The sequence below is a fragment of the Pseudoliparis swirei genome, chromosome 15 (assembly GCF_029220125.1).
Source record: "Pseudoliparis swirei isolate HS2019 ecotype Mariana Trench chromosome 15, NWPU_hadal_v1, whole genome shotgun sequence".
NCBI classification, from domain to species: Eukaryota; Metazoa; Chordata; class Actinopteri; order Perciformes; family Liparidae; genus Pseudoliparis; species Pseudoliparis swirei.
In genome coordinates this window covers 12,392,497-12,530,460 of record NC_079402.1, presented here as the reverse complement: position 1 = coordinate 12,530,460, position 137,964 = coordinate 12,392,497, and the positions used below count along the sequence as shown (strand labels likewise).

General features: G+C 42.4%; 15 protein-coding genes and 1 long non-coding RNA gene across 30 annotated transcripts in view; 12 read left to right on the top strand and 4 right to left on the bottom strand.

Annotated features, from left to right (window-relative positions):
• LOC130205356 (calsenilin-like) overlaps nt 1-9,989 on the top strand; it is a 12,019-nt gene extending 2,030 nt beyond the window's left edge. The window contains exons 2-10 of one of the 2 annotated variants that reach the window (XM_056432677.1): nt 740-914; nt 6,024-6,026; nt 7,069-7,193; nt 8,287-8,356; nt 8,539-8,609; nt 8,691-8,798; nt 8,886-8,990; nt 9,303-9,365; nt 9,457-9,989. In XM_056432677.1, the coding sequence (XP_056288652.1) occupies nt 740-914; nt 6,024-6,026; nt 7,069-7,193; nt 8,287-8,356; nt 8,539-8,609; nt 8,691-8,798; nt 8,886-8,990; nt 9,303-9,365; nt 9,457-9,504 (768 nt within the window). In that variant the 3' untranslated portion in view covers nt 9,505-9,989. Of the gene's footprint in view, nt 1-739; nt 915-5,327; nt 5,642-6,023; nt 6,027-7,068; nt 7,194-8,286; nt 8,357-8,538; nt 8,610-8,690; nt 8,799-8,885; nt 8,991-9,302; nt 9,366-9,456 lie in introns of those variants that run through there. The other variant, XM_056432678.1, reaches the window with a different exon arrangement.
• A 3,456-nt stretch (nt 9,990-13,445) lies between these two features.
• On the bottom strand, nt 13,446-17,318 carry prnpb (prion protein b). Its single transcript, XM_056432672.1, has 2 exons — nt 17,213-17,318; nt 13,446-16,754 (listed from the first exon to the last, which is right to left on the bottom strand). Exon 2 carries the CDS (start codon nt 16,745-16,747, stop codon nt 15,419-15,421), a length of 1,329 nt encoding a protein of 442 aa, XP_056288647.1. The 5' UTR covers nt 16,748-16,754; nt 17,213-17,318; the 3' UTR covers nt 13,446-15,418.
• Nucleotides 17,319-18,749: 1,431 nt separating this feature from the next.
• LOC130205355 (protein phosphatase PTC7 homolog) lies at nt 18,750-25,746 on the top strand. The gene is made up of 6 exons (XM_056432676.1): nt 18,750-19,207; nt 20,308-20,487; nt 21,485-21,683; nt 22,797-22,920; nt 23,040-23,169; nt 23,368-25,746. Exons 1-6 carry the CDS (start codon nt 19,006-19,008, stop codon nt 23,424-23,426), a joined length of 894 nt encoding a protein of 297 aa, XP_056288651.1. The 5' UTR covers nt 18,750-19,005; the 3' UTR covers nt 23,427-25,746.
• Nucleotides 25,747-25,891: 145 nt separating this feature from the next.
• On the top strand, nt 25,892-34,164 carry LOC130205699 (TBC1 domain family member 10A-like). The gene is made up of 9 exons (XM_056433196.1): nt 25,892-26,617; nt 27,842-27,941; nt 28,166-28,273; nt 29,094-29,200; nt 29,289-29,403; nt 29,633-29,698; nt 30,343-30,532; nt 31,520-31,674; nt 31,869-34,164. Exons 1-9 carry the CDS (start codon nt 26,469-26,471, stop codon nt 32,268-32,270), a joined length of 1,392 nt encoding a protein of 463 aa, XP_056289171.1. The 5' UTR covers nt 25,892-26,468; the 3' UTR covers nt 32,271-34,164.
• Nucleotides 34,165-43,196: 9,032 nt separating this feature from the next.
• Nucleotides 43,197-45,201, top strand: LOC130205256 (apelin receptor B-like). Its single transcript, XM_056432499.1, has one exon. The coding sequence runs from the start codon at nt 43,259-43,261 to the stop codon at nt 44,333-44,335; it is 1,077 nt and encodes a 358-aa protein (XP_056288474.1). The 5' UTR covers nt 43,197-43,258; the 3' UTR covers nt 44,336-45,201.
• Nucleotides 45,202-48,572: 3,371 nt separating this feature from the next.
• nfkbil1 (nuclear factor of kappa light polypeptide gene enhancer in B-cells inhibitor-like 1) lies at nt 48,573-52,233 on the top strand. 2 transcript variants are annotated; one of them, XM_056432423.1, is made up of 4 exons: nt 48,573-50,249; nt 50,340-50,458; nt 51,014-51,125; nt 51,227-52,233. In XM_056432423.1, the coding sequence occupies exons 1-4, from the start codon at nt 49,976-49,978 to the stop codon at nt 51,805-51,807; spliced, it is 1,086 nt and encodes a 361-aa protein (XP_056288398.1). In that variant the 5' UTR covers nt 48,573-49,975; the 3' UTR covers nt 51,808-52,233. The 2 variants fall into 2 exon arrangements, with proteins under 2 accessions (XP_056288398.1, XP_056288397.1); XM_056432422.1 differs by having other exon boundaries at nt 51,206-52,233.
• On the bottom strand, nt 51,969-53,270 carry LOC130205207 (uncharacterized). Its single transcript, XR_008833889.1, has 2 exons — nt 53,197-53,270; nt 51,969-52,618 (listed from the first exon to the last, which is right to left on the bottom strand). It is a non-coding gene; the product is annotated as an uncharacterized LOC130205207 (long non-coding RNA).
• On the top strand, nt 52,969-64,521 carry atp6v0a2a (ATPase H+ transporting V0 subunit a2a). Of its 3 annotated transcripts, none has more exons than XM_056432419.1 (20): nt 52,983-53,800; nt 54,293-54,371; nt 54,537-54,634; nt 55,775-55,912; nt 56,051-56,148; nt 56,254-56,380; nt 57,561-57,643; nt 57,735-57,828; nt 57,902-58,114; nt 58,821-58,971; nt 59,080-59,219; nt 59,323-59,480; nt 59,587-59,677; nt 59,763-59,881; nt 61,542-61,752; nt 61,837-61,956; nt 62,047-62,172; nt 62,612-62,729; nt 62,835-63,006; nt 63,513-64,521. In XM_056432419.1, the coding sequence occupies exons 1-20, from the start codon at nt 53,690-53,692 to the stop codon at nt 63,613-63,615; spliced, it is 2,550 nt and encodes an 849-aa protein (XP_056288394.1). In that variant the 5' UTR covers nt 52,983-53,689; the 3' UTR covers nt 63,616-64,521. The 3 variants fall into 3 exon arrangements, with proteins under 3 accessions (XP_056288396.1, XP_056288394.1, XP_056288395.1); XM_056432420.1 differs by having other exon boundaries at nt 52,984-53,800; nt 56,072-56,148; XM_056432421.1 differs by lacking the exons at nt 62,612-62,729; nt 62,835-63,006; nt 63,513-64,521 and having other exon boundaries at nt 52,969-53,800; nt 61,837-61,960; nt 62,047-62,130.
• Nucleotides 64,522-65,858: 1,337 nt separating this feature from the next.
• On the top strand, nt 65,859-82,006 carry osbp2a (oxysterol binding protein 2a). Its single transcript, XM_056432448.1, has 14 exons — nt 65,859-66,204; nt 71,426-71,631; nt 75,054-75,304; nt 75,424-75,592; nt 76,204-76,324; nt 76,428-76,494; nt 76,596-76,733; nt 76,828-77,073; nt 77,199-77,319; nt 77,502-77,605; nt 77,754-77,849; nt 78,639-78,823; nt 78,945-79,165; nt 79,904-82,006. Exons 1-14 carry the CDS (start codon nt 66,038-66,040, stop codon nt 80,044-80,046), a joined length of 2,235 nt encoding a protein of 744 aa, XP_056288423.1. The 5' UTR covers nt 65,859-66,037; the 3' UTR covers nt 80,047-82,006.
• A 919-nt stretch (nt 82,007-82,925) lies between these two features.
• On the top strand, nt 82,926-89,170 carry slc35e4 (solute carrier family 35 member E4). Of its 3 annotated transcripts, none has more exons than XM_056433268.1 (3): nt 82,926-83,070; nt 83,962-84,572; nt 86,546-89,170. In XM_056433268.1, exons 2-3 carry the CDS (start codon nt 83,981-83,983, stop codon nt 87,052-87,054), a joined length of 1,101 nt encoding a protein of 366 aa, XP_056289243.1. In that variant the 5' UTR covers nt 82,926-83,070; nt 83,962-83,980; the 3' UTR covers nt 87,055-89,170. The 3 variants fall into 3 exon arrangements, with proteins under 3 accessions (XP_056289243.1, XP_056289244.1, XP_056289241.1); XM_056433269.1 differs by having other exon boundaries at nt 83,060-83,149; XM_056433266.1 differs by lacking the exon at nt 82,926-83,070 and having other exon boundaries at nt 83,078-84,572.
• Nucleotides 89,171-90,153: 983 nt separating this feature from the next.
• Nucleotides 90,154-92,995, top strand: smtna (smoothelin a). Of its 2 annotated transcripts, XM_056432761.1 has the most exons (9): nt 90,154-90,344; nt 90,492-90,587; nt 90,808-90,940; nt 91,082-91,157; nt 91,262-91,390; nt 91,460-91,493; nt 91,892-92,009; nt 92,138-92,289; nt 92,439-92,995. In XM_056432761.1, the coding sequence occupies exons 3-9, from the start codon at nt 90,860-90,862 to the stop codon at nt 92,584-92,586; spliced, it is 738 nt and encodes a 245-aa protein (XP_056288736.1). In that variant the 5' UTR covers nt 90,154-90,344; nt 90,492-90,587; nt 90,808-90,859; the 3' UTR covers nt 92,587-92,995. The 2 variants fall into 2 exon arrangements, with proteins under 2 accessions (XP_056288736.1, XP_056288734.1); XM_056432759.1 differs by lacking the exon at nt 90,492-90,587 and having other exon boundaries at nt 90,155-90,344.
• A 1,994-nt stretch (nt 92,996-94,989) lies between these two features.
• Nucleotides 94,990-107,095, top strand: LOC130205386 (inositol polyphosphate 5-phosphatase K). Its single transcript, XM_056432714.1, has 13 exons — nt 94,990-95,038; nt 97,350-97,968; nt 99,163-99,270; nt 99,423-99,531; nt 99,658-99,774; nt 102,547-102,722; nt 103,053-103,164; nt 103,349-103,458; nt 103,574-103,784; nt 103,878-104,015; nt 104,127-104,192; nt 104,274-104,378; nt 106,012-107,095. Exons 2-13 carry the CDS (start codon nt 97,361-97,363, stop codon nt 106,471-106,473), a joined length of 2,322 nt encoding a protein of 773 aa, XP_056288689.1. The 5' UTR covers nt 94,990-95,038; nt 97,350-97,360; the 3' UTR covers nt 106,474-107,095.
• A 2,008-nt stretch (nt 107,096-109,103) lies between these two features.
• mat2aa (methionine adenosyltransferase II, alpha a) lies at nt 109,104-115,340 on the top strand. Of its 2 annotated transcripts, XM_056433073.1 has the most exons (10): nt 109,104-109,279; nt 109,358-109,538; nt 111,114-111,191; nt 111,800-111,922; nt 112,728-112,840; nt 112,976-113,119; nt 113,442-113,660; nt 113,869-114,051; nt 114,559-114,692; nt 114,795-115,340. In XM_056433073.1, the coding sequence occupies exons 2-10, from the start codon at nt 109,445-109,447 to the stop codon at nt 114,895-114,897; spliced, it is 1,191 nt and encodes a 396-aa protein (XP_056289048.1). In that variant the 5' UTR covers nt 109,104-109,279; nt 109,358-109,444; the 3' UTR covers nt 114,898-115,340. The 2 variants fall into 2 exon arrangements, with proteins under 2 accessions (XP_056289048.1, XP_056289047.1); XM_056433072.1 differs by having other exon boundaries at nt 109,104-109,538.
• An 88-nt stretch (nt 115,341-115,428) lies between these two features.
• Nucleotides 115,429-117,940, bottom strand: LOC130205604 (uncharacterized). 7 transcript variants are annotated; one of them, XM_056433079.1, is made up of 3 exons: nt 117,019-117,940; nt 116,419-116,958; nt 115,429-116,358 (listed from the first exon to the last, which is right to left on the bottom strand). In XM_056433079.1, the coding sequence occupies exons 1-3, from the start codon at nt 117,166-117,168 to the stop codon at nt 116,053-116,055; spliced, it is 996 nt and encodes a 331-aa protein (XP_056289054.1). In that variant the 5' UTR covers nt 117,169-117,940; the 3' UTR covers nt 115,429-116,052. The 7 variants fall into 7 exon arrangements, with proteins under 7 accessions (XP_056289054.1, XP_056289052.1, XP_056289053.1 ...); XM_056433077.1 differs by having other exon boundaries at nt 115,429-116,394; nt 116,431-116,958; XM_056433078.1 differs by having other exon boundaries at nt 115,429-116,490; nt 116,539-116,958.
• Nucleotides 117,941-118,501: 561 nt separating this feature from the next.
• LOC130205665 (prosaposin) lies at nt 118,502-122,035 on the bottom strand. Its single transcript, XM_056433165.1, has 10 exons — nt 121,970-122,035; nt 121,811-121,869; nt 120,951-121,025; nt 119,969-120,094; nt 119,764-119,856; nt 119,571-119,651; nt 119,217-119,400; nt 118,969-119,027; nt 118,822-118,881; nt 118,502-118,724 (listed from the first exon to the last, which is right to left on the bottom strand). The coding sequence occupies exons 1-9, from the start codon at nt 122,022-122,024 to the stop codon at nt 118,831-118,833; spliced, it is 783 nt and encodes a 260-aa protein (XP_056289140.1). The 5' UTR covers nt 122,025-122,035; the 3' UTR covers nt 118,502-118,724; nt 118,822-118,830.
• Nucleotides 122,036-127,694: 5,659 nt separating this feature from the next.
• On the top strand, nt 127,695-133,819 carry mpx (myeloid-specific peroxidase). Its single transcript, XM_056432371.1, has 15 exons — nt 127,695-127,794; nt 127,928-128,015; nt 128,235-128,410; nt 128,532-128,664; nt 129,079-129,208; nt 129,289-129,495; nt 129,585-129,948; nt 130,447-130,607; nt 130,719-130,977; nt 131,060-131,230; nt 131,330-131,567; nt 131,673-131,881; nt 132,017-132,054; nt 132,257-132,328; nt 132,947-133,819. Exons 1-15 carry the CDS (start codon nt 127,731-127,733, stop codon nt 132,953-132,955), a joined length of 2,319 nt encoding a protein of 772 aa, XP_056288346.1. The 5' UTR covers nt 127,695-127,730; the 3' UTR covers nt 132,956-133,819.
• The last annotated feature ends 4,145 nt before the right edge of the window (nt 133,820-137,964 follow it).

Genomic DNA, 137,964 nt, shown 5'->3' with positions numbered 1-137,964 from the left:
GACACCAAAGTGTGAAGAGGCTTTATTCTGTGTGACTTCCATTCGATACCAGACCATTTATTTTACGTCCTACACCTAGTGAGTAGTCTCGAGAGACCCACTGGACTCCAAGAGAGCTGGTGGGACATGACGAAAGATGGATGATGAACAAATGATGATGTCAAACCAGACATTGCATATATATGGTCAGCACCAGGGCATCCAAAATGTATTTTCTTTGCATTTCAGTCAGCATGTGCGGTTTGAGGCTCTGGAAAAGGGAACATTATTACGTTTCCTAATCAATTATAATAAAGACTTGATCGAGTCTGCGGTCATGCTAGCAGCTCTTGAGGCTGTATTTGTGATGTGAGCTAAATGCTATCTTTGACAGATCTCATGAATATATAGCTGTTTACATATCTCAGTGGTGGACCAGCTGTCAAAAGTCCAACATTACCATCCCTAAAGCCAACATGGTGACCTATTATTGACACTTATCATAAAATATTGAGTCTTGAATATTAATTACACAATGGACTCAAAGAAATCCGAAAGATGGAGAGGAACATTTATTATTTTGCTAAATTTGGACCAACATACAAGGTCGGCTGCCATGACAGCTGGGTTGTGGCTGGCTTTCTTCCTGCTGTGTCCATGTGGCCCCTCTGGTGGGGACTTTTGAAAGTGCAAAAGCACCATGAGGTCTGTCTTACATCTTTTCTCACTCAGAGGACAGTTTATTTTCTGTCTCCCTCAGGCGGATAAAAAGGCAGTGGATGGCGGCCTGCTGCCTGATGCCAACGGGACCGATCCAAACCCGAGTGGACCGACAGACGGCTCCAAGTGGGAGAAACCACGGCTCGCGCGTAAATCTCTGATGAAGTGTTGTCTTGTCAAGTGGATTATCGCCAGTACCACGCAACAAGGGCCAGGTACACAAACATACGCACCAACAGGATAAAAAAACAACAACAATACTGGGACTCAAAGAAAGCAGTAGGAGGGCTGGCCCTCAATCTGCTGTACTACAGAATTAATTAATGTTAAAGCATCTACCCACTCTATACTTTATATCTACTTGTGTGTTTGCACCCTTTTTTTCCTCTATTCGGTGTTCACTGCACGGCCCTCTCTCCACCAAACGCCCCATAATTTCAGCAGCTTATCCATCAAAGAATGGACCACTGGTGCTTTCCTCTCATCATGATTCAAAGAAATAAGTTTGATCCGCTACATAATGTTCTCAAAATCTAAGTCTCGCTCTCCTCCTTTTCATCTCTTTCTTTTTGTCTGACCTCTTCACCTCTTAGAAATAATATCCAGTATTCTTGTAGTCAGCAGGCTAAAGCCAGCAGCAAAACGCTGAAGCTCCGTGTAACAACTCGTGTGTAGACCCAAATGCACCCTTGACTCCAGGGATCCTTCGAACTTATATTCCACACTCTGGAAACGGCAGGCAGAGTATCAACAGGACGAAGGGCTGGTAGGTTCACGGGGAGTCGGACTAGCGGGTTAACCAGGGTCGGCAACAGGAAATCCGTCTAGAAACAAGTGCTGGAGAGTCTGGCATAGAAAAGGAAGAACAATCTGTGTGTGTGTGTGTGTGTGTCAGGAGACTATATAGGGATTTGATTAGTGATCAAAGACAGGTGTGTGAACAGGTGAAGGAAGTCAGACTGACGAGGTGGGAGTGACTGAACCACAGAGTGAGGAGCTGAACTGTGACAACAGGTGTGTGAACAGGTGAAGAGAGTTAGACTGACGACGGGGAGTGAGGAGGGTGTGGAGCTGAAACTGTGACACTCCGCCCATTCACTTCTTTATTCAAAGTGTGTTAATAATGAACATGTCATATGTACAAATTGCACCAAATATGACAAAGCACTCCTTTCTCCAATGCAATACATACACCAAATGTGAAGTAGATTTTATCAATTTATTTTTCAGATTAAAAGCACTTCACAGATGGACAGGCAGAGCCTTGCGTTAGAGTCAGATGAAGAGCACACAGTGTCTTCCACTGACTTTCCTCACATGTCCCCTTTGTCATGGTTTATTTATTTAAAGGCAAACTGTGTGTGTACTACATTTGACTTTCGAGAGGAAATGCTCTTGATCTTTTATTTATAAGGCCTTTAAGTATATGTACTTTACTAGCTCAAAAACAAAATTATTCTCACTCATTATTTAACTTTCTACCAGCATCATTAGTTAAAATGGTAACATTTGTTCAGACTTTATTAAGAAGATCTTCACCAAATTCATAACCATGTGAACGCCCTCTTGTGGCGTGTGGACATTTAGCTCGGAGTGTCTCCTGCAGCTGCTCTCTGGAGAAGGTGGTCTGCACTCACTCACACTCATGCAGAACAACCCAATGCAAATACATTCCTAACATAAAAAAATAATGCCGGAAAATGTGGAATTGCTGTTTCATGATGAAATCGATTTTGATGCAATGCATTACGTCCAGTCCTGGCCTCTCGCCACTGGCTCCTTGTTCGTTTTAGAATTGATTTTAAGATTTTGCTGATCACTTTTATAAGCACGCCTGGGTCTGGCCCCACGCTACATCAATGAAATGTTAGCCCGATATGAGCCATCTCGCAGCCTTATCCTCCGGTGGGGCTCTTCTGTTCCAAAGTCCAGGATTAAATCAAAGAGGGACCGTGCTTTTGACATCAGAGCCCCTCGACTCAGGGACGACCTATCGGAGAGGATGAGGCTCACAAAAACAGTGATTTTAAAAAAATCACTTCTTAAAACCCATTTTATAGACTTGCTTTGAAGTGCTGTTGTCTTTTATGTAGTTCTTTGGCTTCCCTAATTTAGTTTGTCTGTTGTTCTTTATTTTGTATTTTTCTATTCCATTTGTTTTGCCTTGATTCTCTGCAGAGCACTTTGGAAACCCTGTTTTTAAAGGTGCTATATAAATCACGTAATTATTATTATTTGACGTCAGTTATAAATTATAGTTTTTAGGGATTCCTTACAAACTAAGGAAGGTGCTCAGAATAACACAATCATCAGATGATGTTGCACTTTAATGCTGTAAAATGTCAAAGCAAAAGCTTTGAGATAACTATTTGTTTGCAGTTTGAGCTGCTATCTGATTTGTTGTTGGTAAAGGAAACACTATTTTTCTTCCGCTGCAGCAGAATGTGAATTGTCTAAATATTGTGGAGGAACATTTGTTATCGTGCCTGCTGCTGCTCTTCTATTTGATAACTGCATCAGAGTTACAGACTTCTGCCAAGATGAGTTACAGCTAGCTGTCCTTGATTATTAGAGAGAGTGAAAACATCAATCAAATCATGACAGCTGTTAAAAGAGGAGGACATCTGTGAGTAACCCACAGATCATAGTCATACTGCTATATAAACAGTACTTTGAAAGGTCGTCATACAATTTTAATACAGTCAAGTTTTTCCACGTAATTAATGTTATTAATGCACATTTAGAGTTTGACAATGCAATTCAAAGGTTTAGTGGAACTTGGACCTGCCTGATATGAAAGGGCAGATTCCCCCTGTGCACAATGCAAGGTGTGTGAAGCCTTTCCAGAAAGGACATTTCTTTCCAAAAATAAAATGCATATAAATCCACGAAAGAGCTTGAAGGCTGAGAGAGAGCGAAGTTCAGCGTGTTTAATTGTGTCACGAGGCGTGTGACAGATGGGCTCAGGCTCTGTAACGCTGCTCTCACTGTAGTCATCAGGACCCGATGGTTATAGACTGATGTCTGCATCTCTGCATGCTTCAGCCACCTCACTCGTGTCTGTATTTAAAAGAAGAACAAGGATAGATCAGCACTCAAGGTGCATTAAACAGTATAATGCTGCATTATTTTTTTATTGCAGGCCAGTTCCCACATGAGCTCATACATCTTGCATGTTCCGTAATGGCTGAGTGTGTGTTTGTCCGGTGAGGTAAGATCAGCCCACACGTCAGATACACGGCGAAGGTTAACGACTTGCAGCATTTTAATGACCCGGGCGATCCATCACCTCTGATCTCACGTTTAACACGCTGACTCATATAAGGCTTCGTTAAGCATATTTTTTTGGAAGGTCCCGTATGTGCGGTGCAAGACAGGTGCACTTCCTCTGGGGGAGCGCTCTGTTATGGTTGCATCTGGAACTGGGATAGCAGCACTCTGAAACCACAAAGCAAACCTAATGCTGCGGCGTCAGTTTACCATTATATTTCATATGCTGACACGTTTTGTCACACAAGCCTTCATCACTGCGCCACAAGAGCGATAATAAACAAGGATCTACGATAATATATATTTAATAAACCAGTAACATACTGCATTGCATTATGACATTACAATCTCTGTCTGAAATTTCAAATGTAGACATACGACCGCAGCATAGTGCTGAGTTGTGTATCTGTGGAGTGGCATCATCCCAGTTCATTAGCTATCTCAGGAGTGATGTGATTGAAACATTACGACCGAGGCTTACATAAACCCTCCCCGGCTTATTGAAATGCTTTTCTGGCCCGCTTTCTCTCCCTCTCCTAAGACCAGTATTTTACCTCTCAACAATTGATTTGTCCTCCGCCCCCTCTTTGTACTTTGACCGAGTCCATTATGTTGTGCAGAGTCATCAGCTGTGAACTATCCTGCTATTCTTCTTCACTCTCATTGTCCTCATTTTCATCACAAAAACACTTAACAACAACAAAACGTGAAAAAGGACTTCTATACCACCAACACTCTGCATGTGTGTGTTATTCTGAGCTTTTGCCAAAAGCTACAGATTGACCTATGAGGTGTGCAGCTCGCCTCTGCAGCACAGATATCATTTGCTTAAATGGGTACGATTGTGAACTACAATGTCCTTATCGTGTCATGAAGCCGTTTTTACACCTGCTGCGGTCACAGTGTTGTCCAGCACTGAGTGAGTTATTGAGTGTGTGAACGACTGAACGACATACAAACAGCGCCACACAGGGCAGGGCAGGCTCCTTCATCCTAAGTGCTGTTCATATCCCCATCAGCGGATGTGGATCAATGCTTGGTTTTACAGCTTTGCATCCTTTGAAAGGACTGAGCGAATAAAGACAGCTTAGACTGGCAATCAGAGACTATTGGTAAAGAAATTCCTTCGGTAACCAACCTGAGGCACGCTCGCGTACACTCAGCTCAGGGTGGGGTGAGAGGAGATGGAGAGAGTGGAGGGTGGAGCCCCTGAGTCGATGCAGTTGTGGGAGTCCTACAATGAGCTGTCCAGGAGGTGGAATGCCAGCGGGTAGTAAGAGAGATGGATCGTTTGCGAGTGGAGAAAGCTTTGGATCGTTTTGGGGGATTGACACTCTATGAATTTGTTATTTCTTTACATATGGTGTACTTTGAGCGTGTTTCCTTAAAAGAGGATGCTCTGCAGGCAATCTCCGTCGTCTGAATGGTCGGTGGTATATAAGTCAGGGGTTTCGTTTAAGTGAAAATAAGTGCTGATGCCAGTTAAAGCACTTGGCTGGACGTGGCTGCAGGAACATTACCATTTTTAAAAGAGGATTTCGCACAGGAGATATCTAATGCAAGGCAACTATGGGAGTGGACGGCATGGAAGTAATTGCCGTTGCTGTTATTATTGCAATGTTTGTTGTGGTGCTCAAACAGTTTGGGGTTTGCGAGCCCCTGTCAGTCGAAGGTAAGACATCATGAGTTGTTTGTATGTTAACATGTTTTGTGTAGCATTACAACAATAATGTTATTTTGGTGACTGTAACAGTGCTACTTATATTATGAATATGAATCTCGCTAGCTTGCTGTAAAATATTAGAAGACAGTTAAAGATATGGTTTTATTGACTTGCGTATAAACACAGAAAGAGTTTCTGATTTTCTGTAATTGTTCCTTTTATTCATACTGGACATAAACATTTGCATCAACTGGTAACATGTAGCTAGACTGCAAACCAAATATTCTAACAGCTCTCTCTTCTTCCCCCTCTCATTCCTTCCTCTTCATCTCCATCTTTTCCTGGTCTGGTCTTTTTTCAACTTTCCATTTGTGTTGTTGCTCTTATAAAGACGGTGAGTACCTCCAGTGGTCTTCCTCTTTAGCATTAACTTTAACTTTATCCCAGTCCTCTCTGAGAACTTCTTCCCATTCATTTATGTATTGCATGAGGATACCAATAAGATGAATGATGGCTGCATTGAAGCAGGTGTGGCATTGTGCAAACAGCTGCTCCGCTTCATCAATGTCAATCAGGAGCACCTGTGTTAATATGGCAAGTGTCTTAAATCACTCTCTACTTTCCATTATTTTATTTAAGAATTCAGAATTTTCAGTGTGAAAAATGTAATGTATACAGTCGGGACCTGAAAATGTCCACAATGGAGCAATAATATTATTTTTGATATTTGTTACTTTTCGTCAACAATCCTAATTCCTTCCTTACACGACTTATCCACGTTCTCCTGATAATTTTTCCCACTTCTTAAGCAAATAATTAGGTTGAGACAAATTTAGCAAATAATTTGGCTTTACACTTGCTGGTGACGGCACAAGATGATGATGTTTGTGAATTTGATCTTCATGATGTAAGGAATAGAGAATGAGTGAAAGGGAGTTATTTCTAGACACAGTTAATTAGAAATATAATTTTTGCCCGCAACATACTGCTCTTACCCACCTTTACTTTATATCTGGTTATTTCCTCTAACCACTCTGAGCTACAATCCCCTCTTACTCATTAGTGTTATAACTTCTGTATTACAATTTCACAACATATTTCCCTCTGTCTCATCTTTCTTTATCATGTTTAATTAATGCTGTTTATTTTTCTTCCCCCCTTTTATCTCTCACACATTTCCTTGTCTCACCTTTCCTTCTTAACTCTCCGTTTTTTATCTTACACATTTATATTTTGTTTGTGTAAAGATGGTGAGCATTTTGAGTTGTGTGTGTATATATATTTTGCCTCCCATCCATCTATAATGTTCTAATATCCCCCCCCCCCCCTTTCCTTTTTTATTTTCTTTCTTTCTCATCTTACCTCGATATCGGTCCTCTTTTATTTCTCCCTATATTTCCCGCCCCGTCCTTGTTTCCTCTGTTTCTCCCCGACAGACATCTGTGACAGTGAATTTGAGCTCTCAATGGTGCGTTACCAGCCAGAGGGCCTCGATCAGCTCCAAGCCCAGACACAGTTCACAAGGAAGGAGCTTCAGTCGCTGTACAGAGGCTTCAAAAATGTATGAATACAATCGGCACAGTTCATCCAAAAAGGAGTAAAGGCATATTTTTGGCACAATTAACAATTCCTTTCCACCATTCCTAACCACACAGTATCATGCATATGGGTGTGTATGTGAGTGGACATTACATGGATTCATAATATGTTTACGGGTTTATTCGCATGTGATGTCATTCGTTAAGATGTGAAATCATCCAGTAATTCACAGGAAAAAGCAAAGTCCAATTGTATTCAGCAGAAATATTGTCATTGATGTTGATGGGTTTTCTCTATTTTCTAGGGCTTTTTGTTCGGTATTATTTGGTCCTTTTGGTCTTAATCGACTCAGATATTTTTAGTGGATTAGTTGTTATTTCCAAGAAACTTAGGAGCACAACTCTGGTAAACACCAGATTTAAAGCGGTGCTTTGTGATTATTTGTGGAGAAACTCAGTTTTAAAGATCTGTCAAATTAATTGGTTGACACAATTATATAAGTGTTGCTATTTCCTTCGTGGTTGTGACCTCTTGGAGAGATCCTCAAACAGATGTTGGGAATAACTGGTCTCGGCCAACCATAAAAAAAAGGTATATCTGTAGATGTATCTCCTGATTTAAAGTACATTCTCCAGTGTTTGACGATGCAGAGTAATATTTTTTAATGAGCGGGTGCCTGTAGAAGAGTGCACACTGATTTTAAACAAAGCCGGCTTTACACTTAAATATATTATGAAAATAAATGATAAAAATAAGACTTGCAAATATTTTATGAGGTGTCTGATTCCTTAATGATACACATAATGAGTTGTATTTTCCAATGTCAATACTACTCAGGCATAACTGCATTGCAATGTTGTATATAGAAAGTGCACTAAAGGCTCCAGTAAATTGTTTTCATTTGCTATTTATGAATCTTTTGGATATCCTGCTCTTGTTTGCTCTCTAGTGGCCATACACCTGCACTGCAGTCAGCAACTTTGATACAATTATGGAATGCCAGTAATGTTCACTTTTATACTTATTATTTTTATATAACTGCTATTTTCATTATTATTTGAGCTAATCAAATATGCATCGACCTAAATGGTATAAATGTGTTGTTCTCTGAATAGGAATGTCCCAGTGGGCTAGTGGATGAGGAAACGTTCAAGACCATTTACTCACAGTTCTTCCCTCAAGGAGGTAGTATGTAACGAATATAAACTGCTGTCATAAAAGTATATACAAGATGTCATTATGTATTTGTAAATCTAGCAGCTGTTTTTAATAACAAGCTGAATGAGATAAGCAAAATGAGTCATGGCATGCAGTCACAAATGGATAAAGTTATTCAAGTGTAAGACATATTCATTATATGTTCTCAGATGCGACCACGTATGCACATTTCTTGTTCAACGCGTTTGCCATGGACAGAAGTGGTTCCATCCGGTTTGAGGCGAGTTCACCGCCGACTGCATGTTTGTGTTATAAACAAAATAGGAAAGTTAATTATGAACCTTTTCATTACTTTTTTCAGGACTTTGTGATAGGATTGTCCGTGTTGCTCAGAGGCTCGGTTACAGAGAAGCTTCGATGGGCGTTCAACCTGTACGACATCAATAAAGACGGCTACATTACCAGAGAGGTACATTCAATAGGCCGTTCTTGTTTTTTGAGGAACCGTGCCGAAATCTGTGGCAGTCGTTTTGTATGTCTCTCTGGTTTCCTGCAGGAGATGATGGCAATAATGACGTCCATTTACGATATGATGGGCAGGTGCACCCATCCCATGGTACGAGACGACTCTCCCTATGAGCATGTGGAGAAATTCTTCCAGGTATTTTATCTTTGCAACCACTTAACCACACAGACTCATCCCTGGCATCTAAATGTACTATTTTATTACACCCACAACCTCAGTGCGTCAGAGTCACTGAGCAATGGGTTTTAGACCTCTCTCTCTCTTGCCCTTTCTCTCTCTCTCCGACACCAAGCCCCTTTAATCAAAACCCATCTTAAGACCAGACCTCTTCTAAAGCCACAGTTCATCACTATGATTTCATGACGCACATTTATATCTCATATTAGTCAAATGACATATCTGATTTAAATATGAAACCTCTCTTTTTCATGTCTGAACATGTTTCAGAAAATGGATCGAAACAGAGATGGAGTGGTGACTATTGATGAATTCATAGAAACCTGCCAAAGGGTAATCCAATCATCAAACTGGACCGACACATGATGCATCTTTGTGCACAAACAACACAATGTGTCTTGCATCTGCTTTCTGCTCTCAACAGGATGAGAATATAATGGCTTCCATGCAGCTCTTTGAGAACGTCATCTAGTGTCTGTCGAGGGGCGTGGACCAGGAATGCTGCACAGTGCATCTGGGCCACAAATCACTTCACCCATCAAAGGAAAGAAAAACGGTGTTGTGCAACACATTTGACATTTTAATACAAATTGGGGGACACTATTGCTTTTCCTGTCGGAATGTTCTATGCAGAGAAATGTGAAGAATTCACCAAATCACTGGAAGAAGAAATGTTTCTTTGCATGAAGACTTTATTTTTGCACATGATCAAACCAGCTGAGCATGAGTGCTTGCCCATCATCTAAAAGCATGTGATGCCAAACACATTGAACACAAACACGGGTTTTATCGTTGACCACTTTGAAACTTGGGCAAAAGAGAATACTTTGTTACTGTATTATACGGTAATGACAATAATCCTGTTTCTAAGTTCTTCAGACTTCGGTGTCAACATGACGCCATGTCGTTGTCATGTGGACTCAACACCTGCTGAAATAAATATATACCTTCACACATGCTGATAACTCTACTGACTATCTTCTCTTTTTCCACAACACACAAGTGTGTAAACAGGGAGATGTCCACTTTGAAAAACCCTAATATATTTACTCAACGCAAATTTGAGTATCTTATAAATGATTACATTAAGCAGCATTGAAACCCATTTCCATGGGACTTACATGCAGACATGGAATATTCAGTGTGTTAAGACATCGTGCGAGGGGTCTCGAACAAACCGACACTTGTCCAAAGTGTGTCCTCGAGCAGATCCTCTCTACCCGAGACATAAGACAAAAATAGCCCTTTGAATTTTGCCTGAAAGCATTTCCCCAACTGTTTGACCAATCTTGTTTTTCTGAACAGTCATGCGTCTTGTTCTCTGTCCTCTGGGCTCTCAAACTCTTTTGTTGCATCACAGTCTTGATATTTACTGGAAAAACGGTTAACATTCTTAAAGCATGCTGTCGCTGGCTGCTGTGCTTGTTCCAGTAAGCAGAAGATTGCTTCTCGGATTGTTATTTGTTTGTCTGAATCAAATCAAATCAGAACCACATTTTAGATCTGTTTTTTCTCATTAAAGGCACAATGACACTGAAGGATCAGTACGATGACTCAACCATCTCTTAAACTGTAAATAAGACGGATAATAAGTTTTGTATACATTTTTATTATTATAGTTGATTTGTTTTGTTCTAATTGAGATGTTCAGAAATATACAAATGCTTTGAGGTAAGGAACTGGGGGGTTTTGAGTATTTTTGTATATAATTTACATTTTTAAGAGAAAACCAATCTGTCAATCAGAGCCAAATCACAACATGTAGATGCTGGTTGTAATTAGTTTGAATGCTTCAGCAGTTCAACTATTGTTCTTCACTTCTTTATACTTTCTTCCGTACATATTTTAAGAAATGGAAGGCAGTTAGGCAAGGAAGTCCATGAGACAAGGAAAGAAGGGAGGGCAGGCAGGCAGGCAAGGAAGAAAGGAAATGAAGGAAGGCAGGCAAGGAAGATAGAAAGGATGGAAGGAAAGGAATGGAAAGAAAGAAGGAAGGTAGTTAGGCAAGGAAGGAAGGGAGGCAAGGAGGCAAGGAAGGCAGGCAGTGTGTGTGTCTTTGTGCTTCAACGCTTTTCAGCAGGAAGTTTCCCTTTTTGGTATTTTATGCCATTTTCAGCCAATTTCAGCTGTTTTCAGACATTTTAAGCTCCTGTTTTTGTTTTTTGCTTCAAACTTTCAGATTTTACTACGGTAAAATATAGCCTTGAAAGAAAAGCAATGGTGCAAAGTAATCTCCCGTTAAATATGCATTAATGATTCACTTTTTCATAATAACACCAGCTCTAGTTTCTTACGGGCCGTCCTTCCAGCCAAAAGGCTACTTAATTAAAGCTAATGAGACACACGGCAAAGTTAATCTCTGCTGAGAATTAGCTTAATTTGGGCATAAACATGTAGCTTTTAAGGAATTTAAACATACAGACCTGTGATATAAAATCACTTGCCAATGCAACATTAAAATACAAGTTTTTGCTTTGCACTACGTGAATAACTAGAGACAACTAGGTGTTGCAACTGGTTGTGAAATGCTGCCATCAGCCCAAATCATTCAACCTGTACTGTATTATTGATCTTGAACCAATAACAAAGCAGGGTTTGTTTTGGGGAGGAGCTGTTGAGTGGATGCTGGTGTGGAAATGATGCTGATACCGAAATGCTGCTCTTCTGTAACATAAGTGTTGTGGTTTGACAAAGGACTGCCGCTCCAGCATCACGACCACTTAGTGTGACCGACCAGAAAGGTAAAAAACATTTCACTGATATTTTTTATTTTGATGTCGTCAATTCCAAAGTTTGTCTCAGCACCTTTCACCTGAGTAATTTAACATTTATAAATCATCTCCTTCCAACTACATTGCAACAACACTTTGCATATCCACGCATTTTGTATATGTTTAATAACAACAGGAAATGTGCATTGTGTATCCGAGCTGTGGAAAACAAATGCATCATGAAAGAAAGAAATATGCATCACACGCATAACGCCCAACTAACCCCAGTGTTGACGGAGCATGTGGATAGTTCTGGAGGTCTGTTGTGTTCGTGCTGGTCAGCATGTGACTTTGGATGTGCAGTGAGCGAAATCAAAAGCTTTCATGCCCGTTTGAACTACAGCCAACAGACTTTACAACCTTCTCTGTCTTTGTCTCTCAAATAAAAGAACAAACGTGTTGCAAAAATATAAAGCTTTTAATTTTTTCCTGTGTGTTTTTGCAGAGTAAAAATCTCCAGTAATGACTGGCCAGCGGAGGCTGCTCTCACTGTGTGTTTGGCTGCTGCTCATGGCAGCTCTGTGCTCAGGTGCGGAAGGTAAGCGCGGAGGCCTCTTCAAGGGTCGAGGAAAAGGTGACGACGATGACGACAAAGCGCCTCCCGCTCAGAACCGAGGCCTCTCCAAGAAGGGCCTGAAGTGGGCTGGAGCCGGGGCAGCTGCAGCCGGGATGCTGGGTGGCACAGGGACCGGCTTAGGGATGAAGCTCTTTGGGAAGATAAAGCACAGATCTGGGAGTCATCACAGCCATAAGAAAGCCTCCTCTGGGCAAGATCACCGCCTCAAACACAATGAAAGGTCTCCCAACCAGTTTGCTAAGTCGGCTGCCGCCGCTCCCACGACCAACGTCTTCTTCACACTTGGACACGCAGTGTTTTTCCTTATAGCGGCCTGGATAGGAGACATTTAACTGGAACACAATCAGTCATCAAATTAAATGAAATAAAAGTGGCTTTGAACAAACTATTCTTCCTGTCCTTTATTGTTTAATGTAGGGTGATGGTGATTATGGAAAGAATTCAGTGCAGGGTACAATATACTGTATGTTGGGTGCCTGGGGGGACTTTAGCAACCTCTTTCTATATTCAAAAGACACATCAAGCTATTTGAATCAAAATGAATAAGGAACTTGAGCTGGATATCAACATACAATGATGATATCAATATACACATTTCTAGACTAGAGGACTACAACTAACGATTATTTTCTGAATCAATCAATCTGCCTTTTTATTTAGTCTCCAAAGAGAAAATAATGTTTGTAAATAAAACAATTTATAAAAAATAATACTGAATAACTTTTCCAAGTAGCGATTAATTGTGGCAGTTTTTACAATTTGTTCATTAATTTAAATGGATGGAATGCATCACTGTTAAACTTTTTTGTTTGTTTGTCTTTGCTTAAATATATTCTAAATTCTAAAGGTTTTCTAATTTAGAAATGTTGTCAGAAACAGCATTTACTGTATGATTGTTGTCAAAACAAATGGTGGCTGTGTGTAAACTGCAAAGAACTATACTGGTATGGAAACTTACATCATTGTTTATATTACTTTTTTAATGTTTTTTAAATATTACATTTGTTTAAAACAGTGTATACAAGAATGTGTTTGTGAAATGACATGATTTATGCTGAGAAAATCTTATTGTGTTATGTATTTTATTGAACACATGAATATCCTGACATGCCCAAAGCGTTTACAACTACAAGAGTCCCACAGATAACTATACTCCCAAAATGAGCTCGATGACCCAGTTACAGAATATCTACACCCAAAGGGAGATATGTGCACTTCACAGATAGTATGAACATGTAAAATTGTCATTTCAAATGGACAGGGAGCATTTAGCGAGGATCAACGAACATGAAAAGAAAAGACATTTCAAAAGAATTTGAAAACAAATCACCACGGAGATTCATAGAATAACCTTGAAATGTGGAGAAAGACAAATAAATCTCTATAAAACAGTGCAAATTATCACTTCCAGATATACTGTTAACAATTGGACAGTATTCACTTGACTTTATTTGTTATATAACACTAAATAACTATCAATTTAATAACAGATTGAGTTACACCAGTGTCAAAATAGCGGACTTAAATGAAGATATCTTCTTTCTGAGCTTTTTAATTGGGTGAAACTCTTTTGAAAAGCCTGCAAACTCCCTTTCTGTAGCATTTTTCAAAACAGTTGCAAAGTGCTTCACATTACAAAAACCCAGAGGGAGATGCGTCATTAAAACAGTCAGATAAAAGAAAACAAGCTGGAACAGGAAAAGAATCACAAACGGGAAGGAAAAATGACAGACAACTTCAAAATGTACCGATGACGTCACAATAAACAAACCCATTTGGAAGAAAAGCAGAGCAACATGTTCATTCCTGGAGAGACGCACACGTACCATGGCAGCCCGGGGAGGCGATAGAGTTTGAGAAGCAGACAGAAGTATTTACAGACTCGCCAACACCTGACCTGTGACCACTGACTGTCAAGAGAAGAATCAGGTGATGGGAGATGTTAAAATGACCACACAAGCCTGGAAATTCTTGAAAGAACAAATAATCAAAAATCCCCAAGCCACTAAAGCATTATTCATGCACAAACATTGTTCCCAGGCAGATTTAAACTGCCACTTCCAACTCCAGTGTTAGTCTTGAGTCTCTTGACGATAGATACTACATGAAGATACTGTGTGCGATGAGCAACTGTACAATTAAAAGCTTACAATTAGTTATGTGATGCCACAATTTAGGGTTATAGTCTTGGTCCTTGTTGATTCAAAACCTCAATCACACCCCAGATTTGACCAAACTACATGTCGGACTGCACAGCTTTAAAGCGGCAGGCGCTATTTTCAACAAATGCTCGTCTTGTTCTCAACCATTAAAGGTCAGTGCCGCCTCTTTACTGACTATTACATGCAATCCAGGATTTCACAGGCAACAAAAAGAGAGTATCATATACACCTTTCTTTCCTTTGAGGACACCTGAAGTCTTATTTAGATGTTTGTCATACGTTTTTAACTGTTTATTGTGGGATACTAAAACAATTTGTTAACATGTTGATGATAATCAACATGATAACTGCTTTCTCATCATAACATATGTTCTTCTTCTTTTGGCGAGTGGTCCTCAGGGACATAAACCCAGCTCTATCTATTTGGTCCCATTGCCAAATACAATCTTTATTAAGCATATTTAACCAATTGAACAATCTATAAAAAGTGACTAATGTTACAAACCTAAATGTCACATTCCTAATTTACACAGTAGCAGTCAAAATGTCACAATTAATTGTCATAAAAACTGAAGAACCCTGAATCTGTTCTCTATGCATTCAGTGCTTCATAATGTGGGGCACAAGATAAAGTGAAACAAAGTAACAAAGACACAAAATAAATCATTAAAAAAAGGCAACAGAACAAGGTTAGTGCAGCTTGTACAACATCTTAAAATGTACTCCTTTAGTTATTATACACACCAACATGTGTTGATAATAGAGTATTGACTACATGAGACCCAGAGAGCTTGCTATAGAGATAATAGACATTAGCAGGATGTGGATGAGAGTGGAAATCCATTTGGGGTTTGGCGAACGGAAGACGAATCGCTCTCACTGGAGAAGGAGCACGCTGGCCAGGAGCATGAGGAGGGAGGTGAAAAGTTGAATGGCTCCGTAGGTCAAAGGGCTGCTGCGACTTGGCTGCAATTGTGGCTCCGCTTTTCGTTCCTGCAGAAAGCGCTCAGAGTATTCCATGTACTTCTCAACGCAGCGTCGGGTCTTCAGTTGCTCAATTAGAGCCGGGTATCCAATCTCCTCAATGCTGACGGTGGCACCGTCGACTTCGTCGCCTCCATTCTGATCTTTGAGAAGGTCGGTGCTGTTCAAACACTTGTCCATGAACTTGTCGTAAGACTCTGCCCGTGGGGGAGGGTTGTAGACATAATCGCGGCCGTAGTCTTTCTCGTCTGTGGACTTGGTGCCGTAACGCTCGTACATGTAGTTGTTGTAGTGCTGCTCTTCTTGAGGGTTGCGGAAATTAAAGTGTGGGCGAGGGAAACGCCCGAGTCCGTATCCAATGGCCATCCCGGCCACAGCACCAACGCCTGCTGCCATCATGGCTTTTTTGGCAAAACCTGAAGACTGGGGCTGGTAACCCATACTCTGCACAGAACGAGAGAAAGGAGACCCTCCCATCCCTTGACCATAGCCTCCACCACCATGTCCATAGCCTCCACCACCTTGCCCATAGCCTCCACCACCATGTCCATAGCCTCCACCACCTTGCCCATAGCCTCCACCAGCATGTCCATAGCCTCCACCACCATAGCCGGGACTGTGGATCTTATTATTTGGGTTATAGTTGGGGGCACCACCAGGCTGACCCCAACCCTGTCCCGTATTCCCCCCTCTGACTGGATAACCACCTCCAGGTGGGTAACCTCCTGCACCTGGGTTCTGGTTTGGATATCCTCCTGGGTTGCCAGCTCTGCCTGGGTTTTGGTTAGGATATCCACCTGCAGGGTTCTGGTTTGGATATCCTCCTGGGTTGCCAGCTCTGCCTGGGTTTTGGTTAGGATAGCCACCTGCAGGGTTCTGGTTTGGATAGCCTCCAGGATTGGCTCTAGCAGGATACTGGTTTGGGTTACTTCCAGCGCCTGGATAACTTGGTGGATTTTGTCTGGGAACTCCTCCTGGATTTGTGTTGCGTGCTCCTGGATAACTTCCACCAGCAGGATAAGGGTTGGGGTTACGATTGGGACTCTGTGGCTGTCGAGGGTAGTTTCCTGGCTGAGAAGATGGCTTTGATTGTGTCCCACCCCGGTTAGAAGAGGTTTTCTTGCTGCTGCCACTGCTTCCTTTTTTAGCCCATGTCGAATCAGTGTTCAGGAGAAACACAATAACAAGGGACATGAGGACCATCCCACCCATCTTTCCCATATTGGCCCTAGAGAGAAACGTGTTTCAAAGTAAAGATTATAAGAATAATGAAGCATTCCAAAAACAAATATTAATGTCCTTGTTATGTTAGTATGACACGAAAAATAGCCCAGTGCTGCCTTTTCATTTACCAATGACGGACTGTTTATTATTATATAACCATTTAATATTCTTATATAAGCCCGACGATAAGACATCCTTATTAAATCCCAAAACAGAATGTTTCAACAATATCTAAGCACCATTAATCCCTTAAAACTGGGTATACCTTCAAATAAATAGGCCGAGATGATGTAAAACCATAGACCAGCCAAACCCACTGAGTGAACGACGGCCAGAATTTATTTTGGTACCCGTACATTCGCTTAGATAAAGCTCCATCACATATTGAGCCGCTTTGTTCTCTCGCCTTCCTACAAAGAAACAAATAACAGCAACATGGCGAATAACTGCATTATCTCTTACCGTGAACTGGCGGCCTGTCTATGCGCTTCGACGGTAACTCGGCGAAAATGCGTTGTTGTCTTCTTTCTCTCTCGCTCTTTCTCTCCGTTATGTGCTCGGGTAGTTTATGGAGCGGGGGAGCGCTCCATTTATTTACAGCGAGTGCCCTGCGGCGGGAACAGAGTGGTCACAGTTTTCTGCCACGCCCATGCGACGATCGTCATGAAGTAAAAATAAAACGCCAATAAAAACAAAATGTCATATTTTCAGATGTGTTTAACTTTAAGAAGCTCATGTGTTTAATTATTCACTTTTAAAACTGGCTTAGCTCCATTTCTGAGTTTACCTCGACAATCTAACAGGCACCATTGACCGTCATTAACTAACAACACATGTAACATATTATTGGAAAAACAATACTGTAAGAAAAAAACAAAAAAAACAATTATTGTTGTTTTAAGAAAGTTACAGTAAATTCGCCGATGTGTTATTCGAAAATAGACAGAGCTTATGATGACATCTGTCTTCTGTCACCTTCAAAATGACGGAAAACGAGCGCACCCCCCTGATAGTGTGCGATACTGTAAATGACGTAACACATTTAACTATCTATTCGAGAGGTTTCCAAAGTGGGAGGTGGGCCCTCCCAGTGAAGCGCAACACCGTTTCAGGGGAGGTTCAGTGAATGGAGATGAAACCATATGACATCATTACATTATAGTTATCAAACGAGGATCATATTGAATTGCCCGATTTAGTGCGTTTTGGTTAGGTAGGTCAGAAGTTGGGAATGTTATTGTATTTTTTCCCCATAAATGAATCAAGGAAGAGTTATGCCAATTGTTGATTGGCTATATCAGGGGCGATTGTAAGATTCAAAGAAGGGGGGGGGGGGGGTCTTGGGTATGTTTTTGAGTGTGATTTTGCGCTGTAGTTTTGCTTTCATTCAGTATATGATAACACAAAATACAGCATTTCATGGTCAGAGTGATATGTTATGCTCATTTGGAATATATCATTCAATGGAGAAAAAAGTATCATATATATTAATGAAAAGAATAGAGAGATGTCGATTGTTATTTCTTGTATTTCCAATTCGTTCGTTCATACTCTCGCTCACTGGAAACAGGTTATAACCTTTCATGTGTCTCAGGTAAACCTAAAAGTAAGCAGGTAACAATCATTAACAACTACCGATAGCCACATTCTGTAACTATACCCAGACTTACTGAAGCCCCCCTGAAAATAGGCCTAATGACGCACCTGGGCTATATAGGATCACATTATTTATTGCACGAACTCGAGCCAGTATAAGGAAATGGATGAGGTTATACAACTGTTGGGGTTTGTTCAATTATAAAATTATTATTCACACATATCCGGTCCGTCCAGGCACTGAAAACAAGTGCACATCTGACCCCTCCCAGTGGCGTATGTGCGCTCTGGACGGGAACCCGGAACTGCAGGTATGTGTAGCTGCTCTGTCATTGGATGATGTCGCTGAGCTGTGACGTCAACGGCAAAATACCCGTATGTACTCGTGCTTTCTTTCCGGTACTCGGTGGAAATATGTCGGGGAGGAGAGAGCCGTGCGGAACTGCGTATTTGAAACGTACACCTGAGACATATAACTGAACGGGAATCTGACAGTGAAGTTTTAATCGAGGGCCCACGTCACTGCTTCACGGGAGCGATTGGCCGGATAAGAGACAGACAGCCGGGGATCGATCAAAAGAAAAAGCTAGCAGAGAGAGGGAGAGAGAGAAGGGGGGACAGGGTGCTCACAGCAAGACGGGGTTGCTGCTCGGAAGGGGATGTTATCCGTACTGTCTTATGGCAGACTGGTAGCCAGGGCTGTCCTGGGCGGACTCTCTCAGACGGACAGTCGGGACTACAGCCTGATCACCGCCAGCTGCGGCTTCGGCAAAGACTTCCGAAAGGGGATCCTGAAGAAAGGGATGTGCTACGGAGACGACGCCTGCTTCATTGCGCGGAACCGGAACTCCGATGTTTTGGGTAAGCTCGTATGCGTAAAGAAACTCTGACTCTGGCTTGCACATGCATGTCGGACACCCTCTGTACTCGGGTGACCTTCATTTCGCTGCCCCCGCACGTGTGCCGACCCCTCGGATGAAAACACCCCCCCCCCCCTCCCTCCAGAGACGGAGCCACAACTCGCATCCTCCTTTGCCCCAGTTATCTAAACTCTGTTCCGCCGACTTGAACCCGGACACTTGCTCTCATAATGTCAATATGTCTGCAATCGTGTCGTGATATGCACAAAACGCGAGGTGTGCCGTGCGGTGTGCGGGTTGTTTTGAGGCGAAACCCCGGGACGACCTTTCACCTAGTTGAGCTTTAACTGAAGAATGCACGGCGGTAATGCAAAATGTTAAACTCGTGACATTAGGAGACATAGATACGCACAAGCAAAGGTGGACAGGACAGAAAAAATACCGTATTGCAACGTCTCAGACTTTGCACGACACTGTCTTGCAAAGGTCAGAATGGTTGAGCATGGAGGCAGCCATGTTGCTCCCAGCGGCAGTCGCCTGCTAGCTGCGCTGGGTGCGATGGCTTTGTCCTCCCCGCACAGCCGACCGGAGGGGACACGCAGCCGGCTCGACGAGCCGCGTGCCTTGGTGGACACACACACTGCGCGTTTCACGTGTTTCATGCAATGTATAGTCGTACATGTTTAGGCTGGAGATATGACGTAATGCGGAACATTAACCAGCTCTGAGGAACACAACCCCACCAGGGCTTTACGTTACACATGGCGGGGTGATCCGTCGTAAACTCTACCCATCGTGACAAAACAAAAGAGGTTTCAAAAATCAGTTCAAATAATTAGTGGAGAGGCATATTCTGATGAGCCACAATAAAATGTGCTTTGGAAATATGTTAAAGCTTATTATTATTATGTACTCCTTTTTCTTTCTGACTTTTCAAACACTTTTTAAAAAATGAAAAAGTAAACCAGAGGGTGTTTGATGACGCAGAGCATATTTTTAATTGAGCACTGCTTGCTCCTGAACTTTTACTGCCTCATCTTAAGTCATCCAATACAATTAATATCCAATATTACCAAAATGTATTCCCTTTTTGTTCATCAGGTGTTGCAGACGGCGTTGGTGGTTGGCGTGACTACGGTGTCGACCCGTCTCAGTTCTCCACCACATTAATGAGAACTTGTGAGCGACTGGTGAAGGAGGGACGCTTCACGCCCAGTAACCCAGTGGGTATCCTGACCTCTGGCTACTTTGAGCTTCTACAGAACAAAGTACCCCTGTTAGGTGAGGATGCCTTAGTGTACACACACACACAGCGGTTCCTATATGATTAGCCATACTGTGAGCAATACATAGGAAAGCGTCAAACTATGAGTAGTGGCCTTGCTTGGCACATATTACTCATGACAGAGCGTAGCTCCATTTAAATTGCATGTTTAATAAATTGTTCCACCCTGGCAGAAAAGTGCATACAAATAATATATATAATATACTTGTGTGCCGAACTTCAGTGTCACACGTATTATTTAGTATGAAGGCTGTTAGTTATCGTTGATTTAGGCTTACACCAGCCTATTGAGTGATGTAACACCTGTGAGATGACACACTCACTTTAATCAGACGGTATTTTGTAATGCTGCCATTAGGAAATTGAGACTGCGTGACCATGCGGAGATAAACAGTTTTCCTTTTACGCTGTCTGAACATTTTGTTACATACCAAACTCCTCTGTAACTGACACTGCAGGAGGGTTGAACAGTTCGAACCGTCCACACGACAAACATGTGACCAAGGTCACGTTTCTTCTGAGACGCTGTGTCTCTGCGTTACAGTGAGCACGTGCACGAAATGCTAACCTCCTCCTCTCTTGGGCACGATGTTTGTAGAGTGGCCTACTTTTATTTTGGGAAGCCGCTTTAAGGTCTGCTCGGGACCTTCACTGCTCAAGGTTACTTGGACGGTTGGCGCCTAAAACTGCAGTGACTGGGGATCTGGAACAAGCATGTTTCCCGATCCCTGTGTTTTCTTTTTCTCTCCCCTTTCCTACTTGTGAATAGCATTATAATCTCGTCCTATGGAAGCATGGAATTCATGAGGAAGGTGCACACAGATTGAGTGATGTACCCCCCTCTCCCTCCCTTTTCTACCTGTCTGCCCTCACTGGAAAATAAATATTTGCATTTTCACAACTGCCACCAGTGTATTTTTCGCTGATCTTTCGTTAACGTTTATCCAATGTAATATCCATAACCTGTTATTCTTTCTTTGCTCTCCTCTGTAGGGAGCAGCACAGCCTGTATCCTGGTTCTGGATCGACGGAGTCACCGGCTTCACACCTGCAACCTCGGTGACTCGGGCTTCCTGGTGGTTCGGCAAGGAGAGGTGGTTCATCGCTCAGACGAGCAGCAGCACTATTTTAACACGCCCTTCCAGCTGTCCATCGCGCCTCCGGGATCTGAAGGGGTGGTGCTCAGTGACAGGTCAGCGGCTCGGTGACTGAAATTCCTAGTAATGATAAATCAAAATTGTCATTGTCGAGGCGAGACTGGTAGCTTTACAAGACATCCATCGTTATACAAGTTCCTTAATTAAACTTCAGTTGCACTACTTCCTGCTTCCGATTTGAACCTCTGCATGTGCAGTAGATAGATCTGTATGCCATTTTGCAAGTAATATTTTTTGAAATTATGTTCAAAACATTTGCTTAAATAACTTAAAAACACGCCATATCCTAATTATGGGCAGCAAACATAGTGCCGGATAAGCAATACTTGCTTTGATGTCACACTACTGGTCAAACTATGTGCCGCCTCCCATCATCGTTGATCATCACAGCTTGATAAAATACGACACTTATGAGCACAAGTCATGTGATGGTGAACATTTGTTCTGCCTGCCTCTCTTTTTAAGCGGGCAGATTATGTCCATCACCATCATGAGTCTCAACTTGGTTTAACATGAAGTGTATTTGAGGCAAAGAATGGTCAACAACACAAATCATTCTTTATAGATGATATCTTTTTTAAATTATATATCTGTGACTGTCTCTCGACAGTTGCAGCAACTGTCATTCCAGAATATTCCCGCGATAACTTATTTGTTATGACCAAAATGCACAAGGATACATTATCTCCTTTTCAAGTAACCAAATACTGAAGGTATCACAACATGATTTCTGAGCATTGTTAATGAGTGATACACCTTGTGTCAACCCTTTAGAACAGTCTCACGGTCCTGCTTTTTAAATATTAACCCACCCACTGGATTTATCCTGTTCTTCTGGTGTGAAAGAAAGTTGAACATTTGGCTCTTTAACAGGGAGATGTTCCTTCTGAGGTACATTTATTTCTGTATGCAGTGCCACCTTAAAATAAAAAAAATCCTCAAGGCATGAACATAAGGTGAAAGTTAATAGTCTTGGGTATGGAGCCAGCAAGAAACAGGACCCACTGGGCAGCCTGCTTCCAAGTCAACTGTCGGAGTGACCTCGGAGCGGCTTCATGCCATGTTGGAAACTCGTGTCAGCAGCTCCGGTGCCGCGTGCTCCCGTTACACTTGTGACTGATCTTTCCGTGCCTGTCTGTTTCCTCCAGTCCCGAAGCAGCTGACAGCTCCTCGTTTGACGTGCAGCTCGGTGACATCATCCTGACGGCAACCGACGGCCTGTTCGACAACATGCCAGACTACATGATTCTTCAGGAACTCAAAAAACTTAAGGTGTCGCTTCTGGAATATCCGCTTATTCACGCTTTCACATGTACTGCATCTAGTTGTAAGTGAACATATTTCATGTCTTTCAAATGTAAGGATTTTCCCATTTTTTAAAATCTTTTCAGACTTCTAACTATGACAGCGTCCTGCAGACTGCCCAGAGCATTGCAAAGCAAGCTCACGACCTTGCCTACGACCCCAATTATATGTCTCCTTTTGCACAGTTTGCCTGTGACAATGGTCTGAATGTAAGAGGTAAATATACCGTGCTTCAGACGCCGTGTTTTTGGTAGCACACATACTTGAAGCTATTATTCTAAAATATGATGGAGCATGTAATGATTGTATATGATTGTAAATTAATAATAGGATATATTTTGCGACTATCTTTTGGCTGCATGTACACCACAGATCCCCACCCTCTTTTTTTCCCTTTCTTTTCTTGCTGTGCAGGAGGGAAGCCAGATGATATCACGGTGCTGCTGTCCATTGTGGCCGAATATACGGACTGAAAGTGTGTGTGTGTGTCTGTGTGTGTGTCTGTGTGCACGCTTCTCTGGGGCTGATCTTCTCTTCTCGTCTGCCGGAGTCTTCCACCTGCAGCCCTCGCAAAACCGCACTGCATCCTGTGGGCTGACAGGGGAGGCCCAACAGCACGACACTCTCCTCGCTGCAGGGCCGACATCCACCTGTGTACATTTTGAGTTTTCTTCCTCTGTTTTTGTTTTGGCGCTTGAACGGTTGAGAGGAAGCAGGCAGCTAGGACGGTTCTTGTTGACCGTGATGCAGGAGGAGCTGAGGCCTGCCCTTCAGTCTCGTTATGTGGGTGATGTGACTGAGAGACAGCCAAGGGCAGGGTTTTAAAACCTAGCCGCCCTGATGTAAAGTGATATTATAAGAGGAGTAGGCGAAGGTTCTGGGGAGAATAGTGATAGAGTTGACTTTTGAACCCGGCTAGCTGTATCTGTTGTTAATCTGTTTCCCGTTGTTAACGTATTTTGAACAAAGCATATAGATGGACTGAGGAGGCTGAGGCTGGGATTAGATGGGAGCTATGAGAGAATGGGATTTAATAGTTGGGTTTCAGTGTTTGGTTTGGGAATGTGAACCATGGAACAGCCAACTAGTAACTAGTAATTGCTCAGATCAAAGAAACCTGCAAAGGGAAACATAACACTTGTTGGAGCTTACATGTGAATGTTAATATGTTTGTTGTCACTCTGCTGGGCATTTGTTGTAAATATTTTTGTGTTTTTAGGACTTGGTTCTGGCCTTTCTGTTGTCTTTGCTTTGGTTGTTAAAACAAAAACCCATTTCGTTACCATCGTGGATGATGGCATTCATAAATATATGTTTCTTGTATTGATGTTGATCTTGAAGTGAGTTGTATCAATCCTACACTTCCACACGCTGAAATGAACAAGAAGAGAGAGTCTGTGCGTGTGTGTGTGTGTGTCTGTGTGTGTCTTACATGTGAGAAGTTGTGTTTGGAATGTGCCGTGTATTTTAATAATAATGTGTTATCACGCAAAGCTCGAGCTAGCATCTGAGAATGCTTACGATTTCAATGATAGGCCAGGCACCAGTGTAGATGAAAAGATGTATTTTTTTATTATTTAGTTTTAGAAGTAAGAGTTTAAAGAGTCACATGATATGTGTGATCGATGACAGATCCAGCCATCTTAATGAGAATCAGGTGTGTGTGTGTGTGTGTGTATCTGTTTTTATTTTTAGGATCCTTGTTTTCCTTTTTAAATGTGTTTGCTGCTTCTTTTTTTGTAATTCAGATGTCTGTATATGAATTGACATTAATATGAACATGGTTACCATCATTGTAATGAGACTGTCTGTATGTATTTGTGTAATGCATCAAATGGTATAATCAATGACACTGATAATACTGTTCTGCTCCTGATACTCGGCCCCTAATGTCTAACAGCTCACCCGAGGGGTTTGGACAATGTCTTTACAGTTTAAAAGCAGGTGCACCAAAGACAATTTTTGTTGTGTATTTCATACAAAATGCTTTGTTGTTACAAACATCAGATGGCAAAACTGTAAATTCCTTGTGCTCTGAATCTTGTGAGGTGGCCAGGGCTGTTGGTGGAAATGCTCAGAGCGGCTTTTAAAAGTCTTTTCTATGCCCAAAGTTGTTTTTATCAGAGCAAAAGCTGTATTATATTGTTGGGTTTTACTTGTATGTAACTGGTTGCAACAAAGTATAAGACAGGTTTTTGAAACCAAAGAAGGAAAGCCATATATACACAAAATGGACATTATTATTATTGGAATAGTATCTGTCCTACTGTGCACTGTTCATTTTTGCATGGTTTCTGTTTAAGCTATTGCCACAATGTTTTTTTTCTTTTCCACAGTTGTCGGCCGTTCTTATCTGGGTGGTTCTGAACTTGTATTTACTTCAAAGATAGCGCTATACTTGACAGGGATGTAACCTATATGCAGAAGGAGGGGAGGTAAGATAGGAAATGGTGCTGAGAACTAGCATTGTGGGTGTGAGCACAGTTTCAGCCTTAACGAATAGCTAGACCTGTAATCAAGAGGCCTTTCCTGTCATTGCAAGCTTCTGATGTCATGTCTCCGTCATGTGTTCGATGTAAATGAGGCGCTGCCCCTGTCTTTCTCTCCCATGACGTTGTACTCAAAGGTGCTTCTGCAGTCTGTTTGGTATGATTGTCCTCTTTTCAGCAAGCGATGTTTGTCTGTGTGAAAGATACACCTATGTCTACAGTGTAACAATGCAGGTCTAATTTCTGTAAATATGTTTTGAAATATGTACAATATTTAAATAAAGAATCTAGTATTTATACTAAATTCGCGTATATATTTTCATGACGTCGTTGCATGATTCATCTTCGGGGACAGATGTGCTTGTTCACAAAAGATGTTGCCAATCTAGCAAAGTGATTGACGGCTTTATTTAAGCACATTGTGTTACAGTGTGGGTGAGACAATCTGACAACACTAACGGTAACATTTTCACACATTTTCTATATGCCATATTTCAAAATTATGTCACGTTATTGCACTATGCATTTAGTTTTCCGTTTATTGGTTTGCGCCTTTCACCAAGTAAAATGCATTGTGTGACTGTCAGCAGCAGATGGCAGTGTCGAGCTAAAGGACTCGGCGGATGTTGTGGAGACTCCTCTGTCCCTCTTCCGGTCGCGAGCTCACATTCCAGCTGACAGCAATCAGCTGACAGTTGTGTGATGCTAGCATGTTAGCTTCTAAGCTAGCGAGTCGATACCGCGCTGATTTAGTGTTTATCGAAACCGCTGCATTTGCTCTCGACCAGTTGTATTTCTGTTTGACCTGCAAATCGATTATGTGATGAAAGCCAACGGCTTGATTAGAAACTAGCGGACGCTGTCTTATTACAGGGGGGTTGTAGCCGAAGCGCGAGCGACCACCGGCGGCTAGATCACCAACGGGCGTCTTCATGGAGAGCTTGACGCGTCGGCTCAGCTTAAGGAGACTTCGTCATGTGAACACACTGTAGGCCGGCGGCTCGGGCGGAGCTCAGTGGTCATTACATGGCCAACACTGAGCAGGGCAATGGACTTGCCCCGCGGGGCAGCAAAGAGAAAGGATCCGACCCGGAGATGAACGGCGGTGTCCCCGGGGAGAAACCTGTGGACAAGTACGGCTTCACGGGAGGGGCCCAGCAGCACTGCGGGGAGTCGTAAGTGGAGCTCCATGGCGCTTCGCATGCTGTCTTATTTTCGTTGATGTATCCTGCCTCCTTTCCTCCTCGCACCTAACGCGAAGTGAAGACACGTGAAGGTGAACTGAAGTCTCCAGATAGCTGTTGGAGAGTCTGACACGTCTCTGCTGATAATTCAATTGGTTTTCTATCTGGGAGAAGGAGAACAACAAATAGATTATTCAACATAAATAGTTGGTTTAGTACCCGGATGCTTAGCTGAATTTATTTAAAGCAAAACCATTTCTACTCGTGAGCGCGCACCCTTGTCACAGTTAAGATAACAATAAACATGATATCTTTATTTTACGTGTGAGCATCCCAGATAGATTTAGTCAGTCCTCGTTTTTACGTCTTTTCTCACCTTCCTTCTGGCACTGAGCAGAGATAATTGTTTTTGTGCGTGATCAATGGGGCTGGCAATGTAAACATATCATATTTCAATGTGTTGTCTGAATTCCCCTGACCCAAAGCTGCTGATTGTTTCTGGGTCTAGGTGTATGTGCTGTTGTTGCCCCTGTTGTTCCTCGTCATTTGGACCGACACAATGTCCTACTGTGTGCTCTTCATCTGCGCTGCTTACAGAGCTGATTTGGATTAAATGACACCGGAAGAACTGAGCGAACCAGGCTGCTCAGGCTCATACCTGTCATAAGACATTTGGTAGTTGTGTTCTGATTTGAACGCATAAAGAAAACTGTCCTAATCATAGTACTTTGGACGCATTAGATCAGCCAAGTCACTGTTGTATCTATTAGAGCTTAGTGATGGGCAACTTCTGTCCTCGTGTTTGTGTTTCTATGCAAAAGCATACATTTGTTTGCCAAATTCACCAGGCATGTGTCCAGTAGATCAGGACGGGAATGTGTTTGCATAATAATATAACAGCTCCCATGTTCCATAAGACTGCAGGGAAGTGAGGTATGAATCGCGTTGTGTAGGAGGTTGTAGGGAACTGAACTAGGGGAAAGTTCTCCCACGGCTTCCTGTTTTCCTTGTACTCCGCTGCCGACGGCAAGCGTTCAGCCGTTTGGTCTGAGGTTAGGTTTCCTGTGTGGACAAGGAATAGATGAGCCACTGTCCCGCCGCCTGCGAAAACACGATTACCCTGTCATACGTACAGTGAAGTGACACAGCCATTGTCTACTTGTGTAAAGATATTTAGTTTCTTTATGTCTGTGACATTGTCTCCCATCTCAACAGTGCTGAAGAAATCCCCATTGAGGTGCTGAGGCAACGCGAGGCAAAATGGCTGGAGATGCTCAACAGCTGGGACAAGTGGATGGCCAAAAAACACAAGAAGGTGGGGGTTCCTGTGGTGGCAGTTTTGAAATGGACTTAACAATATAAATTCATATCAAAAACGTAGCTGGAAAACCTTTCATCAGTTGGTTATCATGACTGTTTTTTTATTATTATTTCATCGTTGATGTTCAGTTGCAGTCAGTGACATGTCTCCCAATGTCTGTAGTCATTTCTTTCTATTGCTTTCAGCAGGCTCTTGAATAACTATGTGTTGATTAACAGATGAAGGAGCGCTGTCAGAAGGGGGTCCCTCCATCGCTGCGTGGCCGCGTCTGGCTCTACCTCACTGGGGCCAAAGTGAGACGGGAGCAAAACCAGGGCAAATTCCAGGTCAGTCGTATATTTGTGATCCCTGCTTCGACTTCAAACAAAAATAATTTGTTCATACCTGGCCAAATTGTGTTTTACAACATGTATATACACTACCGTTCAAAAGTTTGGGATCACCCAGACAATTTCGTGTCTTCCATGAAAAATCACACTTTTATTTATCAAATGAATATAAAATATAGTCAAGACATTGACAAGGTTAGAAATAATGATTAATATTTGAAATATTAATTTTGTTCTACAAACTTCAAGCTCAAAGGAAGGCCAGTTGTATAGCTTATATCACCAGCATAACTGTTTTCAGCTGTGCTAACATAATTGCACAAGGGTTTTCTAATCAGATATTAGTCTTCTAAGGCGATTAGCAAACACAATGTACCATTAGAACACTGGAGTGATAGTTGCTGTAAAAGGGCCTTTATACACCTATGGAGATATTTCATTAGAAACCAGACGTTTCCACCTAGAATAGTCATTTACCACATTAACAATGTAGAGAGTGTATTTCTGATTAATTTAATGTTATCTTTATTGAAAAAACAATGCTTTTCTTTGAAAAATAAAGTCATTTCTAAGTGATCCCAAACTTTTGAACGGTAGTGTACATTCCTGATTTGAATTTCAAGTATCTACATCACTGACCGCTCGGACACATACGCCTGGAGAGGGGCTGGACTCTCATGTCTGATAAGTTCACTGAGGCGATGAGTTCCAGAATTGCCTGCATTATACAATTGCTCATAAAAAGTGGATTGTGGGAAAAGACTCAAAACTGAAGAGTTATAATCTTAAAAAAGTTGACAAAATGATGTGTTTTTAGGAACTGGACAATCAGCCAGGAGATCCTAAATGGGTAGATGTTATTGAGAGGGACCTCCATCGACAGTTCCCCTTCCATGAAATGTTTGCAGCGAGAGGAGGTCATGGGTAAGCGCCGCCATCTAAAGGCCCGTTGTGATGTTAACGTGGCCGAACATAGTTTCTTCATATCATTTACACAAGTTCATATATTCAGGCAGCAAGACCTGTTCCGCGTGTTGAAGGCTTATACTCTGCATCGCCCTGAAGAGGGTTACTGTCAGGCTCAGGCTCCCATCGCTGCTGTACTCCTCATGCATATGCCAGCAGAGGTAAACACACATTCAACCTTTCCAACTCTTTATTTCTCTTTTATATAATGACAGTTAATAATAGGTGCTCGCTGTCTTCATGATGGGGAAGATAGATAGAGAAATTGCGGAGCAATGAGCTTCAAGAATGATACGTAAATCATAGTTACACATGCATAATATCATGATGTCTTATTTTTATTCATTTACCAGAATAAAATCTTCCTCTTGTTTCATTTCTTTGTCATAGGATGCATTCTGGGTTCTTGTCCAGATTTGTGAGAAATACCTTCCTGGATACTACAGTGCAGGGCTGGTAAGGCTCCAGATCCTCATTTTGAAAAGAGGACTTTGATATAAAACGAGCTTGAGAACATCGTTTAACAGGATTACATATTAACAGTGCTCAGCATGTCAATTATTATCTATCTGAACCCGATAGATCATTCTAAAAGAAAGGAACCTATTTTCTGTTATAAACTCAACACAGTAGCAATGCTCACGATTTATTGCTCACACAGATTCCGCTTGCGTTTACAATTCTGGAAAGCATCAAATGTTTAGATAGATAGATAGATATAGATAGATATATACTTTATTAATCCCCAAGGGGAAATTTGTCGTAACAGTAGCAGCACCAATAAACTAAACACACAAGAATAAAAAATAAAATATAAAAAACAGGGATGAAAGATATAGATGTATACAAGTAAAATATAAAATAAAATATATATGTATAACGAGCCACACGGAAGTTTGAAAGTTAACAGTCAGTTAACTTCCATTTTTAGAGTCCGTACATTTAATAAATGGCTGGTGGGGGTGTTAGATTTCTCAGGCCATCTTGACACTAATGTGCTCACGACTTAATAACACGAGGTGGTGGTGAGATAATCTGAAAATCAGATTAATCTCCCTCTCGCGTGCGCCACTGACCGCCCTGCCATGTTGTCTCCACAGGAGGCGATCCAGCTGGACGGGGAGATCCTGAACGCCCTGCTGCGGCGGGTGTCTCCTGTGGCCCACCGGCACCTGAAGAAGCACAAGCTGGAGCCCATCCTGTACATGACCGAGTGGTTCATGTGCGCCTTCTCTCGAACTCTGCCGTGGGCCTCGGTGCTTCGGGTCTGGGACATGTTCCTTTGTGAGGGTGAGATGCTACACCCAGAAAACAATGACTGATGTGGTTACGGCACATGGAAACAACATGATGTCAAAGTGGTTTCCCCTGACGACAAGTCACTCCACAGAGATTAAGAGAAAATATGACTCGTATCTCAGGGACAGCAGCTTTGTTTAATTGTATAATGAATGATCGCTTTAGAGGTAAAAGCACAATAACGGGATTTAATGTTCCTCCATGCCAGTCAAGTGCATATTATCCTTCTGTTTTAATTTGACCTGAAAAACACCGGAGCATGATTAGAGTAAAAAGGCATACACTACCGTTCAAAAGTTTGGGGTCACTTAGAAATGTCTTTATTTTTCAAGAAATTTTTTTTTTTTTTCATAAAAATAATAAAAATCAAAAATACTTAATATACAAAAAAAATGACTCTAGGTATTGGAAGTGGAAACATCTGGTTTTCTCCTCCAGAGGTGTATAGAGGCCCATTTCCATCAACTATCACTCCAGTGTTCTACTTACATGTTGTGTTTGTGTTTGCTGAGAAGAAGACTATCTGATGAGAAAATTAGAAACCAATTAATAATTATGTAGCTGCAGCTGAAAAAGCTGATATAATATATTATATAACTGGCCTTCCTTGCTTGAAGAAGAAGAAATGAATAATTCAAATAATATTAATATTTATTTAACCTTGTCAATGTCTTGACTATATTTTCTATTCAATTTTCAATTCATTTGATAAATAAAAGTGAGTTTTCATGGAAGACACGAAATTGTCTGGATGACCCCAAACTTTTGAACGGTAGTGTATGTTGAATACAGGAAGTCTCCTCTTGTTTACGTTTGGATATAATATATATGAAATAGTTCACCACACTGCAAGATTGTTGCATCCAATCTATCCATCTGAATGAATTGGTCTGCAGCAGTTCTGTGCAGCTCTCAGATCTCTATTAAGTGCATCCTGCTGCTCTGGCTGCATGTTGTCTGACGTGATGCTCTTCTCAGGAGTCAAAATCATTTTTCGAGTGGGCCTGGTCCTCCTGAAGTCCATGTTGGGATCCCAAGAGAAACTGAAGGCCTGTCAAGGCCTCTATGAAACGATGGAGCTGCTCCGAGCGATACAGCCACAGTATATGAAGGAAGCCTTCCTGGTGCAGGAGGTACAGTACTACTACCCACGTCTTGACCCAGTCTCTCATCTAAAGGTCGTCTTTCTCCTTGACTTTGCCCTCTTGTGGTTGTGCCGACAGCCGTGTTAAAATACTTAACCCATCATGTGCTGGAAGGCGTTGACCTCTCAACGCAGGCATCACTCGCATGTGATTCACGCTCATTCTCCCTTTTTGCATTTCAGATAATTGAGTTAATGGTGTCTGAGAAAGACATAGAAAAGGAGCACCATGCTCAGCTCCGGCGCTGGAATGAGACGCACGGCGATCTACACTGCAAGTCCCCTCCCAGGATCCACGGCGCCAAGGCCATCATGGCTGCCGAGCCGCCCGGTCGGCAGGACCTGAGACAGAGGCCCGCCATCATTGTGAAGTCTCCCTTGGCACCCCAGACAGACGGGGGGAGAGCCGAGGCCGCCAAGGAGAACGGAAAGACGAAAGCGAAACGAGAGAAAACGATCGCACCTCTGCCGGAGATTGCTAATCCGTACTCTCCTCCCAGTGACGCCTCGCCGATCCTCAATCACATGACTGTAAAAGCGTCCCAAGAGAGTCTGAGCAGCACAGAGCACGACACGTACCTGTAGCGGGGTGAGTCGCCAGTTTACGAACGTAAAGCATTCTCCACAGCATTTACTAACTCACTCATCAGTTCTCTATCAAATTGCTGCCGCCGCAGTGAAAGATGAACCGTTCCATGATCGACTGACTGTCTGTTGTGACTGTGACACGTTTTTAGAAAAAAAGGCTATTTTTGCAATTAAGAAAAAAGAAATCGCAAAACTGTCATTGCTCAGATTACTTGGCCGTCTCTGTAACACTCAACCTGTGTTTGGGTGTGATTTCATGTATACAGGTTTTCTATTGACTCTGCTTTTGGCTACAGTCGTAGACATTGAGCATTAAAGTATATGGACCTCCAAAATGACTGAACATGTGGGCATTCACACGTACTAACTCACTGTTAACAGCTACTGCTGCTAATAACCTCTTGAAATTGGCCTCCTAGATTCTTTCCTTTTGTTTTAAATGAAGTCTGATTTTGTCTCGTTGGATGACGTCTGCTCTAGAGCACTTTACCTTTTATAGTCTTCCTCTTTGGTCGATTTGTATTTGTCCTGCTTTGAGACGCACAGTGTATCCGTCGGTCTCTAGACTGCATGTTCTGCTGTTTGTGTTTTGGTGTTGACCACTAGAGGACCCTCTGGGATCATCTCTCAGCCTGCAGCCACACATGAAGGGAGAAGTGTGAAGGGACTTTTGTACCACGAAGCCAAAGATTTGTAATGCATATTTTTACAATATATTTTGTCCAAGCTGTTTGTGATATCATATTGTGATCCAGTCCAGGATTTTGAGAGGATGAGGTTCATGTTTATGTTGTGAATGAGAAATGATAAAATGCCATTTTGAAGAACGCTAATACTAAGCTTCTTTTTTTTTTTTTTACAATCATGCCTCAAGGTTTGTGGGTCCTTAGACTTCAAGATATCTAATGTTGATATATAATACAAAGAAAGCATTTGGACCGGTCCAAACACTTAATATGCTTTTTACATTTTAAACCAGGAAGTCTCACTGAAATGTGCTGCAGAGCCCGGTGCGGACAAAACCGCTTCATACAAAAGTTAAAATCCCCAAACTACAAACTAATTATAAAGTACAATTGTTATCTTTATCAGTTGTTTTCTACTGACAGTCTCTTTGCTACTTGAAATTGATTACATTATTTTACTACATTTTTGTGTAGACAATAAACTATGAAAATCCAAAGAAATGTGAGCGACAGAAGATAAAGTCAAGGTATAATATCCAAATGTATGGGTTGATACTAATTGTATCTGAGATTACTGAATTAAGAAATAGTTTTTAAAACTTGAATTCAGGAGTTCAACATGTCCCCCCAGTCCAGCTAGTTCCTTTATTGGCAGTTAACTGTGTAACTCTGATTATTTGCTGTAAAGGTTTTCATTATGTCAAATCTTTGCGGTTATATGTTGATTTTGAACGCTGTGGAGATTTTTTTGAAGTATATGCTGCAGGTTTTCTTTCTGTCTTTTAGGAACGACTGTTTACCTCCCATGTCTGCTGAAGCTTTTAGTATTTAGATGCAAGATGTTGAACATTGAACAACAGGCAGGAGCTTTCTAGACGGTCAGAGATGGAGCCGCTGAGCTTCATCCAGGGATTCAAATCATTCTGGATATATATATATATATATACTGTATGTTTCTTTACAAACATTCTGTTTCAGTGTCCAGCAAAATATATATATCAGGGATGTTGAGTTCCTTTTTCCTAATTATTGCAACTGTAAAGTTTAAACATCTTCACATTTTAAATGTGCAACATATTCTGCGATTTTCATCGGGTATATATATACATATAGGATCTGTTTGCTTTTTTGATTTTGGATAATCTTTTCATATCAAGCTGTTTTATGCCAAATTACATTTAAATCAATAAAAGTGTAAACTCTTAGCTTGTGCAGATATGTCGTGTTTTTCCAATTTTATTGTGACATTAAAATCCACTTCTTTTTCCTTCATTTAATCTGAAACCAACCAAATGAGACGCAGATTGGTCTGAACACGCAGGATTTCAATACACCCTGTGTTGTCGTTCAGCGCCCTCACACCCGCCCGCCCTCACCCACGCAGCAGCACACTTCCTTGGACACCTGTTTCTCCGGCTCTTTCAGCTCTTTGAGGAATTTGCATCTCAAATTGGGCTGATTCCCACAGTACCATCCAAGGCGCCTCGCCCAGCCATTTGCCTTTGGTCTCTGAATGGAGTCTCCTGCATGTAAATAGGCCTTTTTCTTCTTCGCCTTCCCCGACAAGGTTCGGCCTCAGTCCAAGAACACGACAGCCGAGAGCTCTCTCCTCTACATTTCAATTTACCAAACCAGTAAAACCGCCCCACTGTTTCCATTTATTTAAGTACTAGATATATCCCTTTGGATATAAATCCATTACTACTGTCGGTTATTTAGGTGGTCTTACTATGTCTCCATACGTCTACCCATTTGAAGTAGAGAGAATGCACTTTCATTGTCACATTCCCGCCTTCACAGTGGCCTTTTCTATTTCTGTGAAGGACTTTGTGTGTCATTAAATGTTTGTATTTATGACTCCTCATCTCTTTTGTGCCTTTCGATGTCTCTCAACAATGTTAGCTTCTCACCCCTTCACCTCAACCCCACCGGCCCCCACCTGTCTGCTCCCCCTGTGCTGGTGCTCACTGACATTCAGTAGAGTGGACCCGAGGCCAGAGAGGGTGTAATGGGAGACTGGCTGGTCTGAAGAAGAGGAGATGGAGGAGGAGGAGGAGGAGACGTTCCCCTTTAACCGCTCTCTCAGAAAAGAGCACAGGAGTGTTTGTAGCTTATGTAGTACTATATCTTTTTGCCGGGGCAGTGTTGTATACAAGAACATCATGGTACACTCACAATGAGTGGTGTTTTGTTCCATTTCTCCCAGTTTGAAGCGGCCACTTCTCCCACTCGGTGTGGCGTCTGAAGTCACGCTCAGACTGAAAATAGGTCTGTTGTTCAAATAAAACACAAGGAGCCATGTTGGTGTGCAAGTGTTGCGACTAGTAGTGGTGAAAAGATGAAACCTGATCCAGGGAGTCCAGTTTGAGTGATACACTCCGTCTGACGGCTTTAACACTCAGACGCAGAAACCCGACACAGCAGTTTATTGTACTCTGAGACCGGGTCTGGAACGAAACCATCATTTTATCTTCCATCACGACGATTGCGAGGTTCGCATTACAAAGTAATCTATCAGGAAAGTTAGTTGTGGAATGACAACGTTAAAATAGATGTAAGAATGGTCAACTCATTTTTGGTTTTTAAAAGGAATATTTATAAAACAATTTTTGAGGGTTATAAGTGTGATTGCAATTTATGTATATGGAAGATGTATGTGGATATATATATATATATATTTTTTTATATATATATATATTATTTTATATTTTCTTTATTATTTTTCTTTATTTTATATCAATCTTCTGCTTTATTTGATTATAATAATTTAGGATATGAATATATAAGCATTTTTGCTTCTATCTATACCTTTCAGTCTTTCTGTTTTGTAATACATCATTGCAATACAATACAATATTATATAGAATAATATTGTATTGTATTGCAATGATTGACTGAATAAAAATACACAACAACAACAACATTGCATTATATTCCAGGAGAAATTGACCACGCGCCTGGGTGACACGTTGGCTTCGGGGTCTCACCTCAACACATTGAACCGTAAACCCAGCTGCCCCAACTTGCAGTGACTGAGGAGACGGGGCTTTCTGAGAAAATGTTACTGTTGGACCACTCCGGGCTGAGGAACAAAACAAGACGGCGTAGATGGAACAAGTTGGAGACTTAAATTATACTTTCCCCGTGCACATGGCTGCTAGGGTCTTCATGGCACACATTTTGAAAGTTTACTTCTGTTTTTCATTTGCACAACCATATCTAAAGTACATGCACTGAGCGTGTGGAAGCAGATACCCCCTTCGTGTGATGTCTGTTCATACACTAGCTGTTTATGGGGGGGGGGGGGGGGGGGCGGGGGCGTATAGTGAGGCGGAAGATCTCATGAGAACATATGTGTGAAGCGTCTGGGAGATTAAAGTCTGGCTTCATGAGCTGTAAAGCTCCTATAAAGCTTTTGGGGAATAACGACTGAGGGTCTGCACCTTTATCCCCGGGCTGCCATCCCCCATCGTGCCCTCTGCCCATAGAAGGATTAAAAGGGGTAGAGGTCAGGGGCACACAACAAAAAACACAACTGACCCGTTGATAATGGTTTGAATGGTTAAATTGTATTGCAGCTGCCACGCCCTTTCTGCAGGTTGTGATTGTATGCATGATGTGATTTTCGTCTATTCCAATATAATGGAATGAATGTGTGTCTATAGGTAAAATAGTTTAAAATCATGTGAAAATGGGACTGAGAACTCACTGTTGCTGCTGTTTGGGACTTCTCCATGTTTTGGGGGAAAGGCTTTGATGAAAAGTTTCAAGTAGCGGACCTGCACGTGTGTGACAGGAAGTGGCGTCCGAGTGGAAGGTGTCGGAGGTCAGACAGATGCTCGTTCAAAGGACAGTGGACAGGACGTGTGTGTCCTTTTATGGCTCTCCTCATGACAGTAGCTGCATCTCTAATGATCTCAGATCCATCAAGGTTTTTGACACTGGGTTATTATTCGTAATGGGAAATGATACGCCGGCGATCCCCCTCGTCTCCTTCACGTTACGGTCCAAGCAGAATAATGAATCACCATATTGACTTAATTATAGCTGCTGCTTAGCAACTTCAGATCCACATCCAAGTTATTGCTCCTGTGAAAGGCTAATCTTCTGTTTTGAATGCGGGCCTTAAGGTCATTGATTCTGCTCGCACTTAAATGGCAGTTATTTCTTAAAATATTAGTAAATGCTCTCTAGCTGGGGCTAGCTTGGATCCAGAATCCTACAAAAAATCTTCTGGCTTTTTTCCACTTGATTTCAGTATGTTTGAAGTTGGGCTGGCTCCTGGTTACACATTATACAACCACCGTATCAGGTTCTCTGTTTTAGGGACCTTGTTGCGACCTCTGAACCGTTTCAGAAAATGTCATGCTTTTATTTTGGAGGGTTCTTGATTTTTCTCTCACGTGTTTATTTGCAGAATCAAAACTTTTTTGTCTTTGTCTTAAACATATTTAATGTGGACGGTAACATTGCGCACACCTCCAAATCTTTAAACGAATATTGGGTGCATGATATTAGCAAGGATTATTTATTATTCATCAGCACGTTTAAAATACTGAGCAGTGCCTCATAACTTTAAAAAATAACCAAAACAGCAAATAGTTGTGGTTAAAGCATTTTGGATTTAACATATGATTCAATAAGTTGAGGATATTTACTCAGTGTGTGTCTAACACAATGAAAAAAAGTGTTTTTATAACTTTATTATCTGCTGTCCTGTGACATATTATGAATGGCGCGGCGGTCTTCAAGGGTTTTTGTGGCCTTGCACCATTTATTTGGCATTGTTTGTGCTGCAGGGGATGTTTGTTAGCTCGCTGATTCTGTGTTGGTGTGTTTGACCTAATCTGTAGTGATTTGAAGTCACTTCCTGCCATTGTTGGGTCACATGCCCGCTGTCTCCTCTCTTCCTGTCCATCTAGTCCCCTCTTTCCCCGTCAAGGAAGCCGGCGGCTGAGAGAGGATACACAGGAGGGATGGGGGCAGTGGTGTAAGTGTGTTTGTGTGTGTGCATGCGTGTGTGTGTGCATGTGTGTGTGTGTGAGAGAGAGAGAGAGTAAGAGAGCTCTGCCCTGATAAACCTGGGCCAGACCTGTCTGGGTCCGACTGATATTGATGGTGAGCAGCCTGGCATAACAGTGAGAGAAGCAGACGGATAATGAGACCAAAACATTGTAGGAATTGGGGGGGATTTCTGCCCCTTGTGAAATATATTAAGCTTGGAATCAAACCGTGATCTGGTGTTTCCTCCACAGACACTGAGCATCAATGTTTCCTGCAAAAATAAATAGTGAAATCATGTGGGTTGTTACAACTTGGATCGCAGGCTGAAACTAAATAGCCAGAACCTTATTTCTGCAGGCATTGTGTGTGTTTTTGTGTGTGTTCTTGAGAGAGAGAAAGAGAGAGAGAGAGTTAAGGGATGTGTGTCTTAACGCACATCAGCAAGTGACCTCATAACCTGTTATAATTGAGACTAATGACAAAAGCATATGGGCGTGAAGACCTTTGGTTTGAGGTTACAATAGCTTATTGTATTGCGTCCAGCGGAGTCATGGGTGTTACATAGTGTGTGTGAACATGTTGGATTGCAGAGTGCGTTTTATGCATGTGTGTACGTGTGTGTGTGTGTACATCTCTCAGCCTGTAAACTAAACTGGAGGCTTGTGTTTCAAAACTTCTGTGATGTTCGGACAGCCATAAAAATCTATAAAACCGTTCATGTTACATGTGAAGGATAAAAGACTTTATAAATCCTGCAGTGCATTTTAGAATAGTTCACACAGTTTATAATCTAGACTACCTCCTGTTCTCCAGCCCGTCACTGTTTCGCAGGATTTTGTGAATAATATAATTCTCACATCCAGGAGGAAGAGCAGGGAAGTTTCTCTCATGCTGGACGTTCCTCACAGGAAGTGGGAAATGGTTTCCCTATATAGTGTTCTGGTGTTTAAACAGACTCAAGACTTTATCTCTGTTATTCACAAGTGGTTTGGATCATCCTACTAAGTTACATGTTTTACATTATTGTGGACGTTTGTTATTTAGTTTCTGTTGTGCAATAAAGCATGCTGTGCCTTTAAAGAGTCTGTGCCATGTATAGATTACATAGACACAAGTCAAACCGTATCCTGTGTCAGACAGGAAGTAGAAACATACACTGATACAACTCTAAGTCCATGTTAACAAGCACAGTTGTTGCAATGACTTGCAGCAGCGGAGTTACGCCACTGCTTCTAAATGATGAATGAACCTCTGGTTGAAACTCAGCTGTCCTGCGTGAGCGACGAGGACACGCCCCCGCCTTTCTCTATTTGTTATATTTTCAATGGTGACCCTCAAGTTTGAGCTATTTATATCTTTTCATGAAAACAGTTTGGGATTTCCTTCTCCTGTTCTCATATTTATATCAGATAAACAAGTTCAGCTGCTGTACTGGAACAAGAAGACAACAACATCTTGAAAGCAGGAAGGTTTTTATCAACAGAGTCCTCCGGCTGCCCGACCCACCAACAGAAAACAGAAATTGGGCATCCGTGTGTGTGTGAGCTGCTGATTCAGAATAGCTGCTGCTGCTGCCCTGGATAAGAGACTGCAGTGCCGTGGGGTCAGCAGGGCCGTGAGGTCATGAAAACATCACGTGTGTGTGTGTTGAGTGAGGTCAAGGAAGTGCACGTTGTCTTATAGATACAAACTCAGCCAGAAGACGGCACCGGCTGCTTCCTGACGTATCAACGAGTCAGACCTGAACCCTTTTTCCACGAGTCTCTACATTTTGGTTGTCATGACCGTGAACAGCACAAGCCAAGTGGACAAAAATAGAATATAATTCATGATTGAGGATAAGAAGAAGCAGTGGATAACGTAATTCATTTGCGGCACTGATTGTGTTATTACACTCTGAATTTACATGAGAGACGATTTAGTTTGATGTGTTTCTGGAGTAAGGACGCGGGCCGGTTTAGACTGAGGATCTATTCTGAGCCAGTTCCAATACCCAGAAATGAAAATAAGTTTACACGGGACAATGATGCTGCACCTGTGAGCAGAGAGAACCTGTTCATTTGAGACCGGTCCGTCGTCGCATCTCCAGCAAGTCATCCAGGAAAACCGTTGCACCAGGCTCAAGCGTGGCCTTAACGCCGCAGCAACACGCCCCTAATGCTGTTTTTTTTACACAATAAAACGTGTATAGTATCGTGTCGTCTTCCGTTCTGACATGCACAATCATACCCGATCCTATTACACGCCGAAACTTCAGGAGACCCACACACACCTGATCTCCTGCAGTCTGCCATGCCACGAGTAAGTTGCTGCTATATCAGTTGCAGATGCTTCAAAGAGCTTTTAAGGTCTGTGTCGTGCGTGCAAAAGGCTGTAAAACTCTAGCTGAAGCCACATTTGTCTTTACTGGAATAGTGAGAAAAGGAAACCTGTCAAGTTCTGGTAGAATGTGTGTGTTCACAAGCTGGTGTCAACAACCTCACTGTCTCTGCAGGATGGGCCCAAATGTTGAAGCTTTCTAGCCGTGCTGCTGGAAGTGTTGCCTTTGACAGCGTTGAGATCATTTAAAGAGCAGATCTGTAGATGTGATTGGTCATGTAAAGGTGTTAGCCCGTGGGTCTGTGTCTCGTCAGGGCTGCCGAGCTGCTATCAGGTCGGACGTGTGACATCATGAATTTTCAGACGAGCTCCAGTCTGACTCGGAGTTGGTCAGATAGCAAACAAAGTTTTATTAAGGAACCAGCTGTCTTGGTGCGGGAGGAGGGGGGGGGGGATGTGTTCTGTGACAGCTTAACACACATATCAAACAACTGTCAGACCCCCAACAGCCCCCAAACACACCTAAACAACAAGAACACACACCTCGCGCTCTTTTGGCACAGCGAGTATCTCCAAAGGCGGACCCATGAACTAGCGAACACAAAAGGTCACCAGAAGAGATCAAAGAGATGCTCTGCAGCTCTCAGACTGTAACTGTAGTGAGTGTGTTTATGTCTTTTCCCCTGATGTGTATATTCTGAGGAAGTATTTTCATCCTTTTTGATAACGCAGGGTATGCAGGCCTGATGAAACGCCTTGGTGTGGTTGAATAAGAGTGCATCAACACACAAGGAATGTGTTGGTGCCTTCATGGTGTGAGGTTTACAGCACATGGCCACACATGGGAGGACAGCGGCAACAATAACGACAATCAATTAGAGACACAGGTGGGCTGCTAAGAGGACAAACATGAGCTGGTCGCAGTCTCTGGTGTTGCTGAGTGAAATTAAGGAGGCTCTTCAGGGTTAAGCTCAGTCCAGTTGGAACTCGTCACTCCGAAAAAGCCCAAAAGAGGAAGAATTGGTATTTTTGTTTTGCTGCGCGTCAGATGCGTGTCTATCTTCTTTTATGTTGTGTCCCTTATCCTGCCTTTGTAATACTGCTCTTATGATGGCTAATGAGGGGACTTTGGAGGGGGAAAAGTGAGTGGGTGGATCGATGTATTCAGCAAGGCCTTATGTTTTATTATGCTTTATATTCACATCCCTGTCAGCGAACACAGCTAAAAACAGATCTTAGTCCCACCAGATAGGAAGCTCGCTTTATGCTTTTTTCCTGTTCTGCCGGACGGACAAAGAGCTGGACGGACAATCAGCCGAGTGAGAGAGCACAGAGTTCAGGATGAGGCACACACACACACTAACCCATCAGTTTAATTTAACAAACGCAACAAGATCGCATCGCAGTAACTGGCAACAATAAACAGTAAATGACGTTGGTGAAAGCGGAGGAAGGAGGGAATCAATCCTCATCGTCATAATCAGAGGAAGGCGGAGATGAGTGGGGAGGGCGGATGAGGAGGATGGAGGGGTGGAGGAAGGGATCAGGAAAAGATTGTTGAGTGATACAGTAGTTGTGTCTAAAGGTTGTTGCCCCGGCGCCACTGCTGCCTTTCTGCTGAGAGACGGAGCAGACTGAAGATTGAGCCGACCCACCTGGGCCGACGAATACACCCGAGAGACGGCAGGGAAAGAGAGAAGAAGAGTGTGACTTGCATGACCTCTTAATAATGCTTAGCTTTAAAGTATTTTAGTCTTTCTGGAAACATTCCCCAAAAGAGACGAGTATGAAGTTTTGCAACAAAAAATATTTGGCTGCAAGTTTAAATGTTCAAAACTGAAAATAGTGAAACAATTATATTGCATAACAATATTGGCCACCAGTGTTGCTTGTCTTTATGCATTAGAGTTTTAGAATACAAAACTTGTATATACATATATGATCTTTTATTGTTTAGTTTTTATTAATTTATGTATGTGTTTATATCACATGCTACTACCCTAAATATCTAACTTATTGATTAATCCCTGGGGGCTTCACTGCAGCCCACTTCTCCTTAATAATAATAAAAGTGTACATTTCTTTCTTCTTTCTAATTGTTAATTTCGCTTAATCATTTTATTTTATTTTATCAATTTACTTGTAGTCACCTAGATTTTAATATTCAGAAATGTTGCCAATTTGACCTGAAAAGTAATATAATTATAGTACTTTAACTGAGGATTATTAAACATGTTTCGAAGCATTTAGCTTTTGCCTCAATGCTTGGTATTTTATATTTTCAATTAAAGGTCTGAGGTTAAAGTTTATTTGAACCTGCAGTTCATTAGCACTCAACACATCTGTATTTAAGGCTTTAATTTGTGTTTTAACTTGTAGGAGCATGTACAGACATGCGAAAAACAGACATATAAATGTAAATAGTGCATCTCATTCGGATTTCAGCAGAGTGCTCCGGTGCCAGAAGGACTCTCAATTGATATTGAAATTGACTACTTCTTGAAAATCATGCCCAGACTTGACTCATGGCTACTGTCCAAACATGTCTAGATAACTATCAGGCCTAAAGTAAATCAATTGTTGCAATTATATAAGTTGAAAATGATTTATACTTTGGAGAGAGTTTTATTCCACCCCTAAATTCTTGTCGACCTCTTTGTAAATAGAATGTGGAAATAATAGGGGATATTCTAAAAGTATTACTACCAACAATAAATTACGAGGATTTTCAACTTTATGTTGTATACAAACAGAAATGAATGGAAAGAGAGGTGGGAGTGTGTTCTTCAGAGCAGAAAGGAGGAGGGCAGTGGGAGGGGAGGAGGAGCCTCCTGGGAGGGTACAAGTCTGGGTCGGGGGTATATAAGTGCAGGCAGATTTCACATGGCTCACAGATATCAGAGTGCTGATAACTAATGCGGATCTATCTGCATTAAACAGATTGTTACTGAGCTTAAAAAAAAAGGACAACACAAAATGGAGATGGAGCACACTTACGGTCCTTATGATTACTACGACTACGACGAGACAGAAAACTCCACCATGTGTGACTATTCTGAGTGGACGCCGTCGTACTCCGTCATCCCCGTGCTGTACATGCTTATTTTTATCCTCGGCCTCTCCGGAAACGGGGTGGTGATCTTCACCGTGTGGAGGGCACAGGGTAAGCGGCGAGCCGCCGACGTCTACATCGGCAACCTGGCCCTGGCCGACCTCACCTTCGTGGTCACTCTGCCCCTGTGGGCCGTGTACACCGCCATGGGCTACCACTGGCCCTTTGGAGTGGCCCTGTGTAAGATCAGCAGCTACGTGGTCCTACTCAACATGTATGCCAGCGTCTTCTGCCTCACCTGCATGAGCTTCGACCGCTACCTGGCCATAGTCCACTCCTTGTCCAGCACCCAGCTGCGCACCCGAGGCCACATGCAAGCCTGCCTGACAGCCATCTGGCTGCTCTCTGGTCTCCTGGCTGCCCCGACTCTGATCTTTCGCACCACCAAATATGAACTGACCAGCAACCGCACGTCCTGCGCCATGGACTTCAGCCTGGTGATCACGAGGAAAGATCAAGAGAACCTGTGGATCGCTGGCCTCAGCATCTCCTCCTCGGCTCTGGGCTTTCTTCTCCCTTTCTTGGCGATGATGGTGTGCTACGGCTTCATCGGCTGCACCGTCACCCGTCACTTCAACACCCTGCGCAAAGAGGACCAGCGTAAGAGGAGGCTGCTGAAGATCATCACCACGCTGGTCGTGGTGTTTGCCGCCTGCTGGATGCCCTTCCACATTGTGAAGAGCGCTGACGCCCTCTCCTATCTGGAGTGGTTTCCCGCCACTTGCTCTTTCCTGCGCTTCCTGCTGCTGGCTCACCCCTACGCCACCTGCCTGGCCTACGTCAACAGCTGCATGAACCCCTTTCTCTACGCCTTCTTCGACCTGCGCTTCAGATCTCAGTGCCTGTTCTTGCTCAACCTGAAGAAGTCCTTGCATGCGAGTCCCGCCAGCTCCCTGTCCTCTCAGAAGACAGAGGCTCAGTCTCTGGCCACCAAGGTGTGACAACAGCTGAGGGCCCAGATGCATGCTGGGGAAGAAGTGAACAATGCAGAATAAAGCAGGTCAATCAAAACTGTACAGCGCTGAGTGCTTGCTCACGGATCGGGTCCTCAGGTCTGTTTCAGAGTGTCACCCTTGCTCCTCTCTGACTCTGGACTTCTGTGGCCAATTGCCTGAAGACGACAGTCAGGCTTGTGGTTTTGGGGTCTGACCACACTCAAACTCCAGCCTCACTTTCAGGAACAGGGGTGTACAACTGAACTATACTCCAAGGGACCAAGCATAAGCTAAGAGTTTTTAAAAAAGTGGAATGTATTTGAAATGGAACGCGTGCTTGTGTGGTTCTCCTGTGGACTTTAATGCAAACTTATTGAGCTTTTGAACTGTCGTCTAGTCACACATTTGCCCCTGCTGTCGTTGTTTTAATTTGTAAACACTTGAGGTGTGTCATGGACCAGACGACCCCCACTCTCACAGCCAGCAGTGTTACGTATATGTGTGCGTTTGTGTGTAGAAAGGGTGTGCCAGTCGGTAAGAGGTGTTGCAGTCTGATAAGAGAGTTGTAAGAAGAGACGAGGATAGTTGGAGGGGGGGGGTCCAGACAGACAGAGAGACAGATGGCAGCTGACACTTTTTTTCAGGCTGGTGGAGTGCCAATTAAAAGGTGACTGCTTTGACAGTCTGCGGTTGTGTGACTGTGTGTGTGTGTGTGTGTGTGTGTGTGTGTGTGTGTGTGTGTGTGTGTGTGTGTGTGTGTGTGTGTGAAGGAATGTGTTGTTTGTTTACTCCTGACACAAGTATTTTGTGAATACATATCAATTTGAATTGATTGTCTATGATTTGTAATAAAAAAAAGTGCTTTGAAAAAACCCAAACTCTCTGTCTCCCTGTGTCACTTGTTGAGTCTCGCTGGAATGTATTTTCTCCGATCCAGTGAACGTGCTTCTTCCTGTTCCTGCCCTGCTCAGGGAAGGCAGTCTCCCTCCTATTGTGTTTCGCAGGGCCGAAATCAAAGTGTCTGCAGGAAATGCAAGTTGTACGTATGTTTCTCTCTTCCAGCATGTTTGTTTTTAATCCTCTCACAGTTCGCTCACACAGTGAGAACAAAACTCTCTAAATTGGATCAATCACAGGACATTTGGCTTTGTTTCAGAGATGTTTAAGTCTCAAGGGTTAATTACCACAAGATTATTTTTCTGTTCCAAAATCCCAGCATACACCGAAATGTGTCTCTGTTTTTAGTTCATCATACTGAAGCATATAGCTGAATGTCTTTTAGCAAACGCACACCACAACAGGTTGCTGAGCTTTATATTGGAATTCAACAATTTTGACTGCAAAGAGTTTTTTACAGGATGTAATCAGCAACAGCAGAGAGACAGAATGATTGAACTAATCCGGGGTTGCTAATTTGTAGTGGGAGCCGACTATCTGACCTTGTGTGTTGCCTGTGACAGAGATGCTTAGTTTTAATCACCTACAGTTACAGTTTGCTACAGTGGGCCTTTTAGTTAGGGTGGGTAAAGGTTTCGTAAATGGGAGAAATGTAATGCGCGTCTTAAATTTCACAGGTGAAATCTGAAAAGGTCCTTGTCATTGTAGGAGAGAAGAAATCCAGCAGCTGCAGCAACATTCACTTTGTCTCCATCATCGCTGTTTTAGCTCTATGATCTCATCCGAGCCAAGATAGACCGACTTTACACAATCTTTATTAAATATATCCCAATATAGTCATTCCAGTTTTTTCTACAGAAGATGACACATTTCCTGGAAACTATTTGCACGCAACCCCAGTAAATTAAAATAGTGGCACAATCCGTGCACTTGAGAGTCTGTGCAGCTTGCTTCATTGGTGAAGCAGCGTGTGGCGCAATTTAAAATGTCATGCAGCAGCAATTTTTTACAGGACAATTTGTCACATGATCTTCCACCTGTCAGCATCAAGGTCAAACCCCTGCATGAAAGATAATCTGGATATATTATTGACACGGGTTTCCAAGTTTTATGGCGCTAATGTGATTCTGTTTCGCAATATTTCAGGGCGTAAACTTTTAACAAGAAGTGCTATGAGAGAAGAGGCTGGGTGTTTGCCTGAGATGACTGTTATGAAATATTTTCATTCCTCTGTAATAACAGTGTGAAAATTGAGTGTGTCTGCTAGAAGGAGGCTTGCAGTGGGGAATCCCGAGGGTATAAACAATCTTTATTCTCCTTCTCTAAGAAATGACAAAACACTAGAACAGCTTTCTTGAGAAATGCATTCACTGTTAAAGTAAACCTTCACAGCCAAAAGCCAAACACTTTGCAGCATTGTTCTCTGTATTGATGATGTGACTGACACGTTGTTGTGTTGGTATGTTCTGCAAGGAGGCCACAGCGGTTCTGTCTGTGCAAAGATGATCACCACTGAAGAAGAATCAAAAGTGTCATTAAATATCAAAAGATAACAAACTTAAACCACTAATCATATTCATAATAGTATCTAGATGCTAGTTAACACCTGACACATCAGTCTTTTTAAAGGTTTAATATGTTTGTATGTTTACATCACACTACACTAAGTTATCATTATTTGCTTTGTCTCCAGAGGAAATAAAGAAACCAGTTAAAGGGTCAGTCCACACCTTTCAAAACAAAACCAGATCAGAATTAGATTTATTGTATTCACATACAAGGAATTTGCCAAGAATAACAATACACCTAGAAACACACACACACACACACACACACACAGATATATATATATAAAGCAAGACTGCACAAGTCAAGAATCATAATATAATAGAAAAATGTACATTCAAGATGTTAAAAAAAAGGATATGTACAAGTTTTTTCCAGTGAAAAGAGGTGTATTGAGTTTGATTTGCGTAAATCTAATGCATACAGTTAGAGTCAGATACAACTGGGGGGTAAGTTATTAGATATGTTTGCTGGGTTAGTTTTGTTTGCTTTTTATTTGCTTAACTGACCCTTTAAGTCTGGACGGACAGGTTTGAATAAATCCTCTCTGTCTTAGACGGTCAATTTAAAAATGAAGCACCATGCAGGCTGAGAAGCAGCCAAACCCAACAAGCGTCACCAGGCTGGACGGTGTTTGATTGCAGGTAATGCATATCAATTGAAACTAGAGGGAAAGTTAAGAAGGCCGAGTTTCTATTGGGGGCCCACTTGAACTCATTCATTGTCATATCAATGAGGACAATAGCCTTTGTGTTGTTTTAAATCAGACTTGCAGCTACACCTCCTGTATGCCAGCAGCATATGTTCAACCTCATAAATCAGAAACAAATAAACCAGGTCATGGAGAAAATAGACAGAGGAAGTGTGCACACTTTTCTCCTTCTTCCTCCTTCCACAATGGTGGCTGAGCAGCAGACCGGACCTGAAGCCTGGTCTGACCACGGTGTGGTAGGATGAGATGCTGACCCCTGGGGCGTCTTGGAGGACCCTCAGCTTCCTGCGACCCGGTCTTGCAGCGCTCCTCCCTGCACCGTCCCAGGAGGACGACAGACCTCACGGACAGGATAGGAGTCAGCAGGCCAGGCAGGAAAGGAGAGGTAGGGGTTCCTGATCGGGGATATCCTGTCTTTCAGAAGCATCTCTCTGCTTTTAGGGCCCTCTGTGAGATAGAGATGCATGCTCCTTCTGGGGTCTTGGAGGACAAGGTTGATTGCGTCAGGCACAGTGTGACAAATGAGAGCTGTAGAGAAAAAAAGGACAATGAAGCTTAAAGCTTGCACATCGTGGCAAACATGTGACTCAAACACCTTAAGTGAGAAATCAGAAGTCTCTTTCTCTTCACGCTCTGGTCTCACTCCGTCTCCCCTGAGATGGCAGACATTTCAAAGGCGTTCACACAAGACGGCCATCGTTAGTAGAGACACGTCGTTTCCGACGACAGAAAAGAGCGGAAGTGCCCAAGCTTTTGGTGACTCCGGATCTTGGGTTATGTGAGCCTCGGAGGAGATCATCCTCTTCACAGGGCACAAAGTGTCCCTTCATTCCCTCCTCTATCCTCTCCATTGTGCATCCTTCCCTCCCTCAGGCCTAAATGGATGCCCTGTCATCTGCAGCAAGACCGAGCCAGTTCAGAGGCTCAGCTGCACTGATTGAAGCATCTCAGGTAACGACGGCTGCAGAAATAACCGAAGGACAAGAAAGAAAGGAAGAAATGTACAGTGCCCGGGAAGCAACTGGGGGTTCAGTGTCTTGCTCAAGGACTCTTCGACATTCAATTCAATTCAGTTTATTTTGTATAGCCCAAAATCACAAATTACAAATTTGCCTCAGAGGGCTTTACAATCTGTACACATACGACATCTCTGACCTTTGACCTCACATCGGGTCAGGAAAAACTCCCAAGATATAGAAAAAAACCTTTCCGGGGGTTAAAAAGGGAAGAAACCTCCAGAAGAGCAACAGAGAAGGATCCCTCTCCCCCGGATGGACAGAGGCAATAGATGTCATGTGTACAGATGACGTGCAACTATGGGGAGGACATACATTAATACATCATGTGTGTGTGTAGTGTGGATTGTTGATGTGTTTGCACTGCGGATTATGGCTCAAAAGACTAACAATGAAATGTGGAGCCTCAATGGTCAATCCATACATGTTGTAAGACAGCTTTTAATAAACAAATTACAAAACTCTTTGAAGAATTCATTCCCTGTAACCCTCTACATCCCAAAAATTCAAGTCAAGAGCTGGAAGTGTATTTGTGAAAGTATTTAAACTCTAGTCTAAAATGGAAATAAATGTTAAGTCAACACAGCTGCAAAAGGTGAAGCAGCACCGAAGAATATGTCCTTAAACTCCAGTCATAAACTTGATGAAATAGAAGTAGCCTAAGTGTCGGGATGTCAAACCCTGGAACTCAAGCTCGACAGAGTGACCATTCCTGTCCCATTTCAGACAGCTGTAACAGTTCACTACTTTACACTCCCACACACACAGTCATAACACATCATGTAGCAGTTCATAATGAAATGTTAGAATTGTACAAGATTGGATTACTGTAAGTTACCAGAGTACATGTTTAAGAAAAAACAAAAGGGTCAATTGAAATATTTCTCAACCACTGATGCACCCAAATACAGAAAAAGAAAAAAACACGGAGAACCTCTCTGCATGACATCTCCCTGACAGGTGGCATGTTGAAAGGAGGCTGAGACACAAGAACCCACAAAGCAGCCGGGCTTATGAATCCTGAGTAACATGTATAAGGTAGCAACATAGCCCTGGAAGTATGAAGAACTTCACTGTTGGGCCAGTTTTCTGTAGGCCACATTACATAGAGGGTCTTGGTTTTACCAGCATAAAGCGATGAAGGGAATACAAGTTATATTTCAGGGCATCTTCTCAGCTGGTATGTGCTGGTGAGTCAATAACGATGGCATGTAACATAGGTTTACTTTACCAATCGATGCCTGACGTATAAAGATAGTCAAACACTGCCATCTAGTGGCGGCACCGGGAACCTTCTGTCCCCGGAACGTTGGGAGCTTTTGTTTTCTTCGGAGTTATTAAGGTGCAGGACCGTGTTAGCCGATGGCCTTCGGGAGCTAACTTAGAGCTAACACAACCCACCGAAAGCCAGATAAACCGCCTTTGTATCGCAGTCGTGTCCGCTTTTGAGTCCGCATGTTGTCTCGCAAACAGAAGCGCGTGTGGAAATACGTGGAGGAGGGCGGCCTGCTGAAGCTGAAGTCGTATCTGCGGAAGCACCGGGACCTGGACCTGAACTTCTCCCAGGGCAAGAGGAAGAGGAGCCCGCTGCACTTGGCCTGCAGCCTGGGAGACGACGCTACGGTCCGGCTGCTGCTCAAGCACGGAGCCGATGTCCTCCAGAAGGACCGCAAAGGAGACACGACGCTCCACGTCGCGGTCAACAGGGCTCTGAAACACGGGAAAACAGGTGAGGAGCGCACGTGAAGACGCTGCGGCGGAGGTGTAGACACATGTTGTTTGTCTTATCGTGGCTTTTGTTTTTGTGTTTTTCCGACAGCGTTTGAAGACCTGGTTGTGCCGCTCAAAGAGAGCTGCCCCGGAGCCCTGCATGCGCCAAACAGCGCCGGGGTCACGCCTCAAGATCTCCTGGACTGGAGGAAAAAGAAAACTGTTTGCGTTAGTTTTCCAAAATAAGAATCTACACTTTTAAGTGAAGTGTTTTCTCTGTGTTATATAGTTTATCATGGTTTACACTTTTCCATGTTGTTTTGGTTCTTAACATTCACAAAATAGGGCGAAAAAACGACTAAAGTAAAAAGTAAAAAATACTCGAGAAGTCAAGAATCATAAAGATATATTTACAATGAAAAGAGCTCTGAAAATGATCCGCATCAAGACGTCTCTTCCAGGGAGACATTGTTTTCAGGATGCTGTAATGATCAACTCTCAGTGAACATGTTCAGGGGTATTGTGCTTGAAAGATAGATTAATCATTAAATATCCACATTGTTTTCATACCATGCACAACTGTTTGAAAACCACCGTCTGCCTGGAAGACAGTGGTTTTCAAACATTTGTCATGTCTTTGCCATGTTTATGTAACTTGTAAATCTTAAAAATATGTTTTATAAATGTGTGATCCCTCGGCATCAGACGTCAGCAGAGTACCATCTGATCTGTTTGTCAGTGTCGGATCATATTAACAAATAATTCCCTTTTTATATTCTTCAGACTGCCGGAAACATGAGCCGCCCATCTGAAAAAGACCCTGAGAAGGAGTGGATGGAAAAGCTGTTTGGTGAATGCGAGGACGAATTCTGCGAAACCTTCGGAGTCTATGATGGTAAATTAAAACTCATTGTTAAATGCAGAACTCAATTTTGAATGTCACGTCATAATAACACTGCTGTATTTGTTTCACAGCTGATGATTTTCTTCCTGTAGACGATGACGAGGAAGACTTCGGGGACTGGTCTGACCGCATCCGAAAAGAATATTTTGATAAAAAGCACGCCGAAGCTCAAAGACTGGCAGCGTCGTCTTCTGGGTGGAAAAAGAAGAAGAAGAAGAGCGAACAAGAGAGCGAGCAGGAAGCGCAAAGCCAGAAGGAGCTGCTCGAGAGGCTGCAGAGGGAGCACGCAGAGTATCTGGCGCGAGCGGCGCGCAAAGAGGAAGAGACTCGGCAGGGGAAGAAGCGCAGTTACGACGAGAGGTGCGCCGCAACCTTTAGCGGCGGCTCTTCGTCTGGCGTGACGAAGCTGAGCTACAGCGACATCCCCTGGCCAGCTCCTCGGGGTACAGTGCAGGAGATGCTGGACGTGATGCTGCACGGCGTGGACAGGAAGGACGTGCCGGTGTTCCGTAAAATGCTCCTGAAGCAGCAAACGCTGTGGCACCCGGATAAATTTGCTCAGCGCTGTGAAGCTCGATTAGAGGAGGAGGACAAGCAGCGGATCCTGGACACGGTGACAGCGCTGTCGCAGGAGCTCAACAGGCTGGCCCACAGTCTGAAATCTAGCAAATAGCACCATTTACTACTGTGCGCTTTTCTGGGAAACTCTGGGAACAAACTGAATTCTACACAAAATGTGTTCCGTGAATGCAAAAATCCAGCAAACTGTTTCGCAATGTTTTGGTCTTCATACGTTCTTCAGGTGAAATTCATTCAGACGCACGCACACCGCGGCAGGATGTACATTTTAATGTAACCCAGGGAGAGAGAAACACTTAGCATTCATACAAATCAAGGAAAAGATATCAGGTGGTTTCAGGTTTCACAAACGCAGCGAGAAGCCAGGGAGCAGTTGAGGATTAAGGGCCTTGCTCAAGGGTACACACGGATGCAAATAATGCTCGGATCCATCCTGCTAGTCTTCTTGAAGTAGACGACTACTGTGTTTCGAATATGTGGGGGAAATTAAAGTCACTTGATATAAAAACCGTTGATGTTATTTTGTACATTTGCATTTTTTTCCTGAAATATGAGTGTGTACTTGCAGGATTAAAATGGATGGCATGCTTCTGTTAAATGCCTGATTTAAAGAAAATATGATGAACATCATCCAGCGTTTTCAAACCCTCAGTAATGTTTGTGTCGAGTCATACTAGCAATATCTTTACTATATCACACAACAGATGTAGTCGGTATCGAATCAGAACACTAACTACTATCAGCGGGTGTATTATAACTTGCTGTTAAAGTGCACAAATTAACAGATCATCCTGAAACACCCTAAATAAAAGGTTTCACACAAAGAAGAGCAGATGGTCGGCCCGCTTTCAGTGATGGAGCAGAAGTAAGAGATGCGCGGGATGCCAGGTTTGTGAGTAGGCCACCTTTAAAACAAAAAATGTAACTTTACATATGTATGCACAATTTCATACGAGACAGGAATTAACTACAAGTTTATATTGGGGCTAGTTTCCCAAAATGTGAATGAATACAATATTTCCGACAATATAAAACTAAATGAGAGGTTTGAATATGTTTTAAACTGCACAGTGGAGTGTCAAGGCCGTTGTCATACAAGTGGAAATTATTATTAGCTTATATCTTCAACATTTGATCATTATGCAATACAACATTATTTTGTACATCTGTTCACGTTTTATTCAGTCTCATAAAGCCTTTCGTCTCACGCCCTGCTGTTGATTCAGCGTGAGAGCTGCAGCTTAAATATCGACAAATAAACGTCAGACAAACTACATTTTATGGACACATATGATGTCAATAGTATTTCTCCTCTCATCTGTCAGATAAAAACTCTTGAACGCGTGTTATTTTGTAATTTAAGAATCAACGATTATTGCGAGGATGCGACCGGACCTGGCAACCCGGAGACGCAATCTGTCAATTGCCGGGCGACGTAGCGAGAATAAAGGCCGTAACCTATTTCTGACTGGCTTTTAATAACCTGTGATGCTACCTTCAGCCCCATTTGTCTTCGTGGAGGGCTGAGGGTTTCTCTGTGAGTCCGCCTGCTGCTCGTCTCCGTGCGGCTGCTCGCGTTGCGTCGTCGCCGTCTTTTTGCGCCGTAATGTCAGGTGTTCAAGGCAAAGAGCCCACAGGATGACTCCTTTCTCTGGGCTCGCTCCACGTAGACGCTGCATTGGGGACGTGTCGCTCTTTGTTTTCATATAGTTTCATTTTGAATAGAAATCAATCGGCTTTGGACGGAGCGACACTCGGGATGAGGACACATGTCCCTTCTGAGAACCGTCCTTATTAAAAGAGGATAACTCGAACTCGCGGGGATGTTGATTGGTTTAACGGGGTTAAAACCACGCAGCGACTCGCTGGATTGCGCGATGTCCTTTATCCGCTTGTAGTCGGCGGCTCGTTGTCCAGCGTCACGCGGCTCCAGACAGGCTTTCAGGCGGCGCAGGAGACCTGTCTGGAAGATAAAGATGGTGTTTCGGAGTGAGGAGATGTGCTTGACGCAATTGTTCCTGCAGTCCGGCTCTGAATATGACTGCATCAGCGAGCTGGGGGAGCTGGGGCTGGTCGAGTTCCGAGATGTAAGTAGAAATGACATTCTTTAAAACAATGGGGTTGTATCTATTCTTCCAGCAGTGTAAACGTACGTGTGCTTATTTGCATTTGTTCTTTGCATGTATTGTTTTAATACAGAATAATGAATCCTACCTTAATTGTGCTTTTGGAGGGATGGGGAAACGGCCTCCTATAAATAGACCCAAATGATCTTGGGCTTTATCTGTGTAGCCACCTGGATGTCTGCATTATGACTGACTTTTCATGTTAAATTTGTATAATTCAATACAAAAATATGAATAGATTTAAAGTCAGAGTCCTCCACATTGCACTTGACTTGGGGAAAGTATTATTACAGTATTTAAAGTATGATAAACAAGAAGTGACAATATTAGAGCTGGACTAAAACGTTCTAAAGATGCCATGATGATCCTTGTTATTAATTACACATGCATGCACTGACTGATGCAGTACCTTGCAGCAGCTCACCTGACCTGAGATGCTTTCTCTGGTTTCAGCTCAACCCGAGTGTCAGCTCATTCCAGCGGCGCTTCGTCAGCGAAATCAAGAGATGTGAGGAGATGGAGAGGATTCTGGGTAAGAGAGCACCTGGGCTGGTTCATGTAGCCTTGAGCACACATGTATCATCAGGGGAAGTAAGCAATTTATGTCTGGTTGTGTTTTGGAGAAACTGACAGCTTGTCTGGATTCTGCTGTTATAAATACCATAATATAAACCGTCAGTGTTGTGTTTGTGGATAGGCTACCTGCTGAGGGAGATTCAAAAGATTAATATATCCGTTCCAGAGGAGGATGAGAGCCCGCTTGCTCCTCCCCCCAGACAAGTCCTTGAGATCATGGTGAGTGCATTTTGAAAAATATATGAGAGATATCTTGATCATAGAGAAACCCGGCTATCACGTCTCTCTGTCCTCATGAACAGGTGTTTGATATACAGCAGTGCATGTGTTGCATTGCTTCCTCCATCTCTGTTAACTTCCAGCTTCCTTTAACTCTATTGTTGGAAACGTCATGCATTATTCCACACTGTGTGGCGGTATCGTACATATATACTGTATCATCTTGCTTCACCTCTGATTCCTGCATGACCTCATAACTGCACCGATCCATCAAATGGAAATATTATAGATTTTCCCCCAAGTTAAGCCTGAACCTTTTGGTATCTTTAGAAAGGATGCCACTTCTAGTAGATAATGACTCTTGCCTAGATTTAGTGTCTCCATGTAATCATCAGTAATGGAAAATGAGACAATAAAATTGATCTTATGCATTACTGACATCAGACTTTAACATTCATGGAGCTCATAAGTACATCATTTATCGTCATATTTTTAGTTGTTTCCAACACACAGTGGAAAATCATAAGAAACATGGACACGTTGTTTAATTGCAACAATATCCTGGTTTCAGAGCTCCTTTTAACATACTGAAGTTTCTCAAAACTGGTGCCTGAAAGTAGGATATGATGTTGTATTTTCTTATTTATCAATCGTAAAAGTTTAGTTTTTTTTACATTAGATATTGTACTTGCTTTTTTTCTTCCAGTCTGGCTTACTGCAACAATTCAAGTTTTGTTCTTAAGTGAATTAAGTATTTTTCAATGGAGGGTTGACAAAAAAAAAATGTTATAAAAAACTATATTCGATTTTAGGAAAATCAATTGAAAATTGCAAATTCTACTAATAAGATGGCTTCTAAAGGTTAAAAGCCAATAAGCAACATTTTTCATCTCTATGTATATTAAAAAAAATAATTGATATATGACAAATGCTGCACATTGGGATACAACTAATATGACCCAACTGTGGCAGTTATTTCTATTGTTATGATGTTAATAGTTCCTCCAGTGATATTATGTAATCTGGTTTAAATTGTGAAATTGTGACGGTCTACTGATGCCAGTCATATTTACGGTTGCTCCTCGTCTACCTGAGCTAACGGGAGAAGTCAACTGGTGTTCAATGTGTGGTGACGTGCAGGAGCAGCTTCAGAGGCTGGAGATGGAGCTCAGCGAAGTGGCCCGAAACAAAGAGAAGCTGCAGAGGAACCTGCTGGAGCTCACCGAGTACACGCACATGCTGAAGATCACGCGAACCTTCATACACAGCCGCTCCAGAGTAAGTGTGTTTCCTGACGCTTTGGTTCCGGTCTCATTCTATTTGCATCTCAGGGCGATATGGTCCCTCTCACCTCACCAGCAAGGATTAAGAGCAGCTAATGCAAGCTGAATGAAACATGTTCCCTTTTATAATTAGCATGAGGCTCTTGGTCCCCAGTATGAAGAATTCCCCACGATGGAGACAGACACAGTGACGGGATCCACTGGGATGCAAAGACTTGAAGCCAAGCTGGGGTGAGCCGCAAAACGTATCATTTACATCCAGGCAACAGGGCGTGATAATGTGGTTTACCGTTAAGAAATCAACTTTTAACCTAATGTGATCTCTTTTGGCTGTAGTTTTGTTTCTGGTCTCATCCAGCGGGTGAAGGTGGAGGCCTTTGAGCGCATGTTGTGGAGAGTGTGTAAGGGTTACACCATCTTCAGCTACACGGAAGTGGATGAGAACCTCGCTGATCTCGACACTGTGAGTACACTAGCTTACTTCAGGATGTCAAGAGAGATACTGTTACCTTTGTTCTGCCTGTCGTAATCAAGAATTGCTGTTTATTAGTTGTTATTTAACCCTTGAAAACGTGTTTCAATTCAATTCAATTCAGTTTATTTGTATAGCCCAATTTCACAAATTACAAATTTGTCTCGGAGTGCTTTACAATCTGTACACATAGACATCCCTGCCCCAAAACCTCACATCGGACCAGGAAAAACTCCCAAATAACCCTTCAGGGGGGGGGGAAAAGGAAGAAACCTTCAGGAGAGCAACAGAGGAGGATCCCTCTCCAGGATGGACAGAAGCAATAGATGTAATGTGTACAGAAGGACAGATTTAGAGTTTAAATACATTCAATGAATGTGACAGAGTGTATGAATAGTTCATAGTAGAGTTTAGAGTTTAAATACATTCAATGAATGTGACAGAGTGTATGAATAGTTCATAGTAGAGTTTAGAGTTTAAATACATTCAATGAATGTGACAAAGTGTATTAATAGTTCATAGTAGGCATATTCCACGATGGAGACCTCCACGATCCATCAGGCAGATGGTGGTAGAGAGGAGGAGTGGGCGGAGTCTCAACAGTGGGCGGAGTCACAACAGGACAGTGGCGTAGTCAGGAGCAGGAATTCCACGACCCAGACCTCGATGATCCATCAGGCAGATAGGATCTATGCCGTCTCATAGGGTCCGATGACCCCATGAGACGTGAAGTCAAAAGGACTCCGGGGAGAAAACAGAGTTAGTAACGTGTGATTGAGAGATGAAAATTCATCCTTAAGGAGAGAAAAAAGAGGAGATAGGTACTCAGTGCATCCTAAAACGTCCCCCGGCAGCTATAAGCCTATAGCAGCATATCAAGGGGCTGGACCAGGTGAACCTGATTCAGCCCTAACTATAAGCTCTGTCAAAGAGGAAAGTCTTAAGTCGACTCTTACTCTGAGCAACATGGTCTTAATTGAACAATCTCCTCAATCTTATTAGCAAATAGTAATGGAAAACATATAGATATAAATAGATATTATCCAACTGTTGCTCATTAAAATGGCAGATTAATGCAGCTATCGCAAAGTTGAGGCTAAAATTAAGAAGACATTTTTTTCCTTGAGGATTTTCTGTGAACTGACAACTGTCCTGATCTGTGTTGTTTCAGGGTGAGATCAGCAAAAATGTTGTGTTCCTAATCTCTTTCTGGGGAGACCAGATCGGACAGAAAGTACAAAAAATCTGCGATTGGTAAGAACACCATCATCACGTGACTTCTGAGTATATAAAAAGTTCTGCTGCATTGTGTATGAGCGCACATGTCTGTCTCCGTCGTCCTCAGTTACCACTGCCATCTTTACCCGCACCCTGAGAACGACGAGGAGCGGGCAGATGTGCTGGACAGCTTACGGACTCGCATCCAAGACCTCAACAATGTAAGACTGATGACGCCGTTGAAGAGCATTCAACACGCTCACCCAGTGTGTACTAACCGCTGCGTTCCTCCAGGTGCTGCACCGCACTGAGGACTACCTGAAGCAGGTTCTGCAGAAGGCCTCGGAGTCGGCCTTCACCTGGGTTGTGCATGTGAAAAAGATGAAGGCAATCTACCACATCCTGAACCTCTGCAGCTTCGACGTCACCAACAAGTGTCTGATTGCTGAGGTGTGGTGTCCCGTCAGTGACCTGGCAAACCTGCGGGGGGCGCTAGAAAAAGGCTCGGTGAGGAAAATTAATAATCAGACATTAGAAAGAAGGAAAACGTTTGGATTTTTTACAGGGAACCAATGTGTGTCGTCTTCAACCCGAAGCAAAGCAGAGACTAGAGGACAGTATCACAGTGATGATGATAACGCCACCACAGACAATGTAGATACATTTTTACACATTTTTTTTGACATCAGATCAGATTAGATCTATTTGTGGAGGCTAAAATACTTTTTGGGATTAGTATTTGACTAATTGGATAGTTTTAATAGTTAATTCGATTAAGGGTTTGTTAAAATAATCATTGTTTTACCTCTTAATGTGGAATGGACATGCTTATCAGCTGTTAAGCAGTCAAACTGTAATAATACTTGTATTAGGCTTTTTGGATGACTCCCTCTCCAGTCCATCTGTCATGTTTTTTGTGTCCCATTATATTCTGTATTTTGTTGTTGTTGTGGTTTCCCAGTTGTTGTCACATGCTGTACAGTGTTGGTGATTCCTACTAGCTCCAGACTGCACATCAGATTGTTTTCAGATCAAATGGGGGGAAACTTCCCGGTCAAAGAATCACTAAAACCTGTGAATACTTGACAAGAGACACGAGTGAGCAAAGGGAGCGCCAAAAATCATCAACGTGTCTTTCTCTGTGAATATTTAACGCCGGTTACTCATTTCAGAATCGTCCTTTGCATTTGTCTTTCCTCTATTCTCTGAACAGAGAAAAGGTGATGCCACCGTGCCGTCTTTTGTGAACCGCATCCCGAGCACTGACACTCCACCCACCTTGTCGAGAACCAACAAGTTCACATCTGGCTTTCAGAGCATTGTGGAGGCGTATGGGGTGGGGGACTATCGCGAGGTAAGCCCAGGTAAGAACTCGCTCCGTGTCATGTCAAAATAAACTATAACGTGTCTTTATATGTTTGCTTCGGAGAACCCGTAGTAAGTACATTGACGCTGTCTTCTCACATTGGCAGCTCCCTACACCATCATCACATTCCCCTTTCTGTTTGCTGTGATGTTTGGTGACCTCGGCCACGGGACGGTAATGAGTCTTTTCGCCTTGTGGATGGTGCTGACTGAAAAAAAGCAGAAGAAGAAACGCTCCGACAACGAGGTAGGCATGAGTCGCTCCCTGTGGTTGTTCCCCTCGTCCATAATGCTGAGACTTACGATTGTACGTTAGTTTTGGCTGATAGTTGTGTCACTGCTGATCTCAGATATGGACGACGTTCTTCAACGGTCGTTACATCATCCTGATGATGGGGATTTTTTCTATCTACACCGGGCTGATTTACAATGACTGTTTCTCCAAGTCTCTCAATATATTTGGCTCCAGCTGGAGCGTGAAAGCCATGTTCACAAATCAGCAGTGGACGTGAGTTGGCAGCAAAATACACACACTCGGAAACATTTTATTTTACCTATACATATGTCTTTTAATGCGTTTTTCTTATTTATACATATCTTTTTTCACATCGCAGAAATAAAACCCTCCAAACGAATGCTTTGCTCACGCTCGACCCCAACATCAGCGGCGTTTTCAGTGGATCGTACCCATTTGGCATCGATCCTGTGAGTAGATGCAATTTGACATTACTGTCAGAATGTAATTGACTCATTTTCTTGTAATTTTCACTGAGATGCTTTTTAATATCAGATATGGAACTTGGCGGTGAACCGGCTGTCCTTCCTCAACTCCTACAAGATGAAGATGTCAGTTATTATCGGAGTAATCCACATGAGCTTTGGAGTGGTGCTGAGTGTCTTCAATCACTTGTGAGTGGCTCGAGATACAAGTCAAATATACTATGTGTATATATATATATATATATATATATATATATACAGGACTGTCTCAGAAAATTAGAATATTGTGATGAAGTTCTTTATTTTCTGTAATGCAATTAAAAAAACAAAAATGTCATGCATTCTGGATTCATTACAAATCAACTGAAATATTGCAAGCCTTTTATTCTGATTTATTGCTGATTATGGCTTACAGCTTAAGAAAACTCAAATATCCTATCTCTAAATATTAGAATATCATGAAAAAGTATACTAGTAGGGTATTAAACAAATCACTTGAATTGTCTAATTAACTCGAAACACCTGCAAGGGTTTCCTGAGCCTTGACAAACACTCAGCTGTTATAAATCTTTTTTTTTACTTGGTCTGAGGAAATATTAAAATTTTATGAGATAGGATTTTAGAGTTTTCTTAAGCTGTAAGCCATAATCAGCAATATTAAAAGAATAAAAGGCTTGCAATATTTCAGTTGATTTGTAATGAATCCAGAATGCATGACATTTTTGTTTTTTTAATTGCATTACAGAAAATAAAGAACTTTATCACAATATTCTAATTTTCTGAGACAGTCCTGTATATATACTGTATATATATATATATATATACACTCCCGTTCAAAAGTTTGGGGTCACTTAGAAATGTCTTTATTTTTCAAAGAAAAGCACTGGTTTTTCAATAAAGATAACATTAATCAAAAATACACACTATACATTGTTAATGTGGTAAATGACTATTCTAGGTGGAAATGTCTGGTTTCTAATGAAATATCTCCATAGGTGTATAGAGGCCCATTTCCATCAACTATCACTCCAGTGTTCTAATGGTACATTGTGTTTGCTAATCGCCTTAGAAGACTAATGTCTGATTAGAAAACCCGTGCAATTATGTTAGCACAGCTGAAAACAGTTATGCTGGTGATATAAGCTATACAACTGGCCTTCCTTTGAGCTTGAAGTTTGTAGAACAAAATTAATGCTTAAAATATTAATCATTATTTCTAACCTTGTCAATGTCTTGACTATATGTTCTATGAAATGTTCAATTCATTTGATAAATAAAAGTGTGAGTTTTCATGGAAGACACGAAATTGTCTGGATGACCCCAAACTTTTGAACGGTAGTGTATATATATTAAAATGCCAGTATCTTCTAAAATTACATTACAACTGTCACTGCTCTTGTTTTTATTTTTGAATAACTAACGAACTAACTAAGCAGCATCGACTGAGTCACTTAAAAAATAAAGAGAATATTACCAGTATTATACTTGTTTTGCAAAGAGGTCTGATGCAGCAACCACAGCAGGGAGTAATATCTTAAAATGCGAAATGTTTGTATTTTCAGTTATTCAATTGGTACACAATCGATTACTTTTAATGGTTGTAAGCATTATCTCCTAAGTTTAAGTGAGTGTTTGTCTTAAAATGTAAACAAATGAATCATTGTAGGTGTAAATGACAGGAAGCATCCCATCCTATTGGAAAATGCAGTTTCCAAAAAAAAATCATATTTAGTCAGTTATTAATTTATATACCGTATATTTTTTATTTCAAGCAAACTCTGGAAGTTAATTATCGGGTACCTGACTCTCATCACTTTCTTTAATCCCATACTTTGTTGTCTCCCTTCAGGCACTTCCGGCAGAAATTTAATGTGTATCTGCTATTTCTTCCTGAGCTGCTCTTCCTACTCTGTCTCTTTGGCTACCTGGTCTTCATGATTATCTACAAGTGGATGGCATTCGATGCACGAAGCTCCAGTGTGGCTCCCAGCATCCTCATCCACTTCATCAACATGTTTGTCATGCAGGGGAAGGACATCACTCCTCTCTTCCCGGGACAGGTATGTGTCGACGACGTCGTCACGTTCAGCTCTGGATGCATTTGGATCCTCGTTGATGCGTTTCCTGCCGTCTTGGTTCCACAGATTGGGCTGCAGATCTTCTTAGTCGTGATAGCTCTGATGTCGGTTCCGGTGATGCTGTTAGGAAAACCTCTGTACCTGTACTGGCTGTACCGGGGAGGCAAAGGCCTGCGCAGACGCAGAGTGTGTGAGATCAGACACATATATTTAAAAAAACATCTTTACTGCTTTTGGTCATTTGTCAATAAAATCAACGCTGTTGTCCCACTTCAGGGTTATGAGAGAGTGAGGCGCGTAAGTGAGGATGACAACTCCACTGCACCGGCCTATGAAGATGATGATGATGATGAAGAGGAGGGACTTGATGAAATGCCAAGCAGAGAAGCTCTTGCCAAAGAGGTCAGAGATGTTGCATTTCAAGCTAAATGACCTGACATTAAACCCTGTCTTCAAGGCTAGATTTAGCCATGTCTGAAATTTTCGTTTTTGATGTTTTTTAGAAGATATTGAAGTACTTGTCAGATCCGCTTTATTTGCACAGCAGAATACACAAATATGTATGCTTTGCAAGGCTGCATTTACTAAATAGTGGTTGTGGTCATTGTATTGTTGTCGTGTTTGTGAGCAGATGTTATCGGCATTTGTATGTCTTGACATGTCATGTCACTGGTTTTACAACAACTCGCTAATAGGACTGCAGAGGGAAACACGATATGTGTTGCGTTTATAAATATGTAAATAAAATGTAAGAGAACAGGAGAGACACAGTATCTGGACTTCCTTTACATCAGTGTGAGGAAAGTATAATACCTGATATATTCCTTGGCTTGTTTTGCAGTTTGACTTTGCGGATGTGCTCCTGTACCAGGCCATTCACACCATCGAGTACTGCCTGGGCTGCATCTCCAACACCGCGTCTTACCTGCGTCTCTGGGCTCTGAGCTTGGCTCACGCCCGTGAGTGCAGGCACAGCGACTACTTTGCCGTTCGCCACCTTGGACATACATTTATTTTTGTGCGTCTTTGTGTATCGTGCATCCTGATGTTTGTTTTGCTTTCAGAGCTGTCAGAGGTGCTGTGGGGCATGGTGATGCGCCTGGGTCTGAGGATGACCACGAGAGTGGGGGTGGTGTTTTTAGTCCCCGTGTTCGGCCTCTTCGCCGTGCTCACCGTGTCCATCCTGCTCGTCATGGAAGGCTTATCAGCGTTCCTCCACGCTCTCCGGCTGCACTGGTGAGACTCATTGTACCAGCTGATCTGAATAATCACATCATTCTTTAGTTCAGGAGTAAGACATTATTACTGTGATACGAGACTTGAATTTGTATTTGTACCGAGGAGATTATTTTCTCGATGAATTGATCAATTAGTTCGTCCATCAAATGTCATAAAATAGTGTATCTGCCCAAAAACAGCAAATATTTACCATTGACAGGCTTTGAGCAGACGATTTGAAGCATCGCTGCTTTCAAGAATTACTCAAACTATTTATTGATCATTCAAAAAACACAACATCCTTTCAGCTCTAATCATAATATGAATTAAGGCTCTTCTACTCTGTAAGGCAGTAATTAAGTTTAGGCTTTAAAGTTACATTAAAAAAAATAACTAGTTAAAGATATATATATATATATATTCTTTTCAGCATTAGCTTGCTCTGCTTTATTAAATGCTCTGTTTGTTATTCAGCTTCCTTATCGTTTATTAAAGAGGCTATAATCGTTCTCTTGATTTTTCAGGGTGGAGTTTCAGAACAAATTCTACCACGGGACCGGTCTCAAGTTTGTGCCCTTCGATTTCTCCCTCCTGCCCTCCGTTTTTGAACAAGATGGCTTGCTTTAAAAAAATATGGACTCTGAGGTTTTGCACGTGTGTGGAAGCAGACTTTAGAATTGGGAAAGGTGCTGGAAGCTGGAACAATTCACACTGTGATGACGACAACAAACCTTCAAGACAATGGACTGACACTCACTCTTGTAGCAACGTTTTTCACCATGACGATTTTTAAAATGTTAGCGGCTGTGCTGACTGCCTTATACTACTGTACCCAGCAAACCTCTCAATGAAATAGAAGCTAGAAACTCCTCTTCTGTTAATACTTTAATTTCGTAGGTGGGATATCACTCAAAACTACTTTTGAACAATTTATTTGCATTGCGCTGTGTAAACTGGTTTTGTATTATTTACAACACAGTATTTAAAATAAAGAGTGATACAGTGCAATGTAAAGGTCAAACATTATCAAAGACCATATGAATCATCCTGATGTAGTGCCATAGAGATTTATTTCTGAGGATGATATGGGGATGCCATTGGGTTTTTAAAAAATGATGAGAGAAAACCTGGAGGCATCAAAATCCCGAGAAAAATAAAAGCATTTCAACCCTTTTTGTGAGGCATAAAGTCACAAAGCACTTTGCAAAATGATTGTACAATGACTGATTGTACAATTTTCACTCATGACTGTGATGATGCCAAATGAAAATAATCTACAACTTTTAGCTATTTGCTTATTTAATTATTATTGCATTCATTTAAGCATAACCTCCCCTGTAATCAATAGAAACATTTAAAATACTCCAGAAAATGTCAAGAAGCCCCCCCCCCCCTTTGATTATAATGCTTGTTGCGTTTGTTAATGATAATTAATAATGGTATTTATTTAAATTATTGTCTGTATAAGAGTCTAATATTTTACCATTTTGATGTATTGAATAAAGGTTTCAAGAAATGCAAGCAAGTAAAGCATTTATGTTCCATGTGATTATTTTTAAACTGCCTAATAATAATAATTATCCATCAGTCTTAATTGCAGGCTGTTCTATCGAGATGATGTGAATTATCAATTTTCATGAAATATATTGAAGCCCATTACCGTCAGAGAAAAGTAAAAAAATAAGATGATATTTTAGCTGTGATATCATATATATATATATAATATAAAAAATATCTGATATAATAAAGTCAAAATTCTAAAATAAAAAGTGTGCAGGCGCTTCAACGGCGCTGGATTTTTATAATCTTTTTTCCCTCCTATTATCTGCACTGTCTTCACAGGTCTCTTTATCCTCTCGCCGTTCTAACCATGTAAACGATATGCAAAATGTACTCTTACGGTTGACTTTTATAGATGTTAGATATTATACAGTCTTTTAATCAGTCCAATGTTTAAGCTGAACACATAATAACATTGCTATGAATGCAGCTGATGCATGTTTTTCTCAAAGGGGGCAAACGTTACATCAGGCTCAGACATTATTATGACTTACCATAGTAATATTGTTATTATCACAGCTACATTTTCATCTTATTTGGGCTTAAATGGGCTTCCATTTTAATCCTCACAAATTCAGAAACGTTTTTTGTATATGAAATGTGAGTCATGTTTAGCGGTGCCCTCTGATGCCTTTAACCTCTAAGGTGCAACTGAGTGCCAGAGATCTGCAGCAAGCTGTATTATGGAAGCTTCTGTGGAAGAATTGGTTTCTGATTTCAACCTAAAACTAGACTTTAGTTACAAATGTTTGTGATGAATTTGAGAAGATCAGACTATAATCTATGAATCACAGAAAGTCTTTGAAATCTGACTGTTTCAATTGGAAAATTCAATCTCTTAAATTGCTTTTTCCCCTCAGATGTTTGAAAGGTATATATTTTATTAATTACTAATCATCTTATTTTGTTAATGAATTTAATTTAAAAATGTGTCATGGTCTATTGTTGATGTGAGTATCAAACTATTTCCCAGAGGCAGTATTCATCCTCCCACTCTCTCCTCTCTGCAATGATGTAGCAAACCGCAGTGAATGCCATGTGTGTGTGTCTCTCTCTCACTCACACGCACGCGCTCACACACACAAACCTGCATCCATATGCTAGAATCCTGTGATAACGACGTCATCATGACCCCCCCTCCTCCTCCTCATCTCTCTCTCTCTCTCTCTCTCTCATCTACAGGCTTTACTATCACACGCAGTCAAAGTGCAGGCTCAGGCGTTACATTCAGTTCCATGTAATAACGTGGTTATTATCTGGCTGACACCAGGTCGGTATTCGTATAGCTGTCTCAGGGTGGAGGGGGACACTGACCCCGCGTCACCAAACAGCTGCAAGCTAACCGCAGCTTCAGGAGGTCACGGTGCAGCTGGCTCCCTCGCGCAGCTAGCTAACGGCACAGCTGTTGACAGGCGGCAACGACACAGGAACGGGGCTGGCTCTCCGTCCATCATCCCGCAAGAGCACCGGAACCGGCCTAGAGGAGCAAATGAACGAGCTGGTGAAGAGTTTGCCCTCCCCGTGTCTCCCGGGGCTCCAGCTGCTGTGTTTGAATGCCGGTAACTACAAAGGCTGGCTGTATAAATGGACCAACTACCTGAAGGGTTACCAGCGGCGGTGGTTCGTCCTCAGTAACGGCCTGCTGTCCTACTACAGGTAACTCCCGCTGGTCTGGGATCAGCCCCGCGCTGTGGCTTGAGCTGAAGAATATAACTAGTTCAATATCCACCGTTAGCTACACTCAAAAAAACGATTCAAGCCCTTCTTAGAGGTGACACATTTAAATATTGTTTGATACATTTAAATAAATCAATTACAAAACGAAGATATTTATATTGAATGGGTGTAACACAACATGTATGAATACTTTCATTTATTAGATTTATTTAGGTGTCATGATCTGGAGTTTGTGTCTCGTTTTGTGTCTTGTTTGGAAGTCCTTGTGTCGTCTGTCTCCCTGTGATTGTCTGCCCTGGTCCTGATTGTTTCCTTCTGTGTGATTGCTGGCCCCGCCCTCATTGTGTCCACCTGTGTCTCGTTCCCCGTTGTCCAATCACCTCCGCCTGCCTGTGTATGTAAACCCTGTTCGTCTCATTCCCAGTGTGGCTTCGTACTGTTTGGTCCGCGTTTTTGTCGTTCCTGTCTGGTCTGTCATGATGAGTCCAGGTTGTCGCAGCGAGAAAGGACCCAAACGCTGACATTACTGCACAAACTATTTAATTAAAAAAATCACAGACCAGACCAGACAGGAACGACAAAAACGCGGCCCAAACAGTACGAAGCCACACTGGGAATGAGACGAACAGGGTTTACATACACAGGCAGGCGGAGGTGATTGGACAACGGGGAACGAGACACAGGTGAACACAATGAGGGCGGGGCCAGCAATCACAGAAGGAAACAATCAGGACCAGGGCAGACAATCACAGGGAGACAGACGACACAAGGACTTCCAAACAAGACACAAAACGAGACACAAACTCCAGATCATGACAGTACCCCCCCCTCAAGGGACGAATTCCAGACGTCCCAAGCATTCCACACGGGTGGGTGGAGGGGAGCCGGAGGAGGGTCCAAGGCTGCAGAAGCAGTCCGGGGGGCGGGCCGCAGGACGATCACCAGGGCAAGGGGAGCGCTCTGGAGGGCGGGCCGGAGGACATGAGCGGGGAGCTAGGGGACCGGGCTCAGGAGAGGAAGTCACAGGGGTACCGGAGTCTGGGGATGGGGGCTCTGTGGGACCAGGACCGGGCAACGAGACATGGGGAACTGTGACTGGACGGGATGGGTCACGGGGAACCGGGGCTGGACGGGACGGGTCACGGGGAACCGGGGATGGACGGGACGGAACACGGGGAACTGTGACTGACCGGGACGGAGGCGGAATACCGGGGACTGGAACACCGGGGACAGGAGCCGGTGACGGAACACCGGGGACTGGAACATTGGGGGCTGGAGCCGGCGGCGGAACACCGGGGACTGGAACCTCGGGGTCTAGAGCCGGAACATCGGGGGCTGGAACCAGAACATCGGGAGCTGGAACCAGAACATCGGGGACTGGAACCAGAACATCAGGGACTGGAACCGGCGACGGAACACCGGGAACTGGAACATCGGGGACAGGAGCCGGTGACGCAACACCGGGGACTCGAACCAGAACATCGGGGACAGGAACCGCCAACATTGACTGCAGGGCCTGGAGGGACTCCCACATCTCCTCGAGAAGAACATGAGCGTTAGCTGGCCAGGCAGGAACCGTGCAGCGGAAACTGAAGGCTGGGTCCATTATTGGTGGCTTCGTTCTGTCATGATGAGTCCAGGTTGTCGATACACAGGCAGGCGGAGGTGATTGGACAACTGGGAACGAGACACAGGTGAACACAATGAGGGCGGGGCCAGCAATCACACAGAAGGAAACAATCAGGACCAGGGCAGACAATCACAGGGAGACAGACGACACAAGGACTTCCAAACGAGACACAAAACGAGACACAAACTCCAGATCATGACATTAGGTTACACTCACAAAAACGATTCAAGCCCTTCTTAGAGGTGACACATTTAAATATTGTTTGATACATTTAAATAAATCAATTACAAAACGAAGATATTTATATTGAATGGGTGTAACACAAAATGTATGAATACATTCATTTATTAGATTTATTTAGGTTAGATGGTGTGCATATCAACTCAAAATAAATGTGTTTCATTGAGGACTACCCTTTGCGCATGCGCCTTCTAAAAATCAGTTGTTTGCATGAGGTGAAGACACTTTCAGGGCTGTACGGAGGTGTAGTGGCTAGCACTGTCGCCTCACAGCCAGAGGGCCGTGGGTTCAATTCCCAGTCGGGCGTTCTTTCTGTGTGGAGTTTGCATATTTTTTGAGTTAGTTAGTTTATATTTTGAGTTGGACAAACACATTAATTTAATTCAATGAATATCGTTATTTTATTTTAGATGTATTTGATACAAATGAGTTGGACTAACTTAATTACATTGTATTGCACTGATGTGCTAAATTTGAGTTGGAGTTGCAGTTAATTATTGGATGGAAAACCTGCCAACAATTTAATTGAGTTCATCCAATGAGTCATTTCTTTGAGTGTAGTTAGGAATATATACGTCGGACACTTGGTAGTACATTTGTATTTATTCGTTCAATTCATGTACAAAAGTGTATAATCATAATTAAATTAGTACATTTGTTGCAAATGGGACTTTATTTAAAAGCGAAATAAAACACTTTTGTACGTTAAGTTACGTTCATATATATGGAGGACTTAAAATGACTTAAGTATAAATAAATAAATAAATAAATGCATCAATAAATACAAGAATAAATAAATAAATGCTTAAATAAATAAATAAATACAGGAATGAATAAATAAATACAGGAATAAATAAATAAATGCTTAAATAAATGTATAAATAAATAAATAAATACAAGAATAAATGTATAAATACAGAAATAAATACAGAAATTAATAAATATAAGTTATAACTCAACAGGACATCATTAAATAAATGTATTTCTACATTTCTGTATTTCTTCATTTATGTATATCTCTATTTATGTGTCCACATGTATTTCTTCATTTATTTATGTGTGACATTTATGTGTCCGTATATTCAAATGAGCTGGGCGGTCCGAACCTCATTGTTAAACAGGATTGGTCAAGTCGGGGAGCAAGACAGAAGCAATCGATCCCTAGCACTTGGACCTGTAGACGAACAGTGTTTATAATGCATTCTTGTCTGTACATTCTAAATACTACTGTTGAGTCACGGATTGTAATTTAAGGATGTTTTCAGCCGAGAAGTTAGTAGTTTAAGCATCAAATCTGTGGTCGGTTTATCGAGATTCAGCCTAATAAGGATATGAGACGGAGATTTGAGGTCCTGCTCGCGGGACCTCTGAGCACCGGGCGCTCAGCGCGCTGTGTGGCCGCCGAGAGAAGCCTGATCTCGGCAGGACTTTTTGAAATGCTCCGCTGGCTCTGACGTCTCCGTAGCGGCTAAACATGAGATATAAATAGGTTTTGGAGGATCTAAAGAGCACAACGAGTTTATTATTTATTAAAAGATAACGTTACATCAATTTGACTGAGGGTTAAGATTCATAACTTCATATTGTAGGGACCCTGGGTCAGGAAAGCTACGAGACGTTGTATATTTATTACCGTTTATTCGTAGCCTACGCCAAACGACAGTGAACACCGCAACACATTCTACTCCACTGTAAAGTATTCTACAGTGAATAATTGGAGTAAATTCATGAGCAAGAACAGTTGATGTGGTGACGTCACAAGACCAGAAAGACCGTCCTGCGTCCTCGAGAGTCCGGACTCCCAAGACCAGACTCCCAAGACCAGACTCCAAGAAAACACGAGTCTGTACTCAGTGCACTGAAATGATAAACGGCTCAAGTCAAAAAGCTGTCGAGGCTAACTTCTGCTAACGGTTAGCTGAGCGAGTCAACTTCAGCTTCATGTGCCAGGCAAAAATAGTAGAGCACAACACACCAGGTGCATCACACTCCTGTGACCAATCATGCTTGAGACAGAGGTTCGGACCGCCCAGCTCATTTGAATATACGGACACGTAAATGTCACACATAAATAAATGAAGAAATACGCGTGGACACGTAAATAGAGAAATAAATAAATGAAGAAATACAGAAATGTAGAGATATATTTATTGAATGATGTCCTGTTGATTTATAACTTATATGTATTAATTTCTATATTTATTTATTTATTTATACATTTATTTAAGCATTTATTTATACATTTATTTAAGCATTTATTTATTCATTCCTATATTTATTCATGCATTTATTTATTTATACTTAAGTCATTTTGAGTCCTCCATACATATATAGCGTTAGTTAACTCAAGCTAGCCGTTAGTTTAGGTTGTGTCCGTAAGGTAACTTAGCTTTCTTAACTAAATATAAGTTATCTAGGTTAGGCGAACTACATACTGTAAGAGTAGATGATAAATACTAGAGGAAGAGGAATAACAAAATAAAGGAATCTAAGAAAAGTGGCTCATCTGTCTGTATGTTAATATACACCTTGGATAAGGCAGTTATCCCATTTACAACATGTATAATGTAAAGCTATTATGTGTGTTTCATATAAACCATAACACAATGCTCAACTACTGTGTAAAAGCTTTCACTATGATAATATATGAGGCAGGGCTCTCAAGTGTCACGCATTGAGCGTGAGACTCACGCATTTCGGTCTTAAATCACGCACTCCCGCCACACATCGTATTTCTCACGCTGAAAAAAACTCGGCTATTTAATGTTTTAATGTGCCGCAGCGCGCAAACATGAGCTGGCCGCGCTGCCCTCACCGTGGAGGAATCAAGCGCTCCCCTGGAGTTCTGCTGTGAGGAGCCACTTATCCGCCAATCAATAAAAAGAAATGGGCTCCACAACAGCCAATCAGAAGAAAAAAAACGTATCTGTTGTTGTATCTGGGTAAGATTTAATCCAGCAACCAATGAAAATAAAGCATCGCGCGACTGAATGATATCAGAAAATTTCGTTCTGCTAGGGGGGGGGGGGTGCTGATGGAAATGTCACTCTTGCCTGTCTTCAAAACTTGAGAGCCCTGTATGAGGTCTTTATGAAAGGAACCATTATCATGTCAGACTAAAGATCAGCGTGTTAAGCTACAGTGCATATCAGCCTCTGAAGAAATGAAGGCTACACTTTGTCCAAAGCATTACAGTAGATTAGTCTTTGTGTTTGACAGACTTATTGTAATGCTCTGCTTTTTCAACAATAAACTACTTTGACATCTATAAGAAACTGAGCTGCTCCATTTTGTGCATCTTTCCTCCAACTCTTTGTTTGCTTCCCTCAGGACTCAGGCAGAAATGGGGCACACCTGCCGGGGAACCATTCCCTTGGCAACAGCACACATCGAGGTGGGTGACACCTGTCACCTGGTGTTAACTAGTGGAGGCCGAAGCTACCACCTGAAGGCCACCTCTGAGGGAGAGTGTCAGCGATGGGTCTCAGCCCTGCAGCAAGCCAGGGCCAATTCCACTCTACTGATGCACCACTCAGGTGAGATGGATTCCTTATATTCTGTGTCGTATAGGACCCACATGAGGGTCAGTGTTCAAAACGTTGATGTAATTGTTAATGGGTGTCCAGCTCTATTAATGTGTGGGGAAAGTTCACACACAGCACCGAATGCTGCAAATAAATAATGTGACTTCTAAAAATGTTTAGCCTTTCTATTTTAAAGATGTGTTGTTGTTTTTGAGAATTAACTGGCAGAATGTCCCAAATATGTACTTTTACTAAACAACATGGTTCGTGTAATAAGTCTAACGTAGAAATAACAATTTAGCTGTAACCTAAATGCAGGCTCAAGCAACCAATAATCAGTTACCTAAAAGCACATTTTATGTATTTGCTATGTAAACAACAGGCCACAAGAGGGCAATGTTGTTCCATGTGTTAACCTTCTTATATAAAGTCTATGGTGGCTTATATAAATCTTGCATTTAATGATGTCATTTTGAATGACTTTGGCTTACAATATACACTTTTTACATCAGGACACTATCACACAATATGATATTATATATTTCTATCAACATCTTCCTGCTGCTGTTCTTTGTTAAAAAGCAAAAAGGATGTACAGTGGATTTTCCCCCCCTCTTTCCTTCTCTCCCTTTCTTCTGCACAAATGTGCGCAAAAGCACATGCAGCTACCACCTCCCTCCCGCCCCGTCTCCTTTCCCCCTTCTTGTCTCCTTCAGTGTGACGACAGTGAGAGCTGAATGAAATGACCTTCCTTTAGACTCCTCCTCCCGTTCTGGTAGCAGGAGGGGTAAAAAAGAGAGAGGGTGTGACGATTTTCATTGAAAATATTTTTCACCATACACTGTGGACAATAGGGAGACACGAGTGTAGCCTTTTCAATGAGAGTCACCTTGTAAGTAATCTTTTAATTATTTTACCAAGAGCAGAATACTAATTAAGATGGAAGCTACGAGCTTGCACGCTTGCTTGTGTGGGTTTGTAACTGATGCAGTGAGTGTCTGTATATGGAGTTCATTAAGTTTGGCTGTATTTTGTTTAAATGTATTTGTAAATGAGCCAATTGGATTTTTCAGAGGATATAATTTGCCTCAAAGTCACTGCAGAAAAACAGAGCACTATTTAACCATCGCTCTCTGTCGAATGTGTGATTTTCCTCAGGATTATTACGGTAGAGGGAGCTGCTCGCTGATACATTCCTGAGAGGAGTGTGCCTTTATGCACCTTTTACTTCTGATTAAAAGCTTTGCACCTGCAAGATACAAATCAATGTTTTCCATTTGTCTGCCTACATTAGCATAAAGAAACCATGACTGATGTGTGAGCGGTTTCTGCTGTATCTGCCATTGTTTAACAGTGGTGGTGAGCAGAGCCCTATTAGAAGATTTCACACAGCCTAACTTTCTTCCTGAGGTTTTCCACGGTTCTGAAATTGTGTTTTATTGTGCTATTACTGTTTTGTCTTGATTGTTTTCAACTATTTATTTTCATCATAGATTTATAATCTGACCACGGCCATTTATATTAATATCCTACTAATCTAATGTACTATTCATGAACAAACATTGTATTGTATTGTACTGTATTACTGCTTCACACCATTCTAGGCAGAATGACCTATGTATTGTAATTTGTGGAGGCACACACACAGATCCTTGTGTGTTTTGGTGTGGGATGATGTGATATGAGCCTTTGGTTATGGGCTATGTGGCAATAACAGCAGGGGAAATTAATTGTCTAGAAGGGTGATTAGAACAGCAGTAATTAAGTGGATATTGCTAAAGTTTTCTGGTTCCTCACTTGTGAAAGCAAACACATAACCACCACTACACAATACCATTTTTATAATATACGTGAAGAGGTATGTTGTGATATACATTTCAAACCCCTTACAACCATTAACTCCAGGGCGGAAGTTTAACAAATATTAGTGTGAATCCAAATCACGCTTTGAGGGGGAAATAGTGCAGCTCAGGTTGTGCCTCAGCGAGCTTTCGGCAGACTACAGTCAGACTTTGATTGCTTCATCTATATTGCAGAAGCATACAGTGCCTTCCTCTGATTCTTAGCTTCTCTCTTCCTACACTGTCTCCATATTGGCCCTCCCTCTATCACCTGTGGGCGTGTTGTCGTGATTCAACGATGAGTCACCAATTTGTCACAGTGTCCTGTGTGAAACAAATAACCCATTAGTGGACAGAGCAGACCAGTAAGCCTCTCGTCTATGTTATTATTCCATAGACGGGTGTTGTGGCTGCAGAAAGAGGTCCTTGCTCACTTCTATATGTGGGTCATGAAACCATTACAGATGCCTTAAGGATTTCTTTTCACCCTCTCACGTGTAATCTCCTCCTCCTGAGAGTTTGCCCTGATTGTTTTTCTTTATTTTCCTCTTTAATAGAGTCGTCGTAGTTTGTCTCATGGCTTTGGTCATCACTAGCAATGCAGACTGGCCTAGATTCAGTTCACGTGCTCGAGAGTTTTCAGATTACACACACAATCGGTTTCTTTTTGCAGAGAAGAAATGTTTTGATCTAGAAAGGTGTCATTTACATATGACTGAGAGTGAGACGGGCATTTGCATGGATAGATTTATTTGTGTTGACATTTAAAACTAACTAGAGCATGAAACCAACCCTTATCTAAATGTGTACAAGTGGAACGTTTTAGGTGTCTTGAAAATTTAATAGAGCACATTTTGATCTTGTACCCTCTCCAGCCCACAGGCCCTTTCTCAGATCTATTATTACAAGCACTATTCAAAGCCTCAGCAATTCTATAAAGGTCTCCCGAATGTGTCAAAGCATCTACAGTTTCCATTGGATTTCACTGCAGCCACAAAAAGGTAGATAATAGGGATTTAGCTTCAATAACCAAGTGGGCCAAGTAGATGATATAAATCTGGATTTTAAGCAAAAGAATAGGGTCAATATGAGAGGACTATATAAAGTGAAAGATTTTTAAAGTTAATGGAATGCTCTGCTTTTAAAATCCCTGAGACTGATGACTCAGTTCATGCCAAAGAGGAGTTGAGAGAGAGAGGGGGGGTGGGGGAGAGAGAGAGAGAGAGAGAGAGGGGAGAGAGAGGGTAGTGCGTCATCGTTTGTTCTCCCTTTTCTTCTAAAAATAGCCGAGCCTCCTGATTGCACAGGCCTATGTTTCCAGGGCAACGGTGTTCATTCACAGCTTTCCCATCTTCTCGAAGAAGAGGTGTGGAGGATTAGGGCGTGAAGCGTTATTATCTTCCTCCATCTGTTCCCCACAAACATTGAGTATTGAAATAGATTGTTTAATGTCTGATGAGACATGTTCTGTTTACAGAATACAAACATACAACCATAAACACAGAATGCTTTCAGACGTAATAACCTCTAATGATACCCGTCACCTTTGGTAAAGTATGACATGTGTGGACTGCCTTTCTTTTGTGTGTGAAGATGACTCGGGAGATGAAGGCCCTGTACCTCAGGAGGACCGAGCCCTAACCCAAGGGGTGCTCAAGGCTCTGGCCAGCAAGCTAGATGACCTGAGCACCTGTAACGAGCTGATAGGAAAGCACGGCGCCGCCCTCCAGCGCTCTCTCAGCGAACTTGAGGAACTGCGCGGCTCCGCTGACGGCACAGACAGAGTGAAAGCTGTTAATGAGCGAGCCACCCTTTTCCGCATCACCTCCAACGCTATGCTCAATGTGAGTTTGCTTCATCTTAGCCGGTAAACTGGAGGCTGATCAGTTGTCCCTTTTAATGAGGGGATGCAGCTTGAGGGCTCTGCCTGCTTCTTTTAAAGTGTGTTGTGTTCACGCCTCAGGCTTGTCGTGACTTTCTGGACGTGGCAGAATCTCAAAGCCGAAGGTGGCAAAAGACCCTGCAGTATGAGAGAGAGCAGCGTCACCATCTGGAGGAGACCATCGAACAGTTAGCCAAACAGCACAACAACTTAGAGAGAGCTTGGCGGGAGAACCCCACATCATATACAGGTGAGACGCCTTTCTGTGTGAAAGTACAGTCTCACAGAATAAGAATATGGCCCTCTTCTGGTCAGTTGTAGTAGTAATGCATATATAAGTCAGACTTTTCATATCTTAATGTGTATTTATTTATATTTAAAGTATAAAGATATGCCAAACAACCAAATATTTAAACTCCCAGTATAGTGAAAAGTGTGTTGGAGGTATGTGCTACTTTAACCCACATTTATAGGTCATACTTATCATGCGAAGCCAATATATTATTAAATGTCCAATTAGTGTGGTTGACGGTCTTCTTGTGACAACTGGTTCTCTTTGTTGCTTTTTCTTTTGTTTGGTACACATTTGTATAATTATACGTTATTTAACGCTACATCACATAATTAAAATGGTTGCAACTTAGTTGTAATAAATTCAATATCTACTGTAAATCAAAGGCACACAAGTCACTTAGTTGTCACTGATATTCCCTTTTTATTTTGTTTTTATGGCAACGTAAAGCAACTGACATCACTATAAATAGGTCAAATAACTTCAAACAATTAAGAAAGGATAATTAAGTTAAATCAAGGTTGTTTTCAATGTTGTGAACATTCAGATAACTGTGTTTGTTGCCGTAGGTGTGGAGCGGTCTCAGGAGGGAGACGCGAGTGATGAGAATGACGAGGCCGAGTTCTTTGATGCGATGGAGGACTCCCCTGCATTCATAACTGTGACTGCTAGTGGCAACATACAGCACATGTGAGACATCATCTCTATACAAACTGATCTCAGAGCTGTGTTCTCGATCAGCTATGAGCACCGTTACTCTGAACTGTATTTAAATGATGCTGCTTTCTCTCAGGCGCTCAGGAAGTAATCAGAGTATGATGAGCGGAGGAATGTCCAATGACTGGACTCACAATGAGAATGTAGGTCCCAAGCATTATCAGTTGTCTCAATAGTTGTTTCTATATAGACACATATGCACTTACGTAGAAATGTATTAAAAATGTTGTCGTGTTTTTTTCAGGACACTTCAGGCACAAACCACATGCAGCTACGAAGAACAAGACGCAGTCGTATTCCTGACAAGCCAAACTACTCCCTGAACCTGTGGAGCATCATGAAGAACTGTATTGGAAAAGACCTGTCCAAGATACCCATGCCTGTAAATGAAAAATCATACAGTTACGAATTGGCTTTCAAATAGTTTCTGAATTCGAGTGACTTACAGGAAACCTTTTCCGTCTCTGTGACCGCAGGTAAACTTCAACGAGCCGCTGTCGATGCTGCAGCGTCTGACGGAGGATCTGGAGTACAGCGACCTTCTGGACCGGGCATCTCGCTGTCACTCCTCTCTGGAGCAGATGTGCCTGGTGGCGGCCTTTTCTGTCTCCTCTTACTCCACCACAGTCCATCGCACAGCCAAGCCCTTCAACCCTCTGCTGGGGGAGACGTACGAGCTGGACCGACTGGAGGAGTATGGTTATCGCTCCATCTCTGAGCAGGTGAGTCCAACATTATATATATATATATATATATTATATATATATTGTACACAGATAAAAGGATCCTGTAGTGAAGGACGTCTATATTGCCTCTGCTCACACCAGCTGATACCATTCACCATCAGGTCAGTCATCACCCACCAGCTGCTGCCCACCATGTGACGTCACAGCGAGGATGGACCCTGTGGCAGCACATCACTATTGATAGCAAGTTTCGTGGGAAATATATTTCTGTCTTGCCATCAGGTAAGAAACGAGTTAATTGATGCTGACAATCAGTACACGGTATAATAAAGACCTCTTCATATGACTCGGAAATACACTCAACATATGTTAGAACACAAATAATTAACCGTATTTAAGTCATGTAAAACCGTGTTTTTACTCACCATTTTGATGTTTGTGTGTCTTCCTTGTCATCACTGTAGGAAACATTCACCTGCAGTTCCACTCAAGTGGAAACCACTACGTGTGGAGCAAAGTGACTTCAACGGTGCACAACATCATTGTGGGGAAACTTTGGATTGATCAGGTGTGTTGCTCTTGTGTGAAAAGTGAAAATAATAACTTAGAATGTAGTATTAAGAACTAGATACCTTCTAATAATAATAATCTCCAAAAGAGGCAATTACTGTGTGGCATTAATGTGTTTTTCTTGCTGTCTTTCCGTCTGTTGGCAGTCCGGGGACATTGACATTGTTAACAACACTACCAGGGACACCTGCCGTCTCAAATTCTCCCCCTACAGCTACTTCTCCAGAGACGTCCCACGTAAAGTACGTCTGTTGTCCATTCTGTAGAGCGTTGCTTCAGAAGGCAAACCGACAGCATATTAGTTGATCGTCTTCAGTCCGACTGTGTTGCATTTCCACAGCTTTACACTGCAGCTACACACGTCCGTGTCCAGAAACACTGTTAAGATACTATTGGTTCTTAATATGTTTAACTAATCTTGTATCCTCCATCCTCGGTGCATAGAAGTGTGTCTTGTTTAACCCTCCTGTTACCTTTAGGGTCAATTTGACCCCATTCAATGTTTAACGTCTGTGTTCTTTGGGGTCAATTTGACCCCAGGCTGTTTTTCACTGTGTCAAACATATAAGAAATATCAACTTTTTTATATATTTAAAGGGCTATTTAGGTAGTCAACAAACAAACATAAAGTACCTCACACTTAAACTTGGGAAACAATATTAATTCTAATAATTTTCTGGAGGTTTTAATTGCTGGGGTCAAATTGACCCCGAGGGTAAAATATGTTAGTAAATGTAAAGGTAACAGGAGGGTTAAGAGATGTCTTATTCCTGAAAAATTTTAGTGTCATAATATCAGTCACATACTCACCAGCAGCTGAGTAGTAGGAACCTAATAGTTTATATCATCTCTTTTTTTGTTGATATCTCATATAGACAATTGCTAAATGATTTAAACGTCCTCAAAATCCAATGCCCAAATTAGAATTTCAAAATAAAGTAAAGTAGTACCCAGATGTGAATATGTCCGTGTCTAGCAGTCAGAGCCGGCATGAAACTGATCTCTTGTGTCATGTTCTCTGGTGTTTCTAGGTGACAGGAGTGATCGAGGACAGAGAGGGCACAGCCCATTACATTCTGTCAGGAACCTGGGATGACAAGATGGAGAGCGCCAAGATAGTGGACAGCAGCCAAGGATGCGGAGGCTTTGAAGGCAAACAAAAGACGGTTTATCAGACTCTTCAGCCCAAACTGTTGTGGAAAAAATACCCTCTCCCGTATGTTTAACTGATCTAGCACATTTCTACTTTGAAGATTGAATGTGTCTGAAATGACACATTGAAATACCGACTCCCCTTTGAGATCTTCCCTCTTTCTCGTCTGTCTTTCACTCTATAGAGATAATGCAGAGAACATGCACTTTTTTTCCTCCTTGGCTCTGACTCTCAACGAGCAAGAAGAGGGCATCGCGCCCACTGACAGTCGTCTGCGGCCAGACCAGCGGCTAATGGAGGCAGGCGTGTGGGACGAGGCAAACACCCATAAGCAGCGTCTGGAGGAGTGTCAGAGGCTGGAGAGGAAAAAAAGGGAAGCGCAAGCCAATCGGGCCCTGGAGGAAGGTGAGAACAAGGAAACCCACAAGAAGGAGGATTCACTCAAACATGTATTTTGCTTACTGTTACTTGACTTGAATTCTTTAATACCTCACAGTGCAGATGTGTGGCGAATGTGCAGTTTGGCAAATAAGTAAATCTTTTTTTAACAGATTAATTGTTCAATGTGGAAATTTAAAACCTCCAGAGCACATTCACTGAGAGTGAGCTTTCTAGTGAAGTAGGAGAATCTTGCATCCAATAAATTTGTTAACACTTGCATATTCATATATTCTGTATTTTTCTATAAGGGAATGAACTGAAATTTAACTTTTTTGTCTCACAAATTGTTTTTCAAATGAATGATTGTTTCAAAATATGTCTTGAGAGGATCTTAAAGATGGAGATAATGCCTTTTACCTGTTACATGGCAGTCACATTACCTTCAACATGCCTCAACATACCTTCAATTACTTTAAGCATTTTGGGCCGTGGCCAAAAGCAAAAACTAAATTTGCAACTGAAAAGAAAAGATCTTCATCCATAATGTTTATTATAGTCTTGAACTGTAAACCTTTGTTTCCTGAATTGAGTATGAATATGAAGTCCAGTCATTTGGATTTAGCTTCCCCCTGACACACGTTCTGACTGTTTTCAAAGAAGAGTACACTAGTTAGAGAAAAAGGAGGAACTAAGACTGTGATATTAGAGAAAATAGTATACATTCAAGCCATGCCTGAAGAAAACATGCCTCTATGTCATCAGGGCAAGACATCGAGGGTTTCCAGCCACTGTGGTTTGAAAAGAGGGCAGATGATGCAACAGGAGAACGTACCTACATCTACCGGGGAGGCTACTGGGAGGCCAAAGGAAGACAGGACTGGAGCCAATGCCCCGAGATCTTCTAGGAAAAAAGTTCCCCTGGCACCGTGCTTCAGGCGGAGAGGTTCCTCCTCCTGTAAGGACACTCTGTGATATATGTAAATGTGTTTGTGTGTGTGTGTGTTTGTGTGAGTGCACGTGCGCATGCGCGTGTGTGCGTGGAGCTGCATGATTGGCAGATGCTTGACTGAGCAATGTTTTCTGCACCAAAACACATATTTTATTGGGTGTGTGTGGGAATAACTTGGGGGCAAGGAGTGCCGAGGAAGGTTCTCCTCCCAGTGGGAACAGCGTGTTCCTCACGCTCTGACTGACACGCCAGACTTTTAAAGGACTGCCGCAGGAGTACGCGCTCTTCTGCGCTCAACAGCTTTTTCACAGCAGAACTTTATCGATTGATCCCCCTGATATCTGGGAATTGTACTATTGCCCAAACTGTATCTTGAGGGATGTAGAGTCATTGTCCAGTCTGACTGGCCTCTGACGAGCAGCTAGTACCGGGCATTGAAAACCAAAGCAGATGTCATTCTGACTGAATACACCTTGCTGTTTAGACAAATGCTGCTTCCACATGCTCTTCAAATATTTGCATTAAAGGAACACTCCACTATTCACTAGTATGAAGATTACTACACAGCCTGTGAAGACGACTGTGAAGGGGTTTCACACAGCTTGGTTGAGTCAAAGAAAAGTTCTACTCTGGGCTGGAGTTTGAAAAGTTAACCAAGCTCAGAGTGTCCAACTAAAGACACTTTTTAGTTTTGTGTTTTAGGGAAATGTAGGATCCATCTTTTTTTTAAGCTTCGCTCATACTAAAGACGAAAAGGGAAGATGGCGTCACACTTTGCTGATTCTATTTTGACAACTCTCTTTTGATGTTTGTCCCTCACAAGTCCCCAAAAGTAATGGAGCAGTACATCGCTGGAGTACCATTTCAAATAGAGACTGAAGTAAAAGTCTGCTTTGCCTGGAGGATATACTTCAGCAAGGAATTGTGTTGGTGCTCACTCAATACTAGGTTTAGCCTTATTTATGTCATGAAGCACTAAGTCACGAACCACAACCGATTTCTGAGATACTGTACAGATTTTAGAAATCCAGCAGGCTATGTATACGTCAGGGTAATTTAGATGTTATTCCAATTGTAGTCAAATGATCAGGGCAATGATCAAGTAGCTAGACGTGTTTCCCCTTGTAAAAACTGCTTTATTTCGATATGTCAGCAATAACACACAATGTCTCTTGAGAGGAAAATACTTTTTGCAGCACAAAAGTATGTTGTGGAAACAGTATTCCATGAGCTGAATGATAGTTATGTAAATAAATCTGATTTATACACATCAGTCAAAAAACAGAAAGACAATTAATGGACAGTCCATATGCTGATGTTTTGTTGTGTACATTAGTAGTAAATATACATACAATAATTAATATTACCCTGCTTATTTATAGTTTTCAGCTTATTGTGTATTATAATAGGGCATGAGGCACATGTATAATTGCCTGATTGCTTTTGGCCTGTATATAGCAATAATATAATAGAAATAGAATTGGCTAATGTATTATCACTGTGTGAAGATATTGTTTCACATTACTTGAACATTCACATTGTGAGCACTATTTCAACTTTATCTGTGTATACATGAGCTTAAATAGATTTGAGATTGTATACCTGTTATTAATCTGTTCGGGAAATGAATTTATGAATACGATATATAATATTGATGATGCAAATAAGGTGTTGTTTAAATAAAGCACAATGGTATGTGTTCCTGCAGGTATTACATACATGCTACATAATCTTAAAAGTTTCCATGGTTACATATGCATTGTCTTAGAGTGCTTCAGCGCTTCTGTAGTGGAAAGCCTCTTCACCTAGCTAGTAGTTTGTGGACACTTACTGAAACATGATGTGAACTCACCTTTTGTGCCCAATCAGCTCAGAAACTTTATATTTTTTAGCTCAAATAAAAACATAAAGCTGAAGCATGCTGTTGTTTCCTGTCAAACCAATGTTGTTCATGTCTTTTAACTCACAAGAGACAGAGGATACAATTTCAATTCAGTTTATTTGATGTAGCCCAAAATCACAGATTACAAATTTGCCTCAGAGGGCTTTACAATCTGGACACAAACGACGTCCCTGTCCCAGGACCTCACATCGGATCAGGAAGAACTCCCAAGAAAGAAGAAAAAAAACCTTTCACTGAGAAAAAAGGGAAGAAATCTTCAGGAGAGTAACAGAGGAGGATCCCTCTCCCCGGATGGACAGAAGCAATAGATGTCATGTGACCAGAATGAACAGTGTTACAGAGTTACTACACATGCAATGAGTATGACAGAAATGTATGAATAATGAGTAGGCATGGACCACGATCCAGATGTCCACAATCCATGAACCCGAAGGAGGACGAGAGGGGGGGGGCATCAGCAGAGCCATGGCAGGAGGCCGGCCCACCGGGCAGGAGGCATCGCAAAAGAGGCCGGACCAATGAGGCCAGGCCCTTGAGGCAGGAGGCACAAAGAAGGAGGCAGGGTCATTGGGAAGGAGGCCAGCTCCCGATCAAAGATAACGCCGAGATTGGTGGTGTTGGATGTCAGGACAATGCCGTCAACATAAACCACTATAACCGGATAATTGATCTCTGAGGTGTTCAGGGCCGTGTAAAATAACTTCAGTTGTGTCTTGTAAATAATTACATTGTTTAAAGCCTTGCAGGACCACTGAGTTATGATATTGCACCGATGTCTTTGATTTGGTTAACTGTCGAATTATTGTTGTAACTTTAGGTCAAACTATTCACATTTTAAACATTAAACCCCATGACCTATGAAAGAGAGAGAGAGAGAGAGAGAGAGAGATTACATTCAGTTTGCGCCATGTATTGAATGCCGCCCACAAATATGTAGCCTTGCCCTTTAAATAAACCCTCCAATGACACGCGGCGCGCCGCCCTTCGGCTTGTCTGACAGGCGAGCGCCTGACGGATGAGATTTTGTTTTCGCTAGGGATGCTGTTAGTTTTGTCAAGGTACACGTCGAGGAACAAGGTAAAGAACGACGGAGATCTCCTTGTGAGGAAACGCCACTGACCGAAGCCGTGGCGTGACTATCGTTCACTTAACGCATGTACGCTAACGCCGAGTCACGCCGCGGTGATATTGTTTTTTAATTGTTTTTTATTGAGATAACAACGTAATGTTAGCTAACTTAAAGAGAGGGTCGCGAGCTAACGTTAACACGGCAGCTGTGTCAAGTTGCAGTCCGCCGCAGAGGGCAGCAGCTTCAACCCACTGGACGTGTTTTATTGTCATATCAAGTGTTGTGCTCGTGTGTCAGCAGTTAGCGAGCCGCCCAGCACCCGCTGTCTAACGACCAGTGAGCTAACCGGGTTGTTTCGTGTTCGTGAACGGGGCTTCCCTCCGCCACTCCGCTTCTCGGAAAGAGAATAACAATATGAAAAACGCAACGCGCGTGAGCTCCTGCTGCTCTGCCCGGTAGTCGAATAACTTCACGTGAGTTACAGGCATATGTCCAGTAAGTCGCCCCAGTGCGTGTCGCCAAGACGATGCCGATGTTTTTGGCGCATCACAGTGAAGTCGTCACCGTGTCGGGTGAACAGTCCGTTTCCAGCCTGCAGCGCGCCCCTCTCCTTATTCCTCCCCGTCTGTCCTCCATGGGCTAGCGTATGTCATTTTGCCTGCGCGGGGTAAGTTACACAACCAAAATAGAAACACGTGTCTGTAGGCGGAGCTGGTTAAAAAAAAAAGCAGGTTTACTGATCAACAAAGACGGTTTAGCGCCGCAGAGAAGAACCGCTGTGTCGCAGGTCTTTTCTTCTTCTTCTCTTTCTCGTGATTTATAAACGCAAGCGTGTCGGTTTGATCATGCATTTCAGATGAAGGGCAGAGGTGCGGACTCAACATGTGTTTTCTTTCCAGAGAGGACGATGATACGAACATGATAAACGCCAATGGCTTCTCAAAATGCGAGGCGACTCTGCAAGAGCGAGGCGGAAGGAGGCCGCCCGCGGAGATGCTCCATCTGCTGTCAGCTGTTATTGTTTGGCTGGTGACCGGAACCACCATCTCCAGCCTCAACAAATGGATATTTGCCGTGTACAACTTCCGGTACCCTCTGCTGCTGTCAGCGCTGCACATGCTGACCGCCATAGTGGTGGTCTATGGGCTGATCAAGCTGCAGGTGGTCCGCCGCAGAGGGGTCGAGGAACGGGAACTGAGCCACAGCGCGAAGTGCAAGGTGTTCATGTTGAGTCTGACATTTTGTGCCAGCATCGCTTTTGGGAACATGGGTCTGAACTGTGTCCAGCTGTCGTTTGCCCAAATGATCTACACAACCACCCCGCTCTTCACCTTGGCCATCTCCACGCTGGTCCTGGGCAAACGACATCACATCCTCAAGTACACAGCCATGATGCCCATCTGCCTGGGAGCCTCCTTCAGCATCATGGGAGAGGTCCAGTTTGATCAGACCGGTTGCTTCTTTGTGTTTGCAGCAACCCTGTTGAGAGGCGTCAAGTCAATTCAGCAGAGTAAGTGAATATTTCTCTCTCGCCTCAGGGCTTTTCTTTCCGGCTGTTGACGTTTGCATTTTTTTTTGTTCTGTCTTCGCTATCGAAAGTATCGTTGTGTAAGTTACATAGACTTATTGTATTACTGGAAATTCCATCTCATAGCACAGGCATCAGAGGTTATTTGAGTGTTTCCCCTGCACACCGCAGCAGTCTGTGGTTCTGGAACTTTTTTAGTGATTCACTCCTCAGTCCAGTAACACGCCCACACGTTAAGGTGGAAACTCTCAGTGGCTTACATCCTGGTTTCTTAGGGAACACGATGCAAACATTGATCGTTTATGAGTAAGAATGGGCAGGTTTCTCATCCTGGAGACGAGCTGCTCTGTTGTGTTGCTCTTGAAAGACGGCCTCAACTTTTTCAAAATGATCATCTGATCAGCTGTTTTCTGAATAGACTATTTATACAAGCTGCATTCAAGAGGGAGGCGAAGGTTGAGTCCCGCATCGGAATTGTTCTATTGCCAAGTACGGTGCACATAGAAGGAACTTGGTTTTGTGATTGGTGCATAACAATAAACATAGTAGAATAATCAAATTGAATCAGTAAACAGCTTAACTTTCTTTTGACTTATTTGTATGAAATGGATTGTTTGCTTTTTTTCACTGAGGGGATTGACCTGGTAAATTATTACAAACAACCACTTTGAGATTGGATGTATTGGCAAAAGTTTACGTGAATTTAATGTTTTGGCAAAGAGACGGATTCCTTTCTTAAGTCGATGCCCTCGTACGTCTCCAATGTTCTGATTAGCTAATGGTTTGTGCTCTCAGTGACTCATTCGTGGAAGGAATTTCTTTTCAATTGGTTTCCGTCTCCTGAGGATTAGGTTCTGTAATGTCATTAGTCTCCACAACATTGTCGTTGTCAGAGAAGGAAAAAAGAAGGTTATGCGATTTCTAAAAGCATATAGAGGCCCTGTATGTAATTGTTACATAAGACTTAAGCAGATATTCAGTAACGCTACATCCGTTGTCCCTGGAGGAGCAGCGAGGCGCCCCCGACAGTATGAGACTGCAGACTGTTTAGAAAGTTGTCTTTGTTCAATAAGAGTCAATAAACAGAAAGGGAAATAGATTTCTGCTTTTGCATTTGGAGCAGAATGTGTGACCAAGGTCCAGCAGGGCGAAGCTGCTGCTTCTTACTTTTATTTATATTTATGAGTAAACTCTTGAGTCCATCCTGAGGTGCCAAACTAGCTGGGCAATGTTGTCTCAAGTTTCAATGTGCTATTCTCATCCTCTTTCACTTGTTGTTGGAACAGCTTCCCTTGGTAGTTAATGCTCCATGGCTCTTTGGTCGTGCACATGCTTGTGTTCTAGGTCCAGACTGGAGGCATTTCTACACGTGTGTCACTCTGAACACTGAAATGTTTACAGCGAGTGACGTTTGTCATGTTCAAGCTGCTTTGGCTCCTTCAAGAACATCAACACGTCGTACAGCTCCCGACGCGTCAGACATCGAGGAACATTACGTCCAGTTTCCAAACAGGAGTTTTACATACGTTTCAGTCTTAACTTCAGAGCTTGTTGTAAACGTTTGAATGAGCAGATAAGTAGATGGGACAGTCTGTTCGTCCTAGTTTGACTACAAAAACACAGGAACTTTATGTCAACTGTATAATCTAATACTGCATATTTGTTTAAAAACGGGTCTAGTAGAGTTTAGTTTTTGACATCTCTCTGTACTTGTGCTTCACAGTCATGTTGGTAACCGCTGCACACATCTGTCTGTTTACTTCGGCTAGAGAAACCAAAGCAAGCTTTATCCATCCTTTCCATCAGTTGTTGTTGTTACATTTTTCCTGAAGTCAACTTCTTGGACTCACTTCCATGTCTTGTTTCAAGGTCCCCAGTCAAAGCTTTGTTTGACACATGATGCTGTTTCTGTCAATAAACACAATGTCATCGTGTGTCTTTCCTTGTTTCCTCAGGCATCTTACTTCAGGAGGAGAAGATCAACTCTGTGTTCCTGCTCTACATGATGTCCATTCCCAGCTTCTGCATCTTGTCCGTGGCAGCTCTGGCCCTGGAGAACTGGTCTCTGCTGGAGTCGCCGTTTCATTACGACCGCCACCTATGGCTCTTCATCTTGCTCAGCTGCCTGGGCTCGGTGATGTACAACCTGGCCGGCTGCTTCGTCATCACCCTCACCTCTGCCGTCACGCTGCATATCCTCGGCAATCTGAGCGTGGTGGGGAATCTGCTGCTGTCTCAGCTGCTCTTCGGCGGCGAGTTGTCCGCCCTCAGCTGCGCCGGCGCGGTGCTGACGCTGTCTGGCATGCTCATCTATCAGAATTCCGAGTTCATCGTCGGCTTCGTGGACGCACGCAGGGCCAAAGCTGGGCAGTCTGGACCGGTGGACTCGGACAAAGCGAGTGCATCCGAACCAACGTGTGCTCAACGGGGAACGAGCGAGAAACCGGAAGACAAGATGGACTGAAGTGAAAAGATGGAGAGAATAAAACTAAACGATAAAATCCGTAACATTCTGTCTATGAGGGCGAGGAACCTTTTCAGGCCCTCATTAGTGATGATGTGACGGAGCTTTTATTTTACTGGTTTAAAAAAAAAAAAAAACGTCCTCACTGCCATATTATTTCTCCTGTGGTCACACAGAAGTAGAGTCTGCAGAGAGGAAAAGGGAGCCTTTTATTGTCACGCTAAGGGTTAAATGCTCTCCTTCATCTGTAAATAACTCCTACGTAGCCTTTAGCGGTATATGCATGAGCACACGAGACCGTGTGATGCCTCTCACGGTGCTCCCACTGTCCCTCACACTTCACTGTGAACATGGTGCCACTGGCAGAGGGCTCTCGTCGATGTTTTGGTGGCTGCCGTTTATATCGTGGGATGAGGAGACCGCCGCCTCAAATCTGAACCGGCACAATTTGTATAAGACGTGCATTAATGGTACTGTAACCTGACATTCACCCGGCGATGGGAAGGGACTGGGTTTCTGGCAGCTATTCTTTGGTTAGCATGTGCACCACGAAGCTCGTTAAAATAAGGACGCTCAAACATTTATTTAGAGGCAGAAGTTAACGAGACGCCTCTTTTCCTCCAATCTTATACAACGGTGTCCGCTCACTGCAGCTTTCCCTCCATAATTAGCTTCACACGTTCTCTAAGGAGTGTCACTCAACTATAGCCGTCTTTTCCCTGTGGAGGAGATGAGGAAACGGGAGAGGAGATGTCCTATAAGGTTGCTTCTTAAATCCCAACCGTTGTCATCCGTTCGGTTTGATGGTTCCTTTTCTGTGAAATGTTTTATTTGTGTCTAAATGACCAGCCCGTCTCTAAACACTGTCTGTCCTCTGCTGGATGATGTTTTTTTTATTAATATTTGAAAAAAACTTTTAATTAATATGAATGGTTTTTTTTGTGACAACACATTTTTTTCCCTTTCTTTGGAATATTAATGTGGAAGATAATAATAATAATTTATTTTTGAATGACCCTAGCAGTCAGTGGCTTTGTTCTGCTGTAGGCTTTGGTCCTCAGTGTCTTGTCCATGTCCTGTGAGTCGGACAATCGTCCCTCCTGACCTCTCTTTAGAGAACAGTCCGATATTCTATGCAGAAGACTGCATGTTGCTGCTCCTGAAAGTACCGCACACGAGCCAAGATGTCTGTCACTGTGCACTCCCTCCTACAGTTCTGGTTCTCCTCATGTCTTCAAAAGCTTTTTGTGGTCACACTGTCAAAAATACTGATTCCCTGATTGATCAGAAATGATCGTTTCTCACCTGCAGTTGAACTCTCACAAACACAACCACAACAAACCGTACGTCAGTTAAATTTTTTTCATTTTTTTTCATCGCACTTGCCACAATTTCCATCAGAATAACTACAAGTAGCATTGTATGCTGAACTATTTCACTTAATGCATCACTGATGTAATATTTCAAAGGTCATAAAATAACATTCATCATAAATTACCCCAAGATACTTTTCATGGATAAATGGCTTTGCTGGTTTAATATTTCAAACACTGATGTCAGCAAATCTCAATTACAGGTTTAAAGATCATGTCCAGCAGCTCATTTCACTCGTGTTACATTATTGAATACCTCAGCTGTTAAATTGGACTTGTTATGCCCTTTTGTTCATTGATTATTAACTATTGGACTGAGATCAAGCAGCTTCTCCATAACCACAATTCAACTGCAGCATGTGAATGGTGGATTTGTTGAGAACTGTTGCACTTAAAGGTACGAAGACGTCAAAGCCTCTGCTTCCTGTGTACATACTGGTTTTAGTTGTTTGCAAAGCTAGTTTGGTGTAAATAGTTGTTTTATGATAATGTATTTTATAGTCATATGGCTGGTTTAAACTATACTGTTTTAAGAATGAAACATTTGCCTCATGCCTTATTTGGACATACTGTAGATAAGAAAGGAGTGGTTTTATTTGTCATTTTATCAAGTTTATTGATTCATACTTTGAATGCCAGCTGCGGGTGCTTCTGTTTCGGGGCATATGGGTGACTCATGTACACATGATCTGCAATTGCTTGAATAATAATAATGTACAATAAACAATTACGATACCAACCAACGCATTACTGAGCGAGAGTTATTGCCTTCATCAAATAACTCTGACTGCCATATCTTCTGCATATTTTACATTGATTCAAGATGTTCAATCTCCTGCTAAAATGTTTTGCTAATAGGTCATTTATTTTAGTTGTCTAAATTAATTGTCATTTTAAACTAATATACAACACATTGTGATGGTGAAATCGATAAAGCTCCAGGGCTTCAACCAAAGTTCTTTTTAATTATTGATAAATTGGTTGATTTTCATAAAGCATTTATTCTATAAAACAGTAGAAAACTTTCATTCGTTAGACTTTTAAACTGCTGCTTTTTCTAACAAACTGGAAAATAAAACCAAAAACTTTTTGAAATGATGTAAATAAACAAATCCTATTGTTGGGAAGCTTGACCTATTTATTTATTCTGTATTATTGTTTTTTTCGTAAAAGGAATCAAGTCGTCAACGATTGATATTTTTTGCATTTGACTTTTGTTTCATCTTTCGGCCATATGGAAGTCGTTGTGAGTGTTCACCGCTAGGGGGAGCAGTTTGTCTGCTTTCTGATTTGTTAGATCATTCCCATCATCTGCATGAACTATCACACACAAACCATCCCTGTGGAAGCTGAGGGCTGTATATTTTGCTCATGGTGTTTTCTTCCAGTCTCCTGTGTGAGTGTGTGTGTGTGTGTGTGTGTGTGTGTGTGTGCTCTCTTCTCTCTTGTACAGATTCCTCCATTTCTGTAAACACAGAGCTGCTGCTCAGCCTTCTGCCTGAATAAGGCAGTGAGTGCTCCTCACTTTCTTTCCCCCTTGTTAACTCTTTGTTCTCCAGCTAAAATAGTCGCCTGCTCCACCCCCCAAATAATGTGTTACCAAGTGAGATTCCGGATTTTCATAGAGTTTGGTGCCATAAAATGTCACATGACATCATCCAGGATGCAGTGACCGGAGGAGGAGAAACTCTCCTTCGGGGGACAGAGAGTTCTCCTCCTCCTTCCCATCTTGGGTGGTTCGTATAAGCAACCTCCACTTGCTCTCCAAACATGCATCCTTAGGAAGCGCTGCGGTGTGAGGCGTGATGTGGACGCTGAGCTCTCACAGCTCCCCAGATCAGTCTCAAGGAGAAGCTGAAAACTTCTAAGAAGCTCAAAGACTCCGACCAGACATACAAGTTTGTGTCCTGAAAACAGGTGAGTGAACAGCCACTAATCCATGTGATAAACATGTGTTTTTCACATGTTTATCACTTAATTGTTCCTATATCTTGTGCCATTGGGCCTGACTGTGACTCCTTTTTTATTGCTGTGTCTGATCACATATTCTTACGCTGTTATCAGATTATTCCAGGAATGGTCCGGTTCCACTGCATTACTATGTTTGTACGTGTTTTCTCCTCCTGGGCTGCACTCTGCTCGTTTCTGAGACACATTGAAGTGAGACAAACCTCTCTCTTTGCATGGCTGATCAGTTTGTGTCGAAACTCTCACAACTGTTCATATTTGAATCACTGATTTTATCTTATGTTATCTGCTCATTGTTTAGTGTAAATACCGAAAAGTAAATGATTCAGACCATTTTTAATTCTATGTGGATAATAAAAGTCTGACTATTCATGCCGAAGCTGCTTCTCTCTCATTTTCTCTCAACACCAAGTGTGTCACTGGTGCTGTGTGTTCACACCATCCAGAAGATTTGTTCCTCAAACATGGAGTCACAAACTGATGTTGCTTCAGTGACCAGCGGCGACCTGTCTGCCATTGAGGATGAAGAGGTTATCAACAAGATGGTGAGCCACTAATTTGTGACTTTAAGTGAGTTTGTGTCTCACTTGAATTCTCACGTGTATTTGGTGTACTGAAGTCTTTCCTTCATCCCTCTGACACTGAGCCCAGTCCTTGACGCTAACCAGTGGTTTGTCCTTTTTAAGTTGGATAATGCAACAGATTTTGAAGAGAGGCGAATTCTCCGAGCTGCATTAAGGGAGCTGCTCAAGAAAAAGAGAAGTAAAATCTGATATATGCCTCTGTGAAAGTTTACCATCATACTATCTCCATATTCATCTGATGCTTCGGTCGCTTTTTTAACATCTTCCATCACCTCTCATCAGATAAACGGGAGCAGGATCGAGGGGCGAGGCAGCAGGACCTGAGACAGCAGGGCCTGAGCAAAGGAGGGAAAACAGGCGGGGCCGTGAACGTCGGCAGAGCATCCATGACCCAGCAGCCGCCCGCAAACAGTACGTTTATAAAGACATGTGGTATTTGACCTTTTATTGATAATGGTTTGACTCTATGCATGTGTTTAGGGCCTTCAGGTCAGCCCTCTCCATCAGCAGCCAGGTGAGTCTATGAGTTGCTCAGTTTGGGTTTCTTTAGGTTCATGAACTATACAAAATAATTAAATCCCAGATATGCCCCCATACTTTGCTTATTTGTACTTACCTTTTTATTAAAACAATGTTGGCTTCGCATACAAAACTTTTTCAAACTTAAGTATCCATATCCCTAAAATGTTTCACGGTGCGAGGTGACTCCTAGATTAGCGTGGTGCCACGACTAGAGCCTGCCAGCACCAGTGTCTAACATTTCTAATGGAAGCTCTACTGCTGCAAAACAAAGTATTCTTGTTTGTTATAGTTCACCCAGCAAGGAAATAAATTTCCAAATTAAAAGATGAGACGAGCCATACTTCCTGTACATGCGGTGCGTATCTCCTCGTTTTCGTTTCTTCTCTCCAGCGAGGCCAGTCCCGCTGCAGCCTCAGCTCAGAAATGTCCTCCTGCTGCAGCACCCAACGTAAAAAATGTCAAACAGATGCTTCTGGACTGGTGCAGAGCCAAAACCGAGCCATATGAGGTAAACATGCCCTGGCTCTCTTTGTCTTTGAATTATTGCCCAATGGAGCGATACGTAGCTCTGCCCCTTATGGCTCATTTCTTTTGCCACTATTTCTTCTTAACGGTTTCCCCTCTGGCACGAAACAGGGGGTGGACATCCGTAACTTCTCCTCAAGTTGGAAAGACGGTATAGCCTTCTGCGCCTTGGTGCACCGCTTCTTCCCCGATGCGTTTGAGTACTCAACCCTCAACCCCAACAAGCCCAAGGAAAACTTCCAGCTGGCTTTCGACACTGCAGAGTGAGCTGTCACTCCTTATATGAAGAGGCTGATGCATCTTGGAACAAGCTCTAGCAGTGCAGTGCATAAACACAATTTTAAAAAGGACTTCACAGTTCTGTGTCAAGTTGTTTCTCAGTCTCTCTCTCTCTCTCTCTCTCTCTCTGCAGGAGGCTGGCTGGCTGCCCCCCTCTGCTGGAAGCTGATGACTTGGTCCGGATGAAGGAGCCTGACTGGAAGTGTGTGTTCACGTACATCCAGGAGTTCTACCGCTGTCTGGTGGAGAAAGGCCTGGTCAAAACCAAAAAGCGACCCTAGAGTCTGACAGCCTTCATGATTGGCAGCGATTTTTTAATTGTTACAATTAATAAACATTTAAGCATGAGCTAAGGTCTAAGAGATGACATTATGCACCCTTTTCAAGTGAAAATGTACATGTTGTCTTTAATGTTAGATATTTAGTTTAATGTACCACGGCTGATGCATTATGTGAATGCAGAGAACCAAATGTGCAGTATTTGTATGGGTTTGTGTATTAGCAGGGACGTTTGGGTGTCTGTGATCTCAGTGGACAGCTGGCTCTTAGGATCAGTACATTCCACCGAGATTACACATCTTCATTAATCCTCATCAGAGCGAGACTCTGGAAACAAATGTTATCATGATGATGTGGAGGGCCTGAGCGTATGAGTATTGCAGACACATTTAATAAATGTACATCACTATACATGCTGTTCTTGTCTGACTATAACTGATGATTAAACTACATGGTACTGTAATACTGTAAATAATAATTTTCCTGATACATTAATCAGCAACTCCTCCAAACTGGTCGGCTAGGACATTGTAAATGGTTAATATTTGTGTTTGTCTTGGGCTTGAGACTTGGGCTTAACCCTATAACCCCTACCCCTAAACCCTTTATACTAGTGGCACAAGACTGCGCCCTCTCAGAGTCCCTCCGGCTCCATGGTGTCCTATCGGCTGTGTCGGTATGTTGGCGGGAATCGTACACACTGGTGGAGGCTATACTGAAAGTCACTTCTATTTATATCCTCTGGTCCTGTGCTCTGTGATGTCATCTGTGAAGTGGTATCTGATTTCTTTAAGGGTTCATTCTGAGACAACAACCATTAAATGTAGCTCCTCACCCACCTCTCAGATGATTTCATTCCCATAGTAAGTTATTTGGTATTTTGATTCTTTTATGGGTTCAAATGATGAAACTGAAAAAACAGCTTCAAAAAGACTTGGAATTCCCTCAAAGTGGGACTTCAGTGGGACTTGAATGCAGCTTTAATTCACAGACGGTGGAGTTAAGACATCCCTTCAGAGACAATCCGTCTGGTCACTGAGTTGCAGATGTTTGACCCAGACTGGCTGTCGTCATGAGGCCCTTTGTGTGTGTTTTCATCAAATGCAGAATGTATGCATGTGTGATCATTACACATCACGCCTCATCTTGAACTGGAATTGGCATTTTTATGAAGCAAAGTAGAGAAATTAGGATTTTTTGTTTTGAAGCCCATCTACATCCTTAAAATGACGGCCTTTGGAAGAACATCTCCACCGCCTCTCGATATGCAAAGTCAGAAATGTCTGGCCCATTTATGGAGATCCGCAACAGGCTGCAAGATGGCCTCCTTGCAGCTTTTTGTGGATGTTTGTCTTCACCTGCAAATACATCAACGTTTAGACCTTAAAAGCAAGTAGCTTAAACTAGTGATACATTAAAGCAGCAAATCTCATTGTGAAAAGTATGTATGGCCCTGATCATGGTGGAGAAGTCCCTCTCACACTCAGTGTCAGGGCAATTGCAGACTCATTGTTGGGTACAAGAAACCAAACTCCTCATATTTTAAGGACAGTTCTAACAGTCTGGTCAGCTGCGTCTTGTTCTGAAAAAGTTCAAAATTATATCAGTAACCCATATATTGTTAATGATTGTGGCAGCGGGGGGTGTTTAGGCTCTGCTGCAGAGTGGGTGGAGCGGGGGTGTGGTTCAGGGAACGGTGTCTGATCAGACCAGCTGATGACAATCTGTGTTTGTGTATCTGCGAGGCTTTGTCTTCAAAAGGAGCTGGATGGACTGAAGACGGGGTGGAGTGCCGAGCAGAGACACTGCCTGTGGTCGGGTACAATAAAGGATATTACAAAACATCACTCTGGCTGCTCATTCCGTGTGGCTTAAAGGGGGAACCTACCAGTGATGGCGAGACACCTGTCACAATGATAATCTCATGTGAAAATTTCACATTTTTGAGTTACCCTTAGTGGACCAGAAAGCACTTGCAGTTCTGTATTGTTATTGTATCCATCTATCTATCTATCTATCTACCTATCTATATATATATATATTCATTCATATATATATATATTCATTCATATATATATATATGTGTGTGTTCATTCATATAATGTATTTATTTATGTACTGTATTTACTTATTATTATTATTATTATTATTATTAGATTTACTGTATTTACTTACTTACCACGATGAGTCTTGTACAGCCAGGGGAGTGTTTCCCCTCTGACAGCCGAGCTGGGTTGTAAACACACGGCCATGTAGACACAGTAATGACCTGCCGTCGTGTAGATAAGAGAAACAACATAATCCACCTTCATTGTGGCACACACTTGAACACAGCACAGTGTGGTTGATGTAGTCTGCATTGAGCCCAGTTTAGAGTTCGGAATAGCAGCTGAAGGGCCCGAACACCGTGGGCGAACACACCCTGCAGGTCACCACTAAGGCTGTACAGTTCATGTAATGTATAAACTAAACTAATATAACCGAGCATTCTGGATGTGTGAGGTGCATTTATAACATGGTAACAAGATCACACATGGCGTTCAGCCCACGGCTTCACTCTTCATTTATTTATTTTGTCCCCCCAACTCCCGTTACTTTTCCTCTCTACGGCAATCCCGAAGGGACATAGCATCACCAATACCAAAACACCGGAGACAGTCTGTTACACTAGAACTAAAGCTATTATTATTATACTCTCAGGTTATATTTTCAAGAAATTTGGATAATATTTATCTTCATAATTTAATAATGTAATCAATAATTTTTTACATAGTGACTATAAATTGAACTTTAGGCCGATAGCCTACGCTCACACACCGTTTTATTTGCAGCCTTACTTCATTGATTGCATATCACAGATAGGTTTGCCAGAGCAATATTTTAATATTGGCATGCTGATCAATTCCCCCACCAGTGCCGCACGAATAAGATTAATGCGTCACCGAGAGGACAGATGCTCAATTATTTCTGGCCGATGCACTTTGCCAGGTGATTTTAGTTTAGCTTTTCCTCTCCTGCCCACCCCCTCAGGTAGAGGGAGAGAGAGGGAGGAGGGAGGAGGGAGAGGGGGGAGGAGAGAGAGAGAGAGATGCACCGAGAGCGCGCGTGATGGGTCGCTGAACCGCGGGTGTGCAGGAGGTGCCGGCGGACGGCAAAGTGCACAGCTGTTCCGCTACAGACAGTGACGTGTAGGATGAGGTGCAATCAGCTGTTGTCTCTCCGCGTAAACACCAACATGAAGGAGACCGGACGCATCGACCGTGACCGCCTCCTGTCTTGACAGCCCCGCGGCGCGCGGTCTGCCCCGTGACGGAGGCGTGCGCTCAGGCTCCCGACAGGTCGCATCCGTCCTGCAGGCTGGCTGGTCGGACTGTTCGCGGACTGGACATCGTGGACCGGACATCGTGCGGGTCGCCTTTGTGTAACATCCCCCGTCGCGTTGATTGGCGTGTGAGGCGAAAGCGCACGGATGCTGTTCCCCTCTGGGAAATTTGGAGATCAACCTTTGCGGTTCACCTTGGAAACGGAATAATATATTTTATTAAAAAAACGCCTAAATGGTAAGACAGATGTTTTCACGAGGGTGATATCACTGCAGCTGCGTGTTTGTGTTGAATGTGCATGTGTAATTGTGCTTTGCTCGCAACCTTTGAAGATAGCGGAGCTGTCATTCAGACTCATGGACTATGACATGTGAAAGAGGGCCCACTTTATACTTCTGTGCTCCTGTGAAAGTTGTCTTTTTACTTTTAAAGTGAATTAATTTCCAACCTGCTTATGGCCATTAGTCAACGCTCTGTTCAGGTTACAACTGTGGTCACATGAGATGCTCTGTCACGAAGAGAGCCTCATTTGCATTTCATGAATGATTAACAGGGGTGTATCATTTCTAAGTGGCAGAGCACATAAACAAGATGGTGGGAGGAGAGGCCCTTGTCCTCCTACCTTCCTTGTGACCTACACTGTCTGTTGACATTGTGTGCTGCTTCTTTATCTGCTGTGTGTGAACTGTGCCCCCGAGAAAGAGATCAAATGTGTATCACTTAACCCGCTTTACACTGTGATGCCATCCCATAATTATCACCCACGGTTCTGTCTTCGTAAAAAAAAAGGGTCAGAAGGCTAATTAATGTTGCTAGGCAACAAGGATATATTCTAGGATGGAGGTACAAAGTTAGTTCCTCAGCCCACTCGTGGGAAATAATTGAGTACATTTACTCCACTACATCTATCTGAACATTTTAACAGCAGATTGAAATTACTAATGTAAAATCTAATCCACAAATAAATGATGCTCAGCAGTGTATGCAATAGTTATCATACCACCTGCATATACATGCATATAGATGTTGAAACAGAAGATGTAAAGCTTGCACATTAAAGCATCCATTGTTATAATCCAATGATATTTAAGTTATTCTGAAACGAGCCAGTCTGGTCTCGGTACTTTGATGCTCAAATGCAAGACTTGTAACCGGGATGTGAATACTTCTCTCGTCACTGCCTCAGCCCTATTGTCTCCTCATGATAACGTCATCAGTGATGCCTGGGCAGCGTGAGTTGGACAGGTGCTCAATATAAAATGAGGAATGCTCTCAGCTGCCACAAACCCATTGCTGCTGCACCGGTTTCCCAAGGACTCACTGAGCGGTCGTTGGGTGCACGGCACGGCGAAGGGCAAAGAACGATCCCTGCAAGCGTCGTCTTCTATGTCAAATTGTCTTTTCTTTTGAAGATAAATGTCATAATCATCCACATACTGCAGGTTTCAGGTTGATGGATCGCACGCAGCAGAAACCGATCGGCACTGACCCCTTTGGACCCAGAGTGCAACCTGGACCCTGCATGTCGATCGCAGTCGGTCCGGCTTTACCTCCACAGTTCACGATCCAGGAAGCACCTCTCATCAGCCAATCAGAGGAGCTCAAGAAACAGCCTGGATTGAGCATCATGCAGGCTGCAGCTGCACCTGTAAAAGTGACAGACCAAATGCAGTCTGGAACCACCCCAGCAACACTGGTGAGCATAAGCCGGCCGAGACCGACTGCTCTCGGAACTAAACCGGCTCCAAAATCGACCAGAATCTCCGTGGACCCCTCCAAGGAAATAGATTTAATCCCAGTTTGTATCCCAGGACCTCAGAGTGCCAACGTCCTGTCACATTCCCCGACAGAGACCTCCATCTGGCGCCACAGTCCTCAGAGTCCCCGCAGCCCTCAGTCTTACACCAGCCAGCCTTACCTGAGCCCTAATCCTGGCCTCCCTTCGAGTCTAAACCCAAAACCCAGTCTCAGTCCTCAGCCTCAGAGGGCCCCCTCCACCGGGAGCTCCACACAGAAACAAGTGCAGTCTGAGAAGCCAGCTGGAGAAAACAATGACTTCAGGTGAGGCAATTAATAACACCGTTATTAAAATATGTGTGATTGCCACAAGGGATTCTGAATGTTGTTCAGGAGCTGTCCTGCAGTCAGTGGCTGTGAGAACGCTGACGTGTTGCCAGGTCATGTGACCTGAATCACAGCTGCACATTTCACTGAGAGAAGGAGATGGAGGAGAACACTGTCTCAAGGTGTTGTGGAGAGGCCGACCTTTAGGACTCTGCTGCTGAGAAGCATCACACATATCAGCTATGTTGTGTGGCAACTAGATTTAGCAGAAAAATAAGAAAACAAGAATATTTCTTAAATGAAAATGTGAATTAGGACATTAGCCACCTCTCAAATCTTATTCATGGAGGTGTTCTTAAAGTTTTCAAAACACTTCAGTTCAGAAATAACACAAACATTGACAAAAACTAATATTTTATATCTCAAGCAAATATCCAGTTCATGTACAATCGTTTTAACGTTATAGGCATTTGAAAATAATCTTTGAATGAATTGTATTTATTGTATTTATTTGCTGAAATGCTAAAATCCCAATGTGGTCCTTTAATTAATTAATTAGTCCTATTGCTAAAACTTTTTTCATGTGTTGGCAAAAATTATGAAGTCAAATAGCAACCAGCTCAATGTAATGATTGATGTACTGATGATGTTGTTCTTTTATCGATTCGGAAGAAAAAAATTGGAAACTATTTTAATGATTTATTAATAGTCATATTTAAAGTATAATGGCTAATACTCACGGGTTCCAGCTTCACAAATGTGTCCAGTTGTTGGCTTATTGGTCTTCTATAATAGAAAACTATATCGCTTTAGGTTTTGGACTGTTTGTTGGACAAAATAAGACTTTAGAAGAAAGTCCACCTTGGATTTTGAAATGTTTCCCTATTTCTTGACATAATATGATATATTTATTCTATAAATGTTAGCTTTAGATCTGGTGTTTCTGTATAGCAGTGGTAGTTTAATTTTAAAGGACAGTTAGCTCTATCCCTTTCTCTTTCAAACACATAAATGCACACACACACACACCCTTAGTCATCATTGAGGTAATTGTGCCTATATATATTCTGTGTGCTGATAAGTTATTTCTCTGAGGATTACAGCACAGCTTCTGTCCTCTTTCACCTACAGTATACCACATAAAGTACTTAAATCAAATGCAGCATTTCCAACGTCTCTATCCTCTGACAGGGTGTACATTGTCACATGGAACGTGGGATCGGCTGTCCCTCCAGATGACATCACCTCTCTGTTTGGACCAAATGTTTCCGATGGGAGCGTTGACATGTTCATCATCGGGTAAGCAAGTCTTTCCACCCGACTCAGCTGTGCCAGGGAGACAGCCGCGAGTGCCCACTCAGTCATCTGTGCTCATTTGGATGCGTCTCCTCCGCCTGTTACCCATCACTGTCCTTTTGATGACTTTTCTCTTCTTCTCTGGCACCACACAGACTCCAGGAAGTCAACTCCATGATAAACAAGCGACTGAAGGATGCTATTTTCTCAGATCAGTGGAGTGAGCTCTGCATGGACAAGCTGAGTCCTTTTGGATATGTTTTGGTCAGTAAGGAGTTAAATTTCTTCTCATCTTTCATACTGTTTTTTTCTCTTCTCACTCCTATCCTTTATTATAAAATCTAATCTGCTGCATTGATATTATATTTCTCATCTTTCCCGTCCCTGTAGGTGGCATCCCAGCGTATGCAGGGAGTGTTGCTGCTGGTTTTCTCTAAATTCTGCCATCTCCCATTCCTCCGAGGGGTACAGACTGAGAGTACACGCACAGGGCTCGGGGGATATTGGGTACGTGTGATGCAGTAAAGAGCGCCGCTCTTAACTCTGACATTTGTCACGCTACTACATTTGTGTCACTGGAATTTAGGGGAATGGGGTACAGAAAAGTGGTGTGTGTGCTCCCTCCTGCCAGCAGGCGCGTGCATGTGTGAGTGCATATGTCAGTGTGTGACCTTCCTGTGCGTGCCGATGTCAGCATCAACCCTGGCTGCTGCTGGTGCAGTCTCCTTCTCTTTGAGGTCAGTGCAGCAGCAGGCTGTCTGGCTTTCTGGTTCTGTGACTCAGTCAGAAACAAACACCCTGACTTTGTCCCTGAACACAGATATGGTTGATTTGTGCTCGCTCAACGTATATACAGTGCATATGGAAAGTATTCACAGCGCTTCACTTTTTCCACATTTTGTTGTGTTACAGCCTTATTCCAAAATGGATTAAATTCATTATTTTCCTCAACATTCTACACACAACAACCCATAATGACAAAGTGAAAACTGTTTTTTGCTAATTTTTGCACATTTATTAAAAATAAAGAACGAAAACATAACATGTACATAAGTATTCACAGCCTTTGCCATGACACTCAAAATGTAGCTCAGGTACATCCTGTTTCCACCGATCATCCTTGAGATGTTTGATTGGAGTCCACCTGTGCTAAATTCAGTTGATTGGACATGATTGAGAAAGGCACACACCTGTCTATATAAGGTATCACAGTTGACAGTGCATATCAGAGCATAAACCAAGCCATGAAGTTCAAGGAATTATCTATAGACCTCCGAGACAGAATTGTATCGAGGCACAGATCTGGCGAAGGGTACAGAAAGATTTCTGCAGCATTGAAAGTCCCAATGAGCACAGTGGCCTCCATCATCCGGACATGGGAGAAGTTTGGAACCACCAGGACTCTTCCTAGAGTTGGCCGCCCAGCCAGACTGAGCGATCGGGGGAGAAGGGCCTTAGTCAGGGAGGTGACCAGGAACCCGACGGTCACTCTGACAGAGCTCCAGCGTTGTTCTATGAAGAGAGGAGAACCTTCCAGAAGGACAACCAGCTCTGCAGCACTCCACAAATCAGGCCTGTTTGGTAGAGTGGCCAGACGGAAGCCACTCCTCAGTAAAAAGCACATGACAGCCCGCCTAGAGTTTGAAAAAAAGCACCTGAAGGATTCTCAGACCATGAGAAACAAAATTCTCTGGTCTGATGAAACAAAGATTGAACTCTTTGGCCTGAATGCCAAGCGTCATGTCTGGAGGAAACCAGGCACTGCTCATCACCTGGCCAATACCATCCCTACAGTGAAGCACGGTGGTGGCAGCATCATGCTGTGGGGATGTTTTTCAGCGGGAGGAACTGGGTGACTAGTCAGGTTTGAGGGAAAGATGAATGCAGCAATGTACAGAGACATCCTGGATGAAAACATGCTCCAAAGCGCTCTGGACCTCAGACTGGGGCGACGGTTCATCTTCCAACAGGACAACGACCCGAAGCACACAGCCGAGATAACAAAGGAGTGGCTTGGGGACAACTCTGTGAAGGTCCTTGAGTGGCCCAGCCAGAGCCCTGACTTGAACCCGATTGAACATCTCTGGAGAGATCTGAAAATGGCTGTACACCGACGCTCCCCATCCAACCTGATGGAACTTGAGAGGTTCTGCAAAGAAGAATGGGAGAAACTGCCCAGAAATAGGTGTGCCACGCTTGTGGAATCATACCCAAGAAGACTTGAGGCTGTAATTGCTGCCAAAGGTGCTTCAACAAAGTATTGAGCAAAGGCTGTGAATACTTATGTACATGTTTGTGGCAGTGGGGTGTGTTTAAGCTCGGCTGCAGAGTGGGTGGAGCGGGGGTGTGGTTCAGGGAACGGTGTCTGATTGTCATCAGCTGGTCTGATGACAATCTGTGTGTGTGTATCTGCGAGGCTTTGTCTTCAAAAGGAGCTGGACGGGCTGAAGACGAGGTGGAGTGCTGGAGCAGAGACACTGTCTGTGGTCGTATCCAATAAAGTACATTACGAACTATCGCTCTGGCTGATCATTCCGTGGTGCTTAAAGGGGAACCTACCAGTGACGGCAAGACGCTTGTCACAATGTTATGTTTTCATTCTTTATTTTTAATAAATGTGCAAAAATCTGTTTTCACTTTGTCATTATGGGTCATTATGTGTAGAATGTTGAGCAAAATAATGAATTTAATCCATTTTGGAATAAGGCTGTAACATAACAAAATGTGGGGGAAATCAAGCGCTGTGAATACTTTCCGGATGCACTGTATATATATACAGGACTGTCTCAGAAAATTAGAATATTGTGATGAAGTTCTTTATTTTCTGTAATGCAATTAAAAAAACAAATGTCATGCATTCTGGACAAACACTCAGCTGTTATAAATCTTTTTTTTAACTTGGTCTGAGGAAATATTAAAATTTTATGAGATAGGATTTTAGAGTTTTCTTAAGCTGTAAGCCATAATCAGCAATATTAAAAGAATAAAAGGCTTGCAATATTTCAGTTGATTTGTAATGAATCCAGAATGCATGACATTTTTGTTTTTTTAATTGCATTACAGAAAATAAAGAACTTTATCACAATATTCTAATTTTCTGAGACAGTCCTGTATATATATATTTAATTATTTATTCTAATGGACTTAGCGCCTTTCTAGACTTAAGTGAAGAGCTGGGGACCGAAAACCACTATCTTTACGCTCGGCCAGCGACCTGCTCTGTCTCCTGAACCACAATGTGTCCTCTCTTTACCCTTTACCCTTTTTTATTATCCGCAGGGGAATAAAGGGGGCGTCAGCGCGAGGATGACAGTGTTTGGCCACCCAGTGTGCTTTCTCAACTGTCACCTGCCAGCTCACATGAGGAACCTGGAACAGCGGATGGAGGACTTTGAAAGCATCCTGCAGCAGCAGCAGTTTGAAGGAGGCACTGCCACTGGTGTGCTGGACCACGAGTGGGTGACATCATTTATTATGACTTTAATTCATTTAGCTGGAGATCTACCACCTATACATAATGTATACAGTCACACATAGAATACTCTGTTTTAGTTTTTATTTGCACCTAAATGCCATATTGCATGATTAAAAGCTCAGTCTTGAATTTCAAGTCACACATTTTATTCGACCAAGAATGTCCCAGCTTTCTTGAGATAGCAGTAAACATAAAGATTATCGTAAAATAGATTATATAAAAGTGCCTTTACAATTGCTTTTACAAATCGCATCCTTCCTATTTTAAATATAAATGTGTCCTTCTGCGGGGGTTTCTTTTCTGTCCCCAGTGTCGTTTTTTGGTTTGGGGATTTAAATTTCCGTATTGAAGACTATGACATCCATGTGGTCAAATGTGCCATCGACAGCAATAAACTGCCATTTCTGTGGGAGCGAGATCAGGTGAGGCATTTTAAATAATTTGCCCCTTGACTTTTCTTGAAGGCTTTACACCACCTATGTTTCTTTTGATCACCAACTACCAGCAGAGGGCGATGTCGCAGAAAGTGAACACACGTCCACTTATGTCAGGGTGAAGGAAATCAGGTGGTTGACCTGCTCTTCCTTTCATTTGTCCACTCCACAGCTCAACATGGCTAAACACACAGAGTCCATCCTTGAGGGCTTCATTGAGGGACCACTCAAATTCCCACCCACCTATAAGTTTGATGTAGGCACTCACACTTACGACACCAGGTGCGTCCAGTCGTAAACTTCCCCCATCATCAGTTATTTTTCTCGAGGCCACGGCCTGTTAAACTGTAGCTGTCCACCACGAACACCTGTTCCATTGTTGCTTCTTTTCTGTCAGTGCAAAAAAGAGGAAACCTGCCTGGACAGATCGCATCCTCTGGCGCCCTCGTCGTACCGGCTCCACAGTGCCTACCCACAATGCAGCGCTGCAGCGGGGTCTGACCTCGTGGTTAGGTGGGGCGACTAAAGTGACACAGCATGTGTACCGAAGTCACATGGGCTACACCATCAGCGACCACAAGCCCGTTTCTGCCCTATTCTCGCTGCATGTGAGACAATATTTCCTCAAAATACCCTATAAAATCTCTTTTTTTTATTGCTTCCTTCTGTTTTATTTAACTACATTGTGCTCTTTTTTCTAGTTCCCATTCAAGGTGGATATGCCCCTGGTGGAGCTGCAGGTAGACAAGGAATGGTGTAAAGTCTCAGACGCTACAGTCAGATTCACTGTTGCATTGACTTATCAGCGCAGCTCATGGGACTGGGTAGCAATATACAAGGTGATTCTTTCTCTGATTGTTGTTGCACAAAAGCTCAGGAAAAATTGTTATAATTTGCTGGCCAGTGTCAGCGTCGAATTAAAACGATGTCCACGTGTTACTTCTGCACAGGTTGGATTCAGACATCACAAAGATTACCAGGCGTACATATGGGCCAAGGGAGAGCATGTCTCACAGGTCGGACACTCAAAGGCACACGTTTATTTTGTGCAGCAGCTGAATTTAGGGCTCACATCTTTCTGTTCAATTCTTCATCAGGTGACATTTTCAGAGGAGGATTTGCCGAGAGATGACTGTGAATACATCCTGGGTTACTACAGTAATAATATGAACACCATTGTTGGACTGTCAACGCCAATTCAGGTCAGAAAATTCAGATCTAAATGTTTCTTCAAAATCAGAAATATTTATTTGCTACATGTGTTAGACACACAAATAATTCTGTTCATGAGGGTCAGTGGAGGACCCGGGCTCAGTTCATGAGGGCCAGTGGGGGTCATAGGGGGACCGGGGCTTTGTTCATGAGGGTCAGTGGGGGTCATAGGGGGACCGGGGCTCGGTTCATGAGGGTCAGTGGGGGTCATAGGGGGACCGGGGCTCTGTTCATGAGGGTCAGTGGGGGTCATAGGGGGACCGGGGCTCTGTTCATGATGTGATATATTTATGAACGGCTATATGCACATATGTATGTGGACACTCAAGCAGACAGACATATGTGACTGTTGCAAGGAACCTCCACTCGGACCTGGCTGCAGGGACAAGAGGGTCACGTCTAGTTAGTAACCCTTAATATCCAACGCTCTCGTGAGCTGCTTGAGGTGAGGCATGCAGTGCGTTTACATGATGGTATAATTCGAATCTTGCTTTAGTCGGACTATGCTATCTTTTGGGTCATCTGCTATTATCCCAATATACATAACATGGCAGTGAGTAATTCGAATCATTGGCCAAAAGCATGTCATATCCGATACGATAGGTGGCGCTGTTTTCATTACAACTCGTGGTGATACAGCCATTTCCGCTTGACTTCTTCACCACCAACAACAACAACCAACAACCAACATCAACATTTCGAGAAAGAACCATGAACTTTAGTATGTTCAACTCCTTCAATACATTAAGCATAAATTATGTCTGCTCTTCGGTCCAGAAATGTGTGGTGGCTCTTGTGTTCTCCATAGCGTTGTTTGCAGTCCCGCCGCTCCCATAACGCGCACGACGCGCTGCGCGTAGGGCACCGAGTCTTGAGGGGGCTCCACAAAATAGGCAACTAAAAAAATCCTCATAGTTATAATAATTATAATGCCGATATTATTTCAGTCTAGAAATATTAGGCGCCTTTTAGGCATGTATATCACAAAACAGGCAGAACAAGAGATATATTTAATCGATCCAAGTCTCAAGCGAGTCAGGCCTGTGGGTCTAAGTCAGGGCTCAGTCAAGCTCTGCAACACCAAACTGAGAAAACCAGTGTGACAGGAATGAACTGCCACAAAGCTGAGGCCAGTGTGTGCTGCAGCATTAAGACTTCCCACGTCAGTGATGGAAAATAAATGGACTAAAATACAGTACAATTTAAATAAAGGGTAAATTAATCACTTACTAAATCAGTAGAGAATAAATCAGCAATGAAATATGATGCATTGCTATATGTTAGCAGTATATAAAGTAGTTCAAATGAAGTCCACCTCAACTATCCAAAACATTAAAGTGCTAAACAAAAATAAAAATAATTCTTTAACATAACGATGGGGCATTTTGTTAGACAATTAGTACTTTAACTTTTGATACTTTAAGTAGATTTTCGTTATAATACTTCTGTACCTTTACTTCAGTAAAAGTTAGAATGCAGCACTTTTTCTTCTACATTGTAGAGTCTATTCCTTTGCTAAAGTAAAGCCTATGTCCAGGTGTACTCAAATACTCTCGGTCATATAGTTTCCTTTATTTCGCAACCCTGCCCATAACACCCTTATCTTCTCTCCCTCCTCAACAGATCAACATTCCAGTCCACAGCCCCACCGCGCATCGCTCAGACTGCTCAGACGCCAGCTCGGAAGACGACAGCACTCTGGTTCTGCTGGTTCCAAACTCCCGCAGCCCGAGCCCTCAAATCGGAAAACAAAACCATCGCCATCGTCGCAGCCGCAGCCCGGCTGTTTCTGCTCTTTCCACCAACCCCCTCCCCTCCCTGCAGGGCCTCAGCCTCTGCCCTCGCTCTAAAGAATGCCGGTCTTGCAGCCGCTCTCCTTCGAAGATGGAGCGGCTGGTCTCCCCGGACCCCGTGGTGTCCCCCGTCAACCACCCTCTCAGTCCCCGCAGCCCCGTGTCTCCAGGCGGCGGGGTGACTGCACCGGAGGCCTTGATCGCTGCCATCTTGGGTGAACACAGACCAGCTCAGATTAGCCCCACGGGGGCCAAATCGATAAGGAAGACGGGGGAAACAGACACTGCATAGAATAAACCCAACAATAGCTAAAAGGAGGTGCAGTGCAAGGAGAGCAACGGCGATATCCATGCATTAAGTGTCTGACCCCACTCCACATCGTAGCCATGCAGTTCTGTTTCTGAATCTACCATCATGGCATACACGATGTGTATCTTGGAGTCAAAGATGTGTCCAGACTCCCGACGCCAAGTGCTTTAATAGACTTATAAGCTACATCATACGTAAACAAACCTATTGAATGTGAACCCAAAATCGCACTAAAACCTGTGACGGATGTGAACAGTGATTACTGACAGCAATATGGATCCACGTAGACAGTCTCATATCAAAATAAGGACCCTGGACCAGACGTATTGACGGTGTCATAGTTCATAAGAGAGAGAGAGAGCAAATGTGTTAAAATAAATGTGTGATGATGGTAAACTCTACAGTTCTTTGTCTGTATTCATGAAATGAATATAATGTATAAAAGAACAGCGATAGAGCATTTCACCACCTCAGTCAATCTGAAATGTACATGTGTCGGTGTGACTTGAACAGTACATCTTAGAACGATGCTCTTTTTCTCAGCAGCGGTTCTATGGGGAGCAGTGAGTGGGTGTTCAGGCTAATGTGTTTGTTTTGCCTCAAGAAAAATATGTGTCATGTGTGAGTGTGTTAATAAAACAAGTAAAACAAACAAACATTGCATTTGTTGTATTTGTACACATGTAAGTCATACAATGGCACAATATTTCTATCAGGGCAGCAGCTGAGGGAAAACAGCGTGTCCAGCATGAAACCATTGATATGTTGCTTCTTGCTGACAAATGCCATGAAAGAATCTGACCATTTTTTTAACAATTTTATTTTTCAACAAACAATTTCTTGGATTATCCATGCAATTAGCCTAGACAGAGAAGATATTTAGATTTCTACAGAGATGTGGATAAGCACACACAGTTTAGGGTTTGCATTGATGTTTGTTTTAAATCGCTCAGGGTTAGAAAGCAATCTCAAAAACAAAGAAGACAAAGATGTTCACACACACACAGTGGGATCATCCATTGACTAATTCCATCTGATGAGCAGCCAAATATAAGGCTTGTAATCCCAACTGGATAATTCACAAGTAGCTGCTGGCTGCAGAAAGTTAAGGAGGCACACTTCAATCATTAGTACAGATCCTCTCCACATACTGAGCAGAAATGTTTAAAGTTGAATTCGGGATTGAGGGAGATGAATGCTGATTAAATATGTGAAATAGTGGATATACTCTCAATTCTTCAGGCTTCTAAAAAACTAAAATGGCTGACACTGTGACCTTGTTGGGCCTCGATCCTTAAAATAAGTGAAACACTATCCTCATTATTTGGCATTCTTCATTTCTTCAAGCCTCAAAATATATCTCTAAACCTTTAAAACTGGCTAAATAATGCCGTTTATAACTAAATATTTGATAAATTCAATTATTTTCGTTATCATCACATTTTTCAATCTAATTATTGTCTGCTTTATTTCAGCATATTGGTTTTGATTTATCATCCTAATGCTTCTCTTTATCAGTATAAAGCATGTAATTGATAGCCTGCCTTGCCTTCATGCTACAATACATTATTCAAACTAGAATGGGCACTCGGTAGAGCGCATACCTTCGCATATCACAAGATTGGGCATTGAATTATGAACATTTTGGCATTAGTTGCATCCCAATTGGACAAAAATGTATCGTGCTATGGTAAAAAAAGAGTTTGACCTTTCCATGACCTTGACCTTTGACCCGATTGATCCCAAAATCTAATCAAATGGTCCCCGGATAATAACCAATCATCCCACCAAATTTCATGCGATTCAAGAACATTTTGACCTGTTCATGACCTTTGACCTTGACCTTTGACCCGATCGATCCCAAAATCTAGTCAACTGGTCCCCGGATAATAAACAATCATCCCACCAAATTTCATGCGATTCGGTTCAATACTATTTGAGTTCTGCGAAAGATTTTGACCTGTTCATGACCTTTGACCTTTGACCCGATCGATCCCAAAATCTAATCAACTGGTCCCCGGATAATAAACAATCATCCCACCAAATTTCATGCGATTCGGTTCAATACTTTTGAGTTCTGCGAAAGATTTTGACCTGTTCATGACCTTTGACCTTTGACCCGATCGATCCCAAAATCTAATCAACTGGTCCCCGGATAATAAACAATCATCCCACCAAATTTCATGCGATTCGGTTCAATACTTTTTGAGTTCTGCGAAAGATTTTGACCTGTTCATGACCTTTGACCTTTGACCTTTGACCCGATCGATCCCAAAATCTAATCAACTGGTCCCCGGATAATAAGCAATCATCCCACCAAATTTCATGCGATTCGGTTCAATACTTTTTGAGTTTTGCGAATAACACGCATACAAATAAATAAATAAATAAATAAATACACGGCGATCAAAACATAACCTTCCGGCATTTTCAATGCGAAGGTAACAAGGGAACAACCTCATAATTGCACCTGTTCACGCCTCTTAATACATACAATAATATTTAATTTACTTATGGTATTTGTAATAAGTATGGAGCAGAGAGCAAAGCGTGCTGGAATAAGGAGTAATGTCGTAGGTTGCTTAAAAACAAGTTTAATTTCCTTAATTAGAGCGACGCCCATCCGCACCACATGGCGTGTGCTCAGCAATAACATTGGCTGCACAGAAACGACTCGGAGAGGCTGAACAGCGGTATAGTCCCCCTGCACTCTGGCACACAGCGCGAATCGACGTCCTCACACAGCGCGCGTGAGCAGGAGACCCAGGTGAAGGCAGGAGACACCCAGGTGAAGGCAGGAGACCCAGGTGAAGGCAGGAGAGACCCAGGTGAAGGCAGGAGACCCAGGTGAAGGCTGGAGACCCAGGTGAAGGCTGAAAACCCCGGTCCAGTTCCTTCTCCCCGTTTATCTGGACGGCTAGCTTGTCAGCTAACTGTGCGCGTGTTGGCTAAAATGAACGGGCATGAGAACGGTTTCCAAAACAACTCGCTCAACGATGAAGACTGCTTCCTCTTCACGTCCGAGTCCGTCGGAGAGGGACACCCAGGTGAGTGTGTGCGGTGTACCTGCACGTCCCCTCTGCGTAGCGAAGAGCCCAGCAGCGGAAACAAGGTCACGATACGTTTCTGTTCGCTCAGCGTGGTGTGGGTCGGCGGTTCGCCCTCTCCGCTGTCAGTCGGTGTGAAGTGGGAAAGTTTTACAGCTACGTGTGACTCGGCCCAAACACACTAACGAGACGAACTGCGTTGTGTTTACAGGCTGGGGAGTCGCTCGTGTTTCAACTGTGGACGTTAAGTGCGGCTTAAAGCGGCTGCATGCTAACAACACTGCAGCTAACAGTTCAAGCTAACAGGTGTTACGGTTTAACAGGCGACCCTGTTAACTGGTGACTTTGAGTCGTTTTCGTTTATAGCTGTCCTCGCGATTGCCGCATTTCACTGTTACATTTTATGTATCAGAAGATTTGACACTGTATTGAAAAACCAAAGGATACGGTATTCACGAAGACAGCTTTGTGTTATCTTGAAAGTCTTCAGTTACCACGGTGGCCTGTTAAACCGTAACACCGGTCGTTCAGGTCCCGTCGGGTCTGTTGGTGCCTGTCACTCGCATGTAGCTCCACGCTGCTTTCCTCCATGAAGTCACTGCACGAGGTTTTTGTCTCCGAAAGCAAACGGCACGAAACCGTAAACGCGGCCAACGCGTCTTGTATTTAGTTTTCCTTAAGTTAAGTTCGTGAAGCTACTCGCGCTAACGTACAGCGTTGCGTCACTTTATCCTTTGATAGATGTGACGCATCAAGTGTATTGTTGTGCAGTCAGAAATACATGTTTCTTTAGACGGTCAAAACAATAAAACATATATGAGATTCTTTATTGTCTCTGTATTATGCTTACAAAAAAAAATCCGAACCATATGGCTTTTAAAGTATTTTACAACAAAGTAACGATTTTTAATAGAAACACAACATGTGTGTGTGTATATATATATAATACATTTTAAGTGCATGCTCTTGTGTGTGTGTGTAACACATTTAGATATTACCTAGTTGCAGAACAGTAAAAGTGTCGGAAGAGAGCTCAACTAATTAATAATTAACGAATTATACGCTTCTTTTTATTATTTCTATTATGAGTGTAAAGCGCTATATAAATTCGATGTATTATTCTTTATCCTATTCCACTAGAATGGCTTTTACAGAGGGACGGATCAGCATTAATATGGAAGAATGTTCTCGACTGGTTGAACAAGAAAAATTCTTTCCATATCTCTAAACCTATCGGAGTTTGACTTATTAGCATTAGAATAGTGTATTCGCCTCTCCTTCAACATAAAACTTCGATTCGTGTAAACTAATTCTAAATGTTTATATTCTTAGTGGAGTGAAACTCTGCCGGGGGGATAATCTGTTTGCCTAATGTAAACACAGCAAACATCACATTACCGACAACATGTACAGATTTATCAAACAACAACACGTGATGTTTACTAATGTAAATACATAGTAAACATCACGTTACCTACAAAATGTACAGATTTATCAAACAGCAAAACCGACTCATTGCCATATTTGTATTGGTGTTTCCTAAAGTAAAAAGATAATTCTTGTGTTAATCCACAGATAAAATTTGTGACCAAATCAGTGATGCTGTGTTGGATGCACATCTCAGACAAGACCCTGATGCCAAAGTAGCATGTGGTAAGTCATCAGGAAGCTCAGCGGCTGACCAATGAGGTTGATGTTTTAAGTGTTGAAACTTAGTTTGCCACACAATCTTATTGCATCTTTTGTTTTTGAGAAATATTTTCTTCTCTATCTTGTCGTTCCTGTGAGGTATACTCCCATTTAAACTCAGGTCCTAAATCAGAAACTACAATTACCATTTGCAGGTTTTATAGTGTACTCTGATTTCATAGAGGAACATTTTAAAATGACTATGATGTGCACACCTGAATCCTGAAGGCTTTTAGATGGGGAAACTTTCCGGTTTGACAACCTGTTTAACCAGCGACAGCATGCCAGCATATCAATGGGAGCTCAAAGCCCTAATGTGGAACGGTAGATGTCTTCGCCCCGTATACTGCAGATGAGTTGTTTCATGTGATGTTGGGCATCATGCAACAAAAGTTTAAGATTTTAGTGATAGAGCTGCAACAATTTGTCTATTAATCAATTTAAAGACGATGAATAACCAGCAACTTTGATGATGAATGTTTCCTTAATTCCATTTAACCTCTATGTTCTTAATAATCTATTAGTCTTAGTCTTACTCCTATCCCTCACACTGCATAACACTGTGTCCTCAGAGACTGTTGCTAAAACGGGGATGATCCTGCTGGCGGGGGAGATCACCTCCAGGGCCCACGTTGACTACCAGAAGATTGTCAGGGACACAATCAAACACATCGGCTATGATGACTCCTCCAAAGGTACAGTGATAAAACTGAAGCGGTTAGTGTAGTTCATTTTGAGATGTATGCAGTTAAAGCATCTCGCAACAAACTATATAGCTTTGTGCAATGATTCAAGTTCGTGCCACGGAATATTAAGATTTACACAGTTTTGCATTAATTCTTCCAAAGTGTTCATCCGTTCGAGGGAAGTCGTGGCAGTGGTTGAGAATTGTCAGAATATCCAGCGAGAATGATCCCGGATTGTGTTAATAAAAGTAGTCAATTACCAAATGTTTACTGTCATTATACACTTTGAAGACTGAAACCTAAATAAACATTTGAGTAGCCTTTAGGGCAGGGGCGGACAAACTACGGCCTGTTGGGCTTTTAAATCCGGCCAGCGGAGTAAAATGATTATTGGTATAATTATAGTGAAGACCGCTTTAACACTTCTGTTCCCAACTTTAGTTTCCCAAAGCCAGATAACGGCATCAGACCAGCATCTATGTTTCTTAATGCTTATTCATTGCGCAGTGCTCTTTGAGTTGTTCTCCTGCAGCAGACGCTCACCGCCGACCGCACGGCACGTAAAGACCGCTGTAACGCTTTCTGCTGCAGGAGAACACGCACACAAACGGCCTTAAAGAGCGCTGAGCAATAAATATGCATTAAGAAACATAGATGCTGGTCTGATGCCATCATTGTGCTTAAAGAATGGAGAAGCGTTACAGCGCTGCGGGCCATGCTCTACTGGCGTATCAGGCCTTGGGGTGTAAAGAGTGGCTTGGTGAGGATTAACAGGTTAAACTGTTTACTGAGGTTCACTTGTTTTGTTCTCCAGGTTTTGACTATAAGACCTGCAATGTGCTGGTGGCTTTGGAGCAGCAGTCCCCCGACATTGCTCAGGGTGTTCACCTGGATAGAAAAGAGGAGGATGTGGGAGCTGGTGACCAGGTCGGAGTGTTCATATAAATTCCTTTTGTGTTTGATCCACAGCTGGGTAACTAAAGCCAGAAATGTGGCCGTAACCAAGTTCTTGATGGTATTTTGACCTCTTCATGTTGTGATTTGTGACCGCACCTCTCACAGGGTCTGATGTTCGGATATGCCACTGATGAGACTGAGGAGTGTATGCCCCTCACTCTTGTCCTGGCTCACAAGCTCAATGCCAAGATGGCTGAATTGCGCCGAAATGGAACATTGCCGTGGCTCCGGCCCGATTCCAAAACTCAGGTAGGACAAGGAAACGGTGCCTCCACTTCCACACAGTCCCTCGGCTTTACCGATAAAACACTGAATCCCAATGATCTTTTATTGCCAAAGTATTTGTGCTCTGTCAAGGAAACGGAAGAAAATACCTCCAGCATCAAATAATGCATCTCTAAGGCTTAAAGGAGATTCTAAAAGGCTTTATTTTTAATTGTTATGACATGTCATTTTGGACATTACAATGTGTTGGGCTGTCAGCATGTGGAGGTAAACGCAAATGTAGAGCATTAGACGGTCATTTCTTCCACCTGTTTTATTAGATTGCATTGTTCTTGTTTTTCCTCAGGTCACTATTCAGTACAGACAGGATCAAGGAGCCATGGTGCCGCTGCGAGTCCACACCGTTGTGGTCTCAGTGCAGCACGATGAGGCGATATGTTTGGATGAGATGCGCAAATGTCTGAAGGAGCAGGTGGTGAAAGCGGTGGTTCCCAGTGGCTACCTTGATGAGGAAACCGTATACCACCTGCAGCCCAGTGGACGCTTTGTGATCGGGGGACCGCAGGTGAGACGAGTGTTTTAAAACTGTGTACCTCTTTAATTCTTCTGCATAGTAACACCAAGATAAGTGGAATCGACAGACTTCAGCGAACACATGTTATGGTACATTCACAAGACCAAGATGAAAAATCTAAATGATCACAATCGTGTCGATCAAAAATAATTTGTCGGAAACGATCATAAACCTCAAAGTCCTGTGTTTCATCTCTTAGGGTGATGCTGGTCTGACCGGGCGTAAGATCATTGTTGATACTTACGGTGGCTGGGGTGCCCATGGAGGCGGAGCCTTTTCTGGGAAGGACTACACCAAAGTGGATCGCTCTGCTGCCTATGCTGCCCGCTGGGTGGCCAAATCTCTGGTGAAAGCTGGGCTCTGCAAGCGTGTGCTGGTCCAGGTGAGTGGACAATATATCACAATGTTGCCCCAAATCTTTATTTTTATAAAGACTCAACCCTCGAAGGCATCTGTTAAAAGTTAGTTTAGTACACAGAGCAGCGACAGCGCTCTGCTGACAGTCGCTCACAATCCATTTGGTTATCTGCCAGATTCCACTGAAAAAGGTTTTTATCTGCTTTGAAGGTTTGTTTTAAGCAAACAAACTGTGTTTGTTTGTTTGCTTGCTCCTTCCTGTTAGGAGCTTTTTATTTGTAAAGACCCCCCCACCATCCATATGTGCATTTGTCAGGGTTCTTCTAGAGCCCAACTGATACTGGATTTGAAGGATTTATTTATCAATATCAGTATGAAAAATGCAATAACAATAATTCTGCCATAAACGCAACATTAAATAAACTAAATAATAATGCCTTAAACTGGGCTATCGATCATTTATTATGTTTGCTAGTTTCTAAAATATCTCCGGTTTCAGAAAGATTTGTAATGTGTGCATAATCTGTTTCAGGTATCCTATGCTATTGGAATTGCCCATCCACTCTCCATCTCTATCTTCCACTACGGCACCTCCCAGAGGAGCGAGAAGGAGCTGCTGGAAATTGTGCAGAAGAACTTTGACCTCCGTCCAGGAGTCATCGTGAGGTATCCTGCGGTGTCTGATTTATGGATTTGAGCTAACAAACGTGCATTGAGGATAACGTCTGCTTCAGGTTTTTATGAATTATATTCCCTTTTATGTTTCAGGGATCTTGACCTGAAGAAGCCGATCTACCAGCGCACAGCAGCTTACGGTCACTTTGGCCGTGACTTCTTTTCATGGGAGGTGCCCAAGGTGCTGAAATACTGACCCCCTCCTCCTATCGCTGAGCAGGCCGTAGGTGCACTACAGATAAACATGTCTGTCTACTTCCCTCCTTTCTCCTCCTCCCCCCTTTTCCTGCTCCCACACACAGCCACGTCACCACAGCCTCGACTTCATAAAACAACGTTCTCTCTCCGACTTTTTGAACACATCTTTGAGCTAACAAGTATTTCAGTTGCAGATATTAAGTGAACTCCCATGTTGGAACATGTGTGTATAGAGATGTGAGCAGTACTGCCAGCTTTTATTCATCTTTGTGGCACTGCTAGTCACAAGTGGATTGACTTAATCTCTGCAGTATATATTTCAACCATATGTACAGCAGATTTCCAAAACAAGTATATGGATCAGTATTGATTGTGTTTTGTAAGACATTTCTGGTGTTCCTCATCTTTTTAAATTCAGAATCTCACTGAAGTTGTATAATGGATCAGTGGTTGGAATCCTATGCTGCTTTTTACTTTAATGGCAACATGCTAGTTCTCATTTTGCCCAACTTCGTTGAGTTAATGGCATTCTAGCATTGCAAAAACATCAGCGCCGTTCCCCTGACACCCTTAATATCTGTTTTTGAAATGTTGATGGGTCAAACTCTTCTCAATCCATACAAAACCTGCTCATTTCCTTATTTGTGCTGTCCCTTCAGGCCATTTTTTTCTGACGTATTACAGAGAAGTCAGAAGCTGCTAGTGGTTATGTTGGGCTGTGCAATGAAATCACTCCCTTTTTAAAAAATAATTTGGTTGTGAACGTTTCATACAATGTTAAACTTGTCAATGTTCTACTGGCCAAGATATAGACACCATGCAGTACTCCCTACCCAAGACTGTATCTGGGTGTAGCTACAGAGAAACTCAGCCAAGTCACCTCTGGGTAGGGGCTGCATTCATCCCACGGCTAAATCATACTCTCATTTGGAGAATGGTGGTCGACTGTTTGTGAGGCGTCACAGTTTGACCAGCAAGGTCGGGACAATCTAACAGCTGTTTTCCTCTCGGTTGCACATCATCCCACTGCTCTTATTGGCAAGCCCCGCCGTGTGAAGCTGGTTTAGGCAGAGAGGATTAATGAAGGTTGGGCATAGACCTCGAGTAGTTGGGTAAGGATAACCAATTGGTCAGGGCATAGGACCCAACCAAATCAGAACCAGTACCTCGTGCAGCATGGACGCCTGGCCAATCCTAGAACTTGAATGCTGCACAGGCCGGGCTGTGCTAAGAAGAGCTGCAGGATTGATAATTGGGCTCCTGACGCCTTCAGTCTCACCTCCAGTCTCACCTCCAGTCTCACCTCCAGTCTCACCTTCAGTCTCACCTCCAGTCTCACCTCCAGTCTCACCTCCAGTCTCACCTCCAGTCTCACCTCCAGTCTCACCTCCAGTCTCACCTCCAGTCTCACCTTCAGTCTCACCTCCAGTCTCACCTCCAGTCTCACCTCCAGTCTCACCTCCAGTCTCACCTTCAGTCTCACCTTCAGTCTCACCTTCAGTCTCACCTCCAGTCTCACCTTCAGTCTCACCTCCAGTCTCACCTTCAGTCTCACCTTCAGTCTCACCTCCAGTCTCACCTTCAGTCTCACCTCCAGTCTCACCTCCAGTCTCACCTCCAGTCTCACCTTCAGTCTCACCTTCAGTCTCACCTTCAGTCTCACCTCCAGTCTCACCTTCAGTCTCACCTCCAGTCTCACCTCCAGTCTCACCTCCAGTCTCACCTCCAGTCTCACCTTCAGTCTCACCTCCAGTCTCACCTCCAGTCTCACCTCCAGTCTCACCTCCAGTCTCACCTTCAGTCTCACCTTCAGTCTCACCTCCAGTCTCACCTTCAGTCTCACCTCCAGTCTCACCTTCAGTCTCACCTCCAGTCTCACCTTCAGTCTCACCTTCAGTCTCACCTCCAGTCTCACCTTCAGTCTCACCTTCAGTCTCACCTCCAGTCTCACCTTTAGTCTCACCTCCAGTCTCACCTCCAGTCTCACCTCCAGTCTCACCTTCAGTCTCACCTCCAGTCTCACCTTCAGTCTCACCTCCAGTCTCACCTCCAGTCTCACCTCCAGTCTCACCTCCAGTCTCACCTCCAGTCTCACCTCCAGTCTCACCTCCAGTCTCACCTTCAGTCTCACCTCCAGTCTCACCTTTAGTCTCACCTCCAGTCTCACCTCCAGTCTCACCTCCAGTCTCACCTCCAGTCTCACCTCCAGTCTCACCGCCAGTCTCACCTCCAGTCTCACCTCCAGTCTCACCTTCAGTCTCACCTGCATTGTGAAGGCTGACTTGGCTCAGAAGAACATGAAGAGTTTAGCCAAAGAGAAAAGATGTGTGCCAGGAACTCTGGTCAGATACGATGTTTTGAATAGACACCATATGGTTGCCCCGCTGTATCCTCACCATATATTTGCAGAGTTGAGCCTAAACCAGCTGTAAGACTGAGTGAGGTTGGTATTCATCTTAAAATCACCAGTTGGTAGGTTGTCTGAGCTGTGTGTGCAGTTGGTGTGTCTAAAAATGTCTTCATTGTGTAGCTAGGTGGCGCTGTGTCCTCATGTTACTGCGATTCTGATTTTCGGTTTTCGACTGATAACACTGAGGTCTCGTCTCGAGTGCTGCAGAGAAGCTCCGATGGGATCCGTTGGAGTGGCGCTGAGAGCATTTAAAGTAATCTGTCTGAGTGGGCGTCTGGTCAGAGGACTCAACCTCCCAAAGATCTCCGTTACAATGTGTTTGCGTCCTGCAGCTCCTCCACAGAGACCAATGATTGTTGGTGTTGTACAGAGAAACCAGCCTGTTTACATGGTCTCCTGTGGGGGGTTGAGGTTTTTTTAATTTATTTCTTTTTAATCATTTTAAAAAAGTAAGTCTTACTGTGGCTGCTGAATGTGGAACAAGTGCCTGTTGAATCCTCCCCATGTCTCTACCCTGAGGTTGCTAAATCTCCCTCTTCAATAACTCCGACTGAGGAGTCTGATTTGTGGCGTTTCTTTCTCAAAACAATAAACTGCACTCTTCTCTGCTCATTGGCTGGGAGTTCTCTGCTCATTGGCTGGGAGTTTGGATATTTATTTTGCAACATAAAGCACACTCAAGTGTGTTTATGTTCATGTCTCAGTGTACATTGAATCCAACCTTACTTTATAAACGTTCATTATTTAAAACTCATCCGTAAAGGAAAGTTCTGGCCAATAACAATGATGGAAAAAGATGACCACGTCTTTAGGCTGTAAATACAGTCGTTGACAACCTTCAGAGTAGTTTCTCTTATCTTCTAGCTTTTATATTTGTATTGATGTCAGTGATGAACTGATGCACACCGTTACACTTAATGATTTATAGCTACTTTATGTTAAAAGGAATACTAAAGTTCATGTTCAGAAACATGACCATAGAGGTTGGATGCTATCACCAGGTTTATGACAGACTAAAACAGGGTGCTGATGTGAAACTCTTATTGACATGCCAGTGTATGACATATTCATGACATTTTATAAATGCTGCTTTATTGGTCGAAGACCGATCCTGTGATGTTTATTTAACTATAGAGTCATAATACTTCGAAGATAACCTGACTGAAGTTACAGGAAGAAACTTACAAGTGGATGAAGCTCTGCGACCTTTATATGGAGGTTAGTACAAGTTTAAAAGGTACAATTCTCATCAAGTTTCAGAATATTTGTGAAAACTTCAAAAAAAATGTAACTAGGCAAAATCCCAAAATATAGTTGGATATCAAATCGGAAAGCAATGCCACAGGTGTCACGCAGTATGATTAATGTTGAAACATCTGGGTCGTCCCTGGGGACACTGAGCTTTTGGGTCCACCCTGAAATACAGAAATTGAGACATGTTATGTGCCGTTATCTGTTCTAGTTTTAACAAAGATGTATGTTCTAACAAATGGCATAAGATTCTATACCTACCGTAACATTTTAAAGTGTGTTGAGAGGCTTCCAGGCAAATTTGTGACAGTAGAAGACCGTCTGCATGAAGTGGACAAAGTGCACACATGATCACTGCTTAGCATTCAGAAGATAACCAAGTTTACTGCTTGATGCTGGTTTACTTACTCCACATTTGAGGGCAGTAGTCACATCTCTGCACCTGTAGGTTGCCCAAGTGCATGGGTCTGAGTCAGAGGGTTAAACAAAAAAAAGGGCAGTTAATTGATTTGTTGAAAGACAGCAGATCAGATATTTTTATCAATAAACGTTTGCTGCTTAAAAAAAAAAGAAGGATGGAAACGCATCTTCATCGGCTATAAAGCAGTTGGATGGATGAAGCCCTGCACACGTCACTGAAGGGGAGGCAGACCGACCTACGAGAGGAGCCTCCTGCACCTGGCACAGCTGGATGAGAGCGCAGACGGCCTGCGGGGTGGCGTAGCTCAGGATTGCATCCAGCACCGCCTTGCTGAACCTGCCAATCACGGCCTCGCACTGGTCTCGGTAGGAGGAAGGCAAGACACGACACATCTCCCCCAGCAGCTTGATCACGGCCTCCTGCAGAACGGGTCGGAGAGAAAGGTGCATTGTGTCACCCGGACGTCGTCAGTGCTGTCTGGAGGCGTTTAGGTGTCTACACGCGTGTCTGTGCGGGACAAAGGGAGGCTGTGTGCGTTTGTGTGTTTGTTTGTGTGCGTGTGTTCCTTCATTGCATGAGCATAACTCACCTCAGTCCAGTCTTTAGAGATCATGTCCTCCAATCTCTGGATAATGAAAACACAGAGGTAGCATGGTGTGCTGGTCTGCACCTGATTAATTCAAACAGCAGAGGGAGTAAAACACACAGGTGTATATTATTATTATTTTCCAATGTGATTCTTAAAACCTGTACTTTCGTGACATGTTCCCTTTTTGCAGTACCTGAAGGGCCTCCTTGTCCAAATGACTGATCATCTTCTGCTGCGTGTCAAAGGAGCCACAGAGTCCGATGACTTTGCAGACCTCTGCTGGTTTCTGCAGGGAAAGATGTTCTGAGGATGGACGTCGACAGGATGCACTGATACTTTCTGTGATTTATTTTTCTTGTGAAACTCAACGAAGAATATTAATCCAGCATGAAACTCACTGCGACCCCAGCAATGAAGTTGATGACCAGTGGAAGCATCTTCTCCACCTCTTCTTTGCAGAGAGCAGCAGTCGCTGGTCCGGGCAGGTGGTCACACAGATTTTCAATGCCATCCATCATCTTTTTCTAAAAAGAAGCAGTAAATGAGGTAGATTGTGTTCTTTAAACCTCAGGACAATACGGTATTATATTAGTATTATTGAGATCAATCTAAACAACGCTTTTCATTTGAGGGATTCCCTCTTCCAAAGGTCAGAGGAGTGAGTTTAAGTGCTATTATAGATAAAATACTACAGTTCTTTTGTAATTAAATACAAAATGTCCTTCTAAGATTGCATACATTGTGGTGATATCTTATATGTTCTTTAATGAGTCTGTTTTCTTTGCTTAAATCTTATGGAGATTTACAGACCCTGTTGAAGTTGCAACACATTAAACAGACGATAAGATAGATATCGTACAATGTCAATTGCATTTAATATTTTTGTGTAAATATAATGTTACTTGGTATAATAACAGAACTGAGACTTCTTTTTCAGATAATTTACTTTCTAATTGCAGCGATGCAATCCCAACTGACGGTTTTCAGCAAAATAGAGATTATGGTGAGTGCTGATATGTCTATGTGAATACAGATGGTGAATAAATGTATTATAAAAATTATCCAATTAAATTTGTCTCTCTCTGGACTCAGATGTGGTTCCCCACAGACCTGATGGAGCTCAGAGGAAAGAGGATCTTTGAGGTCAAGAGAGAAACAGAAACGTCCTGTTAAATATCATTTATTTAAATTTTTTTCCATTTGGCTTTGCGTCAAAAAGAAAAGAGGATCTTTACTAAGAATGGCTTCAACTAATAAATGAACATGTGTTTGTTATTTAATGAAAGCTATTCAGCCACAGTATGAACACAGTAACATAAATACTATCAGTGAACTAATATTAGTCCTCTGGAATGTTTTTCTGCCACTATTGATACTCACCTGGAGGTCAGCTTTGGAAAACAGGTCAGCAAGGAGTTCAAATAGTTGGGTGCAGTCCTGGCAGACATCCTCAGTCTGATTATAAAGTAAATGTCACATCATGAAAATGGAGTACCACTTCAATCTGATTTAATCACTTACACACACTTGTTGATGCATGAGATGTGAGAAAGGTACTTCTTAATGTTTGTTGTATTTCATGAGGAAGATGTGGCTTCACCAGTTCCTCTCGATTCAAAAGTGAAACTGTAAAAACAACTTGTGAAAGTGTAACTTTAAATATTCTATGAGTGGAACTTTGCTATATTGAATAAACTTCCTGATTTTGAAGAAATGCAAATCTCAGTTCTCACTGTGACAGTTGAACTCATACTGCATCTATATTTGGACCAATATGCCATATATTTACATTCATGTATTTATACTTATATTTACTTTTACTTTGATAATTTAAATACATTTTGATGATAATAGTTTTTACTCAGGTAAGATTTTTCATAAAGTGCTTTCTCTGTCATGCAGTATTGTAATGCTATGGGTACTTTTACTGAAGTAGAAGATCTGAATAATTCCTCCACCACGATAAAATAGGGTGTTAAATGCATTATAACGAACACTTTTATGTGTACAACATTCTTTATTGACCATTTCTAGAAAGTAACCGTGGATCCCTGAATTTCTTGCAATTAAATGTATTTGTTACCTGAAGTTATATTTGTTGTTTGGTAAGTCGTGTCTAGTATGTTGTTAATCGGTGGGATAAGGTACATTATACGTTGAAGCTGTGCATCATAAATATGTATTTTGTTATTCGTGTTTTGCATGAATAATATAACAATATATAAGAATGGTGAACTTACAGCTCTCAGGGCATCTGGAATACTTTGCAAACCATCGATGTGGAAAGCCGAATTCAGAGCTGCAGGGGGAAATATTCATTAATAATGATCTTCATTGTAATGTCTCATCACTTTACTTTTTTTTACTCAATAATTCATCATCCTAGTACATATTCTCACCACAGCCTTGAAGACCAGCGAAGAGAATCAAAGCCATCTTGAGCAAAGTCATCATGTTATTTTCAGGCTTTTAGTTGAATGTCCTCCCTCCTGACATCTGAACAGGGAACTGTGAGCGTCCTGAAGTTTATACCTGACAGAGCACAGCCAGATTATGATTGGTGGATTGATGATGTGATATAATTTTTTTCGGCACAGCGGTACAGTTTTTTTTCTCTCTCGATACCTCACTAAGCTAATATTAGTCAAGCTTCATATTCAGTTCCTCACACCAAGCTGCAAAAACCTCACATTCTTTATTTTAAAGATTCGGTTGTTTAATTATAGATGTACTGTAGTTCTATTCAGAATATGCAGTGGCCGCATTGTGTCACCTCAATCAATGAAATGTATTTCAAGAGAGTCAGACAAATCCAACTGATAACAGAACCTCATTTTTAATAGAAATTTAGTCAAAATATGGTGTGCACTTTATTTTACTGAGGTGTGCTGGCTCAGCAGAGGTAATGTCCTGAAGAGATGTTTTGAGTTTAGAGCAGAAGTGAAGAAATTCATGGAAGGTGGCAGAACGGATGTTTCTGAACTTGATGCTCCAAGATGGGTTATGGACATTGCTTTCCATAACACAGTAAACATCCTGCTCATTAGTCCCTGTCCACTTAGGTCCCCTCGCTTGCTCTTGTCCTCGCCCAGATTGGTTAGTGTTTTTTGCATATCAGCATTCAGCCTCAAAGTGCTGGTTCATATGGTTGAGTTCTCATACTAAAGTATATATTTCAGCTTGTATTTTTACAATCTGCATAAAGTCTGACAACATGGAGCAACACTAGTTAAGTTTAGTGAACAGCGGAGACCAATCCGATCCTCCACACTCATGGACTCACAGCCTTGGAGGTGCAAATCCCACAAAGTCTGTGAGGTTTAGGCCTGTCCTGCTGTGCCAGAGGTATCTTGCACACATTTTAGCACTTTATGCAGAGGTCCAATGAGTCCACATTTCTCCAGACTTTTCCCAAGGGAATTACCCACAATTCATAGCAATGTGACATTTAACACAGGATCATCGTAGGAAGAAAAACAGGAAAGCCCATGAGTGTTACGCCTGGCTTCCATTTACACAGAAACATTAAGTGTAAAAGATGGTACAAACACATAACAAGCAGAGGAATGCAAAACGAAATAATATTACGCAGCTTTTTTCATCAAGCATTATTTTGTTATTAAAAACGGATTTGACAAAAACTAATAATTAGATTATTTGACAATTATTGAGCCTATACACGTTTTTTGAAGTGTCATCAACATGTCTGCTTCTCTTGCGCCACCCTCAGGCAAAACGTTGCGTTTGTTGTCCTCATGGTGAAGGTCTGAGAATGACAAAGCATCTCCATTTATGTCTTCCATCGAATAGATTTATTGTGCGTAATGATCAAATGGTCGTAGCCTAACTTCACAAAATAAATACTCGCTGGAATATTACTCTGCAGTGCAATGTATTTTGTGTCAACCACAGAAGTTTAACATGGTTTCCACCAACACATCACATCATAATATACTTTTAAAAAACAGTGTGGATCTCCCTATTTCCCCAATAAGTCCCATAGGTCTAGCAGGAATGAGTAAGTACTTCATACGTAGTCACTTCTTCAAAATGATTAGTTGTAGCTCAAGTGCTTTTGGTTGACTGCACGTCGTGCCTTATAACCATTTACTTGACTTGGAAGGTTCCCGGAATATGTATCTTTGCTTATCTTTATGACCAGTAGTTTATGGTAGATCAAATGTGTGCTTCCAGTCATTCACATCTCTGCAGCAGAATTGTGCATATCTGAAATGGTATACTATACAGGGACTAGCTTGAAGTCACTATATTTGTGCACAATAATAATGTAGAATTGTACTTCCTGTAGTTAGATAAGTGGCCTGTAACACCCTTTAAAGGAAGTAAAAACCAGAGGTGTGAACAGAATGAGAGTTTTCGCATTGTTCGTGTGCTGTTGACTGTTCAAAGTATGTGGCGTCACAATGGCTGTCACGCGCCGGGATTTCACCGTCTCAACATTTCATTGATTCCTTCTGACTTTTCAATTCAGTTTATTTGTATAGCCCATTTTCACAAATTACAAATTTGTCTCAGAGTGCTTTACAATCTGTACACATAGACATCCCTGTCCCAGAACCTCACATCGGATCAGGAAAAACTCCCAAACAACCTTTCACTGGGATAAAAGGGAAGAAACCTTCAGGAGAGCAACAGAGGAGGATCCCTCTCCAGGATGGACAGGTGCAAGAGATGTCATGTGTACAGTCGGTACTTTTTATGTGCGTCATCTTTGCATTTAGAATCTCTTTGATGATATTCTGTACATTTCTGCATGTTTAAGAAGAGCTCCGTGTGAATTCTACAGGCATTTCTTTGCTGAGTGTGTTTCACCTGCAACATGGAGATGCTGGAGCCTTTTGGTCTTTGCTGTTTTCAACTGTAAACAATCCCCAAAAGATATTAGCTACATTTTACAAATTAGAGCTGATGCAGTAATGAGGCTCACTTGCAACCTCATATGCGAAGCAATACACAATATCCCTGTGCTATCAAAGCTCAGAATTAATAGGTGAGTTGCCATGATGTTAAAAATAACTTTTGATTCCTTAAACACTGATTAATTGCTCATCTACATGGAAATAAAACTCCTACACATTTGCCGAGCTCTGCTGGCCATCTTTCTAAACTTTTCATGCGGATCAAAAAGGGCAAAAAAATAATAAAACCCAGTAACTTCAAATCAGTGCTTAGCTTAGTCACATGGATACATGAAATTATGGCACGGAAATATCCATTTGATTGCAACAACAATCATGACCACAACCGTAATATCAGTATATTTATTGACAAACATTTGAACTTAATGAAGAATTTTGGAGTGTAAATGCTAAACATGACAACATGTGATGCACACATGGGTGAATTAAAGGAGGACACAAGTATAGGCTATCCATCCAGCATGTCTACAATGAAGCTTATTGCTCTCTGAACTTATTTTGTCTTTGTGTGAAAAAAATAAAAACATGAAAAAACAATGTGACCATATGTTCCTCAAACGGGCTTTTCTCACGACTGCTGTTTATTTAATGGCATAAGAGACCTAAATATATATTAATGCTCTGGTGAATTCACACACAATAAACAAAAATAAAGAGTTCCCAGTTGTAAGAACAAATACATGTATTCTAAGAACCCAAACACAGCTCGGCTGTTCGTGCAAACTGATGCTCATATTTTCTAACCTCAGTCATTTTGGCTTTCACGGTGGTGCGTGGGACTCAGACAGGAAGTCTATTGTATTCTTTGCCCTTTTATTGCTAAGTTTCACTTTTGTCTATGGATGTTTCCTAAAGAACTGATGTTTTTTAGTACTATTTCATATTAATTTGTGAAAATTGTCTCTACGTTCATTAGGCCTCAGGTTTGCAGATAGATGGCCAGACACATAATCCTGCAGTTCTTTTCTAGCTTAATATGCATCGGGTTTCAGGAAATTGATTGGAGTCTAATCACAAATAAGATAAGATTTCCTGCATGTTGGAAACTCCTTCTTGCATAATCAGTCTGGGGGAAGAAACCTTGCATTTATTAACTACGGCTCCAAGTACAATGCTTCCTTATTACGTCGGACAATTTATAAACCAAGTCATGTTAGTAGAACTGGCGTGAATGACTCATACATTGTCCAAAACAGCTCTACTTCCTGGACTACGGGGAATTACACTTAAAACGAATATAACTATGAGGTGTTATTAAAGCTCCAGCTCACCAAATTTACAAAATCTGGCATTTTCAATTTAACTGTATTATTGGTTTTGAAATTCTTGTTCTCGGGACTGTACAGAATTGTTGTGTGATTGTAAAAGCACAATTTCCCGCCCTCTCCGGTCAAATATATACAAAACACGCTCTCTAAACTAGAGAAATGTGATTGCTTGCTGAACCTTGAGGTTGAGTAACAATGTTTCAGCTATTGCTGTTGGTTTCCGTTATTTTTGACATCCTTCAAAGAGGGAACTGAAGACGAGTAGTGCAACTGTCCTGTAGATGTTGCAAACACAAAGATGTGCTGACAGAAAAGAGACCCTGCACTGTGTTCTCAAACAGGCAAACTGCACTCTCATTGAAATTGGGGAACGCGAAAAGTGATTTTGAATATTTTTTCTTGTGAATCAAAACTGTAGTTCATCCTACATTTCCTTACAGACAAGTTCTGTCCATCAGTTGTAGTCACTGAGGCTCTCTTTAGTTTCTTTAAGATATCTGTTCAACCTCTTTGTCAACTTTTAAAAAATGCCTACTGTTGCAAATGAACCATAACAAATTTGTCTTTAAACTTCCTTGAAAAAAAGAAGTCTATTGTGTGCACATCTGGCCCCGCAGTCGGACAGCAGGAGAGGTCAACACCTGTCCAACATCCCAAAATATCCTATAGTCTACAGCTGTTTTGGACTCAAATAGTACATTATGTAATCCTCTCAAAAGCCTGTTATTCATGTTACCAATGGCTGTCATCAATGAGTTAGTTCTTATCAGTCAGGCTGATCACGGCAGATGAACTTTGTTTTGGGTATTTGTTACGTGACAATTTTGCATGGCAACCATGAGAACGCCTTTGTATCTAATTATAGCCACAGGACTCCCCCCACACACACACACGCATACACTTTTAAGGTTTTGCATATCTGTCTTTCCTTTTCCTCATTGCTCCACCATGGCTCACACATGAAACCTATTACATATTACCTATTACCTGTGATGCTCAGTGGCTTACTGCTGCACTGGTGTGCATTACAAACCTCCACCTAACAAAAAAAGGGGGAAATTGCAAGTCGGGCTTTTTTCTTTCATTCAGAGGCTTAAGATGAATCACCTCTTATTTGTAATTAGTTACGAGATAAAAAGTGTATATTCCTTCCCCTTTTCAATTAGTTTCTCAAGTTCTTCAGTTTCCGTGTGGTAACACGGAAGACCAACCGCCACAGCATGGCAACATCAGTGAACAAAAGTTAAGTTAAGTGGCACAAATAAAGCCATCCAAATGCTACACATGTATTTACTGTTGGCTATCATAATAGGAAAACTGGGCTGCAAAATATTTTCCCAGTGTGAAAAGACTGGGTCCAGTTATGTCAAATAATATCCAAAACAATTACAGTGTGTATGATTTCTTGCAAGAAGAGAAGAAGTACATATACTTTTAAAATGGTTCTAAAATGCTCCTTCAACACATCAACATTCAAACTATAATATTGAAGAGACATATTTATTAAAATAGCTTAATACTAAAATTCTTAATTACTCATAATTGCATTACACTGCAATGGCTTACGATGACCACTATCACTACCGCCGCTGATACAGGTAATTAAAGTTTTCCAAATGAAACGTGTGATACAAACAATAATTGATAAGAGTTAAGAAAGAGAGAGAGATGAGGAAGAAGGAACTTCTCTTTACTAACAGGAACCTCACCTAGACAACTTCCAAGGAAGCCTCGCCCCTCCAGCTGAATATAAAAACGATGGCAGCGCCACCAACTCCACATCTCCAAGAGCATCGACAATCTTCACAGACACAGGTGACGAGATTTGCTTTTTGTTCTGGATGCTTAGATATATTTGATGTTTCATGGTGTTGAAGATTTTTATTTTTTTTACTTTTTACAAATACAATGAATTCAGTTTGAATTCTGACTTTAATATATTTGTTTTAGACATGCTTGTCTCTGCACTTCTTGTGCTGGGCATCGGCCTGATGCCGGCCCACTCCGAACCTGCAGGTAGGCGACGTCTCTTCAGGATGTAAACACGTTTCTAATCGCCACCGACATTTGTCTGTTACATAGGGGTCAGGTTTTAAATAATTTTGTCAGAATGGATGAACAATTTGATGAGTTTGTTGTTTCTTTGCAGGAGAACACCTCGGCAGCCCTCTCCTTCAGCAGTGTTTTGAGGAGGCAAAGAAAGTCGTCGATGATGCCTACAAGTACTCCAGAGAAGAGTACGTTCATTTTATAGAATCTCACAAAGTAAAAATAGGTTATCTTTCAAATTAATTCAGGAGAAATACACACTGAAAAGCTATGTATTTGCCATGCAATCTTATTATTTCTGTAATTCCGCAGTTCAGTAATAACTAGAAAAGGTTACGGGAGTTCCAAGAAATACCACAATTTGGACGTACCACATTTTTTTGACTGTGTGACGTTTTTTCATCCAGGAGTCTGAGACGAGTCCGCCGGGAGATGGTGCGTCCTCACGATGCTCTTCGTCTCCTCAAGCAGCCTCGTGGTGAGACACGCTCAGCTGTGAGATCTGCAGACTACATGGCACAAACCCTCCGTCTGCTGCACGAGAGAGTTCATCATGTGCACAAGCGCACGCTCAACGCAACAGGTGAGACAGATCAAGCAAAGAGAGCACACACACACACACATGGTTGAGGATTGGATATTAACTGTTTTGTAATGTGATATACACATCTTGGCACATTCTTAAAATGACTTTCATCTTTTAGATTTGCTTACCGCAGAGGACCTGAGAAAGCTTGCTGAGATAACGGGTTGTTCGGCTCGAGTCCGTATTCCATCGTGCCGCACAACGCCAAACCTTAACAAGTATCGCACAGTCACCAGCGTCTGCAACAACCTGTAAGAGAAAACAATCCAGTGACGTAATAACCGGTTTCAAAAACTCACCCATTAAAATTCCTGAAGCGTTTTTTAATGTATTTTGAACAACTTCTGTAACATAATCTTGGACATAAGAAAATAGATACAAGTTTGCATGGAAAGATTATTTCAAATATAATACTTTTCTCAAAAACCAGGGACCTTTTAACATAACCAAATGTCTCCATTATCAACGTTGGTTGTTAAATGTGATGAATTAATAGAAGATGTGCATTGAGTTCATTGTCTGTGAGATTGAGTGCTGCTAACGTTCAGAAGAAATGCTTGTGAAATACACCTGAACATCTTAGGCGGTATACCGCAGAAGATGTGTTCATCTCCCTGGGATTTCTCAAGCGTTGTTTCCAAACATTTCTCCTTTTTGACTTTTAGGAAAGACCCTCGCCGCGGAGCCTCAAACACCCCCTTCGGCCGCTGGCTACCTGCCGAATATGAAGACGGCGTCTCTCAACCGAGAGGCTGGAACAAAAGCCGAACGTTCAACAACTTCATGCTCCCATTGGTACAACCTGGACATCTCAGACGAATGCTTTGACCAATATACATGAATGCTGATTTAAAACCAAACTGTTTTACTCTCAGGTGCGACAGGTGTCCAACAACATCCTAAGCACAACCGACGCGGGTGTCGTCAACGACAGAGAATACACTCACCTGGTGACCCTGTTTGGTCAGTGGAACGACCACGATCTCACCTTCACGCCCTTCTCGCCCAGCATCCGCTCCTTCAGCAACGGGATCAACTGTGATGAGAGCTGTGAGAAAACTGAGCCGTGCATCCCCATCGCGGTTCGTGTGAAAAGCCAAACCCAAGCACAGAGATGTTGCATTCACTAAAGGGTTCCCTCCGTAAACATTGCTCTTTTCCCGACAAACAGATTCCCCGCGGTGACCCCCGCTTGCCCACGGGCCCAGACAGCTGCATACCTTCATTCAGATCCGCACCTGTTTGCGGGACGGGAAACTCGGCCTTCAACTTCGGAGGAGAGCCCAACCAGAGGGAGCAGATCAACGCCCTGACAGCCTTCCTGGATCTAAGCCAAGTCTACGGCTCTGATGAGAAGCTTGCCCTGTTTCTTCGCGACCTCGAAAATGATGGCGGCCTCCTGCGTGTGAATGCAGAGTTCAGGGACAACAGGCGTGAGCTGCTGCCCTTTAGCCCCCTCCAGGCCAACATTTGTGCCACTCGCAAACGAGTCACCAACGACACCAACGCCCGAGAGGTGCCCTGCTTCATTGCAGGTGAGTCGTCTCGCAAGTTCACTGGAACTATCAGCTTCGTGAATGGTATATTAATCATTTATTGAATCTTAAAAGATCAGTAATAGGCTGTAAATGTTGTAAGAAGGATTTGGGGTTGCTATGTTTTGAAAAAGCGATGTGGGTATTGTCGCGAATTATTTTGAGAAAACAATGACCCTTTGCTAACATGTATGACTGCAGACTGCACGCTGATTAGAAAAAAAGTTTCTCATACAGAACCATTTGTGTCACTGCAGTCAAAATGATTAAAAAAGAGTTTTCACTTCAATTACCATCAAATGTGCATTTTAACAATTGGGCATTTATTTTAAATCCAGTGGTGATCAAATGCTCTTAGTCATGTCTGATAACTGATGTATAAAGCATTAGTAATTAATTATTTAATCATGAATGAATCCATTATTTTCTGCGCATAAACTCCTCATAAAAAGAGGTGAGGAGAGAACACGATTTGATGTGGACATTTCTGTTTGCAAGGCGACGTCCGTGTGGACGAGAACATCGCGCTGACGTCCATTCACACGCTGTTCATGCGTGAGCACAACCGCCTGGCCCGTCAACTGAAGAGACTAAACCATCAATGGGACAGTGAGACACTCTACCAAGAGGCCCGCAAGATCATGGGTGCTTACACACAGGTGGGTAAACCTGAGAGTCAGTGAGCAATCATGACTCTGTTTTTACAGGTGAAACGCACGCGTCATGCACTCCGTTGTCTTTCACTCAGAATAGATCCCCGTCTCTCTCAGGTGTTTGTGTTCAGGGACTATCTGCCTCACATTGTGGGCGTCGACGCGATGCGCAGACAGCTCGGCCGTTACCCCGGCTACAATTCTAGCGTGGACCCCAGCATCGCCAACGTCTTTTCAACAGCAGCTTACCGCTTCGGCCACTTGGCCATCCAGCCGTTCTTATCCCGCCTGGATGCAAATTACAGAGAGAACCCTCTTCTTCCCAGTGTTCCCTTGTTCAAGGCCTTCTTCGCGCCCTGGAGGATCGTCTTTGAGGGTGAGTTGCACAAAGAGACGGGCGGCAACTCGTCAACCGCTCTTCCTCAAACTGTCGCCCTACTTTGACTCGTTCTCTCCAGGTGGCATCGAGCCTCTGCTCCGGGGTTTGATCGGCCGTCCTGCTAAACTGAACACTCAGGATCACATGATGGTGGACGCTCTGAGGGAGAAGCTGTTCAAGTTTGTGATAGATCTGGCTTTGGACTTGGGCTCTCTCAACATGGCGCGGGGCCGTGAACACGGCTTGCCTGGTACAACCTTCACTCTGACCTTTTGCCTTTTCTAATGTTTCTTCTCTTTTCTAAACGGTCCTCATCCTCTCCTTGCTGACGTGTTCCTTGTTCTTCAAGGTTACAACGCCTGGCGCAATTTATGCGGCCTGTCTCAGCCCAGGAATCAGGCGCAGCTCGCTCAGGTCTTGAACAACAGGGACCTGGCTCGCCGGATGCTGCGGCTCTACGGTACGGCCGACAACATCGACGTCTGGATGGGAGGCGTGGCAGAGCCGTTCGTCCGCGGCGGCCGCGTGGGGCCTCTGTTCGCCTGCCTCATCGCAACGCAGTTCCAGAGGATCCGCCAGGGGGACAGGTCAGTGTGTGTGTGTGTGGATGCATGAAGTGATGCTCACAAAAGAAAATGTGTATTTCAAACACAGTCTCTGTTGACACTTATCTCTTTTTCGAAAAAAATCAGGCTGTGGTACGAGAACTCGGGCGTCTTCACCGCGGCTCAGAGATCTGCTCTGTCCGCGGCCTCCATATCCAGGATCATCTGTGACAACACCGGTATCACGTCTGTCCCCGCTGACGCCTTCAGCGTCCTCTCTCGCAGGAACCGGCTCGTTCGCTGCTCCAACGTCCGACGCCTGAACCTCTCAGCCTGGAGGGAGAGAGCGTGCACAGGTGAACCAGCGCGCCGCCAAACTTTCTGACTATGACTTTCTACTCACAATCATAAGTCACCTGCTGTATTTTTCATTCTGTTTTTAACCTGGTGTGTTTATTTCTTCTTTATACGTGTGGTGTTTGATCTTGCAGGCCCGGGTGATGACTGTAATGAAGTCAGTGAAAATGAGGTCGGTTTAACTACTAACAAGCGGTAGCCAAATTTTAAGAGCACAATGAAGCCAGAAATAAGTTCAGATCATGACACTTAACTTTGAGTCATCTTGGTGACGGTGTTGCAGCTAATCTCCTCGGCTCCATTCCATGCACATTTGGATCAGATCTTAGAACTACGAGACTAATGAAGTTTAACGTCTATATCTTGATGTACAGACTGTGAAGAAGAAGACGACCCAGCCAGACCAGAAGGACCTCCAGGAGCTCCAGGCCCTCCTGGACAACGAGGTAATCTCTTCAGTTATTGTCTGTTCAAACTTCTGTAGCTGGTCGATCGTGCAAAACATGATATGAAACGAACGCCATCATCACGACACATTTACCCCACGTATCAAACAAACAAGCTCAGCCTCAGCATCTTCTGGTCAACTCATATGAAGTACATGAAATATAAATGAACATTAACATACGTCATGAACAGATCGTATAATGCTCTCTACAGCACACCCATCTGTTATCCTTATTTATTTAACTTACACTGCACCTTCAGGTCCTTTAGCTTTATTATCGTGTAACTACTGTTCTCCTATCTTAATTTAATAAAAGAAATCTCTTTTTTCATGAGGATTTTCTGAGAAATATTTCATTAATTGAACAATGCAACATGTTTTAGAAGATGATCATGTTGTATAACAATGATGTTCAAATTAACTATGTAGTGGAGTACAAACTACAGTATGTGTCTCTAAAATGTAGTGGAGTACCAGTATAAACTATTCTCAAGTATATCATGTGAGCGCTTTACTTACATCCACTGAATAATTCATAATGTAGCACCAGATCAAAAATGAATTGTATGAGTAGATTCAAAGTCAATATGTAATCTATACTTGTGTTCCTCTGCAGGTCCAATAGGACCCCCAGGCCCTCCCGGAGAGATAATACTCAACCCCAATGCTACACAGTCCCAATCTGGCTTCTCCATCCTTCTGGGCGAGCACAACCTATCTTCAGAGAAAATCATTCATTTCCGCCAAGTCCAGTACAACGAACAGAACCTTTACAGCACCAATACGGGCCTGTTCACGTGCGTCACCCCCGGTGTCTATCAGTTCAGCTTTCTCATCATTTCCATTGTCCGTGTGGGAGATGTGGACCTGAAGGTTAATTCCAAACAGGTGCTGCGCGGTTTCAAGGTTTATCAGGGAGGTAGCCACCTGTCATCAGGTGACACGTTGCTCCAGCTGGAGGCGGGAGACAAAGTGTGGCTGGAGGCCAGCAGCGGGACCATCGGCCTGAGCACCAAAAGCTACTTCTCGGGACACTTGGTCTTCGCGGCGTGACACAAACGCCCTCCAGACCGAACCTCTACCCTCTCCCAGTGCTGTCTGCTTCAGGCTCTGTTTGTTCTCCTCTCAGCATCTTTTCACTTATCTTCACCTTCCATTAATCATATCAAATATCTATTATTAGTAATGTTGTTTGGTTTTTGTACCAGACGAGGGAACATCACATACAACTCTACACATTCTTTTATTTTTCTGTCAAATTAACAAATATTCGCCGAATGATAATGAAATGTGTTGCTGCTAATCGCCTCAACTCTGTTACATCATTCAGGCTATTGGTCCACAATTTAGTCAGTTCAGAAAATATTTGGCAATGATCAAATGTAAGATTGCCTTGTAATGTGTGTTGTGCTTTTCTGTGTGGCTTTTTATTTTTTTACTGAAAATATATGTTGTTTTTTCTGTTTTATGAATAAACTATAGAAACTGATCCCAAACCTGTTACTGAGTTCATATTTCTGAGACATCAGGAATTCTTTCATGGAAATATTTCAAAATATAGGAATTGCATGTTTGGCAAGTGGAATGATTCTGCGGGGATGATGCTAAAAGAAATATCAAGCCGGGATACTTTGCATCACAGAAATATATTTAAACTTAACAAAACATCTCCGTAACTTTAATTTTAATATTGACTTTAGTTATTGAAATGGAACAACAGACGCCAAAGAGCAATCATCATTTTAACTTTCCAAGTGTCTCCTGCAGATGGAGCCATCGTTCTTCTTGTGTTGATGTGTGACGTGTGATGTGTCATAACTGCTTCATTCTGACAACAAGCCCTTGAAAGCATTCCATCTGAAAATATATTTACATCGGTGTTGCATTTTAAATTGTTTCATTTTAAATCTCTAGTTTATTTTTTTAGCAACCGTCCTGCATCCGAACACAACCCAATGCGTTTAGTCAAGAAACGATTTATATACACATACACTACCGTTCAAAAGTTTGGGGTCATCCAGACAATTTCGTGTCTTCCATGAAAACTCACTTTTATTTATCAAATGAATTGAAAATTGAATAGAAAATGTAGTCAAGACATTGACAAGGTTAGAAATAATGATTAATATTTGAAGTATTAATTTTGTTCTTCAAACTTCAAGCTCAAAGGAAGGCCAGTTGTATAGCTTATATCACCAGCATAACTGTTTTCAGCTGTGCTAACTTAATTGCATAAGGGTTTTCAAATCAGATATTAGTCTTCTAAGGCGATTAGCAAACACAATGTACCATTAGAACACTGGAGTGATAGTTGATGGAAATGGGCCTCTATTCACCTATGGAGATATTTCATTAGAAACCAGACGTTTCCACCTAGAATAGTCATTTACCACATTAACAATGTATCGTGTGTATTTTTGATTAATGTTATCTTTATTGAAAAAACTGCTTTTCTTTGAAAAATAAAGACATTTCTAAGTGACCCCAAACTTTTGAACGGTAGTGTATATAATTGTTCCTTCAGTCTATTTCTGTTGCCGCATGAGAAACTGACATACTTACCTTCATCTCCAAAACGTCACATTTTATTCATCAGATGTGGGGAAAAGACATTGACTCCTTTGTTGATCGTCTTCTCTTCACCATTTTAACTATGTGGGTCCCTGGAGGCCAGAACCCCCCCTCAACATGAGCTGGCTACGGGGAAGGTAAACAAATTAACACACTCACATTTACACCTGCGTTGGCTCATTGTAAATTCCCTCGCCAAGCTTGCCTGCATGTGTTCACTCTGTGAAAGGAAACTAAAGGTGAACACGCAAACTTATCCAGGAAGTTTCTGTGCTAAGATTTGAACTCATGACCTCAGTGAGAGGCGACAGTGTTGGTCACTGAGATCGATAATGCTCTCGATTAAATATAAAGCTACGGCTCGCCTCTCTTGGAGCAGCATCTCTAACGCTCACTACTAAACAAAAGCATCACGAGTGAATCGTGAGACGTTTTTTACAGGGAGCTATGCACCGGACTGTTTCTTGGCTCTGAGACTTCAGGAAGTTACTGTTCCGAACAATAACTGTGAGCCAAAATATATATTAGTAAAGAGATGGACCGTGTACATTTTACCAGACAGATATAAGTGTTCGGATGTTTTTATTATTCTTATCTTACTAAAAAATGAGCATATTCCCCAAAAAGTCAGACTATTCCTTTAAAGTTTTAAAGATATGTTTTCCGTGTGTTCACAGCTTGTTTCCACCGCCGCCAAGTGGCCCAAAAAATGTGAATTTGACTGAAGATCATCATCATCACGTCACATGGTAAGTTTTCCACGATATATAAAAAAGTTATCCCTGCAGTTGAGTTTGTTATTTCCTTGGGAAATAGAGAGCCACATAAATCCCTGTAGAGAATGACTCATACACTATCACAAGTCCAAGAGGAGCAAATAAGTCTCTTTCTCACTGGATTACCTGTGATGTATACCTGCTTCTGTTGGTGCAATGGGAGGATATACATGTGCACGAATCATTGCACAATGTAAAGTTTTCTTGGATGTGTTTTGATAAATCGCTCCTCCTTCTGGCTGCAGAGTCAACAGTGCATGTGCAGAGTGCCACGTAGTCCACCAGACTGTGTGTGTGTGTGGTGGCTGAGTGTGTGTGTGGTGCAAACCCGAGTTTGGTGTTCCAAATGTAATGGAAACCCAGTATTTATGAGGAAAAACGTATTTTAATTGTCTTTTTCTGTCGTAGAGATTTGAGCTGAGATGAGCCTGAGCTTGTTTGTGTATGCTGTGTGTAACTTTTCTTGTGGGTAGACGGTAAGATCGGCTGGAACAACATCTAAGAGAGATAGACGGTGTGGGGTTTAAGTCGAGGATTCTGATGCTTGTTCTGGATGTTTTGAGATGTGTAGTTCTGTTAAACTGTCATGAGGTCAAAAGGGTAACAAGAAAATGTATATTTATATGGTGGAGATAATCAAAATCCTTTTTTCAGATTGATACTTCTGAAGCTGGATTTCTAACAGCCCTCGTGTGAGAAAATAAAGCCACAAAAACTGCAGCAATGTGGGTTTTATATCATATGCAAGAGCACATTTCAATAAAATATGCCTTAAATCTAAAGGTTGGCTGCTGGTAATGTTTAAGGGGTCACGTCTCAAGAAAAGTGGCAAATGTCTGCCAGATGATGACTGTGATGGCACTGAATAATTGTTTTTGGTTTTATACATTTAGCATCATGAAAAGGAAGGAGATATTTCCTTCCTTCTTTACTCAATGACGTCTCTCACGCAGGAGGTGTTGACAATATTTATTTTACGTATTCTGCATCCAGACCTGAATATATTCAAATCCGTTTAATATGGCCTCGTGCCAAAAACAAAACAGGAATGGGGTGAATTCCAGCTACGTGGACAAAAGAAATGGGCTAATTCTTTGCAGATGTGCCACTTGAGCTTTGTGCTGCCCTCGCTGGAGAGAAGAAGAACTTTGCAAGGAGAAAGTTCAATGAATTACGAGAGGAAAACATCAGTGACCCGGAGCAGCTGGTTCTGACCGTCCGGTGTTCCAGAGACGGGAGGAAACCCACAAACACATATAGTTTTTACTCTCTGTATGCAGATTGAGAGAAGTGTATTTTAGTCATCCTCCAAGTAAAAACACAATCAGATGTTGGCTACAAATAAGGAGCATCTGGATGGAAACAAATCCTCTGTGGATGAAAATGAAACTGCGTCTCTGAAGATAAAACAGGAAACATTTCCAAAAGAGCAGCTAGGTTCACTGCTTATGACCCTTTTTCCCTTTTTTATAATATATTGTTAAACCAAGTTTCCCAAAAGCATCTTTACTTGAAATAGTGAGCCATTGGAATCCTGTTTCTTAATCATTTCCCACTTATCCTGAACAGCTCATATAAGTCTGCAGGGAGGATACATTTACAGGAGATCATATCGCTCCACTCTGATTGGCCCTCGGATGCACAAGCTGAAATGTAACTTCACATGAAAGTGAGATGAAATGCGCCATCGTTATCCAAGAACAATACAACTTGTTGAACTGTAAAGTACAGCGTGATATAATTAGTTTACCATTCAATACAACCCAAACTTAGAGTATAAAGAATTTTTAGTCCATCTTTGGTTCTTGTTCTCTTTCTCAGCTACTGCTTGGGCAGAACTGGTTTCCACTGGAATCGCTCATGTCGATCACATCACCACCACACTGTGTTTGTATGACTAAATGTTCATATAAATATGCAACAATTGAAGCTAAAAGGTACGCTGGAGTTATTGTCCAGTGTTATGGAGCAACTTTGTTATGAGAGGGCCACTGATTTGCTTCGTTCATGTTTTATGAGGAAGAAAATAGAAATGCGTTGGTTTGACCTCAATGAGACACACATTTTGGTGAGTAACCAGTGGGATGAGCAAAGATGTTGTTCAACCATCTGACAAGCATTTCATAGTCAGCACTATGCCCCGAGTGTCGGGATCTAGGACACTGTGATTGATCTGTTATCACAAGGGATCTTTTTGTAATTTGATCATTGTTTGTTGCTTGCATTAGATGCATAGCTCATAATTAATCTCATAATATACCAAAAAGCTTCCTTTCATATGCAAATG

What these genes read in the sequence shown, in the direction of transcription:
- prnpb (XM_056432672.1), bottom strand. Translation starts at nt 16,747, where the DNA reads ATGGGAAAGATGGGTGGGATGGTCCTCATGTCCCTTGTTATTGTGTTT.
- LOC130205355 (XM_056432676.1), top strand. Translation starts at nt 19,006, where the DNA reads ATGTTATCCGTACTGTCTTATGGCAGACTGGTAGCCAGGGCTGTCCTG. An exon ending in GAACAAAGTACCCCTGTTAG is followed by an intron (nt 20,488 to 21,484) that starts GTGAGGATGCCT and finishes TCTCCTCTGTAG; the next exon opens with GGAGCAGCACAGCCTGTATC. An exon ending in CAATGGTCTGAATGTAAGAG is followed by an intron (nt 23,170 to 23,367) that starts GTAAATATACCG and finishes CTTGCTGTGCAG; the next exon opens with GAGGGAAGCCAGATGATATC.
- LOC130205699 (XM_056433196.1), top strand. Translation starts at nt 26,469, where the DNA reads ATGGCCAACACTGAGCAGGGCAATGGACTTGCCCCGCGGGGCAGCAAA. An exon ending in GATACTACAGTGCAGGGCTG is followed by an intron (nt 29,699 to 30,342) that starts GTAAGGCTCCAG and finishes TTGTCTCCACAG; the next exon opens with GAGGCGATCCAGCTGGACGG. An exon ending in AAGCCTTCCTGGTGCAGGAG is followed by an intron (nt 31,675 to 31,868) that starts GTACAGTACTAC and finishes TTTGCATTTCAG; the next exon opens with ATAATTGAGTTAATGGTGTC.
- LOC130205256 (XM_056432499.1), top strand. Translation starts at nt 43,259, where the DNA reads ATGGAGATGGAGCACACTTACGGTCCTTATGATTACTACGACTACGAC.
- nfkbil1 (XM_056432422.1), top strand. Translation starts at nt 49,976, where the DNA reads ATGTTGTCTCGCAAACAGAAGCGCGTGTGGAAATACGTGGAGGAGGGC. An exon ending in TCTGAAACACGGGAAAACAG is followed by an intron (nt 50,250 to 50,339) that starts GTGAGGAGCGCA and finishes TTTTTCCGACAG; the next exon opens with CGTTTGAAGACCTGGTTGTG. An exon ending in AACCTTCGGAGTCTATGATG is followed by an intron (nt 51,126 to 51,205) that starts GTAAATTAAAAC and finishes TTTGTTTCACAG; the next exon opens with CTGATGATTTTCTTCCTGTA.
- atp6v0a2a (XM_056432419.1), top strand. Translation starts at nt 53,690, where the DNA reads ATGGTGTTTCGGAGTGAGGAGATGTGCTTGACGCAATTGTTCCTGCAG. An exon ending in AGACTTGAAGCCAAGCTGGG is followed by an intron (nt 56,149 to 56,253) that starts GTGAGCCGCAAA and finishes TTTTGGCTGTAG; the next exon opens with TTTTGTTTCTGGTCTCATCC. An exon ending in TTCACAAATCAGCAGTGGAC is followed by an intron (nt 59,481 to 59,586) that starts GTGAGTTGGCAG and finishes TTCACATCGCAG; the next exon opens with AAATAAAACCCTCCAAACGA.
- osbp2a (XM_056432448.1), top strand. Translation starts at nt 66,038, where the DNA reads ATGAACGAGCTGGTGAAGAGTTTGCCCTCCCCGTGTCTCCCGGGGCTC. An exon ending in CCTCCAACGCTATGCTCAAT is followed by an intron (nt 75,305 to 75,423) that starts GTGAGTTTGCTT and finishes TTCACGCCTCAG; the next exon opens with GCTTGTCGTGACTTTCTGGA. An exon ending in CCAGAGACGTCCCACGTAAA is followed by an intron (nt 77,850 to 78,638) that starts GTACGTCTGTTG and finishes TGGTGTTTCTAG; the next exon opens with GTGACAGGAGTGATCGAGGA.
- slc35e4 (XM_056433266.1), top strand. Translation starts at nt 83,945, where the DNA reads ATGTGTTTTCTTTCCAGAGAGGACGATGATACGAACATGATAAACGCC. An exon ending in CGTCAAGTCAATTCAGCAGA is followed by an intron (nt 84,573 to 86,545) that starts GTAAGTGAATAT and finishes TTGTTTCCTCAG; the next exon opens with GCATCTTACTTCAGGAGGAG.
- smtna (XM_056432761.1), top strand. Translation starts at nt 90,860, where the DNA reads ATGGAGTCACAAACTGATGTTGCTTCAGTGACCAGCGGCGACCTGTCT. An exon ending in CCCTCTCCATCAGCAGCCAG is followed by an intron (nt 91,494 to 91,891) that starts GTGAGTCTATGA and finishes TCTTCTCTCCAG; the next exon opens with CGAGGCCAGTCCCGCTGCAG. An exon ending in CTGGCTTTCGACACTGCAGA is followed by an intron (nt 92,290 to 92,438) that starts GTGAGCTGTCAC and finishes CTCTCTCTGCAG; the next exon opens with GAGGCTGGCTGGCTGCCCCC.
- LOC130205386 (XM_056432714.1), top strand. Translation starts at nt 97,361, where the DNA reads ATGGATCGCACGCAGCAGAAACCGATCGGCACTGACCCCTTTGGACCC. An exon ending in GTCCTTTTGGATATGTTTTG is followed by an intron (nt 99,532 to 99,657) that starts GTCAGTAAGGAG and finishes CCGTCCCTGTAG; the next exon opens with GTGGCATCCCAGCGTATGCA. An exon ending in TTCTGTGGGAGCGAGATCAG is followed by an intron (nt 103,165 to 103,348) that starts GTGAGGCATTTT and finishes TCCACTCCACAG; the next exon opens with CTCAACATGGCTAAACACAC.
- mat2aa (XM_056433073.1), top strand. Translation starts at nt 109,445, where the DNA reads ATGAACGGGCATGAGAACGGTTTCCAAAACAACTCGCTCAACGATGAA. An exon ending in GGCCCGATTCCAAAACTCAG is followed by an intron (nt 113,120 to 113,441) that starts GTAGGACAAGGA and finishes GTTTTTCCTCAG; the next exon opens with GTCACTATTCAGTACAGACA. An exon ending in CGTCCAGGAGTCATCGTGAG is followed by an intron (nt 114,693 to 114,794) that starts GTATCCTGCGGT and finishes TTTATGTTTCAG; the next exon opens with GGATCTTGACCTGAAGAAGC.
- LOC130205604 (XM_056433074.1), bottom strand. Translation starts at nt 117,168, where the DNA reads ATGCAGGTGAGACTGAAGGTGAGACTGGAGGTGAGACTGGAGGTGAGA. An exon ending in GACTGGAGGTGAGACTGAAG is followed by an intron (nt 116,959 to 117,018) that starts GTGAGACTGGAG and finishes GTGAGACTGGAG; the next exon opens with GTGAGACTGGAGGTGAGACT.
- LOC130205665 (XM_056433165.1), bottom strand. Translation starts at nt 122,024, where the DNA reads ATGATGACTTTGCTCAAGATGGCTTTGATTCTCTTCGCTGGTCTTCAA. An exon ending in CGCTGGTCTTCAAGGCTGTG is followed by an intron (nt 121,870 to 121,969) that starts GTGAGAATATGT and finishes TTCCCCCTGCAG; the next exon opens with CTCTGAATTCGGCTTTCCAC. An exon ending in TTTCCAAAGCTGACCTCCAG is followed by an intron (nt 120,095 to 120,950) that starts GTGAGTATCAAT and finishes GCTTCTTTTTAG; the next exon opens with AAAAAGATGATGGATGGCAT.
- mpx (XM_056432371.1), top strand. Translation starts at nt 127,731, where the DNA reads ATGCTTGTCTCTGCACTTCTTGTGCTGGGCATCGGCCTGATGCCGGCC. An exon ending in TACAAGTACTCCAGAGAAGA is followed by an intron (nt 128,016 to 128,234) that starts GTACGTTCATTT and finishes TTTTTCATCCAG; the next exon opens with GAGTCTGAGACGAGTCCGCC. An exon ending in ATGAAGTCAGTGAAAATGAG is followed by an intron (nt 132,055 to 132,256) that starts GTCGGTTTAACT and finishes CTTGATGTACAG; the next exon opens with ACTGTGAAGAAGAAGACGAC.